Source organism: Nycticebus coucang, chromosome 1 (genome assembly GCF_027406575.1).
Source record: "Nycticebus coucang isolate mNycCou1 chromosome 1, mNycCou1.pri, whole genome shotgun sequence".
NCBI lineage: Eukaryota > Metazoa > Chordata > Mammalia > Primates > Lorisidae > Nycticebus > Nycticebus coucang.
Genome location: NC_069780.1, coordinates 94,822,694 through 94,966,872, shown reverse-complemented (window position 1 = coordinate 94,966,872; position 144,179 = coordinate 94,822,694). Strand labels below are relative to the sequence as shown.

At 39.0% G+C, this 144,179-nt stretch overlaps 1 protein-coding gene and 2 pseudogenes across 1 annotated transcript; all 3 read right to left on the bottom strand.

Moving 5' to 3' along the window:
• Positions 1-4,517: 4,517 nt before the first annotated feature.
• Positions 4,518-10,545, bottom strand: LOC128590773 (uncharacterized; annotated as a pseudogene).
• A 10,618-nt stretch (positions 10,546-21,163) lies between these two features.
• Positions 21,164-22,114, bottom strand: LOC128581354 (cytochrome c, somatic). The gene has a single exon (XM_053584042.1). The coding sequence runs from the start codon at positions 22,050-22,052 to the stop codon at positions 21,735-21,737; it is 318 nt and encodes a 105-aa protein (XP_053440017.1). The 5' UTR covers positions 22,053-22,114; the 3' UTR covers positions 21,164-21,734.
• Positions 22,115-32,969: 10,855 nt separating this feature from the next.
• LOC128590764 (glyceraldehyde-3-phosphate dehydrogenase-like) lies at positions 32,970-116,871 on the bottom strand (annotated as a pseudogene).
• Between the last annotated feature and the right edge of the window lie 27,308 nt (positions 116,872-144,179).

Below are 144,179 nucleotides of genomic sequence, written 5' to 3'. Positions count from 1 at the left end.
TTACATCTTTAGACATTATCCCTCACTGCCTTTTTGCTTCTGTACACAAACTCGTGCACACACTTCTTCCTGTGTGCTGTGCATAGTGGAGGGCTCTTTTGTTCTCTTTTGACGTCAGCCCTTCTCTGAGGGAGCTTCCCCATTCACTCTGATGCTGCTTCTTTTGCCTCTCATATGCTGCCTTGACTGCATTTGGTCATCTTAGAATTGTCCCTTTGTCTTAGAATTAGAATTGTCCCTTCGTCTCATCCCAGACATCACTTTACCTGAAGGCTTCCCAGAATCTGTACCAATGATTTAACTTCAGATGGCATCTACTCTTTCTCAGAAACATTACTTCTACATTCATGGTAACCATTCCAAGAAATACTCCGGAGTAGAGTGGTATAATGGCAAGTGACTTTATTTTGGGATATGGGGTATTGGAAATGCCTTTGTTTATCTATGAACAAGGTTATAGTGGATTATAAAGGCATGGGGCTTGAGGAGGTCTGATACTGAGAGAAAAGATCGAAGAATTTTCAAAATATAAATGATCGCTAAAGCCAAGGAAAGGGATGAAATTTCTAGAGCGGTTTGTAGGGTGAGTAGAGGAAGGAAGAAGATGGTTTATGGCAGAACACTGATGCGACCAAAGTAGGTTGGCCCTGCCCAGGCATACGTTCAGTTCTGTTAATAACCTGCATTCTAGTCCCTTAGGAATTATGTTTTTCCCCACTGTGTTCATTCTTGGTCTGTCAAAAATTAACTCCTCTGCCTTGCTCAGCTAAGAAATGAGATTAAAATCTCCTTAATCAAAACCAATAGGTAAACAACTACATGCCCATATGAGAGAAAAGCATAAAAATTCAAGTGGGGGGGGAGGGAGACAGGAGAGAGAAAAGAGGGGAGCTGAGAGGGACAGATGGGAGGAGGGGGGAGTGGGGAACAGGGAGAGGCAAATGGGAGGAGGAAGGGGGAGAGCAGGGGAGGGGAGAAGGGAGGGAATTGGTGAGTGCTTACCTAAGAGGCACAGTGTAAGAGTGTTTAGCACATCCCCGTGTGAGGAGCTCAACTACAACTTGAACTTTACCTAACCAACGCAAATAGTGTAACCTAATCATTTGTACCCTTACATGAATCTGAAAGTTAAAAAAAAAAAAAAAATCTCCTAAGTTGTTATATATTGAGTAGACTAGCAGAGGACAGAAAAAGGAAAAAAACAGAAAAAAAAAAACATAGCTGGTGAATATTTATTTTAGATCAGGCAAACTGATGAGAATCTCTTTTAGTTCTTATAGTTCAGATCCCTAAGATGGCCTTGGTTTCCCAACCTCTTAAAAATAAATCATAAATATGCTTCTTAAGCTTTCACTCAGACTCAGGGAGTTACAGACATGCTTTCAAAAAATTCCATTCCTGCTTAACATACCAGAACTGGAATTTTTTTCCTTGCCACCCAAGAATTTAGTTACAATAAAGAAAAGAACATTCAGGGGTGTACATTTTCATTTAGGATGCCAGGAAGAAATTCTAAATTAGATGCAACACCATCTAAGGGTGTCATTCAAGGTGCATCAAGAGCCAAAAAATTGTTAACAAAAGGGAAATGAGTATTTCAAGATATGTCATCCTTAATACTAGGTAGTTTAATTATTTTAATTCTTTTATTTAAAGAATAAATGAAAAATAGATGAATAAATACAATGTTAAAGAGCTATTGATTTATCAATTTTGTGTTTATTTACCAATTTTGTTTTTTAAATTATTTCTTCTAAATTGTTTCATTTTGTTTTTTTCTTCCTTTTCTCACTTTTGCTTTGACTGTATAACTGTTTTGACATTTTTCTAGTCTTGCAGTGAAAGCATTTAAAGTTTTGTTTTTGTAAGTAAAACTTTTTTATCCTATGGTTTTAGTACTTTTATATTGCTACTTTAAAAATATTCTTTTAGTTTAGTTTTTGCTTTTTGTCTTTTTGTTTTTTTTTTCTTTTTGCTTGTGTGTGTGTGTGTTTGAGACAGTCTCATTCAGTCACTCTGGGTTGAGTGCGTGGCATCATAGTTTACAGCAACCTCAAACTCTTGGGCTCAAGCAATGCTCTTTCCTCAGGCTGCTGGGAGTACAGGCACCCACCACAATGCCTGGCTATTTTTAGAGACAGGGTCTCCCTCTTGCTCAGGCTGGTCTCAAACTCCTGAGCTCAAGCCATCCACCCGCTGTGGCCTCCTGGAGTGCTAGGATTACAGGCCTGAGCCACTGCGCCAGGCCCTTGCTTCTTTTTTGTTGTTTGTTTTGTTTTGTTTTGTTTTGAGTCGAGTTCTCACTCTGTTGCCCAGGCTAGAGTACAGTAGTATGGTCACAGCTCACAGCAACCTCAAATTCCTGGGCTCAACTGATCCTCCTTGGGATTCGGATATGAGTCATAACACTGAGATACTTTTTAAAATTTAATTTTGGCAAAGATGGGACCTCTCTATGTTGCTCAGGCTGGTCCTGGACTCCTGGCCTTAAATGACCCACCTGTCTTGACCTCTCAACTTTCTGGGATTGTAGGTGTGAGCCACCGTGCCCGGTTATGTTAATTTTGCTTTTAAATCTGACTCAGAAGATCTTTAAGAGTAAATTTTAAAAAGTATTAACATTTTTAGTAAGTTTTATTTTAGCTTATACAAATAACACTCCTAATTTATTTTGTATAATGGTAAATGGATGTGGCGCTGTTTTTATAATTTTGGAAATTATTGAAGTCTTGTTATTTGTGTCATTGAAGGTACAGTTTAAAATAAATATTCTACAAATACTTGTTTTCAGCTTACAAAGTTGGACCCACATAAACAAAGTCTTTTTCATTATAATAGTTGTATCTATTTTTTCTGGATTCCTTGATCTGTTGTGGAACTGAAGAAGTGTGTTAAAATTTCATACTGTGAGGCGGGGGCCAGTGGCTCACGCCTATAATTCTAGCACTTGGAAGGCTAAGGTGGGTGGATTGCCTGAGCTCACAGGTCTGCCCCTGTAGTCCCAGCTACTTGGGAGGCTGAGGCATGAGGACAGCTTGAGCCCAAGAGTTTGAGATTGTTGTGAGCTATGACACCATGGCACTCTACCCAGGGAGACAAAGTGAGGCTCTGTCTCAAAAAAAAATTAAAGAAAATTTCATACTGTGATTACATTTTCATTGATTCTTGCAGTTTTAGTGTAAAGTGTAAGATTAAAATACAAAGATTCATGAGACTTATACTGCACTGTGAACTATACTCTTTGTAAATTATAAAGTGCCTTTCCCATCCCCTTTTAATTTGCCTTGACTCCACTGTGGTCTGAGAGTGATAGCTGAGCTCCTATTTATTTTCATCTTCACAGTCTGCTATATATTGTCTATTCACTTATACACTATCCTGCTTAGTCACTTCCTTTTAGACAGAATATTTTTGAATGTAGGTCTTTTTAAAAAGGGTTTTAAAGAATCTTTTTTTTAATAGGTGAATTTATCCATATACCCTTATAGTTATGTTTGAGTGCAATTTTGTTACGTTAGATTTCCTTATTTAATTTTATTTTTCCCAAGCGAAGTAGGATTTACTTTTTTTTTTATTGTTGGGGATTCATGGAGGGTACAGAGAACCAGGTTACATTGGTTGCATTTATTAGATAAAGTCCCTGTTATAATTGTGTCCTGCCTCTTTATTTAACTTAATTTTATTTTTGAGACAGATTCTTACTCTGTCACCCTGGGTAGAGTGCTATAGCCTCAGCCATAGCTCACAGCGACCTCAAACTCCAACCTCAGCCTCCTGAGTAGCTGGCACTATAGACGCTCGCCACCATGCCCACTAGTTTTTCTGTTTTTAGTAGATTTATATAAAAATTGACAAGATATGGGGAGTTCTCATACTCCCCTATTATCAACCTCTTATATTAGAATGCTACTTTTATTACAATTAATATACTGATTTTTATATGGTATAGCAAGCAGGTCCTTGAATATCATGCTTCTTTGGAAGTTGTGTTGTTTTAACCTTTATAAGGAAAAATCATTTGATCCCTGCCTGGGTTACCATCTGTGTGAGGTCTTCATGTTCTCCCCACTGGGTGCTCCATTTCCTCCCACATCCCAGAGTGTGCCTCCAGGTGCACTGGTGCGGGTCCCTGTCCCTGAGTGAGTGAGTGGTTGGCCCCCAGCCAGGGTTGGACTCGCCTGGGCCCTGAGCTATAGGGATGGGCTCTTACCACCCTGATCCTAGGTTGGAATAAGCAGGTAAATACTAATCTTACTTGTTTTTTATCTTTCCCAAATGTGGTAGAGCTGACATTTATTTCCGTGTTTACTATTTGGAGTGTTTTGGTCTTTATTTAGAAGTTTGATGACCACAAATAAGCCCTATGAACTTAACTCTCATTTATAACAATTATCCCAGAGGAAAATCAGTTTCCTTGTATTTTATTTTGCTGAAAGGCACAATTTCCAAGAACCTGTCAAGATTGTTAAGTGAGGGCTCAGTGTGGTATTAACTAAAGTCTTGTTATTCAGAGGTCTTTAGTTTTTCCTCATGGCCTTTTCCCCTTTCAGGGTCCTGTCCAAAAGCCCCACTGCATTTGGTTGTCGAGGCTCTTTAGGCTCATCTTGGCTGTCAGAGTCTCTCAGACTCCTTGTTTTTGAGGCCCTGGCAGTTTTGAGGAATCCTGGTCAATTATTCTGCAACATGAGCTCTCTTGGAATTTGATGTTTTTCTTATTCTTTGACTGAGATTATGAATTTCAGGGAGGAAGATAAGAGAGTTGGGTGCTATTTTCATCACATCTTAGCAGGGGCACTGCTATTCACAGGATCAATCACTGCAGGATGACCTTAGTCACTGGCTGAGGAAGGGCTAGTGATGCTTCTTCATGGTCAGGTCATTCCCTGACCCCCATGCTGGCCTCTCAGGAGGGAAACTCAGTGCCACCCACGCTTATGGAATGGTGACCTATGCTTTTCTCCAGCAGGGTGCAATATCTACATAAATTGCTTGGAATTCTTCTGCAAGGGGGATTTGTCTTTTTTCCCCTGTTTATTTATTTGCTGATGTATTCAATCATTTATTTATGTTGGTAGAGACTCACTCTTTGTGCTTCTAAGCTCATTCTCTGTTCAGATGATAAATAACCCTTTCACTGTTTTTGCTTATCAGTTGCAACCCCATCCTTTTACATCTCCCTTTTGTTTTGCTGTGGCCTCAGATTTGTTACTTCTATTATATTTCAATTGTTTTGCTCTGTCGTCGGATCTCATAATTTTGGAATATTGTAGAGAGTAAGTCAATGTGTATGCCGTACAGAAGGACAGAAGGAAAAGCAAACGAATGGGCGTTTAGTGGATGATGCTGGAATGGTATCAGCAGCAGCCTTGTGTCTTAAAGTATCAGAAAGAATATATGCCAGTCGCATGAATTGGAACCACGCAAACAGGTTTATTTAAGAATTCATGTACTTGCAAGTTTGCTATCACTCATCTCACACTGGGAAGGACAGAGTAAGTTACGTCAGGCAGTGTCAAGGGAGATTTAATTTCAGATTGATGTTTTCTACTCAGAGAGTCCATTCTTTCTTCCCTTCAGTGTTTCACTGACATCACCCCAAACAAACATCCCTACCTAACTTGTCTTCTAACAAAGCCTATTCACAAGAACACACAGCTGTGCCGTGGGCATAGCTCATCTGTGCAGGCAGCAGACTGCATATTCGTTTATTCTCCCATCCTGCTGGGGCACCAGTCCCGAATAAGCCCAAGTGTCATCAAGTTCTAGAAACCTAATGTATCTGTCCCCCAGATTTTAACTGGCTTAAAGCTTAAAATGAAAAGCATTATGTTGTAGGTTATCACATTGGCTTTTCTGGTCTTCCTGGCTATAAACATTTGTGGATAACTTTTTATCTAGATGTGTGCTTTTATTTTCCTTGGGTAAATACCTAAAATTACCTGGGTCATATAGTGTATGCGTATCTAACTTGATAAGAAACTGCTAAACTATTTTCCAAATTTCTGTATAGTTTTATGTTCCCACCACTAATATAAGAGAGTTTCAGTCCCCTACATACTTGTCAGCACTCGGTATGATCAGTTGTTTTAATTTCATACATTCCAGTGGATATGTAGTTATAACTCATCCCGGTGTCAAAGGGCTTTATTTGGTAACATGTACTGAGGTCCAATAGAAATCTCCCAACTTCCTTCTTGTTAAATGACATCTAATAATTGTACATGTTTATGGAGTTTATGTGATATTTTGGCAAATGCACACAATGCATAATGATCAAATCAGAGTATTTAGAATATCACCTCAAAGAAATTTGCCATTTCTCTGTATTCAGACCAATTAAATCTTCTCTTCTACTTATTTTGAAATATACAATAAATTATTGTTAACTATCATCACCCTACTGTCCTATCAAGCACTAGAATTTATTCCTCGTGTCTAACTGTGTGTTTGTTCCTGTTCACAAACCTCTCTCTCTTCTCTCTCTTTCTTTCTTTCTTTCTTTCTTTCTTTCTTTCTTTCTTTCTTTCTTTCTTTCTTTCTTTCTTTCTTTCTTTCTTTCTTTCTTTCTTTCTTTTCTTTCTTTCTTTTTCTTTTCTTTTTTTTTTGAGACAGAGCCTCAAGTTGTCACCCTGGGTAGAGTGCTGTGGCATCACAGCTCACAGCAACTTCCAGCTCCTGGGCTCAAGCGATTCTCTTGCCTCAGCCTCCCAAGTAGCTGGGACTACAGATGCCTGCTACAGCGTGTGGCTATGTTTTAGTTGCTGCCATCATTAATGTTTGGTGGGCCCGGGCTGGATTGGAACCCGCCAGCTCAGGTGTATGTGGCTGGCACCTTAGAGGCTTGAGCCACAGGCGCTGAGCCTCACAAACCTCTCTTCATCCCCTCGCCCCCTTCCCAGCCTCTGGTAACCTCCAGTCTACTCTTTACCTCAATGTGATCCCTTATTTTTAGCTCCGACATACAGGTGAGATCATGTAGTATTTCTTTTCCTCTGACCTCCTTATTTTACTTAACACAATGAGTCCTCCAGGCTCATTCATGTTGCCACCAATGACAAGAATTTTGTTCCTTTTTATGGCCAAATAATATTCCATTGTACACACGAGGGCTGTCCAGAAAGTATCCAGCCATGTACTGTGAAAAAGCAAGGAAAACAATGGCTGGATACTTTCCAGAGAGCCCTCATATAGACCAAGGACATTTTCTTTTCTTTTCTTTTTTTTTATTGCTGTGGATTCATTGAGGGTACAATAAGCCAGGTTACACTAATTGCATTTGTTAGGTAAAGTCCCTCTTGCAATCGTGTCTTGCCCCTAAAAGGTGTGGCATACACCAAGGCCCCTCCCCCCTCCCTCCTTCCCTCTCTCTGCTCTTCCTTTCCCCAGCCCTCCCTCCTTCTTTCTGTCTCTGCTCCAAGGACATTTTCTTTATCTGTCTATCCACTGATAGACATTCAGGTTGATTCCATATCTTGGCTATTATGAACTCAACTTCCTTATTTTAAAAAAAGCTTTATTAATATAATTAAGAATATTTTGATTTCCAACCATGTTTAAGAAAATTTTGAAAAGACTAAAAAAAGCCTTTTCAAAGTTTTATTCCCCCAGCAGGAATCTCACCCCACCTGTACTCTAGGTGGGATAAAGTCCTCTTTAACTGCGTGGAAAAAAAAAAAGTTTTGTTTAGTGTTTAGCTTAATGTAAGTTAGCAAGAAATAAATTTATTTTTTATCCATTCAATGAGCAAACATCTAAATACCTATTATACAGAGGGTGCCAAGAAAAGCATATGCATTTTAAGAGAGTAAAAAAGCTGTATTACATTTATAATACTCAAGTCACGTTGGCCTTCTGCAATTACCAGAGGTGCTCAGCCTGACTTGTGTTCATCCTTTGTTATCGGAATACATTGAGTGTTAAATTTTAGAGCAGTTATTTTCTTTCTTAGAATGTGTATACAGTTTTTGGCACCCTCTGGACGTGAAGCTCTGTGTCAGTAAGGCATTGGTTATACAAGAATGAGTAAGATGTTGCTCCTGTTTGTCAAGTTAGCTGTCGAGGAGATGGAGTTTAAAGTCCAATTACAGTGCTCTGAGGTGTAAGCCCAGTGGAAATTTAAGTGAGAATAATAAAAGAATAAAAACACTGAAGATCTCAATATTAAGATATGTATATAGAGAGAAAGGAGCTGGGGAGAGAAAATGAAAAGTAGAAATTAGATAGTGGAGGAAACTGTGAGTGAGACAATTTTGGAGATTTTAAGAGAAGAAAGATGCTCAAAGCAGGGAGAATTTTTGTTAACAAATACAAAGCTGATGAGAGGGCCATGAGTATGAGAAATGAAACCTTTGGGGTTTGGAAAAGGGAATCCAGTGATCTTAACACGAGGACTTTCAGTATTGTGCTAAAGCTGGAAATCATTCATCTAGCAGTAAACTAGAGAACTGTTACTGATTTTTGTTGTTGTTGTTGTTGAGACAGAGTCTTATTTTGTCATTTTTGGTAGAGTGAAGTGGTATCATAGCTCACAGCAACCTCAAACTCTTGGGCTCAAGTGATACTCTTGACCCAGCCTCCAAATAGCTGGGATTATAGGCACTGGCCACAACACCCTGCTAGGATTTTTAGGGATGGAGTTTTGCTCTTGCTCAGGCTGGTCTCATTCTCCTGAGCTCAAGCAATCCTCATGCCTGTAATCCCAGGATGAGCCACCAAGCCTGGCTACTCTTTTTGATTTTGAAAAAGCAATTCTCTAGAAGATTTTGAATTTTTGTTCCTATAGTTCACATGTTTTACTTTTACTTTAATTCGTGACATTTGTAATAGAAATAAAATATTAATTTGTATTATTTTTAGTTGGGTGTTGCTGACAGGTGTGCTACTGAGATTTCATTTCTTTTGTATCTTTTCTAAATTTTTATTTATTTATTTACTATTGCAGGTGAGATTTTATTGGTTGTGTTGAGCATCAGTACAGACATTTAGATTCATACACAATTTTTTTTGTTTGTTTTTTTGAGATAGAGCCTCAAGCTGTTGCCCTGGGTAGAGTGTGGTGGCATCACAGCTTACAGCAACCACCAACTCCTGGGCTCAAGTGATTCTCCTGTCTCAGCCTCTCAAGTAACTGGGACAACAGGCACCCGCCACAACACCTGACTATTTTTTTTTTTTTTTGGTTGCAGCCTTCATTGTTGTTTGGCTAGCCGGGCTGGATTCGAACCCGCCAGGTCAGTTGCATGTGGCTGGCGCCTTAGCCGCTTGAGCCACAGGCGCCCAGCCCGTACACAATTCTTAATATACATACTCAAAATCTAAAAAGGCATTTATTGTAATTCTTTTTTAAATGCTTATTCCAGTGACTTTCCACATTAAAATTCGGAGGCAAATTTTCCTTAAGAGGATGCAAGTACCAGTATCTTCAAATGTTGATAAGCTGTTTGTTATGTAAGTCTCACCAATTCACAATTTATTATCATATGTACTAATTACTCAAAATTTCAGTCTTTCACAGCACAGTAACAAAGTCGTTAGGAAAACAGGACTCTCACAACCAAAGATGTTAGAGTGTGCACAATTCTGACAGGGAGAACCATGATCATGGGAATTGTTTTCTTTAGGAAACAATTCTACTATAAAACAACATAGGAATAGAAGTGATTTAAAATGTTCAAGACATTAAATACAGGACTGGGACTCCATATTGCTATTTAGCATGGTTTGTGTTACAGGATACAAAAACTAACCCCCATCTACGGAATGTTAAGCTCACACCTAAGACAGTCAAAGCCTCCCACACTTCAACATCCCATACCATTTTCTGGCTGTACCAAAAAATAAACCAACGAATGATTTCACTTCTTATAAAAAGCTTTACACTTCAAAAATGGCATGAGGTGGGATTCCCACCTTCCTTTTTATTTTTTTTTTTAAGAGACAGAGTTTCACTTTATTGCCCTTGGTAGAGTGCTCTGGCATCACAGCTCACAGCAACCTCCAACTCCTGGGCTTAAGCAATTCTCTTGGTTCAGCCTCCAGAGTAGCTGTGACTACAGGCGCCTGCCACAATGCTGGCCTAATTTTTTTTGTTGAAGTTTGGCCGGGGCTGGGTTTGAACCCGCCACCCTCTGTAAATGAGGCCAGTGCCCTACTTACTGAGCCACAGGTGCTGCCCAAATCCCTCCTTCTTAAAAGTGTTTTTAGAGCTACTAAAAAGATTTGCATTTACAAAACAGTTGATAAAAATATTCCTCTGAATTGTACAAGAAGGGAGACAGGGACCACTGGTAGACATGTGATATGATATTAATCAGACTTGGCTTATCTCTCCTGCTCCATTAGCGTCTGGTCTCTCCTCAGTTTTAGTTTCTCCGATTTCTGCAGGTAAACCTTTAGTTTCTTGGTTAGCCACTTGGGCCTGCTTTCCCTTTGCTCCTCTTTTCATTTTTGGTTTCACTTTTTTGTCTGAAGATTTGTCCTTTCCTGCTGCCTTTTTTGGCTTTGTTTCCACTTTTGCAAGAGCAGGTTAGCTGACAACCTGCCCATCTCCTCTTGGGCTCTTCCTTCGCCAAGCCTTCAGCAGGGCGGCCCGTCCTCCTCCGCCTCCTGGCGGCGGGCAGGGTGCAGTGCCCGGTGCCTGGGCCGCTGCGTGCCCAGAGCCTTCTCCAAAATGAAGCTGCTGCTCCTGCTGCACCCCAGCTGAGGCCTTTTTTTTTTGAGACAAAGTCACTGTAGTGACAGCTTTTACCAAGCTGTCTCCCTTGGTAAAATGCCATGGCGTCATAGCTCACAGCAACCTCAAACGCTTAGGCTCAAGCTATCCTTTTGCCTCAGTTTTTCTATTTTTAGTAGAAATGGGGTCTTGCTTTTGCTCAGGCTGGTCTTGAACTCCTGAGCTCAGGGAATCATCTGCCTCAGCCTCCCATAGTGCTGGAATTACAGGTCTGAGGCACCGCGCAGGCTTTTTTTGTTTTTTTAATTGTTTGTGATTCATTGAGGGTACAAAGGATTAGGTTACAATGATTGCATTTGTCAAAGTCTCTCTTATACTTGTGTCTTTTTTTTTTTTTTTTTTAATTTGAGACAGTGTCTCACTTTGTTGCCCTTGGTAGAGCGCTGTGTCATCATAGCTCACAGCAACCTCAGATTCTTGGGCTCAAGCGATCCTCCTGCCTCTGCCCCCAGAGTAGCTGTGACTACAGTGACAGCCTACATCAGCTAGTTTTCTATTTTTAATAGAGATGGGGTCATGCTCTTGCTCAGGCTGGTCTTGAACTCCTGAGCTCAAGGTATCCTCCCACCTTGGCCTCCCAGATTGCTGGGCTTACAGGTGGGAGCCACTTCACTCAGCCTTCTTTTTTTTTTTTTAAATTGGAGCCAATTTTAGAATCCAAGTAGCATTTTAGGAATTCATTTGTTTAGTTTGTTAGAAGCAAACAATGATATTTTATTCATTTATTTTCCAATATTTATTCCTAATATTTCCTGTTATATCTAAGTGTATCATCCAAATTCCTAAAATACTACCTAAGATTTACATTAGTGATTGCCATCCAGATTTTGTCCCAATTTAAAAAAAAATGACTATGATTTTTCGATTGAGTTTAATATTTACCTTTAAAAGAATTTTGTTCTATTATATTTGGAAATAACCTATTTTTTCCCTTTTTCTTTCTTTTTTTTTTTTTTTTAATTGTTGGGGATTCATTGAGGGTACAATAAGCCAGGTTACATTGATTGCAATTGTTAGGTAAAGTCCCTCTTGCAATCATGTCTTGCCCCCATAAAGTGTGACACACACCAAGGCCCCACCCCACTCCCTCCGTCCCTCTTTCTGCTTTTCCTTCCCCCCCATAACCTTAATTGTCATTAATTGTCCTCATATCAAAATTGAGTACATAGGATTCATGCTTCTCCATTCTTGTGATGCTTTACTAAGAATAATGTCTTCCACGTCCATCCAGGTTAATACGAAGGATGTAAAGTCTCCATTTTTTTTAATAGCTGAATAGTATTCCATGGTATACATATACCACAGCTTGTTAATCCATTCCTGGGTTGGTGGGCATTTAGGCTGTTTCCACATTTTGGCGATTGTAAATTGAGCTGCAAGAAACAGGCTAGTACAAGTGTCCTTAGGATAAAAGGATTTTTTTCCTTCTGGGTAGATGCCCAGTAATGGGATTGCAGGATCAAATGGGAGGTCTAGCTTGAGTGCTTTGAGGTTTCTCCATACTTCCTTCCAGAAAGGTTGTACTAGTTTTCAGTCCCACCAGCAGTGTAAAAGTGTTCCCTTCTCTCCACATCCATGCCAGCATCTGCAATTTTGAGGTTTTGTGATGTGGGCCATTCTCACCGGGGTTAGATGATATATCAGGGTTGTTTTGATTTGCATTATTCTAATAGATAGAGATGATGAACATTTTTTCATGTGTTTGTTAGCCATTCATCTGTCATCTTTAGAGAAGGTTCTATTCATGTCACTTGCCCATTGATATATGGGATTGTTGGCTTTTTTCAGGTGGATTAATTTGAGTTCTCTATAGCTCCTAGTTATCAAGCTTTTGTCTGATTGAAAATATGCAAATATCCTTTCCCATTGTGTAGGTTGTCTCTTTGCTTTGGTTATTGTCTCCTTAGCTGTACAGAAGCTTTTCAGTTTAATGAAGTCCCATTTGTTTATTTTTGTTGTTGTTGCAATTGCCATGGCAGTCTTCTTCATGAAGTCTTTCCCCAGGCCAATATCTTCCAGTGTTTTTCCTATGCTTTCTTGTAGGATTTTTATTGTTTCATGCCTTAAAATTAAGTCCTTCATCCATTTTGAATCAATTTTTGTGAGTGGGGAAAGGTGTGGGTCCAGTTTCAGTCTTTTACATGTAGACATCCAGTTCTCCCAACACCATTTATTTATTTATTTATTTTTTTTGTAGAGACAGAGTCTCACTTTATGGCCCTCGGTAGAGTGCTGTGGCCTCACATAGATCACAGCAACCTCCAACTCCTGGGCTTAAGCGATTCTCTTGCCTCAGCCTCCCGAGTAGCTGGGAAAACAGGCGCCCGCCACAACGCCCTGCTATTTTTTGGTTGCAGTTTGGCCGGGGCCGGGTTTGAACCCGCCACCCTTGGTATATGGGGCCGGCGCCTTACCGACTGAGCCACAGGCGCCGCCCTCCCAACACCATTTATTGAATAGGGAGTCTTTCCCCCAAGGTATGTTCTTGTTTGGTTTATCGAAGATTAGGTGGTTGTAAGATGTTAGTTTCATTTCTTGGTGTTCAATTCGATTCCAAGTGTCTATGTCTCTGTTTTTGTGCCAGTACCATGCTGTCTTGAGCACTATGGCTTTGTAGTACAGACTAAAATCTGGTATGCTGATGCCCCCGGCTTTATTTTTATTACTAAGAACTGCCTTAGCTATACGGGTTTTTTTCCGGTTCCATACAAAACGCAGAATCATTTTTTCCAAATCTTGAAAGTACGATGTTGGTATTTTGATAGGAATGGCATTGAATAGGTAGATTGCTTTGGGAAGTATAGACATTTTAACAATGTTGATACCATGAGCATGGTATGTTCTTCCATTTGTTAATATCCTCTGCTATTTCCTTTCTGAGGATTTCATAATTTTCTTTATAGAGGTCCTTTACCTCCTCTGTTAGGTATATTCCTAGGTATTTCATTTTCTTTGAAACTATGGTGAAGGGAGTTGTGTCCTTAATTAGCTTCTCATCTTGACTCTTATTGGTGTATACAAAGGCTACTGACTTGTGGACATTGATTTTATATCCTGAAACATTACTGTAATTTTTGATGACTTCTAGGAGTCTTGTGGTTGAGTCTTTGGGGTTCTCTAAGTATAAGATCATGTCATCAGCAAAGAGGGAGAGTTTGACCTCCTCTGCTCCCATTTGGATTCCCTTGATTTCCTTGTCTTGCCTAATTGTATTGGCTATAACTTCCAGCACTATGTTGAATAGTAAAGGTGACAGAGGACAACCTTGTCTGGTTCCAGTTCTAAGAGGAAAAGCTTTCAGTTTTACTCCATTCAGTAAAATATTGGCTGTGGGTTTGTCATAGATGGCTTCAATCAGTTTTAGAAATGTGCCACCTATGCCTATACTCTTCAGTGTTCTAAGTAGAAAAGGATGCTGGATTTTATCAAATGCTTTTTCTGCATCTATTGAGAGGATCATATGATCTCTATATTTGCATCTGTTAATATGGTGGATAACGTTTATGGACTTGCATATGTTAAACCAGCCTTGCATCCCTGGTATGAAGCCTACTTGATCATGATGAATGACTTTTTTGATGATAAGCTGTAATCTATTGGCTAGGATTTTGTCGAGAATTTTTGCATTTATATTCATGAGTGAGATTGGTCTGAAATTCTCCTTTTTGTTTGGGTCTTTTCCTGGTTTTGGTATCAGGGTGATGTTTGCTTCATAGAATGTGTTGGGGAAGATTCCTTCTTCCTCAATTTTTTGGAATAATTTCTGCAGTACAGGAATAAGCTCTTCCTTGAAGGTTTGATAGAATTCTGGAGTGAAGCCATCTGGACCAGGGCATTTTTTGGTTGGAAGATTTTTTATTATTTCTTTGATCTCAGTGCCTGAAATTGGTCTGTTCAGGAGCTCTATTTCTTCCTACTAAGTCTAGGGAGAGGGTGTGATTCCAAATATTGATCCATTTCTTTCACATTGTCAAATTTCTGGGCATAGAGTTTCTGGTAGTATTCAGAGATGATCTCTTGTATCTCTGTGGGATCAGTTGTTATTTCCCCTTTATCATTTCTGATTGAGGTTACTAGAGATTTTACTTTTCTATTCCTCGTTAGTCTGGCCAATGGTTTATCTATTTTATTTATTTTTTCAAAAAACCAACTCCTTGTTTCATTAATTTTCTGAATGATTCTTTTGTTTTCAATTTCATTGATCTCTGATTTGATTTTGGAGATTTCTTTTCTTCTACTGAGTTTAGGCTTAGATTGTTCTTCTTTTTCCAATTCCATAAGATCTCTTGTGAGATTGTTGATGTGCTCTCTTTCTGTTTTTTGAATGTAGGCATCTAAAGCGATGAATTTTCCTCTCAAAACTGCTTTTGCGGTATCCCACAGGTTTTGGTAGCTTGTGTCTTCATTGTTGTTATGCTCAAGGAAGTTAATGATTTCCTGTTTTATTTCTTCCTGCACCCATCTGTTATTCAACAGAAGATTGTTTAATTTCCATGCCTTTGGGTGGGGTCGAGCGTTTTTTTTAGAGTTGAGTTCCACCTTTAGTGCCTTATGGTCTGAGAAGATACAAGGTAAAATTTCAATTCTTTTGATTCTGTTGATATTTGTTTTGTGTCCCAGGATATGATCAATTTTGGAGAATGTTCCATGGGGTGATGAGAAGAATGTATATTCTTTATCTTTGGGGTGGAGTGTTCTATATGCGTCTATCAAGCACAGTTGTTCTAGGGTCTCATTTAAATCTCTGATATCTTTGTTTAATTTCTGTTTAGAGGATCTGTCAAGCTCTGCAAGAGGAGTGTTAAAGTCCTCTGTTATAATGGCATTATCAGATATCATATTGCTCAGACTGAGTAATGTCTGTTTCAAGAATCTGGGAGCATTGAAATTGGGTGCATAAATATTTAGAATTGAAACATCTTCTTGTTGTATTTTTCCCTTAACTTATATAAAGTGACCATCTTTGTCTTTTTTGACTTTAGTTGCTTTAAATCCACACGTATCTGAAAATAAGATTGCAACTCCTCTTTTCTTCTGAATTCCATTTGCCTGAAAAATTGCCTTCCAACCCTTGACTTGGAGCTTTAATTTGTTTTTTGAAGCCAGGTGTGTTTGTTGCAGACAGCAAATGGATGGCTTTTGTTTTTTAATCCAGTCAGCCAATCTATGTCTCTTCAGTGGGGAATTCAAGCCATTAACATTTATTGAGATAATTGATAATTGTGGTAGTATTCTATTCGTCTTATTTTGTGAGAGTCCATTGCTTAGTTTTATCTTTTGCATCAGTGTGGAGGTTAGGTTCTGTCCTTGAATTTGTGAGTTCTTACTTTGTTGCTGATCTATTGTGGTGGTCAGTCTGCAGAACAGGTTGAAGTATTTCCTGTAGAGCTGGTCTTGTTGTGGCGAATGTTTTCAATGTTTGTATATGTGTAAATGATTTGATTTCTCCATCAATTTTGAAGCTTAGCTTAGCAGGGTACAGAATTCTGGGCTGGAAATTGTTCTGTTTAAGTAGATTAAAGGTAGATGACCATTGTCTTCTTGCTTGGAAAGTTTCATTAGAGAAGTCTGCGGTCACTCTGATGGATTTGCCCCTGTAGGTCAACTGGCGCTTACTCCCGGCAGCTTGCAGAATCTTTTCTTTTGTCTTGACTTTGGACAGGTTCATCACAATGTGTCTTGGAGAAGCTTGGTTAGAGTTGAGGAGACCTGGGGTCCGTTATCCCTCTGAAAGCAGTGTGTCAGAATCTTTGGTGATATTTGGGAAATTTTCTTTTATAATATTCTCTAGTATGGCTTCCATTCCTCTAGGGCATTCCTCTTCCCCTTCTGGAATTCCTATAACTCGTATGTTGGAATGCTTCATAAAGTCCCATATTTCTGACAGTGAACGTTCTGCTTACTCTCTCTTCTTTTCTGCCTCTTTTACTATCTGAGTTATCTCAAGAACTTTGTCTTCTACCTCTGAAATTCTTTCTTCTGCATGGTCTAACCTGTTGCTGATACTTTCCATTGCATCTTTAAGTTCCCTAATTGACTGTTTCATTTCCTTCAGCTCTGCTATATCCTTTTTATATTCTTCATATCGTTCATCTCTGATTTGATTCTGTTTTTGGATTTCCTTTTGGTTATTTTCCACTTTATTAGCAGTTTCCTTCATTGTTTCCATCATTTCTTTCATTGTTTTCATTCTGTTTATTCTAAATTCCCTTTCTGTCATTCCTAACATTTCTTTATATGTGGAATCCTCTGCAGTAGCTACCTCATGGTCCCTTGGCAGGGTTGTTCTGGACAGGTTCTTCATGTTGCCTGGAGTTTTCTGCTGATTCTTCCTCATGAGTGATTTCTTTTATCTGTTTCCTTGCCCTAATTTTCCTTTCACTTCCTCCTGCTCTTTAAGTTCTCGTGCCTGTGGACTAAGGGTTCGATGAGTCCTTTTGGTACAGGACCAGAAGGGTGAGAAGTTTGAAGAGCAAGAAAGGGATGAAAGAAAGGAGGGCTGAGTGAAAAGAAAAAAAAAATATAGAAAGGAGAGGGGGTGGGTAAAAGGAATATTGACAAAAAGAAGAGAGGCACAGAAAGAGGGAGACAGCAATATAAGTGTACAGTAGGATACTTTGACACAACCTTCAAAAAGAACACCTTCTGGGCATGCCCAGTTGGATCGTTCCCTTGAGGTCAGCAGCTCTTTGCTAATCTGATCAGACACAGTACCCCACCTCCACCAAGTAGAGAGGAAAGACAAAAATGCTATAAATCAAACCAAAACAAGCAAACAGATAACTTTACTGGATAAAATTGGGTGAAAAACTAAATAATAGTGGTAGAAACACTAGGAAAAATGAAGTTGTAGTTATTGAAAAAGGCAGCAATGGGAAATTATAATTAAACTAGAAAAATTGAGAAAGAAAAAAGATCTGTATGGAAAAGGTTGAAATTGAAAAACAAAAGAACATCAACAATATTAAAATAAACAAAAAAACAACCAAACCAAAACAAACAAACAAACAAACAAAAACACACAACCAAAAACAAAGCAGTATGCATATGTTGTTGAATATTGTCTGTGCAACACGTCGTCTTCTGGGGCATGAGATGTTAATCACAGTTCTGATACGACTGGAGGCTGCTGATTTCTCAACCCCCAGCAGGTAGACACCCTAAATCTCTCTTCAGCCCACTTAAAAGGCACTTTGAACTTGTAAACTTGCTGAGCAGAAGCTTTCCCAGGAAGGCGCTTGTTGCTGGAATCACTGCTGAAGTGGCTATCCACTTACCCAGTGTGCCAAAACCGGTCTCACTCTGCCCCTGAGGGTTAGGGCTGCAAGACAGCTCAGACCCCACCCTTAGGGTACTCAGATGCTAGGTTACCATCTCCCACCTTCCAGGATTCTAGCTCTGCAACCCTGAGGGCAGAGCTTGCCGGGGCAGATCACTCACAGTGGCTCCCTGTAGCCCATAGCCAAACACTATTAGCTCCATCTGGCTCAGTAGCTCAGACTGGGGCCCTAGACAATGGCCAAAGTTCTCCGCACTCCCGCTCAGGCTCTCCCCAAGGCAGTTCAACTGAGTGCCAAGTCCAAAGACACCAAAACAGTTCACAGTAAGGCCTTTCTGGTTTGCAGTCTTGCTGCTACGGAACTTACAGTTGCAGGTGGGTTTAGACGGATTGAACACACGTGACCACTTGCCATTTTTCCACTGTTTTAGTCCTCCTCTTGGGGTCCAGAAGTCTCTCGCTGACTCCCTGTATCCTCACAGGGGTGATGATAGGCAGATCCCACCAGCCAGAGATACCTGGAGTCCTATCTCCCCAGACTCACGGTGCCCAGATGCAAGGAAGCTGTTACTCGGCCGCCGTCTTCTCTCTCTCCTATTTTTTCCCTTTTTCAAAATGTTTAATTGGGAATAATGTTGAACTTTCAGATAATATTTTTCTTTTCTTTTTTTTTTTTTTGAGACAGAGTTTTACTATGTCACCCCTCCATAGAGTGCCTTGGCATCACAGCTCACAGCAGCCTCAAACTCTTGATCTTAAGTGATTCTGTTGCCCCAGCTTCCCAAGTAGCTGGGACTAAAGGCTCCCACTACAATGCCCAGCTATTATTTGGTTGTAGTTGTTGTTGTCGTTCAGAAGGCCTGGCTGGGTTCGAACCCGCCAGCCCAGGTGTGTGTGGCTGGCACCCTAAGCACTGAGCTACAGGTGCCAAGCCAGTAAATATTTTTATTACATTAATTATTCAGGCTGGTCTCAAACTCCTGAGCTCAAGAAATCCACCTGCCTCGGCCTCCCAGAGTGCTGGGATTACAGGTGAGAGCTATCACCACACCCAGCCCATATTGATTTTTCTTACAGGTACCAAGTCCTGCCTGGAATCTCACTCATTTCGCTGTGGTTTGAAAACTCTTTCTTTTGTATTAACCACACTTTCCATTCCTAGTCTCCTCTGTCACCTTCCCCACACAAAATTCACCAAGCTGGATCCTATTCGCCACAATTTTCCTCCAAGATGAATAGATGTTACTCTGCGTCTTATTGCCAGACCATGCTTCCTTGCCAATGGGACAAGCCTGGATTTGTTGCAGTTCTCCGTACACTAAACTGTACGGTCACATGGCCTCTAGGGAGGCTAAGGTGACCTGTGTGTCAGCCTCAAGCTTTTACCCTGGGTAGAGTGACGTGGCATCCACTCTTACTTTCTTTACCCTTTCACACAGCTCTTTAAGTACAGTTCATTCCAGAATGTCTCAAAGGAGTCTCATTACAGATGATGCATTTTACAATAAATAGCTATTTTATTATTTATTTATTTTTAATTTAATTTTTTTGAGACAGAGTCTCACTCTGTCACCCAGGGTAGAGTGCCCTTGGCATCCTAGCTCACAGTAACCTCCAACTCCTGGGCTCAAGCGATTCTCCTGCCTCCGCCTCCCAAGTAGCTGGGACTACAGGCGCCCGCCACAATGCCCGGCTATTTTTGGGTTACAGCCGTCATTGTTGTTGGTGGGCCTGGGCTGGATTTGAACTCACCAGCTCAGGTGTATGTGGCTGGCCCCTTAGCCACTTGAGCCACATGTGCTGAGCCTGTTATATTTATTCTTAAGTAACTTTCTTATTTTTATTTTTATTTTTTGAGACAGAGTCTCACTCAGTCACCCTGGGTAGAGTGCTGTGGCATCATAGCTCACAACAAGTTCAAACTCTTAAGCTTAAGCAATCCTCTTGCCTCAGCCTCCTAAGTAGCGGGGACTACAAGTGCCTACCACAACATCCAGCTAGTTTTTCTATTTTTAGTAGAGACAGGGTCTCGCTCTGGCTCAGGCTGGTTTCAAACTCCAGAACTCAAGCAATCCAGTCACCTCGGCCTCCCAGAATGCTGGGATTACAGGTGTGAGTCACCACGTCCAGCCTATGCAACATTTTTAGATATCATGAGAATAAGGAATTACCTCCCCTGACTATAGCACAAACATACAGCCTGTGAGTATCTTGGAGTTGTTGAAAATTCCTCAGTCCTTAGATCTCAGTCATTACTAAGTCATGCTGACATCATTCAGTATCATTTGATTCATGCATCTTCTTCATCTTTGGAATTGTCTGCTTTCTCCTTTAACCATTTGTTTCACTTATGATAAAGCCTTTGCTCTACGGAAATTGCTTGCTTATATTTTCTTATTCTGCTAAAACCAACTCTTCAAATCCTTCTATGTCATAAACGTGAGGGAAAAAAAAAGATCCTAGCACACTTTGGCAAGGTTCTTACAGTGGAACAATGAGACATTCACAGACCACTAATCTGTTGGAGTGAGTTTCAAAAAGAACGCCAAGGAGACAGGTGTTTTGGCTTCTTGCAGAAGAATATTTCATGCCTAGTTGAGAAATGGCTTTGCTTCACCAAAAATATGTAGTACAAAGTGAGTGATAAAATATTCTCTCTGATTTTAGGTTAGCATAAAATCATAAGGCTGGATTATAACAAATTGTCATTTTTGTAGGTTAAAGATAGTTGAACATATAAGCATTTTAATAGGATTCATTTCTTCCCTGAATGAGAAAACTGAATGAGGGAAGTTGGATTATTTCTCAGGTCACACAGAATTGGGATTTGAAGTAATATATGTTAATTTATTGTTATGTTTTTAAACTTCCTGGCATGCAATCCTGGGGAGAAATTTTGGTATTCTGATATTACTTTGATAAAACCATTCTTGCTTTTATAACAGCTAATTGTTGAAGGTAAATTAAATAAAGGAAAAAATTGTTCTCATTTCAGAGCTTGAGAAAATTTTCATAAATTAATGATCTCCATTAAATTAGATGGCATAGAGTTTATGCTTTATATATTTTAAAGTTATGTTTTTCTTCCTATCTGATCCTAGATTTATTTATTTTTTTTTAAATGTTAAATATTTTTTATTTGACATTACACATAAACCACACTAAAATGCCTTTCAATAAATAAAAGGCAGCATTTTAGTAGACCCAGGGAAATTATATTGGCGTGATAAAGATCAAAAGTACAAAGTAAACATTGCTACCCTCTCTCCAGCCCTCACCTTTAACAGGCTAATGAACACCAATTAAAACATCAGTGAGTCTTGCTTGGTTCTGAGACAGTGAGGAGATTTCCCCAGTATTTAAATATATTCACATAATCAGTTATATAAATCTTAATATAAAACCAATCTTCAATAGGCTTTGGGATGGCAATTTACTATCTTTGTGAAAAGGTAAACATTGCTAATTAAATATGAACATATCTTTAGAAATGGAAAACAGTGATGCATTTACTGAACTGGAATCACTATCAAAATCCAAAAAACCGATCATATTCATTTAACCACAAGCCAGACTTAGTTAAACGGGGACTGTCCAACAAAAATATTCTGTCACTCATTCATGATCTGAATTCTGGTAAATGAGACCAATTAAATTATGGTACACATAAAAAAAAGCCGTGAGATATTTCTCTTTTGTAATAAATAAGGCAATGGCCATCTATTACTCATTTGTAGCTTTTTTGAGATAAGCTATCAAGTCTGCCCTTTCTCCCTTCTTCTTAATGCCAGCGAAGATCATTTTTGTTCCAGGGATGTACTTCTTGGGATTCTCCAAATACTCCATCAGTGTATCTTCTCCCCAGGTTATGCCTTTGTTCTTATTGGCGTCTGTGTAAGAGAAGCCAGAAGCCTGACCTGTCTTCCTCCCAAAGAGACCATGGAGATTTGGTCCAGTCTTGTGCTTGCCTCCTTTTTCCACAGTATGGCACTGGGCACACTTCTGAACAAAAATCTTCTTGCCTTTCTCAATATCACCCATATTTAATTCTCTCTTTGGTTGCTAACAGTACTAAAGTTACGAGCTGGAAGCCGGACGTCCTGCCGTCTCCTGATCCTAGATTTAGATAGCAAGTATTATAAGTTTTGCTAAAAACACAGTAAATGTTAGTAACTATATCAATTTATCTTTCTTTTTCTGTTTTTTCTCCTTCCCTTCCCCCATCCCTTTTTCCCTTCCTCCTTCCCCCCTTTCTTCTCTCCCTTTCTCCCTTCTACTGTTCCTTCCTCCCTCCCTTTCTTCTTTTCCTCCTTTCTTCCCTTTTTCTCTTTCTCCTTCCCTTCCTCCCTCCCTCCTCCTTACCCCTTCCTTTCTCTCTCCCTCCTATCATTCCTTCCTTCCTTTCCTCCTTCCCTCCTTCACTGCCTCCCTCTCTCCTTCTCTCCTTCTCTCCTTCCTTTGGTCTACTTTGGATATGTGTTTAAAGCAGTCTTTGATTGATAATTTACTTATTTTCACTTTTTTAAAAATTTAAGTTTTTATTAAATCACAGCTGTATACATTTATGGGGTACAATGTGATGATTTGATATACAATGTGGAATGCTTAAATCACACTGATTAACAGAACCATCACCTCACTTATTTTTTGTGGTAAGACATTTAGAATTTACTTTTAGTTATTCTGAAACATACCCTTGCATTGTGCACATTAGGCGAGATCCCACCAAATGCCCTCCCTCCTCCTTCCACTCAACTTCCCCCCTTCTCACCTCCCACTCTCCTCTCCCCTCCTTCTTGCTGGACTATACTTGTGATTTATCATTCATATGAATGTGTATGTGATTATATATTGGTTTCATGTTAGTATTGAGTACATTGGATACTTTTTTCCCATTCTTGAGATACTTTACTGAGAAGAATATGTTCCAACTTCATCCAGGTAAACATAAAAGATGTAAAGTCTTTATCTTTTTTATGGCTGCATAATATTCCACGATATGTACCACAATTTGTTAATCCATTCATAGGTTGATGGGCATTTGGGCTGCTTCCATGACTTGGAAATTGTGAATTGAGCTAAAATAAACATTCTGGTACAAATGCCTTTGTTATAAAATGATTTTTGTTCATCTGGGTAGATACCTAGTAATGGAATTGTGAGATCAAATGGTAGGTCAACTTTCAGTTGCTTGAGAACTCTCCATTCTTCTTTCCAAAAAGGCCCTATCAGTTTGCAATCCCACCAGCAGTGTGAAAGTGTTCCCTTCTCTCCACATCCATGCCAACATCTGCAGTTTTGGGACTTTATGATGTGGGGTAAACTTACTAGCGTTAGATATCTCAAGGTGGTTTTGACTTGCATTCTTTGACGATTAAAGATGATGAGTTTGTGGTCCATTCACTTGTCATCTTCAGAGAATTTTTTTTTTGGTAGAGACAGAGTCTCACTGTACCGCCCTCGGGTAGAGTGCCGTGGTGTCACATGGCTCACAGCAACCTCTAACTCTTGGGCTTACGCAATTCTCTTGCCTCAGCCTCCCAAGCAGCTGGGACTACAGGCGCCTGCCACAACACCCGGCTATTTTTTTGTTGCAGTTCGGCCGGGGCTGGGTTTGAACCCACCACCCTCAGCACATGGGGCTGGCGCCCTACTTGCTGAGCCACAGGCACTGCCCATCTTCAGAGAACTTTATGTTTAAGTCTCTTGCCCACAAAGAAATGGGGTTGTTTGTTCTTTTCTTATCAATTAATTTGAGTTCTCTGTAGATTCTAGTTATCAGACCTTTCTTGGAATAATATCCTGAGGAAATCTTCTCCCACTCTGAAGACTGTCTGATTTACTTGCAGTGCTCTTAGCTGTGCAGAAGCTATTTAGTTTAATCAAATCCCAGTAATATATTTTTGATGTTGCATCAATTGCCATAAAATATTTTCATATAATATTTTAATCATAAAATATTTTAATCATGAAATATTTTCCCAGGCTAATACCTTCAAGTGTTTTCCTTAACTTGCTTCTAGTTTTTTTTTTTTTTTTTTTTGAGTTTATTATGTTGCGCTCGGTAGAGTGCTATGGAATCACAGCTCACAGCAACCTCAAACTCTTGGGCTTAAGCGATTCCCTTGCCTCAGCCTCCCAAGTAGCTGGGACTACAGGCCTCTGCCACAATGCCCAGCTATTTTTAGAGACAAGGTCTTGCTCTAGCTCAGACTGGTATGGAACTTGTGAGCTCAGGCAATCTACCCGCTTAAGCCTCCCAGAGTCCTGGGATTACAGGTATGAGCAATCACACTCCCAAATGCCTGTTTTTGTTAGGCTTATTAAAGATCAAATAATGAGACATTTCAATTCTAAATATTTATGCACCCAATTTCAATGCTCCCAGATTCATGAAACAGACATTACTCAGTCTGAGCAATATGATATCTGATAATACCATCATAAAAGGGGACTTTAGCACTCCTCTTACAGAGCTGGACAGATCCTCTAAACAGAAATTAAACAAAGATATAAGAGATTTAAATGAGACCCTAGAACAACTGTGCTTGATAGACGCATATAGCACACTCCACCCCAAAGATAAAGAATATACATTCTTCTCATCACCCCATGGAACATTCTCCAAAATTGATCATATCCTGGGACACAAAACAAATATCAACAGAATCAAAAGAATTGAAATTTTACCTTGTATCTTCTCAGACCATAAGGCACTAAAGGTGGAACTCAACTCTAAAAAAAACGCTCGACCCCACCCAAAGGCATGGAAATTAAACAATCTTCTGTTGAATAACAGATGGGTGCAGGAAGAAATAAAACAGGAAATCATTAACTTCCTTGAGCATAACAACAATGAAGACACAAGCTACCAAAACCTGTGGGATACCGCAAAAGCAGTTTTGAGAGGAAAATTCATCGCTTTAGATGCCTACATTCAAAAAACAGAAAGAGAGCACATCAACAATCTCACAAGAGATCTTATGGAATTGGAAAAAGAAGAACAATCTAAGCCTAAACTCAGTAGAAGAAAAGAAATATCCAAAATCAAATCAGAGATCAATGAAATTGAAAACAAAAGAATCATTCAGAAAATTAATGAAACAAGGAGTTGGTTTTTTGAAAAAATAAATAAAATAGATAAACCATTGGCCAGACTAATGAGGAATAGAAAAGTAAAATCTCTAGTAACCTCAATCAGAAATGATAAAGGGGAAATAACAACTGATCCCACAGAGATACAAGAGATCATCTCTGAATACTACCAGAAACTCTATGCCCAGAAATTTGACAATGTGAAAGAAATGGATCAATATTTGGAATCACACCCTCTCCTAGACTTAGTAGGAAGAAATAGAGCTCCTGAACAGACCAATTTCAGGCACTGAGATCAAAGAAATAATAAAAAATCTTCCAACCAAAAAATGCCCTGGTCCAGATGGCTTCACTCCAGAATTCTATCAAACCTTCAAGGAAGAGCTTATTCCTGTACTGCAGAAATTATTCCAAAAAATTGAGGAAGAAGGAATCTTCCCCAACACATTCTATGAAGCAAACATCACCCTGATACCAAAACCAGGAAAAGACCCAAACAAAAAGGAGAATTTCAGACCAATCTCACTCATGAATATAAATGCAAAAATTCTCGACAAAATCCTAGCCAATAGATTACAGCTTATCATCAAAAAAGTCATTCATCATGATCAAGTAGGCTTCATACCAGGGATGCAAGGCTGGTTTAACATATGCAAGTCCATAAACGTTATCCACCATATTAACAGATGCAAATATAGAGATCATATGATCCTCTCAATAGATGCAGAAAAAGCATTTGATAAAATCCAGCATCCTTTTCTACTTAGAACACTGAAGAGTATAGGCATAGGTGGCACATTTCTAAAACTGATTGAAGCCATCTATGACAAACCCACAGCCAATATTTTACTGAATGGAGTAAAACTGAAAGCTTTTCCTCTTAGAACTGGAACCAGACAAGGTTGTCCTCTGTCACCTTTACTATTCAACATAGTGCTGGAAGTTATAGCCAATACAATTAGGCAAGACAAGGAAATCAAGGGAATCCAAATGGGAGCAGAGGAGGTCAAACTCTCCCTCTTTGCTGACGACATGATCTTATACTTAGAGAACCCCAAATACTCAACCACAAGACTCCTAGAAGTCATCAAAAATTACAGTAATGTTTCAGGATATAAAATCAATGTCCACAAGTCAGTAGCCTTTGTATACACCAATAAGAGTCAAGATGAGAAGCTAATTAAGGACACAACTCCCTTCACCATAGTTTCAAAGAAAATGAAATACCTAGGAATATACCTAACAGAGGAGGTAAAGGACCTCTATAAAGAAAATTATGAAATCCTCAGAAAGGAAATAGCAGAGGATATTAACAAATGGAAGAACATACCATGCTCATGGTATCAACATTGTTAAAATGTCTATACTTCCCAAAGCAATCTACCTATTCAATGCCATTCCTATCAAAATACCAACATCGTACTTTCAAGATTTGGAAAAAATGATTCTGCGTTTTGTATGGAACCGGAAAAAAACCCGTATAGCTAAGGCAGTTCTTAGTAATAAAAATAAAGCCGGGGGCATCAGCATACCAGATTTTAGTCTGTACTACAAAGCCATAGTGCTCAAGACAGCATGGTACTGGCACAAAAACAGAGACATAGACACTTGGAATCGAATTGAACACCAAGAAATGAAACTAACATCTTACAACCACCTAATCTTCGATAAACCAAACAAGAACATACCCTGGGGGAAAGACTCCCTATTCAATAAATGGTGTTGGGAGAACTGGATGTCTACATGTAAAAGACTGAAACTGGACCCACACCTTTCCCCACTCACAAAAATTGATTCAAAATGGATAAAGGACTTAAATTTAAGTCATGAAACAATAAAAATCCTCAAAGAAAGCATAGGAAAAACACTGGAAGATATTGGCCTGGGGAAAGACTTCATGAAGAAGACTGCCATGGCAATTGCAACAACAACAAAAATAAACAAATGGGACTTCATTAAACTGAAAAGCTTCTGTACAGCTAAGGAGACAATAACCAAAGCAAAGAGACAACCTACACAATGGGAAAGGATATTTGCATATTTTCAATCAGACAAAAGCTTGATAACTAGGAGCTATAGAGAACTCAAATCAATCCACCTGAAAAAAGCCAACAATCCCATATATCAATGGGCAAGAGACATGAATAGAACTTTCTCTAAAGATGACAGACGAATGGCTAACAAACACATGAAAAAATGTTCATCATCTCTATCTATTAGAATAATGCAAATCTAAACAACCCTGAGATATCATCTAACCCCAGTGAGAATGGCCCACATCACAAAATCTCAAAACTGCAGATGCTGGCGTGGATGTGGAGAGAAGGGAACACTTTTACACTGCTGGTGGGACTGCAAACTAGTACAACCTTTCTGGAAGGAAGTATGGAGAATCCTCAAAGCACTCAAGCTAGACCTCCCATTTGATCCTGCAATCCCATTACTGGGCATCTACCCAGAAGGAAAGAAATCCTTTTATCATAAGGATACTTGTACTAGACTGTTTCTTGCAGCTCAATTTACAATTGCCAAAATGTGGAAACAGCCTAAATGCCCACCAACCCAGGAATGGATTAACAAGCTGTGGTATATGTATACCATGGAATACTATTCAGCCATTAAAAAAAATGGAGACTTTACATCCTTCGTATTAACCTGGATGGACGTGGAAGATATTATTCTTAGTAAAGCATCACAAGAATGGAGAAGCATGAATCCTATGTACTCAATTTTGATATGAGGACAATTAATGACAATTATGGTTATGGGGGGGGAAACAGAAAGAGGGAAGGAGGGAGGCGGGTGGGGCCTTGGTGTGTGTCATACTTTATGGGGGCAAGACATGATTGCAAGAGGGACTTTACCTAACAATTGCAATCAGTGTAACCTGGCTTATTGTACCCTCAATGAATCCCCAACAATAAAAAAAAAAAAAAAGGAAAAAAAAAAAAAAAAAAAAAGAAAAAATGTTCATCATCTCTATATATTAGAGAAATGCAATCAAAACAACCCTGAGATATCATCTAACCCCAGTGAGAATGGCCCACATCACAAAACCTCAAAACTGCAGATGCTGGCATGGATGTGGAGAGAAGGGAACACTTATACACTACTGGTGGGACTGCAAACTAGTACAACCTTTTTGGAAGGAAGTATGGAGAAACCTCAAAGCACTCAAGCTAGATCTCCCATTTGATCCTGTAATCCCATTACTGGGCATCTACCCAGAAGGAAAGAAATCCTTTTATCATAAGGACACTTGTACTAGACTGTTTATTGCAGCTCAATTTACAATCGCCAAAATGTGGAAACAGCCTAAATGCCCACCAACCCAGGAATGGATTAACAAGCTGTGGTATATGTATACCATGGAATACTATTCATCCATTAAAAAAAATGGAGACTTTACATCCTTCGTATTAATCTGGATGGAAGTGGAAGACATTATTCTTAGTAAAGCATCACAAGAATGGAGAAGCATGAATCCTGTGTACTCAATTTTGATATGAGGACAATTAATGACAATTAAGGTTATGGGGGGGAAGCAGAAAGAGGGACGGAGGGAGGGGGGTGGGGCCTTGGTGTGTGTCACACTTTATGGGGGCAAGACATGATTTCAAGACGGACTTTACCTAACAATTGCAATCAGTGTAACCTGGCTTACTGTACCCTCAATGAATCCCCAACATTAAAAAAAGAAAAAAAAAAAAAGATCAAATGATTGTATGTGGCTCTGTTCATCTCTAGATTCTCCATTCTATTCCATATATCTACATCTGTTTTTGTGCCAGTACCATGATGTTTTGATCATTGTAGATTTGTAGTATAACCTGAAGTCTGGTAACATGATGTCTCCAGATTTGTTTTATTTCTAAATAAGGTATTGGCTATTCAAAGTTTTTTCTGATTACATATAAGACAAAGTACTATTTTCAAGTTCTTTAAAGTATAATATTGGTGCTTTAATAGGGATTGAATTAAATCTCTAGATTGCTTTGGATAGTATGGACATTTTAACAATGTTGACTCTTCCCAGCCACCAGCATGGGATGCTTTTCCATTTGTTAACATCTTCAGCTATTTCTCTTCACAGGGTTTCGTAATTCCCTTTATAGAGATCTTTCATGTCCTTTATTAGATAAATTCCCAGATATTTCATCTTCTTTGGCACTACTGTAAAAGGAATAGAGTCCTTGATTATATTTGCAGCTTATCAGGACTTCCAGTACTATGCTAAATAGGAGTGGTGACAATGGGCATCCTTGTCTAGTTCCAGATCTGAGTGGAAATGTTTTCAATTTTACTCGATTCAGTATGATATTGGCTATGGGTTTGCTGTAGATGGCCTCTATCAGTTTAAGAAATGTTCCACTTAAGCCTATTTTCTTAAGTGTTCTAATCATGAAAGATGCTGGATTTTATCAAAAGCCTTTTCTGTATCAATTGATAGAATCAAGTGGCCTTTGTTTTTAATTTTATTCATGTGGTACATTATATTAATAGATTTACGTATGTTAAACCAAATTTGAAACCCTGGGATAAAACCAACTTGATGGTGGTGTATAATTTTTTTGATGTGTTGTTGAATTCTGTTTGCTGGGATGTTATTGAATATTTTTGCATCAATATTCATTAATGATATTGGTCTATAGTTTTCTTTCTTTGCTGTGTCCTTTGCTGGTTTGGGGATCAAGGTGATATTTGCTTCATAGACTGTGTTAGGGAGGATTCCCTCCTTTTCTGTTTTGGAAAAGTTATATAATATAGGTACTAGTTCCTCTTTGAAGGTTTGGTAGAATTCTGATGTGAAACCATCTGGTTGCAGACTTTTCTTTTTTGGGAGATTTTGTATAATAGATGCAATTTCAGAGCTATTGAAAATTTCTAATTCTTTCTGGTTGAGTTTAGGAAGATGGCATGATTCCAAGTATTTGTCCATTTCCTCCACATTTTCATATTTCTGAGAATAGAGTTTTTTTTGTAGTGATCATTGAGGATTTTGTAAATTTCTATGGTATCTGTTGTTATTTTCCCTTTATTGCTTCTGATTGACGTTGTGAGAGATTTTACTTTTCTGTTTCTGGTTAGGCTAGCCAAAGGTTTATCAATTTTATTAATCTTTTCTTTTCTTTTCTTTTTTTTTTGCAGTTTTTAGCCGGGGCTGGGTCTGAACCCCCCACCTCTGGCATATAAGGCCAGTACCCTACTCCTTTGAGCCATAGACACCGCCCAATTTTATTAATCTTTTCAAAGAACCAACTTTTCATTTCATTGATCTTCCAAGTGATTCTTTTGTTTTCAATTTCATTTAATTTTCCTCACATTTTGGCTCTAACTTTTCTTCTGCTGGGTGTGGGGTTGGATTTTCTTCCTTTTCCAGTTACCTGAGATGACCCATTAGGTTACTGATGTTCTCTTTTCCTGTTTTCTTGATGAAGGCTTCTACTGCTATAAATTTCCCTGTAAGGACTGCCTTTGTGGTATCCCACAGGTTTGTGTCTTCATTATCATTTTGTTCTAAAAATCTGATGATTTCCTTCTTAATCTCATCTTTGAGCCCACTATCATTTAGCCTAAAGTTGTTTAGTTTCCATGAGTTTCTTTGAGTATGAAGATTTCTGTTGCTGTTGTGTTCAATTTTTGTTCTGTCATAGTCCCAGAAGATACAAGGAATCATTTCTATTCTTTTAAACTTGTTGAGGTTAGACGTGTGTACTAAGATATGATCAATGTTGGATGATGGTCCATGTTTAAAGCATTCTTTAGTTGGTAATTTACTTATTTTCACCTTTTTAAAAGAAAAATCATTTAAATCTAAGGCTATAATTTTCAGCACTACTTTGATTAGCTCCCATGGGAACTCACATGAAGTGTTTTGATTTTCAGTTTTCTAAACAGCATGTTGTTATGCATTTAATTTTATCTTGACCGAGTTGTTATTTATAAAAGTACGTTTAAATTTCCTAGTGTATGGAATTTGATATTTATTTGAACTCAGACAATTAATTTTAAAAAATCTACATATTCTGTTTAAAATTTATAAAGTGGTATAATTACGTTGAAATTTGTGCCAAGATTTAAAAAAAGCAAATTTCATCAGGCTAAATAATTATTGAGGTCCATTTGGTAAATTTCTAAGTTTTTTCCCACATGCATACTTTTGTTTGACAGTTGTACAAATAAATATATTTTTTAAATTCATGTTGTTTGTCTTAACATATTTCTGCCAATTGCTCCAAAAAGATAAAAGGTTATGTATTCAATGTGCCATAAGCATAGTTCTTACATAAGTGCTTATAATTCTTAATTCTCCTGAGGTGCATAATATTCTAATGACCGAATATGGTAACACTTGATTTTTTTTACCACTGGGTATTTATTTCATTTCTACTTGGGGCCTATGATAAATAAAACTCAGTTGTGTTTCTGTTTTTTTTCCCCTGTTTTATATTATTTTCTTAAGACATATTTACACAAATGGATTCTGGCATAGAATGTATGAATACTTTTATGGCTTATGATATAATGCCAAATTGCTTCCCCAAAGCATTGGAGTCAGAAGTGTGTGAGAGTATCCATTTTTTTCTTCCCTTGCCAGCATGAGATATTATCATTTTAAAACATTTTTGATAATTGAAGAGATTTAAAAGAGAAATGTGTTTTAATTTGCATTTACTTTAATTTTTTATAAATGTGCTTATATATCTCATTTTCTATTTTTGAGCCATTTATTCATGTCATTTGACCATTTTACATATTTTCCTGAAAAAACATATGTCATAGCTGACTTTAATAGTTATTAAGAAAACATCAATGTACTTTGTTTATTCATATACTGTATTTTATCTCCTCAGATACAACTCTTAATGATTTCATTGATCAGAATGGTGAGAGCAGAGTTTGGTGGGGTTTTTTTGTTTGTTTGTTTGAAGATAGGGTCACCCTCGGTAGAGTGCTGTGGCATCAGCCTACCTCACAGCCACCACAAATTCTTGGACTCAAGCAATCGTCCTGTCTCAGCCTCCCAAGTAGCTGGGATTACTGGTGCCCATCACTATACTGGGCTAATTTTTCTACTTTTTGTAGAGACAGTGTCTCACTCTAGCTAAGGCTGGTCTCCAAATCCGGAGCTCAAGAGATCCTCTTATGTCAGCCTCCCAGAGTTCTGGGATCACAGGTGGAGACACAACATCCGAACATTTCGTATTTGTTTTCCAACACAGATTTAGAAGATATATTTAACGTGACTTGCTCACATGCTATTTCCTCAAATACATTCATGCACGACAATAAGTTCACAGTACTTTCATGTTGTCAAAATTGAAAGGTTAGTCTCCCAAATAACCAGAAAAATATAAAACTCACCCAAATAACCAGAACAGCATACTAGTTACTACCCAACTGTCACTCCTGAGTGTTAACATCTATGAATTAGTCAGTGGTTTTTTTTTTTTGCAGTTTTTGGTTGGGGCTGGGTTTGAACCCACCACCTCCGATATATGGGGTTGGCACCCTACTCCTTTGAGCCATAGGTGCCGCCCTAATTAGTGGTTTTCATGAAATTGCTGGTTGTTTTACTGGACTGATTACATAAGAGACACATCTATCTGAATCTTGGGAAAATATGTTTATGTATATTATTTAATTATTTATTTATTTGCCAAGTGCAGGGAACTTTATTGATGTTACATGACAAGGTGGGGCTCCCTAGGCCCCTCCTATTCTTCAGGGGGTCAGATGTGGAAACTGTATTGAGGGGAGATCCTCAGTGAGTTGGGGGGCTGAGTAGGCGGGGGCACCCCAGGAGCTGAGGATGTTTTTTTTCCTCTCATGCTTTGGCTGGGGCTGGTGGTCCAGGGGCTCTTACTCTTTGGAGGCCATGTGGGCCATAAGATCCACCACCCTATTGCTATAGCCAAATTCATTGTCATACCAGATAATGAGTTTGACAGTGGTCATTGAGGAAAATGGCAGCCCCAGCATCAAAGGTGGAAGAATGGGTATCACTGTTGAAGTTGGAGGATATGACCTGGTGCTCAGTGTAGCCTAGGATGCCCTTCAGGGGGCCTCCTGATGCCTTCTTCACCACCTTCTTGATATCATCATATTTGGCAGCCTTCTCCAGATGGCAGGTGAGGTCCACGATGGACATGTTGACAGTGGGGACATGGAAGGCCATGCTGGCGAGCTTCCCATTCAGCTCAGGGATGACCTTGCCCACAGCCTTGGCTGTACCAGTTGATGCAGGGATGATGTTCTGAAGAGCCCTGTAGCTATTACACCACATCTTCCCAGAAGGGCCATCCACAATCTTCTGGGTGGCAGTGACAGTAAGAACTGTGGTCACAAGTCCCTCAGCAATGCTGAAATTGTTATGGATAACCTTGGCCAAGGCGGATAAGCAGTTGGTGGTGCAGGAGGCATTGCTGACAATGCAGAGGCTGTTTTCGTACTTCTCTTGGTTCACACCCATCACATACATGGGGGCATCAACAGAAGGGGCAGAAGTGATGACCCTTTTGGCACCCCCCTGTAGATGAGCCCCAGCCTTCTCCATGGTGGTGAAGACATCAGTGGACTCCATAATGTAGTCCACGACTGTCTTGCCTCATTTGATTTTGGTGGGACCTTGCTCCTGAAAGATGGTTATGAGATTTCCATTGACAGCAAGCTTCCCTTTCTCAGCCTTGACTATACCATGGAATTTGCCCTGGGTGGAATCATAACAGAACATGTAGACCATGTAGCTTAAGTCAATAAAGGGGTCATTGATGGCAACGATATCCACTTTGCCAGAGTTAAAAGCATCCCTGGTGACCAGGCGCTCAATACAACCAAAGTCATTTATTCCAGCCTTCAATTTCACCTTGGTGCCTTGAGGATGCCACTGGTGCTATACAAGATGATGGGGCTGTCTGTTGAATAGGAGGACCAGAGAGCCTGTATATATATTTTAAATTAACAGGTAGAGGCTGGGTGCAGCGGCCCATGGCTTTAATCCCAGCACTCTGGGAAGCAAGGCAGGTGAATTGCTTGAGCTCAGGAGTTCGAGACCAGCCTCAGTGAGAATGAGACCCCATCTCTGCTAAAAAAAGAAAAAACTAGCTGGCATGGTGGTGGGTGCCTGTAGTCCCAGCTAATCAGGAGATTGAGACAGGAGGATTGCTTGAGCCCAGGAGTTCGGGGTTACTGTGAGCTATGATGCCATAGCACTCTATCAAGAGCAACAAGATGAAATTCTGTCTCAAAAAATGAATGAATGAATGAATAAATAAACTGACAAGTAGAAAAGAGAGATGGCCTAGTGTTGGCTCTAAACAATCTTCACCCAGACTTCTTTCACCTGCACAGATAGTTGTGGGGTACAGAAGTTCTCCTGGGGTGTCAAGGTGAGGCTACTGCACCCACCATGTGTTTCATCAAAGAGTATTAATGTTTCTTGACAGTCATTTTGACCATATTCATGAGGAATAGTTTTCAGTGAGTCCTGATGGGTAGGTGAACAAATTCAGCTTGTATGCCTGGTCTTGTTCTCTCCGCAGTGCAGTCTGTTGCAGTCATCCTGGGGTTTCGACAGCACCCCCATGCTGGTTGGGCGGCTGCTGCACCTTTGTATTTCTCCTGTGTCTGTTTGTCCCCCAGGCGAAGTCCTGCTCTTTGGCACAGCATAAAATCAAAGTGGTAGGCTGGATGCAGTGGCTCACGGCTGTAATCCCAGCTTTCTGGGAGGCCAAGGCAGGTGGATCCCTGAACTCAGAGTTCAACACCAGCCTCAGCAAGAGACCCCCCCCCCCATCTCTACTGAAATTAGAAAAACTAGCCAGGCATGGTGGTGGGCACCTGTAATCCCAGCTACTTGGGAGGCTTAGGCAGGAAGATTGCTGAGCCCAGGAGTTTGAGTTGCTGTGATGCCACAGTATTCTACCCAGGGTGAGAGAGTGAGACTCTATCTCAAAAAAAAAAAAAAAAAAATAGAGTGGTTGTGGTCTGTGTTGGAGGCTTTCTCTTGTTCTTTTGGAACTTGGTCTCCTGCTGCCTCAGTAATTGCCCTCCCTCTGCCTCCCTCTCACCCTGCACAATCCACTCTGTGACTGCCACTACTTTGAGGACAGCAAAAAATCAAAGACAACACCACTTTCAGAGGTAGAATTGGCTCAGCCCAGATCTCTTGGCATGGTGAGAATGAAATTTACATTTATAAAGTGTTCACAACAGTGCCTGGCACAAAGCCAGCTCTTAATAAATGGAAGCTATTATCTCCTTCTAAACATAGGTTAGTTCTGTTTCTCAAGTTCTTTCTTGGTGAAGTTTGCACATGATCACTAATGGTTGCATTTTAGAAATTGTCACAATAAAATAAAAACTATGCCCAGCTGAACTGTGTGCTTAATGTGTACAGTATTTTTAAAACATCAGTTTTCCTTTTAATTATTCAGAAACTTTTGGAAATTATTTTTTTCTTTACTAAAACCAGAAGGAAAAGCAATATTCTATTTTTTAAATTTCAGATTAATATTCAGGTAAAATAATTAGGTTACAATGTTTGCGTTTGTTAAGTGAGGTCCCTGTTTAGTTGTGCCCTGACCCCAGAAGGTATATTCTATACCCTTACATTGTGCCCATTAGGTGGGAGCATATGCATCCCCCTCCCCACTCCGACTTGAATTGAATTGAAGTGAGTTTTTCTCTTGTGTAGGCATGTATTAGATCTACTGGTTTGGTATTAGTATTGAATACACTGGATACTTACTTTTCCATTTTTTTTTTTTTTTTGGAGACAGTCTCACTCCATTCCCCTAGAATGCTGTGGCATCACATCTCATAGCAACCTCAACCTCTTGGGCTCAAGCAATCCTCCTGCTTCAGCCTCCCCAGTAGCTGGGACTATAGGCACTCACCTCCACATCCAGATAATTTTTCTATTTCTTCTAGTAGAGACAGGATCTCACTCTTACTGAAGCTGGTCTTGAACTCCTGAGCTCCCAGGATCCTACCACCTTAGCCTCCCAGAGTGCTAGAATTACAGGTATAAGCCACAGCACCCAGCTTGCTTTTCTATTCTTATGATATTTTACTAAAGAGAATGTTCTCCAGTTCTGCTCAGGTGAACACAAAAAATGTCAAAGCAATAGTCTTCATCATCAGTTGTAAGTACTACAAACAAGTGTTAGAGTCCTATTAGAATGGAAGGCTATGCATGTTTTAGCTTTAGAGCCTATAGACTGTCTAGCATTTAATAGGCACTTAATAAACAATGATATCTAAAATTTATGTAGAAAAATAGCCGGGCATTGTGGCAGGTGCCTGTAGTCCCAGCTGCTCGGGAGGCTGAGGCAGGAGAATCGCGGAAGCCCAAGAGCTGGAGGTTGCTGTGAGTCCTGTGATATTATGGCACTCCAGCGAGGGTGGTAAAGTGAGACTCTGTCTCTACAAAAAAAAAAAAGAAATTGTGCCAAGTAGGATTGTAAGTGCTTTACCTCTATGTGTATTAACTCATTCGTCTTTTAATTCATTCCTATAAAGTTAGAAGCATCTTTTTTTTTTTTTTTTTTTGAGACAGTGTCTCACTCAGTCACCCTAGGGTTGAATGCCATGGCATCATAGCTCATAGCAATCTCAAAATCTTGGGCTCAAGAGATCCTCCTGACTCAGCCTCCCCAGTACTTGTGACTATAGGTACCTGCCACAATGCCTGGCTATTTTTAGAGACTAGGTCTCACTCTTGCTCAGGCTGGTCTTGAACTCCTGAGCTCAAGTAATCCACCCACCTCAGCCTCCCAGAGTGCTGGGATTACAGGCATGAGCAACTGTGTCTAGACAGAAATATATATTTTTTAATTTTATGATGAGGAAGCTGACTACTAAGGCCAAGGTCATTAAGCAGGTGCAGCACATGTGGCATTCAAACCAAGATATATGTATTTTAAAAACCCATACCAGTGCTTTTCAACCTTTTTTGTCTCACAGCACACTCAAACTTAGAGATAAACTTCCACAGCATACTTCATTCATGTTGATCAAAAGAAAAGAATAAAAAAAAATATACTTACTGTGCTTTGAACTTCTTTAAAAAATGACAGTGAATTATCTTTGGAAATGTTTTTGGCACACCCAAGATCCTCTCACAGAACACAGGTTGAAAATCACTGATCTTTATGAATAAAAGCCCCATTTTAGAGATTAAAAGGTTCTGACAAAATCAGGTAAATACACCGTAAAATAATAACCAGTTACCTTTTATTGTTGTTGAGACAGTGTCTTGCTGGGGTTAAAGTCGAGTGGAGTCATAATAGTGCCACTTAAAGTCACCAGCTGTATTGGCCCATAACAGGAGAGTCAGCCTGTCCTTTGAAGCTTTGAGACTGGGCACTAACTTCTGCTCTCTAGCTATGAAAGCCCTAGATGGGGCTTTATATATATGATGATATATATATATCTGGCTGTTTCATCTACATTAGAAATCGGCTGTTCAGTGCAGCTGCCTTCATCAGCGATCTTGGCTGGATCTTCTGGATAACTCGCTGTGGCTTCCACCTCAGTGCTAGATATTAAGGGGACAGCTTCTTTTTTTAAGCCTTAAGAACCAACCTCTGCCAGCTTCAAACATTTCTTCTGCATCTTCCTCATGTCTCTCAGACTTCACAAAGTTGAAGAAAGTTAGCACTTCACTCTGGATTAGGCTTTGGTTTACGGGAATGTTGTGGCTGGGTTGATCCTTTCTCTTGCACCACTCAAACCTTCTCTGTGTCAGCACGGAGGCTGTTTTTCTTATCCTCTGTGTGTTCACTGGAGTGGTACTTTTAGTTTCCTTCGAGAACTTGTCTTTTACTTTCACAACTTGATTAACTGCTTGGAACAAGAGGTATAGTTTTTTCCCTATCTCAGCTTCAAGCATACCTTCCCTACTAAGCTTAATTTTTGGCTTTTCCTTGAAAGTGAGAGATGTTGCTGGGTGAGGTGGCTCATACCTGTTATCCCAGGATGCTGGGGGCCGAGGCAGGTGGATTAGTTGAGCTCAGGAGTTTGAGACTAGTCTGAGCATGAGCAAGACTCCATTTCTACTAAAACAGTAAAACTAGCTTGGCGTGGTGGCAAGTGCCTATAATCTCATCTACTTGGGAGGCTGAGATAAGAGGATTGCCCAAACCCAGGAGTCTGAGGTTGCTGTGAGCTATGATGATGCCTTGGCACTCTACCCAGGATGACTGAGTGAGACTCTGTCTCAAAAAATAAAAAAAAAAATAAAATGAAAGATGTGAAACTCTTCCTTTCACTTGAACACATAGAGGCCATTGTAGAGTTATGAACTGGAATAATTTTAATATTATTTTATCTCAGAGAATAGGAAGGCCAAAGTCCAGGGAGAGAGATGGGGGACTGGCCAGTTGGTGGAGCAGTTAGAACACACAGCATTGATTGATTGAGTTCCTCATCTTACATGGGCATGGTTCATGGTGCCCCAAACAATTGCAATAGTAACATCAAAGATCACTGGTCACAGGTCACCACAACAGATACAATAATTATGAAAAAGAAGTTTGAAATATTGTGAGAATTACCAAAACGTGACATAGAAACATGAGGTGAGCATGTGTTGTTGGAAAAATGGACTGACAGACTTGCTTGAAGCAGGGTTGCACAAAACCTTCAATTTGTAAAAAATGCAGTATCTGCCAACCACAATAAAGTGAAGTTGTTTGAACAGAAGGTGTGTTTTTATGTTTTAACATTATAGATACAGTTGAATGAGAAGATACATGTTCATCAAAATAGAAAATAAACTTATTTGTCAGACTGAGAAATCCTGTTGGAATGTGGAAACTATGGACATGAATATTACATAAATATGTTTGGCCTTATCACTAGAATTAAGACCTTTTCATCACCCCAAAGAAGAAAATTTTAAGGGTTAATGAGGCTACCAGAAAGAATTGTTTGAAATGTTCATTGCATAAAAGTTAGTTCTATTATATTGGTTGATCTACACACTAGTTCTATGTAAAATGTTAACTTTTCAGTGAGCTCCCATCTAACAGGCACAATGTAAGGGTACACGGCACAACTCCTGGGTGCAGGACACAACTACAACAGGAACCTTACCTACCAAAGACAAACATTATAACCTAATTGTTTGTACCCTCAAATTACCCTGAAATAAAAAAAAATAAAAAGTAAAATAAAGTAAAAATCAAAGGGAGTTAGTATCTTTATGCTGACTATGATGACATTATATTTTCACATTAGCAGAGTCCCTATCTTGATAGGTTATCACATTCTTTAATCAGTGGCTTGGCCATGCCTATCCTAATGCTGTGTCATTGTTTAGTTTTTCCCATCATTTTTTTTTTTTTTTTTAGAGACAGAGTCTCACTGTACTGCCCTTGGTAGGGTGCCGTGGCGTCACACGGCTCTTGGGCTTACGCAATTCTCTTACCTCAGCCTCCCGAGTAGCTGGGGCTACAGGCGCCCGCCACAACGCCCGGCTATTTTTTTGTTGCAGTTTGGCCGGGGCTGGGTTTGAACCCACCACCCTCGGCATATGGGGCCGGCGCCCTACTCACTGAGCCACAGGCGCCGCCCCCCATCATTTTTTTTTTTTTTTTTTTTTGTAGAGACAGAGTCTCACTTTACCGCCTTCAGTAGAGTGCCATGACGTCACAGCTCACAGCAACCTTCAGCTCATGGGCTTCAGCGATTCTCCTGCCTCAGCCTCCCAGTACCTGGGACTACAGGCGCCCGCCACAACGCCCGGCTATTTTTTTGTTGCAGTTCGGCCGGGGATGGGTTTGAACCTGCCACCCTCAGTATATGGGGCTGGCGCCCTACTCACTGAGCCACAGGCACCACCCCCCATCATTTTTTTTTATAGATCTCTAAAATCTCTTTTATTTTATTTCACTTATTGTTTTAGGTTAAAAATTTGAGGGTAAAAAGAATCAGGTTACAATGTTTGCATTTGTTAGATAGAGTTCCTCTTGTAATTGTGTCCCATCCCCAAGAGGTGTGGCATACACCCTAACACCGTGCGCATTAAGTGGGAGCACCCTATGTCCCTCCCTACTCCCCTCTCCCAGCTGCCTCATTTCTTTGCCCCTTACCTTGAATTGATTTGAATTTTTCTCTTGTGTGGGCATGTATTAGATCATCTGCTTGCTTCATATTAGAATTGAGTACATTGGATACTTGCTTTTCCATTCTTGTGATACTTTACTAAGAAGAATGTTTCAACTCCATCTAGGTTAATGCAAAATATTTAAAGTCTCCATCTTTTTAATGGGTGAATAGTATTCTAAGGCATACATATACCACAGTTTGTTAATCCATTCCAGGGTTGGTGGGCATTTAGGTTGTTTCCACAGTTTGGAGATTGTAAATTGAGCTGAGATAAACAATCTAGTGCAAATGTCCTTATGATAAAATGATATTTTTTCTTCTGGGTAGATGCCTAGTAATGGGATTGCAAGATCAAATTTGGAGGTCTAATCTGAGTTCTTTGAGGAATCTCCAAAATGTATTAGTTTGCAGTTCCATTTATTTTTAATTTTTATAACAATTGTGTATGGTATTTTTCAAATGTTTATTTTATAACTTTTGAGACTTTCAATGAACTCTTTTTAAGCCAAAATACTTCTAAATGAGTAATCAGAGCAAGTTATGCTATTGAGGCTTTCTAAATTCTAGGGTTTCTAAAAAGCTTAGAATGCAAAAATGTTTTAGACCAAATAGCTTAAATATGTAAATATTTTAGACCAAAGAGTTTTCAGGAAAATATCTTTAGAATCCCATGTAACTTTGGTTGTCAAATTGAGACTGTAACTTGAAACATTAAGCACATCACCTAAATGTCTCTTTATGATTCTTTGGAATGTCTCATCACGTTTAGATTTCTCAAAATCATGAAAGTCATTCAATTTTTTTTTTTGGCAGCAGCATTCAAATTTATGTAGTCAAAAATAGGAGATCCAACCTGGAATAGGTTCTTTCCACCAATTGTAATATTTAAAAATGAAATTATGGAATTTCAAAATTAAATCTTATACATTGAATTCTCAACTAATTCCTTTGTACAGTTCCTTTCCTTACTAGGGCTAACTTTCAGTATCATCTTTTTTCTTTTCTTTTTTTTTTTTTTCCTTTTGAGACAGAGTCTCACTATGTTGCCCTGGGTACAGTGCTAAGGCATCACAGCTTACAGCAACATCAAACTCTTGGGGTTAGCCACAATGTCTGGCTATTTTTTTTTTTTTTTTGGTTGTAATTGTCATTGTTGTTTGGCAGGCCCGGGCTGGATTTGAACCCGCCAGCGCCAGTGTATGTGGCTGGCTGCCTAGCCACTGAGCTACAAGCGCTGAGCCTTCAGTATCATCTTGATTGCAAACTTTTTTTTCTTTTTGAGACAGAGTCTCAAGCTGTCCCCCTGGGTAGAGTGCTGTGGTGTATCATAGCTCACAACAAACTCAAACTCCTGGGCTTAAGCAATTCTCTTGCCTCAGTTTTTTAAGTAGCTGGGACTACAGGTGCCCGCCACAACACCTAGCTATTTTTAGAGATGAGGTCTTACTCTGGCTCAGGCTGGTCTCGAACCTGTGAGCTCAGGCAATCCACCCACCTCGGCTTCCCAAGTGCTGGGATTACAGGCGTGAGGGACAGTGTCCGGTCCTCAATTGCAAACTTTTTTAGTCAATAATTATAATTTACCTAAAAGCTTCAAAATTGGGGCAGTGCCTGTGGCTCAGTGTGTAGGGCGCCAGCCCCATATACGGAGGGTGGCGGGTTCAAACCCGGCCCCGGCCAAATTGCAACAAAGAAAAAGCCAGGCGTCGTGGCGGAGGCCTATAGTCCCAGCTACTCCGGAGGCTGAGGCAAGAGAATCACCTAAGCCCAAGAATTGGAGGTTGCTGTGAGCTGTGTGACACCTCGGCACTCTATCGAGGGGGACAAAGTGAGACTCTGTCTCTACAAAAAAAAAAAAGAGCTTCAAAGTTGAAAGTTTGGGATGTTCTATTCATCACATAATTGCATTGAATATTTGCAATTTTTTTTTTAAAGTGCGAGTGAATCTCAGAGAACTCATTTATTCAAGCGTTTACTTTAAAGTTGATTTACAAAATAGTTCTCCAAATTTTCAAACATTTCTAAAATCTGATTGGTGATGGGGAGCAAAGAGGGAATGTATATATTGCCAGACAGCTGGAGGGCTTTTATTTTATTTTTTTTTGGTTTATTCTATTTAACATTAGCTTTGTCACAGAAGTGTAGCTTAGTCACTTTAATCGTGTGACCGTAAATATTAAAAATACAGCTTCTATCTTGATTGGCAGATTACCGAAACTTATTGGGATGAAATCACAGTAGTTCCTTGACATCCTTGAGGAATAGGTTTCAGAAGCCCTGTGGATTCCAAAATCCCAGATGCTCAAGACCCTGACATAATATAATGTAAGGTTTGCATACCACCTAAGCACATCCTCCCATATACTTTAAACCATCTCTAAATTACATAAAATACAAGTGCAATGTAAATGCTATGTAAATAGTTACTGTATTGTTGAGTTCTTATTTGTTTTATTATTGTTATTTTATTTATTTATTTATTTAAGACAGAGTCTCATTCTGTCGCCCTGGGCTAGAGTGCCATGGCATCACAGTTCACAGTCACCTCCAACTCTTGGGCTCAAGTGGTCCTCCTGCCTCAGCTTCCCGAGTAGCTGGGACTATAGGTGCCCAGCTGGGACCACACCACACCTGGCTAGTTTTTCTATTTTTAGTAGAAATGGAATCTCCCTCTTGCTCAGGTTGGTCTTGAACTCCTGAGCTCAAAGGATCCTCCCACTTCAGTCTGTCTGGGATTACAGGTGTGAGCCACCACACCTGGCCATTTGTATTATTTTTTGTTGTATTATTATTATTATTTATTTTTATTCTTTACAAATTTTTTCATCTGTGTTTGGTTGAATTAGTGTCTGTAGTATTTGAGGATACAGAGAACCAGCTGAGTCCTTGAGTGTGGGTTGCCATTAACTTCAAGTATTTTTGATGACTAATTCTCGTAATTTGGGGAGAATGTATTTTTACCATGACTCTTTTACTAATATTTATATTTGTGTCATTATGACAAACCATTTGATTTTATCTTTGTTATTGAATTTACAGTGGCATTTATAATAATGCCAGGCATTTCACCTTCAAATAAATAAACTTCCAAAAATATTATTTTCACCCCAGGAAATGAATAAAATATAAAACTCTACTAGGAACTAGCTGATTTTCTTTTTTAAACACCCGATGACAACGATACGTAATTGGAATTATGTTATTATTGGCAAAGTTAAATTATGTTATTATTGGCAAACTTAAATCTAAACAACTGTGGATGGCTAGTGGCTACTTTATTGGACAGCACAGGTTTAAGTAGCCCTGATTTCAATGGAAAGTCTTGATTTAGAAGGTGACATTAGAAGGTGACCTCTGTAGCTGCTTGTATTACAACTTTGTTTTCAGGGAAAGTCTGCTTAAAATAAATACCAATTACTGAAGTAGATGCTGACGGCTCCTCACCACAATTAAGCCTTCAGTTTTGCATGGTGAACGTGGTATCACTGCAGGTGCAATGGTCTATGGAGAACGTTGATTAACATTTTGGGTCGGTGACACACAAAACTTTCTTGAGAAATGGAAATTAATTTTTAATTAAACATGATTTTTTCCTTTTTGTTTTTAGTTTCTTACTGCCAAAAGCATTTATTATTAAGTAAACAAAAAAAATTAAACAATAAAATAAATAGTTGCAGATTATACTATTCTACAACTGACAAAAATTGGGGCAATAGAGTTAGGTCTCTCTGAGCAACCTCCATTTCCCAGCATATACTCTGTGTAAGTTTAACCTTTACTTTCCTGGGTTCTCAATGACCCTGCTGATGGGCATTCTGGTGGCTTCTTGCATCACGCAAGCTGGGGACAGGCTTCCTCACAATTGTCTGCCACAGCACTGGGTCAGCAATGCTCAGACTAATAGGTATTGCTGACCACAGCTGCTGACTGGAGAATATTCTAGAACATTCTAGAATTAGTTATGGTGCTCCTGGAAAAGACTGGGAAAAGAAGTTTGGGTTTCAGTCTTTCAGATTTGCCCTCCCATTAGAGGGAGAACTCAGTTCACTGCAGGTGAGCACACAGTTTAGGTCTTGTCGGAAGCCATATAAGGTACAGCTCGGCCTTACTTCCTCTTTAAGTAAAAAACAGTTTTACCTTTTCCCGGTAACTTTACCTGGCAACTAGCCAACCAATCACCTTATGCCCCATCTTACTTACTCTAGCCAATCCCCAGTTAACAACTCCTCTGAACCTCCCAACAAGACACACCCACCTTCCCTGTAATGCTTATAAGGCACAAGTTTTTTCAATAAAGTTGGAGACTTGATCAGAAAACTGTCTTGTCTCCCTTTCTCGTGCCCCTTGTTTGTTTTTCTCCTTTAGGTGGTTCCTGCGCCCCCCCCCCCATTGCTGTCCTGTGGGTCGGGACATCCTGGCGCCCAACGAGGGGCGATCGGGACCCCCTGGAGGAGAACGCTTGCCTACGGAAGCCATGGCCGGGCACCCTTCGGAGCTGCAGCGAGGACCCGCATGCACTCCCCATTCAGATCGCCTCGGTTCACCCGCCGTGAGACGGATCAGAAGATAAGGTAGGCAAACGATAACTTACAAGATTTCAAACATTTCACCCCTTTATCTTGGCTGTTATTATTGGCTCTCCCGGATCTAATCCACTTACCAAGCTCACAGCACCAAAGCGGGGAAGGACGAGAGGTACCCGTTTTGGCAGTGAGAATTCCAAAACACTTGGACTAGTTTTTCTGCCTAACACTCTCTAACAAACTCTGAGCTCACTACATCTTATACGGTCGTCCACCTCAAGGGCACTCCCAGGGACGCTGCCTCCCAAAGGCTATGCCTGAGGGCGGTAGGCAGCTGTCCTGCCTGAGAGGGTCCGAGCAGGTGGATTATACCTGCCAACCTATGACACGCGAGCAGAGATCGTAAGGCACAGAGAGAGTGGTCACAGAGAAACTTAAGTTCCGAGTCGACTGGAGACTTGCGTGAACCGAGATCCTGAGAGAGCCATCCAGCCAACATAATGGGGAATTCGCTTAGTACACATGAAATGTTCCTTGACGGACTCAAAGGATCACTCAGAGTGCGAGGAGTAAGGGTTAAAAGAAAGGACCTTAAAGAATTTTTTAATTTTATTCATGACACCTGCCCCTGGTACCCTTTAGAGGGAACAATCAGCCAAAAACGCTGGGAACGAGTAGGAGATACCTTGCAGGACTTTTACCACACCTTTGGTCCTGACAAAGTCCCAGTTACAGCCTTTTCCTACTGGAATTTAATTCATGACATGTTAAAAGTTCATTCACTAGATCCTGACATTCGAGATGTCATCAAAGTAGGAGAAGAAGTCCTTAAAGAGGCTTCTTGCCCTCCTTCCACCTGCCCCTCTGTCATGGTAGAAATTCCTGACAACCCCCCAGTTTCCCCTAAAACCCCGAACAGCCCCGACAACGCTCTTAAAACTCCAAATGTTACCAACCCTTTCCCTCAAAAACCTTCATCTCCCAAACTCTACCCATCGCTCATTTCTAATAATCAAATGCATCATTTAAACCCTGAGGAAGAAGAATCCCTAGAAAATCAAGCTATCCATTACCAAGATAACCCCTGGGGCCTTACAGCCCCTGTCATCAATAAAGCCCCCCCCCTATAATCCACACTCTTACAACCTCAACACCTCAGTTATTCCAAAACCTCCCTCTATACCAATAATCTCCCACTTGACCCCATCCGACTAGCAAAAACAACACTCACTCAAGAAGTCTCCTCCCTCAAAGAAATATTACAAACCAAGCGTGAGCACCTTCACCTTATTAAAGAAATTCAGGCCCTTGAAACTGAACTTTTTAAATTAAACCCCAACCTCACCGCCAATAATCCATCTCCCTCACCACCACAAAAAATAGGGAGAACAAAAGGGCCAAAGACAACCCCCCTGTTCTTACATTTCCAGTCACCCGTAGCCAAAATTCTAACCCTGCCATAATATTCTTTACCTTATTAAACACTACCCTAGGTGGCATGGGGCCCCCAATTACCACAGAACAACTACTCCAAAAACTATATGGGGCACCTTGTGACTGTAAGGGAGGAACAACTACAATAATACCCACCTCCCATACTAGCCAAGTTAATATCAGCGGCAAAACCGCCTATTTAACTTTCACGTCACAGGTAGGAGGAGGACATAAACAAAACTGGCAGTGTGTTAATGCACCCAAAATAATACTCCCAGTTCAAAACAAACCAGGACCTTGTCCCACGGAGTGCGAAATAACTGATCAAATGCACTCTATGTGCTACAATAGTGTCCAGCAGTGCACTCACACAAACGGCAACACATATCTAACAGCCATTTTACAAAGAATTTATTCTGGCTCCTTTGGAGGTGAGCTTGATTCTACTCATAACCTGGGACACTCCAAATATGCCCAAGCCTCCTGCTTAGGCACTATTGGCAAAAATGTTTGCTGGCCACTAAAACCACCAATTCACACATCTGATGGCGGTGGGCCATCAGATAGGGTAAGAGAAGATGTGGTCCAAAAACAAATTGAAAAAATAATTAGAGAAAAATATACTCCCCTACCATACCACCCCTTAGCTTTACCTAAATCTCGAGACATAGATCTCGACATCCAAACCTCTGATATTTTAGAAGCCACTTTCAAAGCTTTAAATAATTCCAACCCAACCCTCGCGGAAAACTGCTGGCTATGTCTAATTCTTGGCACACCTATGCCCCTAGCCCTACTAACAAACACCTCCACTTCACATCTAAACAACTCACATCTAAACTGTAGCGACAGTCTACCTTTTAGAGTCCAACCTATAGAATTTACACAAACCCCTTGTATATACAAACCTCCCCAGAACAATAATTATGATGTAGACTTAGGAAGCATCACCTTCACAAACTGCTCCTCCATTTCTAACAACACCTCACACCAGTGCCCCCCTCGCGGACATGTTTTTGTATGCGGAGGAAATTTGGCCTACACGGCCCTACCAGGTAACTGGACAGGCTATTGTGTAACCGCTCAACTACTCCCTGATATCTCTATTATACTAGGAGATCAACCTGTTCCTGTCCCCAGTCTTGATTATATAGCTGGACATCCACGCTCTAAAAGAGCTATTCAACTTATCCCACTAATAGCAGGACTAGGCATCACTACAGCAGTAGCCACAGGAGTTACCGGAACAGGAATATCTATACATTCCTACCACAAACTGTCTCATCAACTAATAGAGGATGTCTCAGCTCTTTCTGAAACAATTCACGATCTTCAAGATCAAATAGACTCCCTAGCAGAAGTAGTCCTACAAAACCATAGAGGCTTAGATCTCCTCACGGCAGAGCAGGGAGGTATCTGTTTGGCTTTACAGGAAAAATGCTGTTTCTACGCCAACAAGTCAGGCATTGTTCGAGACAAGATAAAAAACCTGCAAGACCAGCTTGAAGAAAGAAGAAAGGAACTTCGTGATAACCCCTTTTGGTCAGGACTCAATGGACTTCTTCCTTATCTCCTCCCACTCCTAGGCCCCCTATTAGGTTTTCTATTAGTCCTTTCCTTCAGCCCCTGGCTATTCAAAAAGGTCACCACTTTCATTAAACAACAAATAGACTCTGCCCTAGCAAAACCAATTCAAATTCACTACCATCGCCTGGCTCTGTCTGACCAAGAAACCGACTCTCATGGCTTCCCCTCATAATGAGGGCAGTGCATAGATCAGAGGTACACTTACCCATTCCTTATAAAAAGAAAAAAGGGTATGGGCACCGAGTTGAGTGCACAGCAAGGCATTGCAAGAGAAGGTCCCACAATCCTTCCACCTCCCGATCCCAAGGAGAAGTCAAATGAAGGATCAGACCCCCTCTGATTTTTCTCTGAGAGCAAACCTGGCTTGCATAGAGGTTGGTATCAAAAATTTCGCTTACCTCTCCTCTCCAAAAGATGCCGCAAATAACAAATGTGGATCTGGGAAATCCACAAGAGGAGCCAGGTCACTACTCTGTCTCTTGGTTAATGCCCACCTCCTTAAAACAAAAAGGGAGGAGATGTCGGAAGCCATATAAGGTACAGCTCGGCCTTACTTCCTCTTTAAGTAAAAAACAGTTTTACCTTTTCCCGGTAACTTTACCTGGCAACTAGCCAACCAATCACCTTATGCCCCATCTTACTTACTCTAGCCAATCCCCAGTTAACAACTCCTCTGAACCTCCCAACAAGACACACCCACCTTCCCCGTAATGCTTATAAGGCACAAGTTTTTTCAATAAAGTTGGAGACTTGATCAGAAAACTGTCTTGTCTCCCTTTCTTGCGCCCCTTGTTTGTTTTTCTCCTTTAGGTGGTTCCTGCTCGCCCCCCCCCCCCCGTTGCTGTCCCGCAGGTCGGGACAGGTCTGACTCTGGTAGAAACTAGGGGTATAGAATGAGTCCATCAAAAGCATCTAGCTTACCTAATTGCAACTCTTCATGATGATTCTTCATTAAAAAATAACTTGTAAGACAGATGCTAAACCAGCTGGGTTGCTGTACAGGACTCTCTTTGGCACAGAGTGTGTTATTACCCTATTTATAACCAGGTATGGGCCTAATAGTTTCCATATTTGGGCATTTCTACAGTGTACATATCTTTTAGCTAACTAATGGCATTCCCCGGTTATTTCTCTTTTTGAATTTATTTCTGATGTTATTGCATATCTTTAATTTCCACCTTTTAAAAACTCTTGATTTTCATTATTTCCTTGAATAAGCCTGTAAAAACTTTGCCAGCCTGAAGGCTGCCTGGAATTCAAACCTCATAGTAATAAATAGGCAGCCTGGTTTCCCAGCCAACAAAGATGCATGTACTGAAGTCCTTTGAATATTAATATTGTTGAGCACTCCTGGGCCTAATAGGCACACGTACAGAAGACATCTCCAGGTTCTTAAATGCAGTTCTGAAGGTCCAAGTTTCTTTCGTTAGCATCCTGAAAAACTTTCAGAATTTCATGTGAAGATGAAGCTCTTTACACAATGAACTTTGAAGTGATTTGAGGAAAAAATGAAGAGCTTCTCTGAGCCAAATATTCTAGATATTTCAAGATATATTCCCCTTGTGTCTAAAAACATTCATGGTTAAGTCTCTTACATTTCCTTAAGTCTCAGAAAAAAATGAGTGAAATACATTTCTAAGTTTATCATCCAATGTGTGCTGGGGCAGAGAATCAAAGCTCTCTCACATGTTGTGAATGAATGATTCCCTGATGCAAAAACAAAGCCTCTAGCATTGAAGGCTCTGTGGGAGTGTCAATTGAAAAGAAGCCAAACCCTGTAAAATAATTTAAAGAGCTTCATTCTGAGCCAAATTTGAGGACATGACCCAGAGCCACACCCAAGAAGCTTTGAGCAAGTGGACTCTCGGTGGTGGTACAGGAATTACAGGTGAGGTGATAAATCAATATGTGGAAGGCATACATTGGTTTAGGCAAAAAAAAAAAAAAAAAAAAGGTGGGACTTCTCAAAGGAGGGTGAGTTACAGGTTATAGGTGGGTTTAAAGATTCTTTGGCTGACAATTGGCTGAAAGAGTTACGCTCTAATAGACCAGGAGTCAGGGAAAAGAAACCCTGAGTTAGGATAAGGGTCTGTTAATCAGAGACAAACTACAGGACATATGCCCAGAGCCAAGCCGTTTGTTGTGTGCATTGAGGACCTGCATGCAGTGTGTCTTGCAGAGACTTCGGCCTGGTAATGAGTCACAAAGGTCATCTCTAAGGAGGGAAGGAGACTTGATGAGGCAAATCTGATTTCCTTTCTCATGGCTAACAGCTTGGGTTTTAGGGAATTCCCTAGGGAAAAAGTGGGTCGGGTCAGTCAGCTGCAAGTGTGGGGGGAGACTTCAGATTTTATTTTATTTCACAAAAGGCATTGATACATTTTTCCCATCTTCTATCCCAAATACATAATAATGTATGTGTCTGTTACTATTTAAATACAGGGGAGATGAGATTTATTTAATCTTGAAATGCTGGTTTACATTTCTAGATAGTGTCAGGATAAAGCCCCCCTTTCTCCCATAAGGCAAAGACTGCAGGGGGAGATGATGCTCATCCAAGAACTTAAAGAGGCTCCTCACTGGTGACAAAGATTGCACTGCAGGGTTCATTTTGTTGTTTTAAATTTCAGATTAATGTGAGGGTACACATGATTAGATTATAATGTTTGCATTTGTTGGGTAGAGTCCCTGTTTTAGTTGTGTTCCACACATACAAGGTGTGCCATGTACCCTTACATTGTGCCCATTAGGTGGAAGCTAACCCATCCCCCTCTGTTCATACATCTCCCCTACCCCCAATTTGAATTGTATTGAGTTTTTCTCTTATGTGTGTGTGTATTTGTTCATCTGCTTGCTTTGTATTAGTATTGAGTACATTGGATACTTGCTTTTCCATTCTTGTAATACTTTACTAAAAAGAATATGTTTAAACTCCATCTAGGTTAATACAAAAGATGTAAAGTACCCATATTTTTTATGGCTGAATAGTATTCCATGGTATACATATACCACAGCTTGTTAATTCATTCATGGGTTGATGGGCACTTATATTGATTCCACATCTTTGGGATTGTAAATTGAGCTGCAATAAACAATGTAGTGCAAATGTCCTTCTGATAAAATGATTTTTTTTCTTCTGGGTAGTAATGGGATTATAGGATCCAATGGGAGGTCTAATTTGAGTTCTTTGAGGATTCTCTGCATTTCTCTCCAAAGAGGCTGTGTTAGTTTGCAGTCCCACCAATAGTGTGGAAGTGTTCCCTTCTCTACAAAAGGTTCTCTTTGTTTTTACCAAGTTTTCTGGGAAGGGAGTTTCATTTTTCTTCTAAACTTGCATTATCAGTGGGATGAAAAGAACTTTTTTAGGACTGGATTTTTGTTATGTGTTTTTCTCTCCCCTACCACAACTTTCACCATTCATTCACTCATTCACTCATTCATTCTTTCATTGTTTTTTCCGTCTATTTTTCCTCATGACTCACCTCCTTTCTAGGCACAATAATGAATGAGTTAAGTCTGTCCTCAGGGTTGTGGTTTTGTGGAGAGTGAGGTAAGAACTGGGCTTGACCTCATAGGATGATAGGGTTGGTAAATATTTGGTTACCATTATCAGTGTTTAAAATTAATTTGGAACACTATACCTTTGCTGCTTTTGGAATAGGATTATGTACACTTATTTAGTACTTGTACAATTTTTCTCTCTCAATATTTCAAGAATCTTGTCAGACTCCTGTTTTGGGTGAACTTTATTAAACACATGGAATTTTAAGAGTCCTCAGGGAATCTAAATGGAAAAACATGAATTTATATAGTAGTGATTTTTTGCTTGCTCTTGAGTGATGTCTCTAATTCCTATTAGGGCTTATAGCTACCCTTTTGATATACTGAGTGTCTTTCTTTAATGGAAGCCCCACATCCCTGTCTCAGATAATAAATGAATAAAGAAAAGCATACTTGAGAAAACTGAAAGATGGCAGACCAGAAGGATCATTTGGCTAAGCTCTCCTAATATGACTGGGGAGGGACAAAGAACCCAGCCATACCTGGTGTGGGAACCTTACCCAGAGTCATAGCTTGGTATGTATAGGAGACAGCATGTAATCTGGAGAGGTGGAGGTCTGACACACTAGGCAAGTGTTTGATAGCCAATGGAAACAGCCAGCCCTGCCATGGAGGTCAGGGATGGGAGATAGCCTTTCCGCAGTTTTTAGTTCTCAGGGGAAGCCCTGTGTTGAGTGGAAAGCTTGGCAGAGTGGGCAGACAATATACAGCAGTCATATTTGAGTCCCAGTGGAGTGGATTTGCCATTAGTTTTGTGGGGCAGCCATACTGGGAAGGTCCTGGATCCCAGGGGGCTGCCCTTGTGGGAAGGTTGTGAGAAGGTCTAGAGGTTGGGTCTCTTACTGGAGGCCTAAGGCATGGCCATCTTATTCCGCCTGCCAGGATCAGAAATCCATTCTTGGGATAGGCTGAATGACTCCTGTACCCCATGGGAACTGTTGTCAGGGGGCAACTGTGTGACCCCTCTGAAAGAGTTTGGAGTGTTTTATAATCCCAACCTGTGGCATCTAAATGCTGAGGAAACAATGAGGTGATCACTGAAGACTACTAATTTAGGAAGCAGGATCGTGCCTGGGAACTAGAGAGAGGTTACTAGCTGTGTTCTCTATCCCCTAAAAAAAATCACAGCACTACCTCGTGTCCAGGCAATATATTACAATATACATATTGGCAAGTCCACAGTGCAGAATTTTTTTTTCTTTTTTTTTTTAGCATTTTTTCTTTCAGCTTTCTTCTCTTTGCTGCTGAGATTGCTGCTATTTTTGGCTCTTAGAGATTTTTTGTTGTTGTTTAGAGATGTTTTTTGTTTTTGTTTTTTGCTAATTTGTTTGTTTAGCTCTACTCTTAACTTCCATTTTTACTTTCATCAAGAGCAGGGGAGCTTGTATTTTTTGGTTACGGTATTTTAGCCTCATTTATTCTCTGTCTATTTGATTCATTCCATTCTCTCTTTTGGTAGAGACTCTTCTACTTTTCTCATCATTCCCATATAAGTTGCTCATATAACAGCTAAGAGTATCTCCTCCTTTTTTCGTTTTTTGGTCTTTTTTCTTTATTTATTCCTCTACCCTCTCCTTTATTTGATACAATTGTATTTTTAATTTCATTTATCTATTCTTATATTATTATTATTATTTCTTGTATGCTTTTTTCTCTGAGTGCTGGGGTGGTGTGGCTGTGGTCTGGCAGGGAGGTCACAGCAGTAGTCTGGCTCAAGGATACCAAGAGATAATGGTCTAGGGAGACCTTCTACCTTTGGTCCTGGGAAGAAAGTATTGGCAAATCCACAGTGCAGAATTTTTCTATTTCCTTTTCATTCTTACTTAATTTTTCTTTTTTGTTTTTGCTCTTTTCTTTCTCTTCCTATTTTTGGCAGAGGAAGAGTCTGGCTTTGCTCAGGCTGGTAAGGAGCATCCTTATTTTGAGGAACACAGCCAACCCAGCCCCTCAAAATCCTTGAGTTATAGGCATAGCCTTGGCACCATGCCAATCAATACCATTTCTCCTATCATTCTCATTCTCTTTTCCTGTCCTCATTTTCACCTGTTCTTTAATTTCTTTCTTTCATTACCCTTCATTTTCATTTATTTATTTATTTAGTTTTATTAAATCATAGCTGTGTACATTAATTTGATCATGGGACTCCATACACTTGGTTCATAGACCATTTGACACATTTTCATCACACTAGTTAACATAGCCTTCCTGGCATTTTCTTAGTTATTTTGCTAAGACATTTACATTCCACATATAAATGTGTTTCACATATACCCTTGTAAGATGCACTGCAGGTGTAATCCTATCAATCCCCCTCCCTCTACCTACTTACTCCCTCCCCATTTTCTTTTTCTATTTCCTTCTTTTTCTCTTATTTTTCCCTGCTTACTCTTTACCCTTACCTTCCTTATAGCCTTACACCAAGTGGCCATTTCAACATCTATGTTCTGAGACAAAGTATTTTGAAGCAAAAGAGGAAGTGAGAAGGAAAAAGGAGGACAAGGAGGTGAAAAAAAAAAAAAGAACACATGAGGAGAAAGCAACAGAAAAATTTGGGCACCATGAGAAACCAAAACAAAGCAACTCCTCCAAGGGACCATGAGGCAGCTACTAGAGAAGACTCCACCGACAAAGAATCAATAGATTTGACAGAAAGGGAATTTAAAATATGAATGATAAAGACAATAAGGGAATGGACAGGAAAATGGAAAGACAGAACCAAAAGACAGATGAGATATAGAAAGGATATGGTAGAGCTTAAGAAAATGATGAAGAAAATCAGGGAATGCAAAGATGCAGTAGAAAGTATCAAAAATAGGTTAGACCATGGAGAAGAAAAAACCTCACAAGACTTCATGAAGCATTTAAATATATGAATAATAGAGATCCCTAAAGGGGAAGAGGATTGTCTCAAAGGAATAGAAGCCACACTAGAGATGATAATAAATGAGAACTTCCCAAGTTTTACTAAAGAACTTGACACACTTGACACTTAACTAAAGAACTTGACACACACCATTTATTCATTTTTTTATTTTATTATCTTTTTATTGTTTGGGATTCATTGAGGGTAAAAGAAACCAGGTTACACTGATTGCATTTGTTAGGTACAGTCCCTCTTATAATTGTGTCTTACTCCCAAGAGGGACACACTGCTTTTAGATGGATATTGAACCGAGGGTAATCTCAACTCAAACAGAACTTAGCCAAGACACATTGTAATGAACATGTCCAACATCAAGATGAAAGTGAAAAATTCTGCAAGTGGCCGGAGTAAGTGCCAACTGACCTACAGGGGCAGAGACATTAAAATGACAGCAGATTTTTCAACTAAAACCTTCTAAGCCAGAAAAGAGTGGTCATCTACCTTCCGCATTCTTAAATGAAACAATTTTCAGCCCAGAATCTTGTATCCTGTGAACTAAGCTTCAAAACTGATGAAGAAATTAAATCTTTTGCAAATATACAAGCACTGGGGAAATTTGCCACAACAAGATCAGCTCTACAGGAAATACTTAGACCTATTCTCAATACTGAATATCACAATGGACCACCAGCAAAGTAAACACCCACAAGGTAAAGGTCAAACTTAGCTTCCACAATGGCACAAAGGATAAACCCACACAAAGGACTTTCACAAAATAAGATAAGTAGGATTCCACCATCCTTATCAATTCTCTCAATAAATGTAAATGGATTGAATTCCCCACTGAAGAGGCACAGGCTGGCTGATTGAATCAAAAAGCATAAGCAATCCATATGCTGTCTCCAGGAGGCATACCTAGCCCTGAAGGACAAATCAAGACTCAAGGTTAAGGGATGGAAAACAGTATTTCAAGCTAATAGAAATCAGAAGAAAGGAGGGGTTGTAATTTTATTTATTCTTAGATACAAGTGGATTTAAAGCAACTAAAGTTAAGAAAGACAAAGATGGACACTTCATACTAGTTAAGGGAACAATACAACAAGAAGACATTTCAATTTTAAATATTTATGTACTCAACTTAAATGCTCCCAGATTTATAAAATAAATCTTGGTGGGTCTGAGCAATATAATATCCCATAACACCTTAATAGCCGGGGACTTTAACACTCCTCTGACAGAACTGGACAGATCCCCTCCACAGAAATGAAACAAAGATACAAAGGATGTAAATGTGACCCTAAAACAAATGGGATTAATAGACGTATATGGAACACACTATCCCAATGCTAAGGAATATGCATTTTTCTTACGAGCCCATGGAACATACTCCAAAATAGATCATATCCTAGGATACAAATCAAACCTCAGCAAAATTAAAAGAATAGAAACTATACTTTGTATCTTTTCAGACCACAAGGCAATAAAGGTGGAACTAAACTCCAACAAAAACATTCATCCCCACACAAAGGCATAGAAATTAAACAACTTTATGCTGAATGATAGTTGGGTTCAGAGAGAGATAAAAGAAGAAATTGTTGAACTCCTCAAACATAACAACAATGAAGATATAAGTTACCAAAACCTGTGGGATACAGCAAAAGCAGTCTTAAGAAGAAAAGTTATATTATATGCCTATGTTTGAAAAACAGGAAGAGAGTGCATCAACAAACTCATGAACCATCTTATAGAACTGGAAAAAAGAAGAACAATCTAATCCCAATTCCAGTAGAATAATAGAAATAACCAAAATTAAATCAGAGATTAACAAGACTGAAATCAAAAGAATCATTCAGAAAATTAACAAAACAAAGTTGATTTTTTGAAAAAATAAATAAAGTCGATAAAACTTTGGCCAGATTAACTAGAAACAGAAAAGTAAAATCTCTAATAACCTCAATCAGAAATGATAAAGGGGAAATAACAAAAGATGACACAGAGATACAAGAGATTATCCATGAGTACTATAAGAAACTTTATGCCCCAAAATTTTACTTTATAGAGGAAATGGATCAATACCTGGAATTACACTCTCTCCCTAGACTTCGCAAAGAAGAAATAGATCTCTTGAACAGACCAATTTCAGCACTGAGATCATAGATACTATAAATATCACTGGGCAAGAGATATGAATAGAACCTTCTCTAAAGAAGACAGATGAATGGCTAACCAAAACATGAGAAAATGCTCTTCGTCCCTAATCATCAGAGAAATGCAAATCAAAACCATCCCGAGACAGCACCTAATCCCAATGAGAATGGCCCACATCACAAAGTCTCAAAGCTGCAGATGCTGGCGTGGATGTGGAGAGAAGGGAACACTTTTATACTGCTGGTGGGATTGCAAACTAATATAACCATTTTGGAAAGAAGTATGGAGAACCTTCAAAGAACTCAAATTAGACTTAGACTTCCCTTTTGATCCTGCAATCCCATTACTGGGTATCTACCCAGAAGAAAAAAAAGTCCTTTTATCAGAAGGACATTTGCAATAGACTGTTTTATCATAGCCAAAGCATGGAAACAACCTAAATTCCCACCAACACAGGAATGGATTAACAAGCAGTGGTATATGTATACCGTGGAACACTATTCAGCCACCAAAAAAGATGGAGACTTTACATCTTTTGTATTAACTGGGATTGAGGTGGAACACATTATTCTTAGTAAAGCATCACAAGAAGGGAGAAGCTGGAATCCAATGTACTCAAGTGTAATATGAACGTGGCAGATATCCTAATACATGATGGAGAGGTAGGGGAATGAGGGAATGGGGAAAGCGGAGAAGGGAGGAGTTTGGGGGGGTCAAGGTGTATCGCACAGCTCTTGGAGGCTGGACACAATCATAAAAAGGACTTTACCCAACAAATGCAATCAGTGTACACAATTATAAAGAGGACTTTACCCAATAAATGCAATCAGTGTAACCTAATTCTTTGTACCCTCAATGAATCCCCCCAAAAACAAAAAAACAAAAACCAAAAAAAAGAAAAGCACACTTGATTCTATGAAAAAACTTTTCAACAATATAGCATATTGTCAAACTTAAGGAAATGCTGTAAGGATTAAACATCAGCCGGGGAAATAAATGAATGTACCACAAGAAAAAATCCTGCTTTGGCAAGTTGGCCCTAATTGACATCCTCTGTTTCCTGTTCAGTCCCTCAAGGAACTAGCCGGGGGGAAGTTGGTGACCCCAAACCCTACCTCTGGGTTTGCAACCCTCAGAGGAATATCCCCAGTACCAATGGATGCAGTGGGGTTTTCCACATAAGAATAAATGTGGTGATATGTTATCCTTGAGTTTGTTTCTAGAATTTTCTCTTATGTAAGAAAATATTCATTGACTAGAAAGTTGTTCAAGAGAAGGGACAGCAATTTTTATTTATTTTCTATCTAATTTAATAAATTCCAAAGAGAATATTTGTCTTCAATATTCAGACAAATGCTTTTGCATTTAATTTGCCTGTCTTTTTCCTATTTCCATTCTTTTTCTTTCCCTTAAATCTTGGGAATTTACACTCAAGTCAAAATTTTACCAGCTCAGTTATCAAGAACATTAGGTAACTTAATTAAAAGTTTGAAAATACATACTTTAAAAAGTTGTGAAAGCCAGAAGTCTTCCCCAGTTAAAAGGCATTTTAAAATCACCAACAACATGTAGGCCTCGGGTTATTTGCACCTTTGACCAATTTTCTTTCTATTTGCTTAGAAATGGGTGTCAGACTTATTATAATGCCTTTAAAAGGTTGATAATAATTGATATTTGATAGTAAAAATAAACCTAGTAAGCAATCTCATTTTACTCAGAAAATAATAATTGTCCTGAAATTCAATTTAATGCCATCATTATAGTCACAAGACTTTATTTGAAATTGTTGACTCAATAAAAATTAAGATTTCACTTTCATACACTCATTATTTCTTACTTTTAAAAAAGAAAACAAAAGCTCTACTCAAACATAATGAAGCTATTACAGAAGAAATGGGGGTAATCAATTTCTAATATATAAAACCATGGCAATGAAATGAACTATAATTTAAATAAGAGCATCTTCTGTTAGGTCTGCAAAAATGCGAAGAATGCATTTTACTACCATCCCATTTCTCTCTCAGCCAGAAAGATGGGGCTAATGAACAGACTAGAAAGGTTAATAACAATCTCATTCTTTCCTACCACTTACACCCTCAAAACATACAGTCATATTTGGACAAAGTCTTCTTTTCTCTTGAAAAAACAATTTCAAAGTAACTTTAGGAAATAAATTTGTTTCCTCAGACAATAAAATAGTATGTTATATCTGAGTACCTCCCAGTGGCATTGAAAATATAAAAAAAAAAAAATTAAAAAGTAAATGGTACGATTTGGTTAAAAAAAAAATGGCACTCCATAGCCTGGTGTAATTTTATTTGGTTTGATTTGTACCAATGAAGAGTATGTGTTACTTAATCTTTATAATCTTTGAACCTAAGTTTCATCATGTGAATAAAAGAAGTTTTAAGTATCAGATCAATAATACATAGGACTAAAAATGTCATTACTCATGTGAATGAGATTTTCCAGGAGCTCAAACACAATGCATTTTAGGAACAAATTTGTTTGGGGGGCAGAGATAAGAGATCACAATTGTTTTATGCACATTTTGGTGGCTTCTCTAGAACATTTCCTATAGCAATTATTCCAAACATCCCCTTCTCATTAGCTTTCAATTGCATATTTCTTTCATGTTCTCAGCAAATCACCTTCATTTCTTTGAAAAAATATAAATTGGGGTGGTGTCTGTGGCTTAATGGAGTAAGCCTCCAGCCCCATAGGCTGTAGGTGGTGGGTTCAAACCCAGCCCTGGCCAAAAACTGAAAAAAAAAAAAAAAAGAAAGAAAAGAAAACACATAAATTATTTGGTTATGAGGTTACTAAATTTTCCCCCACTTTATTCTCAAAAAACTTAATGCTTGACATCTTTTTAATCTTCTTTCTTCAAAAAGAAAAAAAAATCACCATTCCAAGTAAGAGTAAGAATCTGTTTCTACCAAAAATAGAACAACTAGCCAGCATGGTGGTGGGTACCTGTATTCCCAGCTACTGGGGAGGCTGAAGAAGAAGGATTGTTGAACCCAGGAGTTTGAGGTTGCTGTGAGCTATGATGATGCCACTGCACTCTACCCAGGGCGACAGAGTGAGACCCTTCCTCAGGAAAAAAAAAAATCAGAGTAATGCGGAGGAAAGAGGAGACATTTTAGAGCCTGGTAAACTTGGGTATTTTTGAGTTGATTATTCAATGCTGTAAGCTCCAATTTTCTTAACTTTAAAATGGGCATAATGACACCTACAGCTTGCTGTGAGAGGTCTTGTATGATTGTTTAAGCTCACGCAAAATAGATACTAACTCTTTGGAAAATAAAACATTCCCTCCTTTTCTTTAACGTGCAAATCTCCCCATTTCTTTCCCCTTCTTCCTTTCTTTGGTATCTTCATCTTGGCCTTCAGATCCTCAAAGGCCTTTTTCCATCTTTCCAACATCCTCCTCTTCATTTGATCTTGCTGACTTGATCAAAAACCATCATGGTGTTTTGCTGCTTCCCTCTCTAGCATGTCAACAGCTGTTGCCTCCATATCTCTGCCCCCACCCCCCATTTTCTTTTAATTCCCTGCAATCTGTCTTCTTTCCAGGAATGCCTCAGAAACCACACTTTCAAAGGTTTCTAACAACCTGTTAAATGCCAAATTCAATGACTTTTTCTCCACTCTCTTTCTCTTTAATATCCATGGGAGGAGAGCACTTATCTTCTGGGAGAAATCTTACTTATTGACAAATAAGTGACTCCCTTGGAATTTGTGGCTATTCTAGACAATGCAAAAGATAGATATGTTTGTGTGCTATTACAATTGCGATTTCTGTCAAAAAAGTTTTTGGAGGAAAAGTGAGCATGCATTTTAGTGGAGAGCAGTGGTTCTCAACCTTCCTAATGCCATGACCCTTTCATACAGTTCTTCATGTTGTGGTAACCCCCAACCACAAAATTATTTTCAGCTACTTCATAACTGTAATTTTGCTACTGTTATGAATCATAATGTAAATATCTGATATGCAGGATGTATTTTCTTTGTTACAAAGGGGTTGCAACTTACAGGTTGAGAACCGCTGGTGTAGAGTATGCACTGCACTGTCATTTCTTAGATGACTTAATTCCTCAAATAAATTCTACTTAATTATAACAGTGATAAGTATGTTTTCCTTGAGAAATGACAAATACAGCAGTTCTTTGTTTGTTTGTTTGTTTGTTTTTTTTTGTGGTTTTTGGCCGGGGCTGGGTTTGAACCGGCCACCTCTGGCATATGGGACCGGCGCCCTACTCCTTGAGCCACAGGGGCCGCCCCGTTTGTTTGTTTTTTTAACTTTACCTTTCCTTCTTGTCCTGCCGTATAGTCTTGATTCATTAACTGGAATATTCAGGTCAAGAATTTGGAAACTTGGCCAGGTGAGGTGGCTCATATCTATAATCCCAGTGCTCTAGGGGGCCGAGCCGGGTGATAGCTTGAACTCAGGAATCCAAGGCCAGTGTGAGCAAGAGTGAGACCCTATCTCTACTAAAAACAGAAAAACTAGCTGGGCAAGGTGGTGGGTGCCTGTAGTCCCACCTACTGGGGAGGCCAAGACAAGAGGATCACTTGAGCAAGCCCAGGAGTTAGAGGTTGCTGTGAACTAGCACATCACAGCATTCTAGCCTGGGCAACAGAATGAAACTCTGTCTCAAGAGAAGAGAAGAGAAATTGGGAACTTAGGTAGTGCCTATGGCTCAGAGGGTAGGGTGCCAGCCCCATCTACTGAGGGTGGTGTGTTTGAACCTGGCCTCAACCAAACTGCAATGAAAAAATAGCCAAGAGTTGTTGCAGGTGCCTGTAGTCCCAGCTACTCGAGAGGCTGAGGCAAGAGAGTCACCTAAGCCCAGGAGTTGGAGCTGTGATGCTGCCACCACACTCTACTGAGGGCTGTCTCAAAAAAAGAAAAAAAAAGAAAAAGTAAAAGAAAGAAATTGGTAACTTTGAACTTGGCTTGGCAATAAAGCTTTGCTTACCACAGCCCAGGCTGCTGCAGGCTGCAAGGTTGCTCTGGGAAAGGAGGGATCTCCTTGGGCTCTTGCATGTCTGTGCCTTGTCCATTTCTTCCTTTCTCCCATAGCTAAATGGACCTTCCACTGATACAACCCAGGGAGGGAGGAGGCTGAGTTAGTAGCACAGAAAGTTTCCCCTGTCTCATCACCAGTTGTCTGCCATTTTCTCACCCAGTCTAGACCCTTCTAGGCTAGCACCAGGCTCCTGGCAGCCAGCCCACTCTCTGTAAGCAGAAGGCCGGGAGGACAGAGCACCCTCTCCATAGCAGGCGCACAGGGGCCAGCAACCTAGTGATGGCTCTTCCCATGGAGGTAATGTCACTGTTACTTTCCTCACTCTGGGAAGGTTGGGAGGTTGAGATTTAATCCTACGTCAGGCTGATGTCAAAACCTGTATCTCTACACTACTGTGTATCTCTTTTCTGCATTTATGTGCTATCTCCCAGCTTCTCAAAAAATGCCCCAAGATCACAGGCAGTAAAACTTTAAGTAAAGATATAGATAGTTTACAATTTGTGTTTAAAGTATTACCACATCTCCAGAACAGGACCACGGATGTTGACAATTTAACAGAAAATATGTAAATCTGGGTAATTACAAAGTTACTTCATCTGTCTGTATATAAAAGAAAGAAGAATGAACAGATGTGGCTTCTGCCCAGGAGAGGTTGTGGACCTCTGATTTCTCATTCATTCGTTGAATCATTCAGTGATACTAATTGAGTACCCTGCCATAGCCATGAATAAGAAAGACAGAATCTATCGTTGAGTTTATTCTTCTGCTGGGTGAGTTGAATGCATACAAGAGAATTTCAGGTTGTAATGAAGTCAGAACTCTGTGAATCAAGGCAATGGGATCATATGTGACTAGGATGTTAAAGTATGTTTGAGCTCACACCCAAAGGGAGACATATGTCAAGCTGAGAATCTGCAGTCAAGAGTGCAGGGTGAGCTGTATTTGGGACTGGAGGCCATGTGGCTTTCCTAGAAGTTGTTGGACATTGATTTCAGGGCTCTGGGCTGTAGATGGTCCATGGTGGACCCTTGGCTTGAGCCTTATGGATGGATGCCTTTGTTGGTTTCCATTGTCTTCGTCAGGGCTTCCTGTATAAAGCCCCTGAGGGATGTGGGGGTGTCAGGCATCCTTTCCCCTGGTCATCCCACCTCTGCACACAGAACGGCCACCCCGTGGACCCCAAACAATTTTTTTTTTTTTTTGGCTTGGGGCTGGGTTTGAGCCCACCACCTCTGGCATGTGGGGCTGGCACCCTACTCCTTTGAGCCACAGGAGCCACCCAGACCCCAACCACTTTTTTATTGTCTAAGCAAAATGCTCATTTTTCTCCATGGTCTCCTGCAACAATTCAGAAAAGTTTTTATGGCAGATACTAACACTCCGTGTTACAGATTGAAATCCATCACTTAAAGATGGCAGAGGGACAGGCTTTCCCTGACTGGATTCTTGCTTCCACTTGCTTATTATTTCATAGGTAGTGTCTACAAAAATATTTTTTACATATTATAGCATGCAACATTCTAAGATGGACCCCAAATATTCCTGACTTCCTAGAACCTCTTCCAGTTAATTCAATCAAATGTTAATCTAGCTACTGCTGTGAAGGAGTTTGCTGATATAATCAAGGTTCCAAATCAGTTGATGGTAAGACTGAGAAATTGTCTGGGTAAGCCTGACTAAATCACACAAACGTTTAAAAAAAGCGACTGTTCTCTGGTTGGCCACAGAGAGAAAGTCGGAGAAATGTGCTTTGGTGTGAAAGAAAGCGAGGAAGTCAGTCCCATCAGTGCCAGTGGGCTTGGCGAAGGCACTCACGCCTCTGGTGAACTTTGATTTTGGCCTGGTGAGATTTGGAGTGAAAAATCCAGCCCCACTGTGCCTAAACTTATGACCTCAGAAACTATGGGGGAATTCATTTGCATTGTTTTAAGCCACTATTGGTGGTCATTTGTTACTCAGCAAACCAAAAACTAAAACACATACACCATTATTCACAGATTTTGAGGGCTTGGATGCCACAAGTAAAACTACTGTGGCTTTTGAAGACGGAGTTCTAAGACAAGCGTCCAACTTGGTAATCTATCAGATAAAATCAATAATGTGGTCATCTTTGGACAGCACATGGAACCCTTTCAGACTCGTTCTTTTTGGTCTTTATTTAATTTTTATTTTTTGAGTCAAACTCTCACTCTGTCACCCAGGCTAGAGATCTGTGGTGTCATAGCTCACAGCAACTTTAAACTCCTGGGCTTAAGTGACCATCTTGCCTCAGCCTCCCCAGTTGCTGGGATTATAGGTGCCCACCACAACACCCGGCTAGTTTTTCTATTTTTAGTAGAGACAGGGTCTTGCTCTTGCTCAGGCTGGTCTCAAACTCCTAAGCTTCAGCAAGTCTCCAGCCTTGGCCTCCAGAGTGCTAGGATTACAGGCATGAGCCACCAGCCTGGCCAGACTCATTCTTGATCTTTTTATATTTCCTTTATCACTACAAATATCTGAATCAAATAAGATCACTCTATTATAAACAAGGTACTTTTTCTGATGTTCATAGCAGATCCCCTAAGAAGTATTAGGATATGTGTATTGTAAGGATCACACATATGTGCTCTCAAGGTCAAGCAAGGCTCTATTTAAACATTGACAAATTAACACCCATAGCATCCTCCAGAAAAATGTTATCATTCAGCATATAAAATATAATATTGCAGCACAAACATCCATTTCTTCATAACCTGCACAATTAAAAGCATTTAGCTGATAACCTGTAGGAAATAAAATTATTAAATGATTCTGAGAATTCTGAGAGTGATAAAGTAACAAGTAAAAAATATTAAATAATTCTGGGCGGCGCCTGTGGCTCAGTGAGCAGGGCGCCGGCCCCATATACCGAAGGTGGCGGGTTCAAACCCAGCCCCGGCCAAACTGCAACCAAAAAATAGCCGGGCGTTGTGGCGGGTGCCTGTAGTCCCAGCTACTCGGGAGGCTGAGGCAGGAGAATCGCCTAAGCCCAGGAGCTGGAGGTTGCTGTGAGCTGTGTGACGCCACGGCACTCTACCGAGGGCCATAAAGTGAAACTCTGTCTCTACAAAAAAAAAAAAAAAAAAAAAATTAAATAATTCTTATAAAGGAGAAGCATGAAATACACCAATTCTCTCATCTTTATTGGCCATCATGGCACAATGTTAAATGGCAGTTTGGCCAAGATGAAGTTCATTTGATCAGGGACGTGTACCAGCCTTATACGGAAAAACCCTAGATTTCACTGAACAATCAGATGTAATATTTGCAGCATCGTCAGAGTGCTGAAATGTAAAGAGTATGTATTACACTAATGTTTGTTCTAGTGGATCTGCAAGGAGCTTCCATAGAATGTTGAAAATATACTTAGTATTATTGTCAGGAAACAGCACCTTTCTGAAGGTTTTCCTCAGATGCTTTCAGTAGCAGGGATGTGTAAGAAGACATCGGCTCCTGTCTTTGCTGTAACAATTTGGGAAGCAGCTATGAAAATGTGGAAAACATCATTTGGGTGATGGTTGGCTGAGCCTTGTTAATATCAGATTAAGGAAGCAAGGCTGGGCATGGTGGCGCACACCTGTAATCCTAGCACTCTGCGAGGCCAAGGCAGGTGGATTGCTTGAGCTTAGGAATTGGAAACAAGCCTGAGAAAGAGCAAGACTGAGTCTTTAAAAATAGCCAGGTATAATGGTGGGAGGCTGTACTCCCAGCTACTTGGGAGGCCGAGGTTGTGAGGATTGCTTGAGCCCAAGAGTTTGAGGTTGCTGTGAGCTATGGTGCCATGGCACTTTACCAAAGGTGACAGAGTGAGACTGTTTCAAAAAAAAAAAAGAAAGAAAGAAAAAGAAAAGAAAAGAAAAAAAAAAAAAGAATAAGGAAGCAGACCAAGGACAATCATCAGTCAAGGAAGCAGGCCAGACCAGATGACCCAGATTTGAAATGAATAGCTTCCAAAGTAATCTGTACTGTGATGTAGTGCTTGAACAGAGCAGATATTATAAAATTCAGATTATACAGTTCAATCATAAAATACATGAGGGTATTTTCTTTTTTTTTTTTTTTTTTTGAGATAGAGTCTGACTCTGTCACCCTGGATAAAATGTCATGGCCTCATAGCTCACAGCAACCTCAAACTCTTGAGTTCAAGTGATCCTCCTGCCTCAGTTTCCCAAGTAGCAGGGAATACAGGTGCCCGACACAAGGCCTGGCTATTTTTTTTAGAGACAGGGTCTAGGTCTTGCTCAGGCTGCTCTCTAACTCCTGAGCTCAAGTAATCCACCACCTCAGCCTCCCAGAGTGCTGGGGTCACAGGTCTGGGTCCCAGGTCTGAGCCACCGCACCGGCCTTACGAGGGCATTTTATTGATCATCCAACACAACTGACATCCTGATGAATGTTGAAATTTCCAGGTCTTGACTATGTATTTACAGTGCACACCCTAGTACCCATTCTTGACTGTGGTTTAACCTAGAAAACAAAATGCTAAATGTAAAGCTTTCTTCAAACCTAAATTCTAATTTTATATAATTGTACTGGTCCATTTTCTCTAACAAGGCACTTGGACCTTTCAGTTTTGTACTTTGCTGAAAAGTGCCTTGGATGTGTTTGCATCAGAGGAGTTACAGACGTTTATTTGTATTGTGCTCAGAGGAATCGTATTCTCTGCAGACAGCAAGCACGGGTGAGATGATCGAGTTTCTCCAACTCATTTAGTGCCTTGTCTATAATAGTCCCATTACCAGGTCCCCATGTGACTTGGCCACTTTTCATCAGGGGCACCCTCAGGACTGAATAAGCAAGGAGAAAGTACAGCCACGTGCCTCGGCACTCTACGTTGGTACCTGATGCTCCTGGCAGGCTGTGGCTGACAGGTGATCTTCCCGCATCGGGCTCTTGACATACCTTTTCTAAAAACGTCCTTTGAAAATGCACTTCTACATCGTAGCTGAAATACCCAGGAGCTGGAAAAGGGCAAAGCTAAACTCAAAAATCTAGTCCCATTCTGACCTTTAGGATTGCCTCTGTATTTCCAAAGCGGTTAACTCTTTTCCCTTTTCTACCTGAACATTCTGATGGAAAGCATTTTGGCTGGCTTCCTGCTCTTTGCACGCACTGCCTAAGGGAGCATATATTGACATAGGCGCAGAGCAATTGAAAGAGCAAACCTGAGATGAGGTTCTGAGCTTCGGTTGCCAAAAAGAAGGGCTTCATTTAGTTGGATTCACTAGAATGATTTTCCCAGAAATTCAAAAGCTTTTCTTATATAAAAATTCAAGCCCAGAGATTCTCTTGCCACAAACAGTAACAATATGGATTTTCATACCTCTTATGAAGGAGAGATACACATCTGATCAGATGCATCAGGTTGAACCAGCTACTCCCTGAGTATACACAAGCTGCATTTAAATGGAAGAATTATTTGCTAGAATTATCTAGCAGTCACATTTGGCCGCAACGCCGTTTGATCATTTCACATGTCATGGTGGTGGAGCTCACTTGCTCAGTAAGGGTTCCTGGCCCACACACCCACACAGGGATTGAGACGGCCTTGATGTCATATCACGATGTCCTCTAAAGGCACCTATAATCCTATTAAAACTACAAACAAATTTGTGTATCTATGTGCAAACATGGAATTTCTGAGTGCTTAGTTTTCATCAAATTCTCAAGCAGGACAATTGACCTTAAATAAATATTTTCTAATTTTTTATGAATATAAATACAGGAAAAAATACATGATTTTGCAGCTAGTCTTTTGGTTTCCCTCCATCTTTCAACCTTTTCCTGTATTATCCTCTCAAACCTTCTACCATTCTTCTATTTTTTTTTTTTTTTTTTTGAGACAAAGTCTCACTCCTTTGCTAGAGAGCTATGGTGTCATAGCTTACGGAAACCTTAAACTGCTGGGCTCAAGCTATCCTCTTGCCTCAGCCTCCCCAGTAGCTGGGACTACAGGCTCCTGCCACATGCCCAGCTAGTTTTTCTATTTTTAGTAGAGACGGGGTCTTGCTCTTGCTAAGGCTGGTCTGGAACTCCTGAGCTCCAGGGATCTAACCACCTCAGCCTACCAGAGTGCTGGGATTACAGGCATGAGCCAGCAAATGTGGCCCCTACTATTGTAGCTAATTCATAGGAAAGATCTGATGAATTTCATTCTGTACTTTTCTCAACATTCATGATATCATGTGTAAAATTTGCATATTTGTACATATGAATGTATATTCATATATTTGACTTTATAGAATACTTTTGGCTATTGTTTAAAAATTTGTATTATATAATACATCATCGATGTACTTTATTTTTCTAATTCAACAATCTATAATGGGGATCTTCTGAGTAAACTGGTATAGAAGCCACTTTATTCTTTTTATTGCCTGCATGGGATTTAAGGCACTGATGTGATGTTACAGTCGTCCGCCACTTAACAATGGAGATAGATTCTTAGAAATGCATGGTTAGGCAACTTCCTTGTTGTGTGAACATCACAGACTGCACTTAAACAAACCTAGAAGATACAGTCCACTTCCCACCTGGCCAAATGGTACAGCCGATCACACCTAGGATACAAACCTATATAGCAGGTGACTGCAATGAACACTATAGGCAACTGTAACACACCTACATTGCCAGGGAAAGCATGTTTTAAAATTGAGTAGATGCTGTCGGATGTAAAGCTAAGAGCATATTTCCACAGCAGTATATGAAAGTACCCTTTCACCTTCTCACAATAGGTTTAATGATCCTTTTAAGTTTTTATGTGTCTGGGATCTATAAAGTAATATTCCATTTTTAATTGAATTTGCATTTCCTAACTACTAGTGGGTTTAATCATCTTGTAAAAGATCTTCTGGCCATTTGGAATTGCCTTTCTAGGACTCCTCACTTCTCCTCTCCTCTCCTTTCCTCTTCTCTCCCCTCCCCTCCCTCTCCTCCCCTCCCCTTCTCTCTTCTCCTCTCCTCTCCCCTCCCCTCCTTTCCTCTCCTCCTCTTCTCTTCCTTTTCTAGATAAGAGTCTCACTCTGTCACCCTGGATAGAGTGTTGTAGCATCTTAGCTCACAGCAACCTCAAACTCCTGGGCTCAAGTGATCCTCCTGCCTCAGCCTCCCAAGTAGCTGGGACTATAAGCACCTGCCACAACATGTAGCTAATTATTCTACTTTTAGTAGAGACAGAGTCTTGCACTTGTGCAGGCCGGTCTCAAACTCCTGAGCTCAAGCGATCCACCCGCCTCGGCCTCCCAGAGTGCTGGGAGTACAGGTGTGAGCCACTGCTGTAGGACTTTTCTTTGCATACCCTTTGCCCATTTTCCTGTTGGTTTCTGTTGTCTTTTTAATATTAATTTTAGAGGACTTTACTTATCATAGCTTATTAACCATTTAGTTGTCAGCAGAAAAAAACTATGAAAATTATTTTTCAAATACTTTGAATTGTTACGATATTTTTGGTACAATTTTGTGTTTTGAAAATAGAATTACTGTGTCTGTCTTTTACTGGGATTTTTTAGTTCAAAAAAGTCTTCTCCATTCCATCGAGTGTTTTTATCACAGATCTTCAAGATCTGTGCAAGTCTTTATAGAAAATACTTAGAGAGTGAAAGTTAAGGTGAGGACACTTTCTACCTATTTATCATAAAGGATTACTTTTAAAAGGAGTCATTTTATTAAAGAGTTGTAATAACTTGAAAACAGTTTTATCCCAAATTTACTACCAAAGTAGAAAAATGTACTACAGAAAGCTTAGGTATGCTCTAGGGCTTCTGAGGACTTCCCATCACCTTCAGCTCAAAGAACTTGGCATATAAAAGTGTCATTCTTTAGGGTACTATTTTCTGAAACTCAACAAGATAAAAGGCCCCATCTCTGGCCCTGAATCCATCTGCAGGTCAAAAGACAACATGGCAGAGTTCAGAGTCACACAGACTAGTTCCAGTACCAGCTCTGTCCCTCACTTGATATGCGACCTCATACAAATATCACATCTCAGTCTCTTCCTCTGTAGGGATATTAGCAGTGGCTCCTTCCGAAGGTGGCTGAGGAGCACAACATCTGGGAAGGGCAAGTGCACAGTGGGGACCACAGAGGTGCATTTTCTGCATGTATCATGTTTCCTGGAGGAAAATTCTTATTTCAAGTTTTACTGATAGGAATCAAAGCCCCCTTTCTGTTTCTCATCTGAAACTCCTGCAGGCCTGCCTCGTACTTCCTGCAGCTCCTATTTCCTACTTCTGCTCTGAGCATACTCTTCTTGGCACCTGTCCCTGACTGGTATATATTTTACATGCAACAGTAGAACCTCAGTATGGTGACCACCCAAGGGACTGTAACACACTGGTCAACATACAGAGGTTGCCTACAGAGTCACAGACCTACCATTCTGATATGTACATGTAGTATGTGTCTGGTCTATGATAATTAGGTCAACGTAAGGAGATGGTCAATGTAGGGAGGTGGTCTAATATGGATGTTGTGCTGCATGTGTTTTCTGAATATATGCTCCATAGGGACAGGATTTTCCAGGTGTTTTGTTTGTGGTGTTGTCACTGTCATCAGTGGCACTATTCTAGTTGAATGAACAGCTGAATGAATTAGTGAATGAATTGTGACTTTGAGTCATCAAATGGAGGTACAACTATGCCCCCAGCTGAACGGATTAGGGGAGGGGAGTTGGATAAATGCTCTCTCTTGTGAGAGGACTCTTATATCTGTTGATGAGATGCAGATTTTGCCTAGTATACTGTTTTTGTTTTTTTTTAACTCTCCTCACCCAGTTTTTTTTTTTTTTTGTAGTTTGTTTGAGAAAGAGTCTCATTCTGTCACAGTGGGTAGACTGCTTCAGAGTCATAGATCACAGCAGCCTCAAATTCTTAGGCTCAAGGAATCTTCCTACCTCAGCCTCCCAAGTAGCTGGGACTATAGGCACCCCCACAATCCTGCCCTGCTAGTTTTTCTATTTGTAGTGGAGATGAGGTCTCACCCTTGCTCAGGCTGGTCTCTAAGTCTTGAGTTCAAGTGACCCTCATAACTTGGCTTCCCAGAGTGTTAGGACTACAGGCATGAGTCATAGCACCTAGCCCCTCCTTAACCAGTTAAGCTAGAGGGTTCTCACAGCTCTAACCTAACATTTCAAGTATCAACTACTCAATTGCAAGTGAGATTCCTGTAGAATATTGAATCTGAAATGTTAAGCCTTCAAGTGTAAACTTGAAAAATGATGGTGGCTATCTCAGGAAATTACATTTTAAATGAAATAAGCTATTGAGATAATAAAGTCTACCTCTCTGCCTAGACCCGTAGATGCCACCAATATCTCTTTCAGAAAATGTGCCCCTTTTTTTCTTGATGCTAAGCCTTATGACACCATGAATAGTATCAACTCCATTGAAATTTCAACCCCCAGTATTGCTCAGTGCCTGTTCTGTGGGAGGTGGCTGGAATTATGTGATTAACTAACATATAAATTTTACTGAGTGATCCAATTCAGATATGACACTGAAAAGAGAAAAATGTTTTCTCATAGCAGGCTTATTAGAAGTCAGAAAGGAGACTTTAGTTCTAGGTGAAAAAATTGTGGAAAGTTGACTAAATTCTTCAAAACTTTTGTGAGTATATGTGCGGTTTAACTGAGCCATAAAATTATAGTTTGTAGTTTAGGTTAGAAAACATCACTTATTTGTGTTCCTTAAATGAGTCATAAGGCAAGTGACCTGAAGTATTGAAAATTATCACCTTTGTCACATAACTGGTATTTTAAAGAATCTGTTAAATAGTTTATCTATCTGTAAAGTAGTGATAATAATTTCTGTTTTACCTACAGAGTATTCAAGCGATGTAAATTTTGCAAGTTTGCAAATACTATCCAAAAATACCTTATTGTATTGTGTTTAAAATTTATTTATTTCTCCAATGATAAGTGTAATTGCAGAAGTTTTGATTTCATATTCTTTCAAGTTTTTTACTTGTCTTTTTTTGTTTTGCTCTTAGTACTGTGACTCTACTGCTTTCAGGTTATCATAGAGTTAATTCTGTGTATGTGTGATTCATATGAAATTTTGATGAAATCTGTATAACCATGTTTTATTGGCTCTGGGGTTGTTATAGTTAAGTACTTTAGGTCAGATATTTTATAGGGTACCCTTATTCCAAGTAAATAACTCAGTAGGAAGTTCATTTCTGCATATTTCTTTACTGCCTGCTTATCTTGTGTGACAAATGCCTTTTCAAAAGATTAATACCACTGAATGTTTAATATCTTAGATGAAGTAATAGAAAATTAGCTTGAACCACCAATTTTGAATATTTAATGAAGGATTAGGGAAGAAACCAACCAACCAAATAAAAAACATCCAATTTATTATTTTGACAGACCTCAAACCAAAAACTGCGTTTTAATTTCTTAGTCTTTTTATTTTAGTTTATGTGATTATAGTTAAAAGTCTGTCAGTAATTTCATTATAAATCTTATTTCCAGAGAGATTCTATTTGGCAATAAAAATTAATTCTGACTTAAGATTTTTTTTTATATTGTTATAATATACCACAAAATTATAGTTTCTAAATTCATATGACTCTAGGGAATACTGCTAACATTCACATTGTTTATTTCTCCAGCAGTATAGTAGACAAGTGACCAGAGAGACTTTTAAGTAATTTAAAAAAATTTTTCTTTCTGGCTGAGTGCAGTGTCTCATGCCTCTGATCTTAGCTCTCTGGGAGGCTGAGGTGGGAAGATTGCTTGAGCTCAATAGCCTGACCAAGAGCGAGACCCTGCCTCTACTACAAATACAAAAACTAGCCAGGTGTGGTGGTCGGCACCTGTAGTTCCAGCTACTTGGGAGGCTGAGGCAAGAGGATTGCTTGAGCCCAGGAGTTTGAGGTTGCTATGAGCTATGACACTATGGCACTATACCCAGGGTGATGCAGTGAGACTCTGTATCTAAAAAATAATTTTTTTTTCTTTCTTTAGACCAGCAGTTCTCAACATGTGGGTTGCCACCCCTTTGTAACAATGAAAATACATTGCAGCATTAGGAAGGTTGAGAACCACTGCTTTAGACTTATGTAAAATATTTAATCAATTATGTTTTGGCTATCAATGAACATATATAAATACTTGATATACTTTCCTTTTTGCTATTCATTACAGACATCTTTCACTGACATGCTTTCTCAAAGGAAGTAAGCACCTGATAATAATTACCTTTCTGCGTTAATCTTTTTTTTTTATTAAGTCATTTGTACATAGATCATATATACATTTATGCCATTATGGGATTCAATGTGTTGATTATTTGTACAAATTGGAGTGCTTACATCTTACTAATCAACATAGCCTTCACCTCATGTTAATCTTATTTACATAAATAAACTTCAGATGTTAATATAATCCACACTAATTGGCACATTTTGCATAAGTAGGAGATACTACTTTACTTTTAGATATTTCTGATCCAAATCCCTCCACAGTTATGTGCATATATTAGTAATATAATAATAGCTCCTATAACAAAAATATCCTCACACAGCAACAATGTATTTAATGCTCATGAACAGTCTTGCATGGGGAATAGTCAGTGGGAAGGCTCTCTTCTTTTTCTTTCTTTTTTTTTTTTGTTTTGAGCCAGGGTCTCACTCTGTCACTCTGGGTAGAGTGCTGTGGTATCATAGCTCACAGCAACCTCAAACTTCTGGGCTCAAGCAATCCTCCTGCCTCAGCCTCCCTAGTAGCTGGCATTACAGGTGCCCACCACAACACCCAGCTAGCTTTTTTTTTTTTAGAGATAGGGGTCTCATTCTTGCTCAGGCTGGTCTCGAACTTGTGAGCTCAAGCAATCCTCCTGCCTCAGACTCCCATAGGGCTGGGATTACAAGCACAATCCACTGTGCCCAGCTTCCTTCTTCTCCTGGTGTGCAATGGTATCTCATCATAGCTCACTGCAACTTCAAATTCCTGGGCTCAAGTGATCCTTCTGCCTCAGCCTCCCATGTAGCTGGACTATAGCTGCCTGGCTAATTAAAAACACTTTTTAAAATAGAGACCGAGGTCCCACTGTGTTGCCCAGGCTGCTCTTGAACTTATAGCCCAAAGTGATCCTCCTGCTTCGGCTCACCAAAGTGCTGGGATTACAAGTGAGAGCCTAGCCCATTTAAACAATTAATGTATGAGTGTTTCCTATCTATTTCCCATAAATCACTATCTACCTTGAGCAGATAAGTGTCCAGTCCAAACTTAGGCAAATTGAGATCAGAGACGAAGTCTATTTAAGTATCCTATTTATTTGAAAATGTATTCAAACTTAATATCTTTCCTAGGAATACTGATTTTAAAAATGGAAGTTACCAAGAATGAATGTGTATTTTTGAGGAAGTAGGTGGCCCGGACCTCATTTCACTAGGCCTTTCCATGCTACTTTCCAACATGATGATTTTCAACTGGTGTGCTGTGAGAGGATCTAAGGATGTTGAGAAAATTTTTAAAGATCATTCATTAAATTATTTTCAAAAGATGCTCAAAGATGTAAGTGTATTCTTTTTCTTACTTTTTTGATCGACATAATTTAAGTGTGCTGCAAAAGTTAAACTATAGGTTCAAGTGTGTCGTGAGATAAAAAAGATTGAAAAACACTGGTCTAAGTGATCTGAGTAATATGACATTGACTGTCCCTAGTAGGAGTGGCAGGAGACTCTGCCACTTATCTTTTTTTTTTTTTTTTGAGAAAGATTCTCACTGTGTTGCCCTCAGTAGAATGCTGTGGTGTCAAAGCTCACAGCAACCTCAAACTCTTGAGCTCAAGCGAGTTTCTTGCTCAGCATCCCAAGTAAAGTAGCTGGGACTACTGATGCCCACCACAACACACAGCTTTTTTTTTTTGGCTGTAGCTGTCATTATTGTTTGGCAGGCCTGGGCTGGTTCAAACCCACCAGCTCTGGTGTATGTGGCTCATGCCCTAGCTGCTTGAGCTACAGGCACTAAGCCATGCTATAACTTCTTAAATTAAGTAAAATCATAGAGGTCACATGTAATTCTTAATTCATAATATATGAGTGCAATAACTATCCATTAAAAAATCATAATTGTCATAATATGGTTTTGTCAAGTAGGTCATTGCTTAAATGTCTCCAATGACCTTGACCAATCAAATTCTTATTTTTAGCAAATTCACTAAGACGATAGACAGACGTTGGGAGTCCTGGTCCTCTGTAACATGAATGAGTGAGTGGTGTGCACCAGAAAAGGGAGCACAGTGATGAATAGGAGTTCACGGTCCAGGAAGGAACACGTGTGAGAGACCCTGACTCTCTACTGAGAGCAGTACTGCACACATTCGTAGCAAAGAGAAACTGAGCCTGTAAGCAGTTGCTGCCTAACTTTCTCAGCAGCAATGAAAATCACCATATAAATAGATGGGTTGGTGGTAAGGTCACTTAGCACAGGTTGGCAAAACAGCTGAAGTTCTGGGCCCATGCATGCTAATAAAGGCACTGTTACCTCACTAAGTTCTCTAATCTAGCCAAGTATGTACTGACTCTTTGGTAATAAATGAATAGTCCTGGCCAGGCATGGTGGCTTACGCCTATGATCCCAACACTCTGGATAGCAGAGGCTGGAGGATCCCTTGAGCTCAGGAGTTAGAGATCAGCCTGAATTAAGAGTGAGAACCCATCTCTACCAAAAATAGAAAAAGTAGCTGGGCATTGTGGTGGGCACCTATAGTTCCAGCTACTTAGGAGCCTGAGGCAGGAGCATCATTTGAGCCTTAGGAGTTTGAGGTTGCTGTGAGCCGTGATGCCACAGCACTGTATCCAGGGCGACAGAGAGAGACTCTGTCTCAAACAAAACAAAACTGAATAGGCCCCATAGGCTGAACTATATTTAAAGTCCTAAGTTATGGGCAGTGCCTGTGGCTCAGGGGGGAGGGCACCAGCCCCATATCCCAAGAATGGCCCATTCAAACCCCGGCCCTGACCAAACTGCAAGAAAAATATAGCTGGGCGTTGTGGCGGGCACCTGTAATCCCTGCTACTTGGGAGGCTGAAGCAAGAGAATTGCCTAAGTCCAGGAGTTGGAGGTTGCTGTGAGCTGTGACGCCAAGGTACTCTACTGAGGGCAATAAAGTGAGACTCTGTCTCTTAAAAATAAATAAATAAATAGAGTCCTAAGTTATAATTCCTAAGGAAAATTGTCCGTGGCATTTCTATTCTTAAAGCTCTGACACCTGCTGAGCTGTCTCCTTCAACACACCCATGACAAGCCCAGAAGAGTTGTTCCCACAGTTCTGAACTCTGCTTGTCTAGTTACTAGCAGTAGCCATAGAGGTTAAGAGAGGCCCCCCTGCTCTGTAGAAATATTCAGGGACCAAGCTAAGCTGGTTATTGGACAGCCTTACTATTATTCATTTTATCCTTAATATCTCAGAGATAGTTTTCTCAGAGAAGACTTAAAACTCTTCTCCTCCTCTCTCCCTTCTCCATAGGCCATGCTCCAGACCCATTCTCCCAGCCAAAAGCTCATATTCCATAATTTCCTTTGCCACTGCATCTCATCACAATTTACCCTCCCTCTGTCCCATAGCTTGGTATTCACTAGAGAATTAATAGTCTAACAAAGCCACGGTAGCATCTTTCCATAATGAAGGATACCTCAGGACAGGCCCCAGAATGACTCTCCTGGTGGGGTGGGGGTGGGGTGGGGTGTCTTAGACTACACAAATTACTAGTGAGAAGGAGGCCATCTTAGTGCCAATAATAGACTTCTCTTTTTTTTTTTCTTTCTTTCTTTTTTTTTTTTTATTGTTGGGGATTCATTGAGGGTACAATAAGCCAGGTTACACTCATTGCATTTGTTAGGTAAACTCCCTCTTGCAATCATGCCTTGGCCCCAGAAGGTGTGGCACACACCAAGGCCCCACTCCCCTCCCTCCTTCCCTCTCTCTGTTAATAGACTTCTAAGACAGCCCCCAGCAGTGCCCCCTGCTATCTCTCCTGTGTCATCCCCTACTCTTGACAGCTGACTGCAGATAGTAATTTGGTTTTCTAGTAGAATATAGCAGACTACAGGGAACACTACTTATGAGATCAGATGACAAATGTTCATGATTTCCAGGTGTGAGTAGACTTTCTTTATTGTATTCTTGGTTTGCATTTTTAATGAAGAAAATTGCCTTGCAGGACAGCCTCAGAAAGGTGAAGGCTGGTGAGCTTAAAAGAGACTCCTTCACTAGTTGAGTCTCCAGATGAAACCACAGATCCAAGCTGATGTCTTGATTGAAACTTTGTGAAAGACCAAGAAGCACAGGGCACAACCAGGCCATGCCCACATCCCTGACACACAGAGTCTGTGAGATCATTGTTCTAAAGTGCTAACTCGTTGTGTGGCTTGTTGTTCAGCAGTTGATAACATGGGAGTCCTGCTGTGCCATCTAGGCAGCTGCACACTCTAATGCTTGACAGTGATGCTTAAAGTTGGGAACGATCTTGTTGATTTTAATATAATTGTTGTCTGACAATAAATATGTGTTCATGAAATGTATGAACAAATATATTTGTGTATGTAAAACCACTAGCCTGTAGTCCTCTGTACACTTCAGCTGGGAACAATGGGGTGTACTTGGAACCCCCCCTTTTCCTGGAGGAAGGGGTGGGGGAAAAAGATCGGTAATTCCATTGTATCCAAAAAGCTAAAGAGATAGGACCACATGGTTTCAGGTGTCTTTTACTTTTTTTTTTTTTTTTTTTTTGAGACGGTCTCACTCTGTCACTGTGGGTAGAGTGCTATGGTTTCATAGCTCAGAGCAGCCTCAAACTCCTGGGCCCAAGTAATCCTCTTGCCTCAGCCTCTCGAGTAGCTGGGACTCGAGGCACTAGCCACCATGCCTGGTTAGTTTTTCTATTGTAGTAGAGGCGGGGTCTCACTCTTGCTCAGGCTGGTCTCCAGCTCCTGAGTTCAAGTAATCCTCTCCCCTCAGACTCCAGAGTGCTAGGATTACAAGCGTGAGCCACCTTACCTTGCAGGTTTCAGGTGCCTGTATACCAATTCCTATCAGCAGCCACTATGGTCTGCACATTTGTATCATTAGATAATTTTCCCACACATAGTTATTCCTCATCATTTAGTATTCATAAATTTAACTTTCTTTTATAGGTCACTATGGTTAACTTCAGAAATACCCTATATATTGTGTATATCAATGTTTTATCTGCTTTACTATATATTAATTATGAAGCTTTCTTAGTCTATAAATGTATGCTATCTTACATTATTGTAAAAGAATTCTAACACTCATATGCATGATATATTTGCCAAATGCAAAAACTAGAGCCTGCGCTTGTATGACTTCATGTTTGCTATGAAGCAGTTAAATTCTAAAGCCAACACTGCTGAGTTTGATAGAGTACCCAAATTGGCAATAAGGAATAATAATGACAAAAATCAACTGCAAGGCTTTAGGGCAGGCATTCTCAAACTTTTTAAACAGGGGGCCAATTCACTGTCCCTCAGACTGTTGGAGGGCCGGACTATAGTTTAAAAAAAAAAACAAACTATTAACAAATTCCTATGCACACTGCACATATCTTATTTTGAAGTAAAAAACAAAACAGGAACAAATACATTTCACACTGCTTCATGTGGCCTGCGGACTGCAGTTTGAGGACGCCTGCTTTAGGGTTTGCCAAACAATGAAAGCTCTTGGTATTTTGAAATTAGGCTATACAAGCATGAAGCAAATTCAGACTGATGTGTTTTCTTTCAGCACAGAGAATATGAATTTACGAAAATCTTTAGGTAGAGAATTGGCGCTTGCTATTTCTAGCTGAGATTAATGTTTATTCAACAATAAACTACTTCATGGTAAACCGTATGTCTGGAGGAATTTAGAGATTCTCTGATTTCCATGCACAATCTTGATATATGAGTACTAAAAGAGTCTGAGATCTTCTATCATTAAGTAGCAGTTTGCAGTTGTTTTGAAATACTTTATGAACAAAGAAAGTAAAAAAAAATAGGTAGAACATAAACGCAAAGCATAAATTAAAATATTTCCTAAATACACATCTATGATTTAATAATAAAAAAAATAATAAAAATAAAATATTTCCTAAAGTCATTTAAATTTGGCATGGCTTATGTCAGTTTTTACTTAAATTATATATAAATACACACACACACACACACATATATATTTACCATCAAACCATTTACAGAGAAAATTTTCTGTCTCCAGCTTACATTATAATTTGACTGGTATAGATTGTGCTATATCCCTGAATTTTCAACCTTGCTATAGTCTTGTAATACGTCATAAAACATAACATACCTAGATATTTTCCCCCTTATACAATATGACCACCTCTGCATTTTATTTCCTGTTTATTTATTTATTTATTTTTATTTCACATTAACATAAGGGTACAAGAAATTAGGTTATAATGTTTGCATTTGTTAGGTAAATTTAAATTATAATTTTAGTTCTTGTAAACCTGTAAACAATCCATCTAAAGGGCAGATATGTTTTAAACCTAATGGTTTAAAAGGGCCTTTTTCCATGAATAATAATCATGATAATATTTGAGCCACTTGTAAAACAAACAAAATATTTGAGCCACTTGCATTTATTATGTATGACTATTAGAACATTACAAGAATATAACAGAGACCATATCTATATTGTCCTTTTAAGTATAGATTTCACTTTTATGTAACAAGCTTTGAAGAAAGAGAGGGCTGCCAATTAAATAAATTAAACATTTTAAATTTCTAGCACTTACACAATGATATTTGCATAATGGCACAAGATCTTCATTGTTCTGCAGAAAATTTAGAGACAAAAGGAAAAGGACACTGAAAAGGACACTTCCTTAGACTGAATTATACAGATTTTGCCTCTAAATTGGGGGTGGTGGCTCACACCTGTAATCTCAGCACTATGGGAAGTGGAGGTGGAGGATTGCTTGAGCTCAGGGTTTAAGACAACTTTGAGGAAGAGCAAGACTCCATCTTTACTAATAATAGAAAAACTAGCCAGACATGGTGGTGAACATCTGCTGTCCCGGCTACTCAGGAGCTTGAGGCAGGAGGATTGCTTAAGCCCAGGAGTTTGAGGTTGCTGTGAGCTATGAGGCCACGGCACTCTACCCAGGGTGATAGAGTGACACTGTCTCAAAAATAAATAAATAATAAATTGGGGGTGGCATTAGAATTTAACTCATATGATTGATAAATAAAATGATAATTATAAAATGCTTAGCGCAGCGCTGGGCACATAGGAAGGGTTTGCTCACTTTGGGTGCCCTCTTTCTGCAAGAGTCCTCACTTCACTTGTGTGTCAGTTACATACACATACAATTACATCCCTGTTATTCACCTGATCTTCTTCCTGAACCCCTTTCTTCATTTTCCAGGGCTCTGTACCAAAGTACCCCAAACTGAGTAACTTCACTCATCAGAAATGTATCTCTCACAGTTCTAGAGTCTGGAGGTACAAATTAAGGCGTCCTCTGAGGCTCTGCAGAGAATCCTTCCTTTCTCTTTCGGAGTCCCTGGTAGCAACTGTTAATCCAGGCTGCTGCGGGCTTACAGCTGCATCACTGCAGTCACTGCCTCTGTCGTCATGTAACCTTCTCCCTGTGTGTCCCTGTCTTATTAAAAAGGCACCAACTGGATTATCTTTTGCTCTTCTTTTAATTGGGTTGTTTGTCTTTTTTGTTGCTGAGTTAAAAGATTTCCTTATATATATATTCTGGATGTAGATTCTTATCAGATATATGATTTGCAAATATTTTCTCTCCTTTTGTGGATAGTCTTTTCACTTTCTTGCTAGTGTCCTTTAAAAAACAAAAGTCTTAATTTAAATAAAGTTAAAAATACATATTGTTCTTTTGTTGCTTGTGTTTTGGTATCATACTGCCATATCCAAGGTCATGAATATTTTAAGAGTTTTATGGCTTTTAGCTTTAACATTTAGGTCTTTGCTCTAATTCTTGTGAGATTAGAGCTCAATTTCATTCTTTTGCATATGGGTATTCAATTGTCTCAGCACCATCTGTTGAAGAGACTGTTCCTTTTCCAATGGAATAGCCTTGGCACTTCTGTTGACAATCTGTTGATCATAGATGTACCGTATTTCTAGATTCTCAGCCCTTTTCCACGGATCTGTACATCTATCCCTACGTGTTGTGTGATACTGACTCCTGGCATGGTGACTCTTGCATTAGTCTCCACTCCAAAACTCATGCAAACCACCTTCTCTCCTGCCAGTCCAGGCCCCTGCCATCTCTCAGTCATCAGCCCTTATATTCTGTCTTTTTACGTAGAAAACAACACTGACTTAGATTCACTCATTAGTTACCTTTGCAGTCACCTCTGTCCTTGGTTGAACATAGTGCTGAGCTGCCAGATGGGGGTCCAGTAGAGCCTGAAGCCACCCTCTTGCTTGTGGTTTGTATTTCCCCATGCCTTCCTGGATGCTGCTAATGCTTTGGCTGCCATCAGAATGTTGGCATTTCCTTCTCCCTATACTCTCTTCTTCCATCCCTGTCAATCTTCCCACTCTACCCCCTGGCACGGAGAGTGGAAGATGTGGACAGGATACTTCTAATGTTTTTAGAGTGGTTCTATGATTTAGTGTTTAACAGCTTTGCTTCTAGAGCTCATCTTCCTTGTATAGGAGCCTTATTTGACACTTTCTTCTTGTAAGTTGCTAGAACAGATTATTATTATTGTTTTTTTAAATATACAAATACTTTATTGATTTCCATATATATTTAATATGTTTATATGCATATGTGTATAGTGATCATTTATGCTCATGTCAGCACCAAAACAATTTGATATTTTTCTTCATAAAACAGATTGTGCCAGCTAAAGACAATTTGCTCATTTTCTAATCGAGATAAAATTTAGTCTTAACCACACTAATGACTGAACGTCCTTACATTGCTTACTTGATTTTCAAGCTTTTTCTCTTATTTATTTATTTTTAATGTTAAATGATAGCTGTGTACATTTGTGCAATCAAATGGTACAATGTGCTGGTTTCATATACAATCTGAAATATTCTCATCAAACTGTTCAACATAGCCTTCATGGCATTTTCTTAGTTATTGTATGTAGAAATTTGTATTCTGCATTTAGTAGGTTTCACCCGTACCCATTCTAAGATGTACAGTAGGTGTGGCCCCACCCATTACCCTCCCTCCACCCTAACCTCCCCCGTCCCTTCCCCTTCCTTGGTTCTTTCCTCATAGTCTTGTGCTATAGTTGGGTTATAGCCTTCATAAGAAAGCTATAAATTAGCTTCATAGTACGGCTGAGTACATTGGATACTTTTTCTTTCATTCTTGAGATACTTTGCTAAGAGGACTATGTTCCAGCTCCATCCATGTAAACATGAAAGAGGTAAAGTCTCCATCTTTATTTAAGGCTGCATAATATTCCATGGTATACATGTACCACAATTTGCTAGTCCACTCGAGGGTCGATGGGCACTTGGGCTTCTTCCATGACTTAGCAATTATGAATTGGGCTGCAATAAACATTCTGGTACAGATGTCTTTGTTATATTGTGATTTTTGGTCTTCTGGGTATATACCAAGTAAGGGACTTATAGGATCGAATGGCAGGTCTATTTTAGGTTTCTAAGTATTCTCCAAACATCCTTCCAAAAGGAACATATTAGTGTGCATTCCCACCAGCAGTGTAGAAGTGTGCCCTTTTCTCCACATCCACGCCAACATCTCTGGTTTTGGGATTTTGTTATGTGGGCTACTCTTACTGGGGTTAGGTGATATCTCAAAGTAGTTTTGATTTGCATTTCTCTGATGATTAAGGATGATGAACTTTTTTTCGTGTATCTGTAGATCATGCATCTGTCTTCTTTAGAGAAGTTTCTCTTCACGTCCTTTGCCCACCCTGAGATGGGATCACTTGTTCTTTTCTTGCTAATACATTTGAGTTCTCTGTGGATTCTGGTTATAAAACCTTTATCGGAGGTAAAACCTGCAAATATTTTCTCCCATTCTGAGGGCTGTCTGCTTGCTTTATATACTATGTTCTTGGCTGTGCAGAAGCTTTTTAGTTTGATCAGGTCCCAATAATGTATTTTTGATACTGCTTCAATTGCCTGGGGAGTCCTCCTCATAAAATATTCACCCAGGCCGATTCCTTCAAGAGTTTTCCCTGCACTTTCTTCAAGTATTTTAGTAGTTTCATGTCTTAAGTTTAAATCTTTTATCCAGTGAGAGTCTATCTTAGTTAACGGTGAAAGGTGTGGGTTTTCAGTCTTTTACAGATTGCCAGCCAGTTTACCCAGCACCATTTGTTAAATGGGGAATCTTTTTCCCACTGAATGTTTTTAATTGGCTTGTCAAAGAGCAAATAACAGTAAGTAGCTGGATTCATGTCTTGGTTCTTTATTCTGTTCCAGACATCTACTTCTCTGTTTTTGTGCCAGTACCATGCTGTTTTGATCGCTATCGATTTATAGTACAGTCTCAGGTCTGGTAGCGTGATTCCTCCTGCTTTGTTTTTATTTTTGAGTAATGTCTTGTCTATTCAAGCTTTTTTCTGATTCCATATAAAATGAAGTATTACTTTTCCAAGATCTTTAAAATATGACAATGGAGCTTTAATAGGAATTGCATTAAAATTATATATTACTTTGTGTAGTATAGACATTTTAACAATGTTGATTCTTCCCAGCCATGAGCATGGTATGTTTTTCTATTTGTTAACATCTTCACCTATTTCTTTTCTTAAAGTTTTATAGTTCTTTTTATAGAGATCTTTCACGTCCTTTGTCAGATAAATTCCCAAATATTTCATCTTCTTTGGCACTACTGTGAAAGGAATAGAGTCCTTGACTGTTTTTTCGGCTTGGTTATTGTTGGTATATATAAAGGCTATAGATTTATGGGTGTTGATATTGTAGCCTGACACATTGCTGTGTTCCTTGATCACTTCTAAAAGTTTTGTAGTAGAATCCCTAGTGTTTTCCAGATATACGATCATGTCATCTGTGAAGAGTGAAAGTTTGATCTCTTCTGACCCTATGTGGATACCCTTGATCGCCTTTTCTTCCCTAATTGCAATGGCTACAACTTCCATTACAATGTTAAAGAGCAATGGAGACAATGGACAACCTTGCCTGGTTCCTGATCTAAGTGTAAATGATTTCAATTTAACTCAATTCAATATGATATTGGCTGTGGGTTTGCTGTAGATGGCCTCTATTAGGTTAAAAAATGTTCCTTCTATACCCATTTTCTTAAGTGTTCTGATCATGAAGCAATGCTGGACATTATCAAAAGCTTTTTCTGCATCAATTGAGAGAATCATATGATTCTCAATTGATGAGCTGTTTTTAGTTTGTTTATGAGCTGAATTATATTTATAGATTTACATATATTGAACCAGCCTTGAGACCCTGGGATAAATCCCACTTGGTCATGGTGTATAATTTTTTTGATGTGTTGTTGGATTCTGTTTGTTAGGATCTTATTGAGTATTTTTGCATCAATATTCATTAGCGATATTGGTCTATAATTTTCTTTTCTCGTTGAGTCTTTCCCTGGTTTAGGGATCAAGATGATGTTTGCTTCGTAGAATGTGTTTGGTAGTATTTTTCCTTTTTCTATATTTTGGAAGAGGTTTAGTAATATAGGTACTAGTTCTTCTTTAAAGGTTTGGTAGAATTCTGATGTAAAGCCATCTGGTCCTGGGCTTTTCTTTTTAGGGAGATTTTGTATAGTTGATGCTATTTCAGAACTTGATATAACACTGTTCAACATTTCCACTTCATTCTGGCTAAGTCTTGGAATGTGGCGTACTTCCAAGTATTGGTCGATTTCTTTCATATTTTCAAATTTCTGAGAGTAAAGTTTCTTGTAATATTCGTTAAGGATTTTTTTAATTTCTGAAGGGTCTGTTGTTATTTCATCTTTACCATTTCTGATTGATGAAATTAGAGATTTTGCTCTTTTTTTTCCTGGTTAGGTTGGCCAAAGGTTTGTCTATTTTATTGACCTTTTCAAAAAACCAACTTTTGGATTTATTGATCTGTTGTATAATTCTTTTGTTTTGAATTTCATTTAATTCTGCTCTGATTTTGGTTATTTCGTTTCTTCTACTGGGTTTGGGGTTGGAATGTTCTTCCTTCTCCAGTTGCTTGAGATGTCCTATTAAGTTATTAACTTCCTCTCTTTCTGTTTTCTTGAGGAAGGCTTGCAGTGCTATAAATTTCCCTCTTAGGACTGCCTTTGCAATATCCCAGAGGTTCTGATAATTTGTGTCTTCATTGTTGTTTAGTTCCAAAAAATTGGTGATTTCCTTCTTAATCTCGTCTATAACCCATCTATCATTCAGCATAAGATTATTTAGTGTCCATGTTTTTGTATGGGTATGAAGATTCCTGTTGTTATTGAGTTCAACTTTCATTCCACGATGGTCTGAGAAGATGGAATAATTTCTATTTTTTTAAATTTGCTGAGGTTAGATTGTGGCCTAGGATGTGGTCGATTTTGGAGTATGTTCTGTGGGCTGATGAGAAGAATGTGTATTCAGTTTTGTTGGGATGACATGTTCTGTAGATGTCTGTTAAGTCCAGATGTTGAATGGTTAAGTTTAAATCTAAGATTTATTTGCTTAGCTTTTTTTTGGAGGATCTATCCAGCACGGCTAAAGGGGTGTTAAAATCTCCAACTACTATGGAACTGGAGGAAATCAAGTTGCTCATGTCTGTTAGAGTTTCTCTTATATATTGATGTGCATTCTGGTTGGGTGCATAAATATAGTAATTGAAATCTCATCATATTGAGTATTACCTTTAACAAATATGAAGTGTCCATCCCTATCCTTCCTTATTTCAGTTGGTTTAAAGCCTATTGCATCTACAAATAGGATTGCAATGTCTACTTTTTTCTGTTTTCCATTTCCCTGGATTATAGATGACCATTCCTTCACCTTGAGTCTATTTTTGTCTTTAAATGTAAGATGAGATTCTTGTATGGAGCAGATATCTGGCTTGAGGTTTTGTATCCAGTCAGCCAACCTGTGCCTCTTTAGAGGACAATTTAAACCATTCACATTAATTGGGAATATTGATATGCCTTTCGAGAGTCCAGTGGACATTTTTAATTGTTTCGCGACTGTGGAAGTTGGAATTTGATCAAAATTTTCTGGGTGGGTTTACTTTTGTGGTGGAGGATTATGCTGGTCTTTATGGAGGATAGGTCTGAGAATATCCTGGAGAACTGGTTTAGTTGTGGCAAATTTCTTCAACATGTGAATTTCATTGAAGTATTTAATTTCTCCATCATAAATGAAACTCAGTTTAGCTGGGTATAGGATCCTGGGCTGAAAGTTATTTTGTTTTAGGAGGTTGAAAGTTGATGACCATCCTCTTCCAGCTTGAAAGGTTTCAGCAGAGAGATCTTTAGTTATTCTAATATTTTTCCCCTTGTAGGTAATGATTTTCTTTTGCTGCCTCTTTCAGAATTTTCTCTTTCATATTAACTTTAGTGAAATTGATTATGATGTGTCTGGGGGATGTCTTATTTGGGTTGAGTCATGCTGGAGTTCTGAAACTGTCTGCTATCTGAATTTCAGAATCTCTTGGCATGTCTGGAAAGTTCTCCTTCATAATCTCATGGATAAGAGACTCTGTGCCTTGCGAAGCCACTTTGTTGCTTTCAGGGATCCCTCCCTATAGGACGAATATTGGTTTTCTTCAATTATTCCAGAGCTCTCTGAGAGAGTGATCTGTTTTTGCCCTCCATTTCTCTTCCTCTTTGAGAGTTTGGGAGCATTCGAAAGCTTTGTCTTCAACGTCAGAAATCCTTTCTTCTGCTTGCTCCATTCTGTTACTGAGGGACTCTACTGTGTTTTTCAGATCTTTGAGGGCTGTAACTTCTTGTCTCAATGTGTCAAAATCTTTGGTCATTTGGTCTTTGAATTTATTGAATTCTTGAGATATCTTTTGGGTTACAGCTTGGAATTCTAATTTGATCTTATTTGCTATCCAGATTCTGAATTTGATTTCTGACATCTTAGCTATTTGTGCATGGGATCTTGTGCTGTCTGCCCCATTGTTCGTTGGGGGAGTTGATCTACTCTGATTATTCATATTGCCAGAGTTTTTCTGTTGATTTAGCCTTATGATTGTTTTTAACCGTTGCCTCTGGCCGTCCTCAGAGTTGGGGAGGTGTCTCTCCAACATTAGACCCCAGAAGGATCACTCTATTGTTTCTGAATCTTTGTAGCGACTGACCCTGTGTACCTCCTCTTGGGATGACCCAGCCGGGGAGTTCTGGTTGTGGAAGCAGCTCCAGAGTGTGACACACCCGGATCCAGCAACAGGGCGGGGTGTGGTGCACATGTTTCTGGGAATGCCTCATGTCCAGAGACTTTGCCACAGAGGGCCCAAGGCTCTAGCAGTCTCTGGCCAGGAGAAGGGCTCTGTGCAGAGGCAGGGAGGGCTCCAGAGGGCACACAGCTACCAGAGTCCGTGGCCAGATGAGCAGGTCGGTGTGGAGGCAGGGAGAGTACGTGAGTTAGGATGTCGGGTTGCATGGCTCCTGGCATTCCTGGTCAGGGTGTGGGGATGCCCAGTGTGTGGGGTAGTGGTTCCCGACACAGGTCTTACTGGGGTTCAGGCGGGTGCAGCCTGAACAGATCGGTCCGGGAGGGTGCCGATCACGGGTCCCGGCGCAGCTCTTCTGGAGTTGGCAGGGTCTCGAAAAGATTATTTAACTTCTCCATGCCTCATCAGAAATACTAAATAAATTGCTTTGAACAGGGTCTAGGGAAAGCAAGAAAAGCACAAAAACACTCTAAAGTCATGGGAAAGTTTGTGTTGATACCTTTACAGAGGGAAATCAGTAAAGGAAACGAGCAGGAGATATTCTAGATTATGTTTAAGGCTATTGGCCTTTTTTTTTTAATTTCAAATTAATATGAAGGTAGAAATGATTAGATTATGTTGTTTGTGTTTCTTAGGAAAGGTTCAAGTTTTAGTTGAGCCCTTTACCCGGGGGTGTGCTGTAGATTCTCACATTGTGCATGTTAGATCAAGCTCACCAATCCTCCTCCCTCCTCCCCTTCTTTCCTCCCCTCCTCCCCACCTCCCCCTCTACTCCTTTTGAAATCAGCTGTGTTCTTCTCTTATGTGGGTGTGTATTTGCTTATCTACTGATTTTTTAGCATTGAGGACATTGGATACTTGCTTTTTCATTCTTGTGATACTTTACTAAGAAGGATGTGTTTCAATTCCATCCAGGTTAATGCAAAAGATGTAAAGTCTCCATCTTTTCTTATGGCTAAATAGTATCCTATGGTGTACATATACCACAGTTTGTTAATCCACTCCTGGGTTGCTGGGTACTGGGGTTGCTTCCATGTCTTGGCAATTGAAAATTGAGTTGCAATAGCTATTGAACTTCTTTAAAAAATACACCTAGAGTCATGTGCTGCATAAGGATGTTTCTGGGGTCCCTCAGTTTATAATGGGCCTCACAAATTCCTATTGCTTAGTGATGTCATAGCTATCACAGCATCAAAACACATCCCATTACTTCATGTTTAGATCTGTGTTGGCACACAAATGTACTGTGTTACAGTGACTACATGTTCAGTGCAGTCACATGCTGCACAGGTGTGTCATTGAGCTGTGCAGCAGGCTGTACCATCCAGGTTGCCCAAGTGCCCTCTGTGAGGGTCACACAGTGACCAAGTTGCCTGATGGTGTATTTCTCAGAATGTATCCCTGTTGCAAAGGGACATGTGATTGTATATGGTGCTGAATTCTTTCATTTCTAGAAAGTTTTCAGTTAAGTACAATTTAGAAAATAATATTTCTGAGTCTTATGTAAGCTATCTATGTTGTGTAATAAGAAAATATTTAAGGTTTAATAAATGGAAAACACAGTCATCTGGTTTTTAATGTTATAGAGTGTCTATTTGTTTCCATTCAAACCCAATGTTGTTTGAATTGAAGGAAGACTCATTAAAGTTTGAAAAAATTCTAAATGAGCTGTCAAATATATTAACATGAATTAGGGTGGATAAGAAGAATTATATATTTATTGTAGAAAGGGCCTTATAATAAGTCAAGAAAGGAAGTTATTTATCAGACATTGGAGTTATATGTAGGTTCTTCCTCTGAGGAATTTTTGTGGTAGGAAGACTTGTCCTTAAGACTCCTCATTTAGCCACATTCTAGGATTTTCTTATTTGAATCCCAAGAGTAGTTGTAAAATTAGATATATAACTGACTTCTAGGTCTGTCTTTCTTCCTTTCTTTCTCTTTCTCTCTCTCTCTCTTTCTTTCGAACTGGAGTTGAGTGCTGTGGCATCATCATAGCTCACAGCACCTCAGACTCCTAGGCTCAAGCAATCCTCCTGCCTTAGTCTCCTGAGTAGCTGGGACTAACGATACCCAACACAACACCACCTAATTTTATGTTTTTAGTAGAGATGAGGTTTCACTCTTGCTCAGGCTGGTCTTAAACTCCTGAGCTCAAGCAATCTCTCTGCCTTGGCCTCCCAGAGTGCTAGGATTGCAGACATGAAACACCAGTTCTAGGTTTTTATAAGTAGTATCAGGACTTCCTTTCAGAAACTACAGTATTTGGAGTTGCCAAAGTAAAGACATGAAGGCAATCTGTTATTCATTTATAATAGACACAATACTTCCTTGCCTCATGATTTCATTGTGGGTTCAAGACCCAAGTAATGTGACATTTTAATTTATATAAAAGGACTGGTAGAAGAGCATTACTAGAAACAAAAGGGAAAGAATGATTAGCCTCTGTAAATGACTACAACCTTAATTTAGTGAGTCTTCTGACCAAACATTTCTTTAGATCTTCTTTTTGTAACTATTTGACATTTTTTGCAACTACTTAGCACCTGTCCATGAGGACTGAAAACTTTTGGGCCGACATTGAAGATCAAATATATACATGACCTATGTTTCTACTTGGGGTGGGCTGCACAACCACAGCAGCTATAGCTCCAAGTCTATGCTTAGCTGGGAAGTTTAATCCAATTGGTTGTTGTCTCCTTATTAAGCCAACACAGAAGCATCTTCTCAAACTGAAGGATCACTAAAAAATATTACAATTTTTGCATTAAAGGTATTTTGTCTCAATTCCTTCTTAACATTGAACATTGATCTTTAGGCTCATACTAGGTCAAGTCATGCTTGTTGACTAAAAGAGTGAGAAGATAATGCAGAAATGCAAAGTGAATGAGTGAGTAGAAATAAGTATATAAATATCTCAATAAAACAGTCCACCTATAGAAGGCAAAATTGTTACTTCTTCTATGTTTAATTTCAGATTAATGTGAGTATACAAACAGTTAGGTTCCAAGGTTTGCATTTATTAAGTAAGGTCCCTGTTGTAGTCATGTCCTGCACCCAGAAGGACCGTATACCTTTATGTTATGTCCATTAGGTAGGAGCTCACCCATCTCCTTCCCTCCTCTCCTCTCCTTCCTCTCTCCCCTCCACAACTTGAATTGAATTGAGTTTTTCTCCTATGTGTGTGCCTATTAGTTTTTCTACTGGCTTCATACTAAAAAGAATGTGTTTCAACTCCATCCATGTTAATACAAAAGATGTAAAGTCTCTATCTTTTTATGACTGAGTAGTACTCTGTGTTGTACATATGTCACAGTTTGTTAATCCATTCCTGGGTTGGGCATTGAGGTTGTTTCTACATCTTGGTGACTGTAAATTGAGCTGCAATAAACAATCTGCAATTGTAAATTGAGCTGCAATAAACAGTCTAGTGCAAATGTCTTTGTGATAAAATGACAAGGACATTTTTTTGTCCTTCCGGATAGATACCTAGTAATGGGACTGCAGGATCAAATGGAAGGTCTTATTTGAGTTTTTTGAGGATTCTCCATACTTCTTTCCAAAGAGGCTGCATTAGTTTGCAGTCCCACCAACAGTGTAAAAATGTTGTAAGTAAGGTCCCTGTTGTAGTCATGTCCCTTCTCTCCACATCTGTGCGAGCATTTACAGCAAAATTATTACTTATCAATTTCATTATTTTGTGTATGAAGACAAAAGTTATTTAGTTCAACCTCAAGGTATAATTTCTTTGTTTACATGTACCTTTGAATTACCACCATGTGCTACTTGTTCTGTGTATTAAATTCTTGTATACATCTTTGTGACTCCTAACCCATGTAAAAAATAGTGTGAAACCTATAGTATTTTTCTCATTTCTATAGCAATAGACTTCCCAACTGTTCACATTTCTCTCTCAGAAAATATCCTAGTATTCATACTTAGCTATTTGAAAAAACATAGCACAGCCTCTCTTGAGATTTTCAATATATTTTAGTTACAAACTTTCTAAGAATGAAATCCTTCGCTTAATAGAAAATATTTTCAGGATATTATTCCAGGTTATGTGAACATAAATTGCATGGTTGATTCCTGGTGTGTAAGGGCCCTCAGACAGTATCTAGCCCAACTCCCTCATGTTCAGAGAAAGAAACTAGACGACAGTAATATACAGTGTATTTCCTTAGGTCACATTGCCTGTTGAAAAGCTAATGCATTTAAAATGAAAATCTAGAGCAATGCTTTTGGGTGGCTTATTTATTATTGTTTTTAATAATTTCCTGCCTCGTTTTTGCCTTGTCTACACAAGCATCTTATAACAAGAACACATGCAATAAAATATAAAATCATATAGGAGTAAAAACAAAAATGAACTTAAATGACAATAGAAGTTCACAGCCAAGACAAAGCAAAACACAAATGCATGCTGTGGAAGCTTCCATCTGAGCTGTAATTTGGGCCTAATATCTGAATTTGCTATCATCTTTAAGCCTTACCAACTTGTGACAAAAATAAAAAGTCACATTTACTTTTAATATCTAACTTATGATAGTATGATGACCCACTGGTCTAATTCTGAGAAATGACCTCCTTTCTGAGTGACCCTCAGAGTTGACCGAGTGGTCTTCAGAGTTCTGTTTTATGTTTGGGAACCACTTCTCCAAGTTCTCTGTTCTTTTCTCCAACTCTGGACTGCTAGCATGGCTCCCAGGCCTATCTGTGAAGTAGTTGCATCCATAGGCACAGACATCTCTGCTGGGCATTGCTCCTGTCCCTGGCCACAGGGCTGTGGTCACAGTGCTCTCTGCTAGCCCATGTGAGAATGAGACTTGCTTTTCCTTAACCTTCCACAGCATGAATAGGTGCTAGATTAAAACTTAAAATAAAATTTTTTTTCTTGGCCAATGAAAGGAAATCACACACAGAGGATAATATATAGCTATCAGTCTCAGAACAGCTGGGTACAGTGGCTGACACCTGTAATCCCAGCACTCTGGGAGGCCAAGGCAGGAGGATCCCTCAAGCCCAGTAGTTTAAGATCAACCTGAGTAAGAGCAAGACCCCATCTCTACTAAAAACATAAAAACTAGGGCGGTGCCTGTGGCTCAAAGAGGTAGGGCGCTGGCCCCATATGCCAGACGTGGCGGGTTCAAACCCAGCCCTGGCCAAAAACTGCAAAAAAAAAACAAACAAAAAAAAACCATAAAAACTAACCTTGTGTAGTGGCGGGCTCTGACAGTCCCAGCTACTTGGGAGGCTGAGGCAGGAAGATCACTTGAACCCAAGAGTTTGAGGTTGTTGTGAGTTATGATGACTCTCAAAAGAAAAAAGGCTCAGAATAGCCACAGAAGCCCTTGCAGGCCAGCTCTTGACCCTCACCCTCTTCTGCCTCTGTCCATTGATTAGAACAGCTCTATTCACCATGTGAAGGTTTCAGGGATTACTATGCCTTAGATTCTAGAACTCAGGTCAAAAGAGACTCACAGACAGACCCTGAAAGAGAAGGAAGCTTTTCCTCTCTCCCTCATCTGAGGACTGTTTTCCAGATTCTTACTTCCTCCCCAAGTCTTGATACTGTCTCAGTTTTCCTGAGAGGATGAGTTTCAGTTTTCCTGAGGGTAACAATAAGGCCATTGCACGATAGTCTTAGCTTAATATGTGAATTTATCCTAGGAAAAGTGCTGCTTACCTCATTGCTGAATATCACCGTGGGCATTTTTGGAATACTCCCCTTGGGAAGCTGTGCACCAATGCCAGCACCTAGTCCACCCTTCAAAGCAATTTTGGAAATTTTTTCTAGAATTGTCATCCAGAGCTGTTGTTGTATGAGATCTGACAATTTTTATATTCTCAAGTCTGGTTGCTAGAGGCTTATTCCTGTACATGGACAATGCCAAGCATAGTATAATTTTGTTTTAGCCTCTGCATATTTAGGATTCAAAAAGTGTTGCAATCCAATCATACTCAGGGTATTCCAAGATTCCTTATAGCCAAAGCAACATTACAGTTACATAATTTATGCTATCAGAAGAAAAGAAATACATTAGCTCTTTTCCAGAAATGAATACAGTCATCTCATTAGGTACATGTCTACCATTCTTGAGGTTAAGGATAGAAGAGCAAAAACTCTTTACCAAAACCAACTACAAACAAGAAAAATCAATAGCCTTGATACAGGGTTCCCCTACTCAAGTCTATACAGGGGACCCTATTTTCCTCGGCTTGGGCAATTTCATGAAGGGAACACCCTGACCTTTTGTCCTGAGCTGGACAGACGGCTTTCATTCATTTATCAAAACACTCATTAACACCAAGTCCTGGCCAAATGAAGTTCTCACGACCTTATACCCCTAGACAAAGGACTCACATGGGTCTCCTCGTGGGTCTTTCTCTCTGCCAGAAGCTCTGGTGCTTTTTACTTTTTCTGTATTCCTTTTTGTCTAATAAAATCTTTTTTTTATTATTATTAAGTCATTTGTACATAGATCATAAATACATTTATGCTATTACGGGATTTGATGTGTTTATTATTTGTACAAATTGGAGTGCTTACGTCCTACTAATCAACATAGCTTTCACCTCATTTACCCAATTACAGCATTAAGACATTTGTGTTCTACACCTGATAGATCTAATAAAATCTTATCTTACCACTGATCTGTGGTCTGTGGGTTCTTTCCGTGAATCCCTGAGGCCAAGGACCTATTGAAGAAAGAAATTCCGGTAACAGCCTGAGTAAGAGGGCAACCTTGTCTCTACTAAAAATAGAAAAATTAGCCAAGGGTAGTGGCACATGCCTGTTGCCCTGGGCCACTGGGGAGACTGAAGCAGGAGGATAGCTTGAGCCTAAGAGTTTGAGGTTCTGTGAGCTATGATGCCATGGCACTCTACCCAGAGCAACAGAGTGAGACTCGGTCTCAAAGAAAAAGAAATGAAAAGAGTAATAGGCATCAGAAGAAGCTTTATTCAGTAAAATTTACCTTTTGGGTGCAGGATATAACTACAAGAGGGACTCTACCTAACAAACTCAATGTTGTGACCTGGTTGTTTGTACCCTCACAAAAATAAACAAATAAATACATAAGTAAGTAATTAAATAAGTAAATAAATAAAATTTACAGCCAGTGAAGGGAAATGAATTTTTGACTTGAAGTATCAAAATATTTTCTAAATTACCATTGTTGCAATAAGCCCGGGCAACAGGAATCCTCACTAAGAATTTCCTAGACTGTATTTTAACTGTGTTAGGAAGATCAAATGGACAACTATGGAGGATTCTTGGTATTGGGGGTTGAATTATAAGCCCTTTAAAATATTTTCTGATATTAATAGTTAATAATTTGGGGATTCTATGAGTCAATTCAACAGAAATAATAGATCAGTGATTTCTCACCTAACACTGTGGGCCCAGAACTTGGTATTTGTCCACCAAACACAGAGCAAAGCATCTGACTGTGGCAACATGATATTCATCAGTCAACTGTGGATTTCACTTTCATGTCAATATCCCTATTTAAAAATGTCTCCGTAGTATGGGACAATAACAATGCTACTGAAACGTAGTCTCTAAAAGGATTTGGTAGAACTATTATAATAGAACTATGATCTTACAGGTTTATAAATCAAAGTATAAGAGAAGCTTTGCAACATATTCCCTAACACCCAACTGCTCTAACCAAATAGTTTATTATCAAAACCAAATGATGCCCTACTGTACATTTTGTCTATAGTTAACAGTCCTGTATTGTGCACTTAACATTTTGTTAAAAGGGTAGATCTCATGTTAAGCGTTCTTACCACAAGAAAAAAATATTGTTATATAAAAGACTGCAAAACTTCAAACTCCTATGTGACACAGGAAAATTTATGAAAAGAAATGATAACCACACAGAATGCTATGAACAATCAAGGCTTCAGCCTTTTCTATCTTAAGTGATTGATACTGAGGTGTTAAAATAAGATACTTCTGCCTAAATTTTAAAATACAAGAAAATTTGCTGTATAAACTCTGTGATTTCTCAAATGCATGTCTATTAAGAATATTAAAAAAAAAAAATGTCTCCGTAGGGCTACCTTGTTCATAGCCGCCAGCTCAGCGAACCGTTATTACTTGGTATTTGTAATTAAGCCTTATGTTTTCAGTATTGTGATTTTTTGTTCGTTTGTTCAGTCTTATTTTCTTGATGAGGGTTATAACGGACTAAGAATGCAGATTGACTGACTTTGTGGTGTGGACAGGCAAAATAAACCTGAACTGACACGTGAGAAGGCTGTGGTGTTTACAATAACAAGGTCACGTTTTGCTTGTGATCCTTCTGCACATCTCATAGAAATAAAAGGAGAAAATTTGGAGATAATTGAGAATTTATATTTTTAAACAAATATGTATTCTTGCCAAAATTTTTTTATGCTGCATTAATCTGTAGGGTTCGCTAATTAGAATAGCATTTTCATATTTAATTCTACATTTAATATCTTCAGGATTTGTTTCATATCTACACTTACATTTACACTGCGAAACCAAGACTCAGCTTATATAAGGAAACATCTAGCAAGTTTCTAGGTAATTTAAATTGAACTCAAGTGCTTGAGGAATTTTGTTTGACTTGAATTATTCTCAACATTTTGAGAATTGGTCGAACATTTCACCAGTTTTTTTTGTTTGTGCATATGCCATCCACATCCATTATTTTCTTTTGAGAGGAATTTGATGCAATTATCACACATATTTTTAATAAATTTGAATGAATCTTTTACCGAACCAATAAAATACTATATAACAAAGAAGAGCAAATCATAAGATGTGCAGTGTGTTGGATGATAGTAATGATCACACAGGTAACCACAAACCAGATGAGAAATACAACATCAGTGGGTTTTCCAGAGTCTTGCTCAGCCGGTCTCCCAGACACCACTCCTCACTCCCCCGACTGTTGACACCAGGGGTGACGTTGGGCTGTTTCAGCGCTTTATGCCTGTGCAATGTAGGAGTAGGCTTTCTTTACAGCTTGACTGCTTTTGCTTTTAAATTGTGTATTTGAGGTTCATCTAGGCCAGGTCCTCATCTTCATTTCTGAATAATAGTCTATTGTCTGAACTAAGCAAAAATTATTATTGATACTATCATTGATGAACATAGGGCTTGTCCCCAATTTTTGGCTATCATGAATAGTGCTTTTATGAGCAGTTTTTGTGCCTGTCCTTTGGTTCACATTAGTACACAGCTGAGTTGGAAATATCCCCGGGACTAGGATTGCTGAACTGCAGGAAATGCATATTTTATGCTGGTAGATAATTCCGGTTTTCCAACATAGGCTAGACAATTAGCTCTCCCCCAGCAGTGAAGAGACGTAGTTGTACTGCATCCTAGACAGCTCCTGGTGTCACTTACGCTAATATCAGTCACTCTGGTAATGGTATTTCATCGTGGCATGGTTGACATTCCACTGATCTTGAGCCAAGTTCAGGATCTTTCCATATGTATCTTCTGCATGTGGTGGCAATTTCCAAAGACAGCCAGTTTATACCAGTTGTTATAGGAAAATAATAGCTCCCCTTTCCCTTACAGAAATGTCTTGGATTGGCCATTTGGATATTCTCTTTTATGACTAACCGGTTTGTGTTTTGTTTACTCTTATGTAAGGTTGACTATGTTTTTCTTATTCATTTCTGAAAACTATGTATTTTAGGATAAATTCTTTGCTGGCTACATATTGATATTGATTATATCTCTCTTCCCGTACTAGGTAGCTGCTCTTTCAGTCTCTCAGTTGAATCCTGAAAAACAAAAGTTCTTAATTCTAATGTAATTCTAATTTTTGTGAATAATAATTTTTGTGTCCTATTTTTGTCTGTTACATGGACAAAGATATTCTCTCATTTTCTTTTCCTTTCATATTGAAGTGTTGTATTCTTTTGTTTATGGTTGAAGCAGAAGTCATACAGGCATTAACTTTCCTTTTTTTTGTCTGAGACAGTCTCACTCTGTCACTCTGGGTGGAGTGCCATGGTGTCATAGCTCATAGCAACCTCAAACTTTCAAACTCCTGGGCTCAAGTGATCCTCCTGCTTCAGCCTCCCAAGGAGCTAGGACTATAGGCACCTACCCCAAAATCTGGTTCTTGCTTAGTCTGGTCTCCAACTCCTGAGCTCAAGTGATCCACCTGCCTTGGCTTCCCAGAGTGCTGGGATTATAGGTATGAACCACCGTGCCTGGCCCAGAAGGATTTCTAATTTATGTCTACTTGTTAAAGGAAACACTATCTTATCCTCTGGATGCCATCTTTGTGGTCTATCTATATTCATGTGTAACTTTGTCACTTTGTTAAGATTTTCTTAGCATTCCCATTTATATTTTAGAATAAGTTTACACAAAAAAAATCACAAAAAAAAGGCTGAGATTTTACTGGAGCCACCATGAAATTTGTAAATCAATTTAGAAGCATTGGCATTTTGTAATCTTGACTCTCCCAACCTAGGAACAAAGTACATCATTGTGTTTATTTAGATCTTCTTTGATATCTTTCAATAATGTTTTGTAGTTTAAATTTATTTCTAGGTATGGTTGTGCACTGAATAATGACATTATGGTCAATGATAGATTGCATATATGGTGGTATATGAAGGCTATAACACTGTGGGGTTTTTTGTTTTGTTTTGTTTTTGCGTTTTGAGACAGAGTCTCACTATGTCGCTGTTGGTAAGGTGCTGTGGCTCTTGGGCTTAAGTGATTCTCTTGTCTCAGCCTTCCGAGTAGCTGGGACTACAGGTGCCCACCACAACGCCTGGCTATTTTGTGTGTGTGTGTGTGTGTGTGTGTGGTTGTTATTGTTGTTTAGCAGGCCCAGGCCAGGTTCGAACCTGCCAGCCCCAGTGTATGTGGCCAGTGCCCTAACCACTGAACTACTGGTGCCGAGCTGATAGTATGTTTTTATTGTACCTTTTCTTTATTTGCATATTTGCTTATGATATTCAGTATAGTCGCAGGCTGTACATGTTCGTAGCCTGGGAACCACAGGCTGTACCATCTAGGTTTGTGTAAGTATACTTTGTGATGTTTGCACAATCACTGTTGTTAAGCAACACATGACTGTTATTGATATTTTTTTATGTTACTCAGGCGTGGCAGCTCATGCCTGTAATCCTAGCACTCATGGAGACCAAGGCAGGTGGACTGGCTGAGCTCACCAGTTTGAGACCAGCCTGAGCAAGAGCGAGATCTCTTCTCTGCTAAAAGTAGAAAAAAATTAGTGAGGCATTGTGGCAGGCGCCTGTAGTCCCAGCTACTCAGGAAGCTGAGGCAGGATTGCTTGAGGTCAAGAGTTTGAGGTTGCTGTGAGCTATGATGCCACAACACTTTAGCCTGCGTGACAGAGTGAGAGTCTGTCTCAAAAAAAAAAAAAAATAAGAATAAATAAATAAATACATTTTAAACAAAGATATTTTTGATGTATTGGTAATGAAATCGAGAAGATCATTTTCTAATTGGTTTATTACCGGTCTATAGCAAACACTTGATTTTATGCATTGACTTCCAGCCACCTCTCTAAGTTTACTTAGATTTTCTACGTGTATAATCAGTCAGAATAAAGAGTCCCAACACTTGGAGCATGAAGGATGGATGTAACAGTGGAAGGGTCTATCAACTAACCACCTATCGAAGCATTTTGCACCCTTCAGGCCATTTGTCTTTTGTCACTGCTCAGGAAATCCCCCGTTCTTGGTGCACAGGATAGAACACGCTTATGTGCAGCTATTTTAATGACCACGAAGGACACACAAATACTCAGGACCAAATTCTTCTACAACACTCAGGTCTATATTTTCTTGGTTTGAATCAATAAAAAAATATATATATACTGTTTCAGTGAAAGATTTGAAATCAAGTAACTTCTTTCATTGTTTATGTTTGTTTTCTAGAGATGAAATTTGACAGAAAGAATGCTTTATTGAAAAGCCCAGTAACTACCAGATGAGCTAATAAGTTTCATGATCGTCACTGTGAGAAAATCTAAAGCCCATGAATGAAAAGTTGTCACTTTTAAGAGACACAAGAATCTGGAGACATTAAATCACAATGTTCTGCTCTATAATCATTAATCAAGCCTAATTAATAAATAACCTTTTAAATGGTTCAGCCTTCACTGGTTAGAATCACTTATGAAAATGAAAAATATTAATGTTAAATTAGAGCTGGTGAATAAGCAGTTAGGAATAATTTGATAGATTATAACAGCTCTTTTGTGATATTTTAAATCACCCTTATTGCAGAGAGCAGACTATAATTGTCTGAGTATTTGCATATTACTTTAGTTAATATTATATGTGGACTATGTTAAAATCAAGTGTTTTATGGTTGTCCTTCCATTGGAATTAAGGGTTAATGTCTTACATATTTGCCTTGCTTCCTATCATTCTGTAGATTTTATTTTATTTTTATTAATTAATTTATTTTTTAGAGACAGAGTCTCTAAAAAATAGTCTTAGTCACCCTCGGTAGAGCGCTGTGGCATCACAGCTCATAGCAACCTCAGACTCAAGGGCTTAAGTGATTCTCTAGCCTCAGTCTCCCAAGTAGCTGGGACTATAGGCGCCTGCTACAACATCCAGCTAATTTTTATTGTTGTTGTTGTAGTTGTCATTGTTGCTTTAGCTGACCTGTGCCGGGTTCAAGCCCACCAGCCTCAGTGTATGTGGCTGGCACTGAAAACACTATGCTACAGGCACCAAGCCCATTCAGTAGATTTTATCGCTTGGTCATATACTGTACAACATACACCAAATTATTTTTAAAATTGTTTACTTTAGGAGAAAGAAAGCGTACCTAATGTTTTCTACCTACTTGGAAGCTGCTTTTTTTTTTTTTTTTTCACATGTACATGTGTTCATTAGGCTTCCACTTTTTGCCTTCATAAAATTAAAAAGGCTTAAAATGTAACAACAATAAAAGGAACCTGCTTTTTAGAAAACAACAAATAAGGCTAATATAAACTCTTGGCTGGAATATATAATGTCACTCAACTAATATTCAAAGGCCATAAATGAGAAGGTGCTGACAAAAGTAATGAACTTAATAACCACATACCAGAGATAACATTAGCTCTGATAATATGACACCTAAATTCAAGCTGCTTTTATTTGTGAAACTTTGTGTCTGCACTTTTAAAAGTTAGAAATGGAAGAGCTGCTACAATCTATACAGTGAGTACATAATAGCCACTGACCCCAGAATTAACAGACCCTGGATGAACTGTCTTGGGTTATTGAATGATAGGTCCAGTATGTTTTCAATAAAAAAATAGATGGGATGTAAATTTAGTGTTAGATCTTAATATTTGTCTCAACAGTTGAAATGCCTCCACAACTATTTTGTCTCTCAAAAAGAAAAGAAAATTAGCCTAACATTTCTATTAGGTAATCCAAATTCTTCTTTAAAACAAATAAAATCTAAACTTGCATAAAAATGATAGGTATTTATGGGGACATAGAATCCCCTCTATTTTAAAATTTTGTATCTTCTTTGTATCTTGTTATTTATAATTAAAAGTAATTACTCTGATCAAGATTTGATCCATTACAGGTACTTTCAACATTATGCAATCTTTGTTGCCAGATAATGTCCTTAAAATCAGGTAATATACAAAACATGAGCTCAAAATACTGATTAAAAAAATAAGATGATTGTAATTGTGGTTGCTGGACGTATAATAAGATGCTCCATTGCTTCTTTGGTATTGACTGACTCCCAGTATTCTATACTCTATACAGAGTGTATTCAGTAGCTCAAGTGTCAATTATATTCATAGGTTTCAATAACTTTGCTTGTTTTCTGCCTGCTTACTACATCATTTTCTGAGAGGGATGTATTGTAATCTTCAACTACAATTGTACTTCTTGGATTTCTTCCTACAGTTGTTTTTTTTCTTTTGAGATAGAGTCTCACTCTGTGCCCTGGGTTAAGTGCTGTAGTGTCTTTGCTCAGACTCTGAGGCTCAAGCAAGCCTCCTGCCTCAGCCTCGTGAGTAGCTGGGACTACAGCTACCCACCACCACGTCTGGCTACTTCTTCTATTTTTAGTAGAGATGGGGTCTTGCTCTTGCTCAGGCTGGTCTTGAACTTCTGAGCTCAGGCAATTCACCTGCCCTGGCCTCCCAGAGTGCTAGTATTAAAGGAGTGAGCAACCATGCCCAGCTTCCCTTCAGTTTAATTGTTGCTTGACAGTCTTTAAGGCCACATGGTTCGGTACATATGCATTTATGGTAGGCATGGTAAGGAATCACTTCTATTGTTCCTTCATTATCATATACTTATATAATATTCTTTTTCCCAACATGACAATTTTGCTTTAAAATCTGTTTTGTCAAATACTAAGATTTCTATTCTTGCTCTCCCTTGGTTCATATTATTTTAGTATATTTTTTTCATCCTTTGATTCTCAATTACTCTGTTATTAATATTACCTCTTCCTTTTCCTTAATTAGAAAACACACTAACATATCTTCATGTCATATTGTCTGCTAGTCCCCACATCCACCCTGAACCATATTATATTGGTATTGTTTTTAATTTCAGTTTTCTGCTGAAATTTTCAATTTTCACTTTTTCTTTTTTTTTTTTTTTTTCATTGTTGGGGATTCATTGAGGGTACAATAAGCCAGGTTACACTGATTGCATTTGTTAGGTAAAGTCCCTCTTGCAATCATGTCTTGCCCCCAGAAGGTGTGGCACACACCAAGGCCCCACCCCCCTCCCCTCTCTGTGAGCTCTTTGAATTGAGCTCATCCATCTTTCTTTAATTCTGATAAATTTATTTCTATTACTTCTTACATATTTCTTTTGCTTCATCCTTACTTCCCTCTCCTTTGAGACTCTTATAATCAAGATTCTGGCTCATTTATTTCTCTTAAATTTTCTATTTTATTTCCTCTTTGTCTTTTATTGCCATTCTTTGGGAAGTTCCTAAACTGTTTTATTTTACTAATTTATTCATTATCTATGTTTATTCTGCTGTTTATCTGAGTATTTTGTTTTTCTTTTCTACCATTATAGTTTTTGTACTTAATATTTTCACTTAGTTTAGATTTTGTGGTGTTTTGCTCTTGTTCTACATTGCTATTATCTTTCTTATCTTCATAAATATATTTATCAAGCATAGTTGAGGTTTGTGGTCCCATCTGTCTTCATAATAATGTTTCCAGTGTACTTATTGTCTCAGGATTGGTTCCTGAATCTCTTCTTTTTCTATCTACATGCTTTTTTTTAATTTTTTTTTATTGTTGGGGATTCATTGAGGGTACAATAAGCCAGGTTACACTGATTGCAATTGTTAGGCAAAGTCCCTCTTGAATCATGTCTTGCCCCCATAAAGTGTGACACACACCAAGGCCCCACCCCCCTCCCTCCATCCCTCTTTCTGTTTCCCCCCCATAACCTTAATTGTCATTAATTGTCCTCATATCAAGATTGAGTACATAGGATTCATGCTTCTCCATTCTTGTGATGCTTTACTAAGAATAATGTCTTCCACGTCCATCCAGGTTAATACGAAGGATGTAAAGTCTCCATTTTTTTTAATGGCTGAATAGTATTCCATGGTATACATATACCACAGCTTGTTAACCCATTCCTGGGGTGGTGGGCATTTAGGCTGTTTCCACATTTTGGCGATTGTAAATTGAGCTGCAATAAACAGTCTAGTACAAGTGTCCTTATGATAAAAGGATTTCTTTCCTTCTGGGTAGATGCCCAGTAATGGGATTGCAGGATCAAATGGGAGGTCTAGCTTGAGTACTTTGAGGTTTCCCCATATTTCATTCCAGAAAGGTTGTACTAGTTTGCAGTCCCACCAGCAGTGTAAAAGTGTTCCCTTCTCTCCACATCCATACCAGCATCTGCAGTTTTGAGATTTTGTGATGTGGGCCATTCTCACTGGGGTTAGATGATATCTCAGGATTGTTTTGATTTGCATTTCTCTAATATATAGAGATGATGAACATTTTTTCATGTGTTTGTTAGCCATTCGACTGTCATCTTTAGAGAAGGTTCTATTCGTGTCTCTTGCCCATTGATATATGGGATTGTTGGCTTTTTTCATGTGGATTAATTTGAGTTCTCTATAGATCCTAGTTATCAAGCTTTTGTCTGATTGAAAATATGCAAATATCCTTTCCCATTGTGTAGGTTGTCTCTTTGCTTTGGTTATTGTCTCCTTAGCTGTACAGAAGCTTTTCAGTTCAATGAAGTCCCATTTGTTTATTTTTGTTGTTGTTGCAATTGCCATGGCAGTCTTCTTCATGAAGTCTTTCCCCAGGCCAATATCTTCCAGTGTTTTTTCTATGCTTTCTTTGAGGATTTTTATTGTTTCATGCCTTAAATTTAAGTCCTTTATCCATTTTGAATCAATTTTTGTGAGTGGGGAAAGGTGTGGGTCCAGTTTCAGTCTTTTACATGTAGACATCCAGTTCTCCCAACACCATTTATTGAATAGGGAGTCTTTCTCCCAAGGTATGTTCTTGTTTGGTTTATCGAAGATTAGGTGGTTGTAAGATGTTAGTTTCATTTCTTGGTTTTCAATTCGATTCCAAGTGTCTGTGTCTCTGTTTTTGTGCCAGTACCATGCTGTCTTGACCACTATGGCTTTGTAGTACAGACTAAAATCTGGTATGCTGATGCCCCCAGCTTTATTTTTATTACTAAGAACTGCCTTAGCTATCCGGGTTTTTTTCTGGTTCCATACAAAACGCAGAATCATTTTTTCCAAATCTTGAAAGTACGATGTTGGTATTTTGATAGGAATGGCATTGAATAGGTAGATTGCTTTGGGAAGTATAGACATTTTAACGATGTTGATTCTTCCCATCCATGAGCATGGTATGTTCTTCCATTTGTTAATATCCTCTGCTATTTCCTTTCTGAGGATTTCATAATTTTCTTTATAGAGGTCCTTCACCTCCTTAGTTAGGCATATTCCTAGGTATTTCATTTTCTTTGAGACTATGGTGAAGGGAGTTGTGTCCTTAATTAGCTTCTCATCTTGACTGTTATTGGTGTATACAAAGGCTACTGACTTGTGGACATTGATTTTATATCCTGAAACATTACTGTATTTTTTGATGACTTCTAGGAGTCTTGTGGTTGAGTCTTTTGGGGTTCTCTTAGTGTAAGATCATGTCGTCAGCAAAGAGGGAGAGTTTGACCTCCTCTGCTCCCATTTGGATTCCCTTTATTTCCTTGTCTTGCCAAATTGTATTGCTAGAACTTCCAGCACTATGTTGAATAGTAAAGGTGACAGAGGACAATCTTGTCTGGTTCCAGTTCTAAGAGGAAAAGCTTTCAGTTTTACTCCATTCAGTAAAATATTAGCTGTGGGTTTGTCATAGATAGCTTCAATCAGTTTTAGAAATGTGCCACCTATGCCTATACTCTTCAGTGTTCTAATTAGAAAAGGATGCTTGATTTTATCAAATGCTTTTTCTGCATCTATTGAGAGGATCATGTGATCTTTATTTTTGCCTCTGTTAATATGGTGGATAACGTTTATGGACTTGCGTATGTTAAACCAGCCTTGCATCTCTGGTCTTCTTTTTCTATCTACACTCTTTAACATGATGACAATGAATCTGTTTAGCTTTGGAATTGACTTTTGAGCAAATTGGACTATCATTACTAAATTGGTAATCAATTCATCATTGTTCATAGAGATTAGGGTAAGAGATTATTCCATAATTGTAAATTATAGTGATAATATTTCTGGCATCCATTTATTTTATCAATACTAGTAATACCAAAATGATACTTGATAGCCAAAATTCAATAAGATAAAGGAAAGGAAATAAAAGAAGAGAAAACTAATACACTTTTGGAATTTAAAGCAGGTTTCAAAGTCAGTACTTACAGGTCAGGCGTGGTGGTTGACGTCTATAATACTAGCACTCTGGGAGGCTAAGCTGGGTGGATTGCTGCAGCTCAGGAGTTAGAGACCAGCCTGAGCCAGAGCGAGACCAAATCTCTAAAAATAGCCTGGTGTTGTGGTAGGCACCTGTAGTCCCAGCTACTTGGGAGGCTGAGGCAAGACAATTGCTTGATCCCAAGAGTTGGAGGTTGCTGTGAGCTGTGATACCATAGCACTCCACTGAGAGCAACAAAAAAAATAATGTCTGTCTCAAAAAAAAAATAATAAATAAATAAATACCAACAAAATCACCACCAACAAAAATAACTAGAACTTTATATACAAAGCCAGTACTTATCAGTGAATTAAAAATCAAAAAGGAACCAACTATGAAATTAAGCAGTAGATCAGAAATGACTTAAGATTCTGGTAATTACTGAAAATTCTAACTTTTGCACTAGAAGAAACAGACAAGACTGTGGTTTTAAAACAACCTATATGTTGTTATACAAGACACACATCCAAGCTAACGTACAATAATTGCTTGTCAGCTATGAAAAGTAATTTTCTTTGTTTTATAGACAAAATCGAATGACTACCTGAATTAAGCAGCGTTAGAGCTTGTTGGTTGTAGATTTTATAGCAATGACATTGATGCTAACAGGGTCCAGACTCCTAAACCATCCTGATAATTTGTATCATATCCATATGTTGTAAGGAAAATTTTCCATAGTGCGTCAGAGTTTTAGGAGGGAACTACAATGACAGGGTGTTGCTGGCAATTAACAACATTTTTTTTCATGAGGAAGGGAAAACAGAAACTTTATGAGAAATATTGCTTCAAAGCCTAGAAATTAAAATTAAAATCATATAGGGCAAAGTAAGATAATTTTTCTTCTAATATGCAGACTTGACTAAATTTCCAGCTCTAATGAAAAATCCGTTATATTATTAAGGATTACTTCAACTTGTTCCATTTTTGCATAAGCTGATTATGTATAATAATTGTTTCCAGTTTTAAATTAGGAAAGTAGCATCATCACCACAATTAAAAAGCAAACCAAATTCATTGAGTTTTTTTTTTTTTTAGACAGAGTCTCAAACTGTTGCCCTGGGTAGAGTGCTGTGGCATCACAGCTCACAGAAATCTCCTACTCCTAGCTCAAACGATTCTCCTGCCTCTGCCTCCCAAGTAGCTGGGACTACAAGGCACCTGCCACAATGCCCAGCTATTTTTTGTTGCAGTCATCATCGTTATTTGGCGGGCCTGGGCTGGCTTGGAACCTGCCAGCTCAGGTGTATGTGGCTGGTGCCTTAGACGCTTGAGCCACAGGCGCTGAGCCATAGTTTTTTTTTTTTTTTTTATTGTTAAATCATAGCTGTGTACATTAGTGCTCCACCAAAACCTCCCCACTTCCTTCCCCTTCCTTGGCCCTTTCCCCATAGTCTTGTGCTATAGTTGGGTTATAGTCTTCATGTGAAAGCTATAATTTAGCTTCATAGGAGGGCTGAATACATTGGATACTTTTTCTTCCATTCCTGAGATACTTTGCTAAGAAGAACATGTTCCAGCTCCATCCATGTAAACATGAAAGAGGTAAAGTCTCCATCTTTCTTTAAGGCTGCACAGTATTCCATGGTATACATGTACCACAATTTGCTAGTCCATTCGTGGGTCGATGGGCACTTGGGCTTCTTCCATGACTTAGCAATTATTAATAGGGCTGCAATAAACATTCTGGTACAAATGTCTTTGTTATATTGTGACTTTTGGTCTTCTGGGTATAAACCTAGTAAAGGAATTATAGGATCAAATGCAGGTCTATTTTTAGGTCTCTAAGTATTCTCCAAACATCCTTCCAGAAGGAACGTATTAGTGGGCATTCCCACCAGCAGTGTAGAAGTGTGCCCTTTCCTCCACATCCACGCCAACATTTCTGGTTTTGGGATTTTGTTATGTGGGCTACTCTTACTGGGGTTAGGTGATATCTCAGAGTAGTTTTGATTTGCATTTCTTTGATGATTAAGGATGATGAGCTTTTTTTCATGTGTTTGTAGATTGTGCATCGGTCTTCTTTAGAGAAGTTTCTCTTCAAGTCCCTTGCCCACCCTGAGATGGGGTCACGTGTTCTTTTCTTGTTAATACGTTTGAGTTCTCTGTGGATTCTGGTTATTAGACCTTTATCGGAGGTATAACCTGCAAATATTTTCTCCCATTCTGAGGGCTGTCTGCTTGCTTTACTCACTATGTTCTTGGCTGTGCAGAAGCTTTTTAGTTTGATCAGGTCCCAGTAGTGCATTTTTGATACTGCTTCAATTGCCTGGGGAGTCCTCCTCATAAAATATTCACCCAGGCCGATTCCTTCAAGAGTTTTCCCTGCACTTTCTTCAAGTATTTTTATAGTTTCATGTCCTAAGTTTAAATCTTTTATCCAGTGAGAGTCTATCTTAGTTAATGGTGTGGGTCCAGTTTCACTGTTCTACAGGTTGCCAGCCAGTTTACCCAGCACCATTTGTTAAATAGGGAATCTTTTCCCCACTGAATGTTTTTAATTGGCTTGTCAAAGATCAAATAACGGTAAGTAGCTGGATCCATCTCTTGGTTCTCTATTCTGTTCCAGACATCTACTTCTCTGCTTTTGTGCCAGTACCATGCTGTTTTGATCACTATGGATTTATAGCACAGTCTCAGGTCTGGTAGCGTGATTCCTCCTGCTTTGTTTTTATTGCTCAGTAATGTTTTGGCTATTCGAGGTTTTTTCTGATTCCATATAAAACGAAGTATTATTTTTTCTAGATCTTTAAAGTATGACAATGGAGCTTTAATAGGAATTGCATTAAAATTATATATTGCTTTGGACAGTATGGACATTTTAACAATGTTGATTTCCCAGCCATGAGCATGGTATGTTTTTCCATCTTTTAACATCTTCAGCTATTTCTTTTCTTAGAGTTTCATAGTTCTCTTTGTAGAGATCTTTCACGTCCTTTGTTAGGTATACTCCAAAATATTTTATCTTCTTTGGCACTACTGTGAAAGGAATAGAGTCCTTGACTGTTTGTTTGGCTTGGTTATTGTTGGTATATATAAAGGCTACAGATTTCTGGGTGTTGATTTTGTAGCCTGAGACATTGCTATATTCCTTGATCACTTCTAAAAGTTTTATAGTACAATCCCTAGTGTTTTCCAGATATATGATCATATCATCTGCGAAGAGTGAAAGTTTGATCTCTTCTGACCCTATGTGGATACACTTGATCACCTTGTCTTCCCTAATTGCAATGGCTAAAACTTCTATTACAATGTTAAAGAGCAATGGAGACAATGGGCAACCTTGCCTGGTTCTTGATCTAAGTCGAAATGATTTCAATTTAACTCCATTCAATACGATATTGTCTGTGGGTTTGCTGTAGATGGTCTCTATTAGTTTAAGAAATGTCCCTTCTATACCAATTTTCTTAAGTGCTCTGATCATGAAGGGATGCTGGACATTATCAAAAGCTTTTTCTGCATCAATTGAAAGAATCATATGGTCTTTATTTTTAAGTTTGTTTATGTGTTGAATTACATTTATAGATTTACATATATTGAACCAGCCTTGAGACCCTGGGATAAATCCAACTTGGTCATGGTGTATAATTTTTTTTTTTTTTTTTGGCCGGGGCTGGGTTTGAACCCGCCACCTTTGGCATATGGGACCGGCGCTCTACCCCTTTGAGCCACAGGCGCCGCCCGTATAATTTTTTTTTATGTGTTGCTGGATTCTGTTTGTTAGGATCTTATTGAGTATTTTAGCATCTGTATTCATTAGTAATATTGGTCTATAATTTTCTTTTCTTGTTGGTTCTTTTCCTGGTTTGGGGATCAAGGTGACGTTTGCTTCGTAGAATGTGCTGGGTAATATTCCTTCTTTTTCCATATTTTGGAAGAGGTTTAGTAGTATAAGTACTAGTTCTGTTTAAATATTTGGTAGAGGGCAGCACCTGTGGCTCAGTGAGGAGACCTCTGGCCCCATATCCCAAGGGTGGTGGGTTCAAACCCGGCCCCAGCCAAACTGCAACAAAAAAATAGCCGGGCGTTGTGGTGGGTGCCTGTAGTCCCAGCTACTCAGGAGGCTGAGGCAGGAGAATCGCCTAAGCCCAGGAGTTGGGGGTTGCTGTGAGCCTGTGAGGCCATGGCACTCTACTGAGGGCAATAAAGTGAAACTCTGTCTCTACAAAAAAAAAAAAAAAAAAAAAAAAAAGAAAGAAAGAAACCCCATCTGGTCCTGGGCTTTTCTTTTTAGGGAGATTTTGTATAGTTGATGCTATTTCAGAACTTGATATAGGCCTGTTCAACATTTCCACTTCGTTCTGGCTAAGTCTTGGTAGGTGGCGTGCTTCCAGGTATTGGTCGATTTCTTTCAGATTTTCATATTTGTGAGAGTAGAGTTTCTTGTAGTATTTGTTAAGGATTTTGTGAATTTCTGAGGGGTCTGTGGTTATTTCATCATTACCATTTCTGATTGATGAAATTAGAGATTTTATTCTTTTTTTCCTGGTTGGGTTGGCCAAAGGTTTATCTATTTTATTGATCTTTTCAAAAAAACAGCTTTTGGATTTATTGATCTGTTGTATAATTCTTTTGTTTTCAATTTCATTTAGTTCTACTCTGATTTTGGTTATTTCTTTTCTTCTGCTGTGTTTGGGGTTGAAGTGTTCTTCTTTCTCCAGTTGCTTGAGATGTTCCATTAAGTTATTGACTTCCTCTCTTTCTTTTTTCTTGAGGAAGGCTTGCAGTGCTATAAATTTCCCTCTTAGGACAGCCTTTGCAGTATCCCAGAGGTTCTGGTGATTCGTGTCTTGATTGTTGTTTTGTTCCAAAAATACAGTGATTTTCTTCTTAATCTCCTTTATAACCCATTTATCCTTCAGCATAAGGTTGTTTAGCTTCCATGTGTTTGTATGGGTATGCAGGTTCCTGTTGTTATTGAGTTCAACTTTTTTCCATGATGGTCTGAGAAGATGCAAGGAATAATTTCTATTTTTTTAAATTTGCTGAGGTTAGATTTGTGGCCTAGGATGTGGTCAATTTTGGAGTATGTTCCGTGGGCTGATGAGAAGAATGTGTATTCAGTTTTTTGGGGATGAAGTTCTGTAGATGTCTGTTAAGTCCAGATGTTGAATGGTTGAGTTTAAATCTATTTCTTTGCTTAGATTTTTTTTGGAGGATCTATCCAGGACTGCTAAAGGGGTGTTAAAATCTCCAACTACTATGGAAGTGGAGGAAATCGAGTTGCTCATGTCTGTTAGAGTTTCTCTTATAAATTGAGGTGTGTTGTGGTTGGGTGCATAAATATTAATAATTGAGATCTCATCATATTGAGTATTACCTTTAACAAATATGAAGTGTCCATCCTTATCCTTGATTATTTTGGTTGGTTTAAAGCCTATTGCATCTGTGAACAGGATTGCAATGCCTGCTTTTTTCTGCTTTCCATTTGCCTGGAATATAGATGACCATCCCTTCACCTTGAGTCTATATCTGTCTTTTAATGTAAGATGCGATTCTTGGATGCAGCAGATATCTGGCTTAAGTTTTTGTATCCAGTCCGCCAACCCATGCCTCTTTAGAGGACAATTTAAACCATTCACATTAATTGAGAGTATTGATAAGCCTTTCGAGAGACCGGTGGACATTTTTAATCCTTCTGCGACTGTGGAAGTTGGAATTTGATCAAAAATTTTTTGGGTGGGTTGTGGTGGAGAATTATGCTGGTCTTTATGGAGGATAGATCTAAGAATGTCCTGGAGAGCTGGTTTAGTTGTGGCAAATTTCTTCAACATGTGAATGTCGTTGAAGTATTTAATTTCTCCGTCATAAATGAAGCTCAGTTTAGCTGGGTATAGGATCCTGGGGTTGAAAGTTATTTTGTTTTAGGAGATTAAAAGTCGATGACCATCCTCTTCTAGCTTGAAAGGTTGCAGCAGAGAGATCTGCAGTTATTCTGATATTCTTCTCCTTGTAGGTAATGGTTTTCTTTCGTCTGGCAGCTTTCAGAATTTTCTCCTTCATATTAACTTTAGTGAAATTGATTATGATGTGTCTGGGGGATGTCTTATTTGGGTTGAGTCGTGCTGGAGTTCTGAAACTGTCTGCTATCTGAATTTTGGAATTTCTTGGCATGTCTGGAAAGTTCTCCTTCATAATCTCATGGAGAAGAGACTCTGTGCCTTGTGAAGCCACTTCGTCACTTTCGGGGATCCCTATAAGACGAATATTGGTTTTCTTCAAATTATCCGAGAGCTCTCTGAGAGAGTGGTCTGTTTTTGTTCTCCATTTCTCTTCTTTGAGGGTTTGGGAGCTTTCAAAAGCTTTGTCTTCAATGTCAGAAATCCTTTCTTCTGCTTGCTCCATTCTGTTACTGAGGGATTCTACTGTGTTTTTCAGATCTTTGAGGGATGTAACTTCTTGTCTCAATGTGTTGAATTCTTTGGTCATTTGGTCTTTGAATCCACTGAATTCTTGAGATAACTTTTGGAATTCTAATTTGATCTTATTTGCTATCCAGATCCCGAATTCAATTTCTGACATCTCAGCTATTTGTTTGTGCATGGGGTCTTGTGCTGTTTCTGCCCCATTGATCCTTGGGGGAGTTGATCTACTCTGATTATTCATATTGCCAGAGTTTTTCTGTTGATTTCGCCTCATGATTGCTTTTCACCATTGCCTCTGGCCATCCTCAGAGTTGGGGAGGTGTCTTTCCAAGATTAGACCCCAGCGGGATCAGTCTATTGTTGCTAGATCTTTGTAGGGAGTGACCCTGTGTAGTTCCTCTGGGGCTGCTCTAGCTAGAGAGTTCTGGTTGTGGAAGCAGCTCTGGTTTGTGACACACCCGCATCCAGCAACAGGGCTGGGGGTGGTGTTCACGGTTCTGGGAGTGCCAGGCACCCAGTGACTTTGGTACAGAGAGCCAAAGTCTCCAGCAGTCTCTGGCCAGGAGAAGAGCTCTGCACAGAGGCAGGGAGGGCTCCAAAGGGCACACAGCTACCAGAGTCCCTGTCCAGATGAACGGGCTAGTGTGGAAGCTGGGAGGACACAGAAGGGAGGACGCAGGGTTGTGTGGCTTCCGCAGTTCCTGGTCAGGTAATGTGGAGGCCCAGTGGGTGCAGGTCACCAGTCGGGATTCGCTGCACAGCTCTTATGGAGGGCTGGGCGGCACCAAGCCCAGGAGTTTGTGGTTGCTATGAGCTGTGACGTCACAGCACTCTACCCAGGGCAACAGCCCAAGGCTCCAGTGTGCCAAAACTGTCTCACTCTGCCCCTAAGGATTAAGGCTGTAAGGCTGCTCAGCCCTCGCCTTTAGGCTGCTCAGTCAGTAGGTTACTTTGACCCGCCCAATCTTTGCTCTGAGACCCTGAGGGCAGAGCTTCCCAGGGCAGTTCTTTCACAATGGCTTCCTGTGCCCAGCTCAGTGGTTCAGTCTGGGGCCCCAGACAATGCCCAAAATTCTCCACACTCCTGCTCAAGCTCTCCCCGAGGCAGTTCAACTGAGTGCCAAGTCCAAGAACACCCAAACAGTTCACAGGCCTTTCCGTTTGCAGTCTCACTGCTGCTTGTACTTACAGTTGCCGGCATGATTAGGTCAATCGAACACACGCAACCACTTGCCAGTTTTCCACTGTTTTTGTCCTCCTCTTGGGGTCCAGAAGTCCCTTGCTGGCTCCCTGTATCCTCAAAGGGATGATTATAGGCAGATCCCACTGGCCAGGGATGGCTGGACTCTTGTCTCCCGAGACTTGCTGTTCCCAGTTGCAGGGAAGCTGTTACTCGGCCGCCATCTTTAATGTCTCTCCGAACCATAGTTTTAAAAATAAAATTGTTCAACTCTTTCCTACAAAGTGTTTTGTAATTTAATTGTTTTATTTCTAATATTATAAAAACATTTTAGAGTATAGATAAATCTAATTATATATTGTATTATTTACATATTAGAAAGATATGTTAAAGAAGTTGATATTTCAGTATTTTTTAAACATTGAGTGTCTTCTTTAGTAAATGAATGAACACACAAGATATGATTATTTATTTATTTATTTATTTAGACAGAGTCTTACTTCATCACCCTTGGTAGAATGCCATAGTGTCATAGCTTACAGCAACCTCAAACTCTTTTTTTTATTTATTTATTTATTTATTTTTTTATTGTTGGGGATTCATTGAGGGTACAATAAGCCAGTTACACTGATTGCAATTGTTAGGTAAAGTCCCTCTTGCAATCATGTCTTGCCCCCATAAAGTGTGACACACACTAAGGCCCCACCCTCCTCCCTCCATCCCTCTTTCTGCTTTCCCCCCCATAACCTTAAAGCAACCTCAAACTCTTGGGCTCAAGTGATTTTCTTGCCTCAGCCCCCTGAGTAACTGGGACTACAGGTGTCCACCACAATTACTAGCTAGTTTTTCTATTTTTAGTAGAAATGAGTCTTGCTTTTGCTCAGGCTGGTCTCAAACTCCTGAGCTTAAGCAATTCAGCCACCTCAGCCTCCCAGAGTACTAGGATTACAGGTGTAAGCCACTGCACCCAGCCCATGCTATGATTTTTAAAAGAACTTATTTGTATTCATTTTATAAATTAACTGGTATAACTAAGCATTACTTAAAATGTTGTAATGTCAATGTAAAAATTTCAATCCATTTAGTTATTCAATTCTTCCAGAAAGATTTAAATTATGTTAACTCATAACATCCAGTATCTTTTTTCAATTTGTACTAGTTCATTAATCTGAGAACGTTCATATAATCAAAGGCAGACTTTGGTAATTATTTTATGATAAAGTAAAACAGAATGTTTTTGACTGCCTTCCATGACTAAAGAAAACTTATATGAGCTAGGAAGACAATGCTTAGAGGTGAATACATGTATAAAACAGACTTGTATTTCTCTTATGTTTTTCCATTCTTCCTTTCTCAAGGCTAAGGGCATTGAAACCATTTGATTGAGATTTATTTGCAACATACTATCACGAGGGAAATAAAAAGTTTATTTAGAAGGACCTCTCACAATTTAATCTACTGCTCACACAGTATGTCTTGTCTACCTCTTCCAGGTCCTAAAGTTGGATCCCCAGAGAAGAGCAAAGTCAAGGAAGATAGATAACAATGTTCACATTTGCAAATGGGTTAAATTCCTCCGGGGAGAAAGGGAGATAGACCAATTTCCAACCATCTATAGCAGTGTGCTAACATTATAGGGTGGCGATCACATTTGTGCTACAGCTCAAAATCTAATAGCCACTGCAGAATTCTATTCACTTTAAGGGTATACTTTCTCCCATAGTGCAATGTAATGTAATTTAACATTATATACCACAATATAGCATAGCACAACTGATCATAATAACATAACAACAAAAATGTATCAATCTATGATAAAAATACCGCCCTCCCCCCCCAAAAAATAAGAGTTTGCAATCTCCCAAATTTTATAGGGCAAAAAATTTACAAAATTTTTCCTATAAATATAAAATAATTCAACATTACTATTGCAACATTTTCAGACGGCCAATAGTCCTTCTAGTTTACACAAGTCCTTTTAAATAATACACTTAAGTCTTAATTGAAAGATACAATTTTGCATCATAAAATATGGAAATATTTGAGTAGGCAATTAAAAAAAACACAAATCTAGTGTTTTCTTTTTGCATAATGGACACTTAAAAATCAATATATAATGATAAAATCTAACCTGACAACTTTTTGAACTTTTGGCCAACTTACTTTGTGGTAATTTGAATATAGACTATCTTATCACTATAAAATTCATTCAAATAAAAATTAAGAAACTACATAATCTATTTATTCTTTAAAAATTCAACTATTGGCATATGCTGATGGCAATGATTACTGAGCAGTCTATTAGATGCTGGGTTTAATACAATGTTACACAAACTACAAAAATATATAGTTTCCTACAAGGAATTTAAAGGCTAATACAGTGAAGTTACCTGCTATAATTAATTAGGGGTATATGTGTGAGTATTTTGTTTCCCTTCTTTTTATATTGAATAAAAACAAATCACCATAATGAAGAGTTAATCTCTTTTCTCTCTTTCCCCATGTCTAGAGGATTTCAGAAAAATATGAAATACTCTAGACATGCTTGGCCAAAATTTGAGTTTTAGAAAGAATTCTTTTAGCTATGTAACTTGTTACATGAAAATTTTAGGATTGTTGTCAAATTTTGGAAAACTTCTACCAAGTTAATTCCACCTAAGACCTGTAAGATTCAGAACCTTTTTCTGTGTCGGGTACAATGGTACGGATCTCTAACCATCTTACAGGCTAAGATATGTGACCAGAAATGTTGGTGGCTGGAAAGCACATGATTGGTTCTATAGTCATGTATCGATTCCCATTCAACAACAAAAAATTACTATGTGTTCATATTATTTATGATTGACTTTTAGAAGCCAATTATAAATATAATACCTTATCCTGAAGCTTATGTTTCACTAGAGATAGCCTAAACATAACATAAGCTAGGCTAAACTAGAGATAGCCTAGCTTATGTTTGACTAGAGTTAGCCTAAATCCAACTGTCCATTATTCACTGATAGGAAAATGAAGGAACTAGGTCTAGAGGACTAGCATCAAGAGAAACTTCATGTTTTCATGATGAAATATGTTCTCACGCTGGGTACCCAAGAGGGTCCACAATTCTACACTACTGGTAGCTACTACAAATCCCCTACACTGAGCAAACTCAAGGGTCATTGTTGTTGGCTGTTTCATTCTACAATAACTGTAAGACTACCTTAAGTTACATAGAGGTTTTTAATATATGTTTTTGAGGAACATATATTAATCTCACTAGTTTTTGTTTTTTATTATATCCTCTTTGAGGAAGTGAAGTTAAGTGAGGTTGACTCACCCAAGGTCATCTTTTGTTAAAGCAGAGTTTCAACCCAAAACTTTGCAACATAACAAATGAAAGGTTTGCTCTATCCAGGTCATACCAAATCCTTTTCGGCATTATATTTACCATGTCATGATATTTGAACATATTCCTAAGTCTTCTGGCTTATTAGGCAGGTGAATGTAGACTATTGTCACAAACAACCTCAACTTATATTAATCACAATAAATGCTTATTTCTCACTCCAATACCTTAAAGTCTAATTTGGGTGTTACCATAAAATGGATCACGGACAGTTCTGCGGGAAGCAATTCCGGAATGACCCACACTGCTTTTGCTTTGTGGTGCTGCCACCTGAAAGGTGCGGTCTTGTTGGGTCCCCACGGAGGGGGACGTTCCCGGTTCCTTGGCTCCCAGTGACAAGAATGAGCACTGGTGTCTAGTGGATGACAGAGTGACCACAATTACAAATTAATCACAACCTACCCACATTTATTGTAGAACAACAGCATACAAAGTATAGGAAAAATATGTCTCAAAGAGCCAGAAAGGGTCCGCTCTGTGAGAGAAGGGACCCCCAGTCGGAGCACAATGTCACAGGATAGCTCAGCCATCTTATTTGTCCCGTCTTCCCCTGCTGCAGGACTGGCTGTTGCTTCCTTCCTTAGGAGTAAGTGAAATGTTGGGGTTCCATAACAAAACTTCTTAGTAGGCAAGAGACTACACCCCAACCTTCTTGAAGAACCCATGGGAGTTGAAATTTATACTTACAAATATACAATAATGAGCCCAATAGGTCCAGGTCAGTGTAAAGTCACTAGGGGTTCTTCGCTATGTGTTCTGGTGGGGGAACAGGCTCTTTCTGTCACTTGTTCCTACTCTTTGTCCTTAGCCACACCCTCAGCCACACCCATCACCCACACCCTTCACACCCTCAGCCACACCCTTAACACCCCAGCCACACCCTCGGCCACACCCCTCAGCCGCCCTTCATACCCTAAGTCACACCCTTAGCCACACCCCTTGGCCACACCCTTCACTTCAGTCACCTAAAGACACTGAGGTCTGACAGTGAGTCTCCTGCTCAGGCCTAGCCACTGTGGCTCCACCTGTCAGGGAGAGAAGCTGGGGACTGGAAGGACACCTATGCCCTCGGGCTGAAGGTGGGAAGCTGAAGGCACCGCAGTCCAGGAGGGCGGGCTGGGCCGTGTGCGTCAGCAATGGCAGCAACGCCCCTTGAACCTCGTGGTGCTCGGCGTCAGGACCAGGCCGGGGCGCCCAAGCCAGGCTGCACCCTGTAGTCTCTGCAGTGGGAAGGCGGGAAGGAGAAGCCTCTGGCATCGCCCCGTGACACGCAGGGCTGCTGTCCCACGACTCGGTGTGAGCCACAAGGCTGCACCACATGTGATGACTGAAGCAGGGAAGATAGACCCTGGCTCTCTTCCTGACGTGTAGGAAAGAAGAGAGAATGGTAATTTGTTTTGAAAAATCAGTTATTTCTACAACTCAGACTTTAACCTTACAAATGCAAACTATGTAATCTAATTGTATGTACCCTTGTATTAATCTTAAATTAAAAATAAAAAAGAAATATCAGTTATTTCAGTGAAGTTTTTTAAAAAGCCAAATGATAAAGAGAAAAGAAGAGACAAAATTGAATCTATTTTACTCTTGGCCTCCACTCTCAACCTCTCCTTTGAAGCTCAAACCGTGAAGGAAAGATGCTCAGAATATGTAAATAAAGGGATATTCAGAGGGTTAGACTGAGTAAAAAACAAAAAAAGAAAGAAAGAAAAAGAAAAAAAATATATATGTAGTTCACTTATATTTATATTTTCTATGTCTAGTCAATGAATTTGTGTTTAGAAACCTGAAATATAATTTGTTATGGATGGATAGTCTAATATATTTTCTAATTTAAGTTCTATATTTATAGGAATTTATCGTTAGATATTTTGACATCATTCATGGGATTTTTTTTGTTTTATTTTTACAAAGAAAAGAAAGAAGAAAGAGATAAAGGAAGGAAGGACAGGGAGAGAGAGAGAGGAAGGAAGAAAGGGAGGGAGGGAGGAAGGAAGTTTTTTTTTTTTGTAAAGAAAAAAGAAATAAGATAAAAAGAGAGAGGAAGGAAAGTGAGGTAGGGGGAGAAAAGAAGGTTCTTTTTTCCTTTTCTTTCTTTTTTTTTCATATGACATATCAGAATACCCCATGTGACACGAAGGAACCTACAGTTTAGTGACAAGGTAGCCCACACACATAAACTGAAATACAATGCAAAAAAATGAAAAATGTACCCAGAGTACCTGAGAAGTCTGGGCCTGAGGATACGAGAGGAGAGGAGATTTCAAAAACTTTGGTCATGACAGGAGAGACTTGTCCAGTTCAATTTTTATTTTTTCCCTATTTAAAAGAAAGGTTAATGAACCTAGTGCTTTTTCAACTACTAGCAAAGAGGAAAATTTATAAATGTTTTTGACAGGGTGAAAAACTCTTTCTCGGTAAAACACACCCATAATAATTTTTCTTGGGCGGAAATCCTTCTCAATTGTCTGACAAAAAGATTTAAAGGATATATATAATAGGAAATAGAAGAAAAATGTATGTTGACAAGGATAGAAATTATGTACTATGAAGAGTTTCGAAATAGTTTTATTTCACTTTTGGAAACTATTATTGCCTTCTTGCTATTTTGTAATTTAAACCATACAGAAATATTACAAACAATTAAAAATTCAAAATGATGACAGTGAGACTAGGTCTGACTTTGCTTTTCTTGTCCCTTGACAGTGTCATTAGAATTTCTGGCTAATGAAGACCAAGGCATCAGTATTCAGGCTTATCATCTGCTCCTAGTAAAAACAAAGAATGCTTAGAAAGGAACAGTTTGTGTGTGGTGATGTTTTATCCGAGTTCAACAAGCTATATAATTAGGTGTACTGAAACTCTGTGCTTGACTGCGTAACAAGGTTGTTTTGTGATTTTGGTTTTTTATTCCCTCAGTGGGGTTAGCAAATTAGTTGGCTAGGGCAAACACATTTAGCAACAAGCAAGTGTGCGTGGCCTGCAAAGCCACTACCTTCTGGCACCTGCCTTGTCTCTGATCCCTCTTCTCTTTCCTGCTACCAGGGACTACATGCATCCCATGCAATCCCATGCATTCCATTTTCCTTCTTCTCTGTTTCTAGAATGCCCTCCCTTACCCTTTACCTCCTTTGCATGTTGAATTTGCCCTTGGGAGCCTGTGCACATATTGTTTTCTGTCTCATCTCTGCTCCCCCCTGTTCATTAATTAAACAAGTAATTACTGAGCTAAATTACTGGACCTTAGGCTGTATACAAGGTAATTACTGGTCCTACTGGACCTTAGGCTGTATGCAAGGTACCTGGGCTCCAATCACTAATGAGACAGGTTGACTCCACTCCCTGAAACCTGGGGTGGAGTGAGAAACAGGGCTTGGTGGGCCACACTCCTGTTAGCCCAGTCCCTATTTCCAGGCACTCTTCTGAAACCTTTGATGTGGTAAATCCTTGGACAGCAGCTCCCCGCCTAAGGTGGACTCCATTTTCCTCCCACATCTTTGGGAGGAAGCAGTGATGCTTCAGGTGCTCACCTGGATGTGCCGGACACAGACGTGCAGCCCTTTAAGAAGCTCTGGTTGTTTCCATTTCACTTTTGCTCGATCCCAGGACCCCAGATTCTTCTATGCCTACTCTTGCTCTGATGCCAAGTTCCTCCCTTGTTTACGGTGGGTCTTGACCTTGTGCTAGCAGATGCTACAGGGCTCACTGCCCTGAGGCCTGAGATAGCACTTTCTCTGCTTCACTTCACTAAGAATGTGCCCAAGTGGGTTCCTGTCCTCCTCTGCCACCTCTGAAACTAGGCAGTGATTTTTAGCAAGCCCTTGGACAAGTATTACGGAGTCCCTGCTATGGGCTCAGAATCTTTCTTGGTGTCTGAGATATACAATGGCATAAAAGATAAACAATTCTTACTCTCTAGTATGTATACTGGTCAGAAAGATTTAAAGCCAGGTGCTTTTGTGCCTCATTTCTCCAGGAATTTTCATTATTAAGTCAAAAACAGAGATTGCCTGGATTGTACCTATGATAGTCACTACATTTTTATTCTGTGTTTGTTATGAATCAGTTTCTTTGTGAAGGTGTTTTATGTATTAATTTAATTTTCTGATAATCCTATGAGGTAGGTCATTCCTTATTATTGTTATCCAATTTTACAGATGAGGGAAGTGAGGTTCGGAGTGGTTTAAGGCCACTTAGCTGTAGAAAGGGTTGGATTTAGCGTTCCCCCTCAGGCAGTGAGCACACACCTTGTATGCCTGCTAACTCCTTCAAGGGCAGCAAAAAAAGAGAAGTAAGAAGATGTGGGGAATAGACAGGTGGCCAGCATGGTGGCCCTTACACTGGGGAGGAGAGAGAGTTTTGTGAGCAGGGAAGACCTATCCCTGCATTCTGGTGGTGTCCTGGGAAGTTCACGGTTCTCAGGAAAGAAATGTGCCCTAGACAGAACTCTTAATTGTCACGTCAAGGGTCCACATGACTGTGAACCATGCAGTTGTCACTTGTGAACAAAGAGGCTTAAGAATGGACCCTTCCCATTTGGGAGATCATAACTAGGTTCTAGAAAAGAGAGGGTCCTGTAAGGTTTGTACTTAGATTTTCTACCAGCCTGATAGAATGGAGGTTCAGAATGATATTTGCTTTCTTTCTTTTTTTTTTTTTTTTTTTTGTGGTTTTTGGCCGAGGCTGGGTTTGAACCCACCACCTCCAGCATATGGGACTGGCGCCCTATCCCTTTGAGCCACAGGCGCCACCCAATATTTGCTTTCATGAAAGGAATTAAATAAGTCATCATGTCTTGTGCATCTGAGCTTGTGATTAGAGATTCATAACCATTATACACAAAGGTCCGTGAGTGTGGATCCCATATCAAGGGCTACACTACCTGCAAGGTGCACATCTGTGAATGAAACTGTCTGACTTAATGAAGTCTACAGTTGAGCAGGCAGAACTAATATTAAATAAACAAATGCAAGATAAAACTACAAATTCTATATTATATCAATCTAGGATGCTTTGAGAGAGGGTGACATAGTTGAGTCCCTGGAGTTTTCCAGATCATATCATCTGCAAAGAGTGAAAGTTTTACCTCCTCTGCCCCCATTTGAATACCCCTGATCTCCTCCCTTGCCTGATTGCATTGGCTAGACTTCCAGCACTATGTTGAATAACATTGGTGATAGTGGGCATCCTTGTCTGGTTCCAGTTCTAAATGAAAATGCTTTCGGTATTCACAATTGCCAAGACATGAAAACAACCCAAGTTCCCATCAACCCATGAATGGATTAATTAGTGGTATATGTAATATTCATCCATAGCAAAAGATGGAGACTTTACTTCTTTGTGTTTGTCTGGATGGAGTTGAGCACATTCTTCTTAGTAAAGTATTTAAAGAATGGAAAAAAGGTATCTAATGTACTCAGTACTAATAGAGACCAATATATGAACAACTACAGGCCTACATGAAAGAAAAAACACAAGCAAGGGGGAGGAGAAAGGAGGGAAGGGTGACTGGCGGGATCTCACCTAATGTGCACAATGTGAGGGTATTCAGCACACCCCTGGGTGAAGGGCTCAAGTACAACTTGAACTTGACTGTAGAAACGCAGAGAGTGTAAGCTACATGTTTGTACCATATTAATCTTAAATTTAAAAAAGAGAGAGGAGATGACAGGGATGATCTGCCAGGATCAGAATCAGGGAAAGCCTCTCTGGAGGAATTGATACCCAAAGGACAGAGATTACTCAGGAATGTGGGGGTGGGATGGAGAGAGTCTGAGCACAGAGAACCGCACAGGGAAAGTGTAAAAAAGAGACACAGAATTGAAAGCAACCTGCATGTCTGCACACAGCAGAAGAGAAGAAATGTACCATGTGGGTTTTAGCTGAAGATGTAGGTAGTGGCTGCAAACTAAAGAACTTCATGTGTCACATTAAAGAGTTGTAGTTAATCTTATCTGAACATTGAAGACCTTACAGAAGGGAAGGAACACTGTTAGAGTAATCTTTTAAAAGATGATTGGAATGGAGAGTGGAAATGGCAAAACCAATTGAGAGGCTGCTGTTGTAGGAGTGGAAAGAGATGACGATGGTTTACACAGGGATGGGCTGATGGAAGGAGAACAGGATGTACTCGAAGTTGATTTTGGACGAATAAGCAATAGGACTTGGTGGAAGTGTAATATGTAGGAGATAATGGAGAAAAACATCAAAGAGATCATCAAGGTGCTTTTACTGAGAAGAAATAAAAACAGTTTGGGGAACAAGGTCAAGAATTCTGATTTGCTAAGTTTAAAAATGAATGTATGAAATCTGAGAAGACACTTAGTCATGCTGAATATCTGGGTACTTACCGTTTATCAAATTAAAACCCACACTTAATTTTTATACATAAACAAGACCTTTGGCTCTTTGTCTAAAGCAAGAGAATTGTGAATGCCAAGCTCATATCTGCAGATTCCATCTTGAGATTTTGACATTAACAACTGGAATGAACACAAAGCAAACTGAGAAGTTCTATAAAGGCAGATCTGCATCTGCAGAATAATGTTTATATTAGAAAGCAGAGCTTTAATTATTTAATTGCCCAACCCACCAGCCCAAGATAGATTTTAAGCCTAAGCCTTAAAATAATATTAACTCACAGATGATTATAGAAGAAGAAATAAAACTACTATTTGATCATCTGTTCCTAATCTGTTTCACCTTAAAGTCATAAAATAGAAAGCACGTAAATCAAGGTTTTCAAAGAAATACTCACAGAATGGTGATGTCTGCCTGAATTTATTTGAACGGTAAAACAAGACGCTGGCTTCCTTTACAACATGTTGACCTGTGGTGGGGACCTAGAGGACTGTCCCCTTGTTTGTAACCAGCGAATTTGCTTTTTTTTGTTTTGCTATAATCTCAGACACCACTTTTACTCTGGTTGTAAGGATTCCCATTTTCCCCTTGTCTTTTACACATTTTCTGTCATATTTCTATCTCCTAGATCTTATATTGAAAGCTGGGATTAGACGAGCACTCGGTGTCCTGTGTTTCACTATCCCACACCATTTCTCCAGCCTAATCAAAAAGTGGTATTTTTTTCCTAAGGCACTGCCATATTTTTCTCTCATCATGACACTTAATTTAAAGGTGGCAGACTGGAAGATGCACTGTACTGTGACAAATTTGTAAGCCATGAATTGATCTCTGCTCCACACGGCAATATGCAAGCATTCTGTCTTGCAACTTACCATAAATCATGTTTTACTTCTTTGCTCATAGACTTCCTGAGAGCTGAAAGGCGATGCAGAGATGAATTGGGGTCAGTTCCTCACTGTCATCCATAGCTGCTGGTAATTTATGGATAAGATATAACACCTGTGAGTTATGGTGTCTTGTGTTTGCTTGAGTTGTCCTTTGCCGAGGACTGCAATGCCTACATCATAATGTTTGAGTATTTAATATCTTGTACTACAAAAAATACCTAAGTCATAGAAGCATGGTGTTAGACCCCTGAGCTATAAGATTTATCCAATCAAAAAGTCATTTTTTTTTTGTTTGTTTGTTTTTTTTGGCTTGATGCCCTAGGGCTGGTGCCCAAGGATACTTCAGGAATAATGAGTAAGTCTGATTGAACTAAGGCAAACTCTTCATTTCACAGTCATTAAAAGAAGTGAGAGGGATTTCATCACACTAGTCCTTCAATAGATAGAATAGTTCTGCCCATTCTCCATCTCCCAAAAACTAACAGCAGGAGGTATTGCGCCCATGTTGTCATGAAAATGCACTATTTAAAAAGTAAATGTAAACAACCTATTAAGAGGGATGGAAGGAACTTTGCTGTTTGAAAAAGTCTCAAGTGCAAATTTATTCTCAGCACATCCTTTTAATTTGCAAAAGAAAATACAGTTTTAATTGCACTGACATTGTTACCATTAATTAATATTAACTGAGCATACATATTCTCTCAACTTTTCAAATGGTAGCCTGATTTTAAGTTAAGCACTTTCTGCCCTCTTTATAATCATTAATAGTAATATGGCAGGGTTTATCAGTGGCCTAAGTAAAAAAATAATCTATAGTATCAATTAGGAAATGATAGATTACATAATAGGTCAATTACTTAGAAGCTCTGAACATGAGGAGCAGGGGTGTGCCATAAGAAAATGTAAGCCCATCTAATTATCCCCTCCTGGCAAACATAGCTGTGTGTTCATGTTTGTTTTCAAGGTAGCTGGCACATGCATTCACTTTGCCATTGTAAGATAATTGCTGGTTTCTACCTTTGTTGATTTGACTATGTCTTTGTAAGGTAAAACTCAGTCTATATATCAGTGACTTTTTCAACTGGTGTGCCAAGAGAAGATCTCAGGTGTACTGTCAAAAAATTTTAAAGATCATTAATTAAATTATTTTGGAAAGAAGTTCAAAGGACAGTACGTATATACTCCTTTTTCTTTTTTATTTTATTTTATTTTATTTATTTATTTTTTTTGGTTTTTGGCCGGGGCTAGGTTTGAACCCGCCACCTCCAGCATATGGGACTGGCGCCCTACTCCTTGAGCCACAGGCACCACCTTATATACTCCTTTTTACTCTTTTATTTTTACCAACATAATTTAAGTCTGCTGTGAAAATTTAACTATAGGTTCAAGTGTGCTCTGAGATAAAAAAGGTTGAAAAACACTGCTATATATGATAAGTGGCAAAAAATCCAAGCATTTTGGGAAAAAATAAGCACAGAGAACAGCACAGGGAACTGCTTTTTCTTTCTTTCTTTCTTTTTACTTAAAATGCATCTATAGGGGAACTGCTTTTTTCAAAACACTTCTTTCTCAAAAGGAAGTTTTACACGAGTATTGTCCCTAGTTGGTAAAGGTCATTGATGAAAGAGATAATATATTCCAATCATTTGAAGAATACACAGCTGTTATAGACTTATTAATTGAAGAATGCAATGAAAAGTTCCTTGACTTTGAGAATCATGACATCACATGTAAACAAATACTCAAATGCTTTTCAACAAAAGTAGATACAAGCAATCCACCTGCCTCAGGCATTGTGGTGGGTGCCTAGTCCCAGCTACTCAGGACCTGAGGCAAGAGGATCACTTGAACCCAAGAGTTTGAGGTTGCTGTGAACTATGACTCTACCAAGTGCAGTCTACCAAGTGCATCAAAGTGAGACTCTATCTCAAAAATAAATAAATAAATAAACAGACACAAAAAAATCATTAGAAGTTTAATTAACTTTGAAATTAGTATAATTTTGATTTTTAAAAAATATTAAGTATATGGTGGTTGGATTTTTACAAAATAATGTACATTTTAAAGTGTATCTACTTGAAATTTCTTGAATGCAGTCTTATTTGATTACAGCTAAATTAATGGAGTCTTCAACATGACAAGGGTCCCCACTCCTGCTTTAGACCCTTCTACATGAAGACTTCTCACATAGTAGCCATTCACTTTTTAAACAACCAAATGAACAAACGAGTGAAATGAGAGAAAAGAAAAATGCTAACAAAAATATATAGTGCAGGGCCAAAGTATATGTCTATGAATATAATTATGGTGTTTTCTCAGTTTTGTATTATTTAATAAATTTGAAATAGGAACCGTGTAAGATGTTGCATGGAGTTTAAAAAATATATACATATAGGTCGCCCTTGATTTACAGTAGTTCCACTTAGGAGTTTTCAACTTTACAATGGTCTGAAATCTACAGGCTTTCAGTAAAAGCTGTATTTCCAATACCCATACCAGGATTCTCTTTTTTACTTTCAGCCTAGTAATTAGTAAATTACATTAGCTGTTCAAAGTACTATAAAATAGGCTTTATATTAGACTATTTTCTCCAACTGTAGGCCAGTGTAAGTACTGAGCATGTTTGGGTAAGCTAGGTAAAGCTCTGATGTTCTGTAGGTTAAGTGTATTAAATGCATTTTCCACTTAGGGAATTTTCAATTTATGATGAGTTCGTCAGGGCTTAACCCCATCTTAAGTCAAGGAGTATTTGTCTTCTGTCTTCAAAATTCAAATGTTAAAAATCATCAATGTCAAGTTAGCTTCCAAAACATACTCTTAGAATATGGGAAGAACATATATCTGCACAGTTTAATAGCCCAACCCATCGGAAATCCTTTATCTGAAAAGGTCCAAGTAATCCAAATATCCAAAATAAAGTATCATAAGTTTTCTGGAGAGGAATTTGTTTTTAGGAAAAGGCTGCCATTGCTTATGTGGAATAGGTATTTCTGAGTATTTTTTATAATTGTGCTCAATTCATCTATACTAAGAGACCTAGAAAGCAGTGTTTGTAGGGTAAGTATTATGAATTCCAATACTGTTTTCTTTCTGCAGTTTTCTTCTCAATAATTACACAGGAACAATAACAGCAAGAAAATCAGATGTGAATAGACCCTATTTTTTCCGCCGGTCTTTAAGCTACTTCACAATTGCCTGATAGTCTAATCCTATTATATACTTCATTATTCCAGTACACATAAAGAGAATAAATGGAGATGTGTAGGTGGCACAGGTTAGGGTGGTATAAACTCTCTACATAGAAATGTACCCAATTGAAATGTAGGCATTGTGATACTTGTTAAGCAAATTCAATTAAATCCTTACAAAGCAGTTTACGAAGATGACCGTCTCTGCCATAAAAATGTCAACACTTGTCAGCCTCCTCTTTCCTCTTTTTGTTTCTGGTTCATTTCAGGCCACTTTTCACTTGGAGAACTTTTGAATCTCAAGACTTAATCACTGGAGTTTACCCAGGATAGCATAGTTTTCCTTCTTTTTGTCGTAAAAGTATGTAATTATGGAAAATGTGAATTAGAGTAAAAAAGAGCAGTGATTGAAAAAAGCAACAGGGTAAATTGTACAAAATATAAGACCATTTCAGGGAGTTTGAAATGAAGATAAAATTCTAGAATGAATTATTATAAAGTGGCTTATGAGCTCTCAGAAAGCAAAGGTAATCATTACAAAGGGTGATGAATTAACTAAGATCAAGAAAGGCCAAATTATTAAATACTTTTAAGATAGTACTTTTAGGTAGGATGATTTGGACAATGCATTAAATGTGGCATATCTGAATTTCAGTACACCAGGTGAGAAAGGCACTTTTGGAATGCTCCAGGCAAGATAGTAATTCAAATTCTTTGTAAGTGACTGAAAAACCTATTTCACAAATGCTCCTGCTGGTTTTGATTCTCTTGGACACATGTCTGCGTAGCCTGCTGTACACCTATGTCCTCAGCCCTGTTGTGCTCACTATTTCATGGTGTGAGTCATCAAAAGAAGGTGGAAAGGAGCCAGTCTAATGAGACGGAACTTAATAAACACCACATAGAAACCAGGTTGGGTGGAATTTAATGTGGGTACCTGTGAAAAGATTTACAGACTTCATTGCTTTGTAATTTATAGTTTTTTTCCTTAAAAAAATTACCTAAGAGTAAGTCTCTTTTCTTGAACTAGTATTGTGGTAGAAAGCTTAGCACAAAGATTATTTTCTTCTAGTGCAGCTGACTTTGTGCTGGATCTTTGCACCAGGAACGTAAAGGTCACCAAGCTGTGGGATTTGGAGAAAGAAGAAAATATCAAATTCAGATACTCACCCAGAACTTGAATGCAACTTCCTCTTTTTAAAGTTATTTTTCCATTTTCTATAAAATAAAAACTTTTACAGCAGGAGATATAATGTCAAGCTGTATACATACTTTAAGCTAATATATGTCTACTTAATACTTATTCACTGATAAAACCCACATAAATACAATTGATTCATTAAAATAAATAGTAAGTAAACTCAGCATGTTAGAGTTAGAAATATTTCTGAAATTAAATGGGAGACAAATGTAATTAGACAAACAAACAAACCAAAATATTACCTGAAAGCAAGAACAAATCTTTTACAGAACATTATTTTAATAGGTAGTCATGCTTAATTTTAAAGATGAACATACACCCCCATTTTAAATAAGGTTAGTTCTAGCACAATTTAATAAGAAATAATAAGTAATATTCAATAACCCCCCCAAAAGCTGTTTAAAAACCATGGTGCATAAAGTTCTAAAGCATTTTTAATTCCTTTTGATAAAATACAGTTAAAGAACTATCATATTGAACTGGATTGGTGTTAACTGAAGACTTTTCTTTCTTGAGTCAGAGGTTAAAAAAGTGATTGAGAATTTTAGATGGAATTTAAGGACAAAAAGTGAGTCTTTCCCTGTTGTATCGACACAATTGGGTCCTGTGATCAGGCTGAAACTTGATTTGACCAAAAGTAGCATGACTGCTCCAAAGCTACATGGTTTATGCAATAAAAATTAATGCATGGCTTTCCAAACATTCCTGATGAATAAAGATAGAAATGGACAGACTGTCTCAAAGTCTACATTTCAAGGAAGATAAAGTAAACATAATGTCTGTCCATGTGCCTCTGTGGCTGTTACTTGAATGTAAAGTAAAATGATGCTCCATTAGTTACACCTTTCAAGGGCTGTAGACTACAGCCACAGATCCACACAGATTCAAATAGAACCTGACTAGTTATTTAAAACCTTTAGAAAAATATTTCAAGGGCAAGATGTTACATGCTTGAATCAGACATTTTTCATTCTAAGTGAAATCACTGTTCTAGTACAATTCATTAACATAATTACTATGGGAATTTGATTAAGTATGCATGCAAAAGGACATTTACAGTTTGCATCTTTAAATAGGGCTAATAGCCACTGCTATTATTTTTCTTTCTTTCTTTCTTTTGAGACAGAGTCTTACTCTGTTGACCAAACTAGAATGCAGTGTCCTCAGCCTTGCTCACAGCAACCTCAAACTCCTGGCTTCAAACAATCCTCTTGTCTCAGCCTCCTGGGTACCTGGCATTACAGGTGCCCAACACCATGCCCAGCTAGTTTTTTTGTTTTGTTTTTAGAAACAGAGTCTCACTTTGTCACCCTCATTAGAGTGCTGTGGAGTCATACCTTACAACAACCTCCAGCTCTTGGGCTTAGGCAATTCTCTTGCCTCAGCCTCCCAAGTAGCTGGGACTATAGGTGCCCACCACAGGGTCCGGCTATTTTTTTGTTGTTGCAGTTTGGCGGGGGCCGGGTTCGAACCCACCATCCTAGGCAGGCATATGTGGCGGGCACCCTACTCACTGAGCCACAGGTGCCACCCTAGTTTTTCTTTTTTTAGTAAAGACAGGGTCTCATTCTTGCTCAGGCTGCTCTCAAACTCCTGCACTCAAGCAATCCATTCACCTCAGCCTCCCAGAGTGCTAGGTTTATAGGTATGAGCCACAGCACTGAGCCTGCAATATTTTAGACAAAGAATTATATAGAATCAAAGTCTAAGTCTTTGTATTCTATTGTTGAACTTCCATTTTCATTCCATTTGTGTTTGCTTGCTTAGCTTTTACGACTTTAACCACAGTTTTTGTTTTTTTTTTTTTGCAGTTTTTGGCCGGGGCTGGGTTTGAATCTGTCACCTCCGGTATATGGGGCTGGCGCCCTACTCCTTTGAGCCACAGGTGCCGCCCCTAAACTACATTTCTAATAAAGGCTCATAAACACTATCATAAACGTATTTTCTTTCAAAACTTCAAGACATTCATTGAAAATCGATTATTTATTACCTAGCTGTGATAAATCTTTAGCTGTCTTATGGCCATGCTCTTTTGGATGACATCCTTTAGCGTGATTTTGAACTTGGCAATTAGCAAGCAAAAGCAAGACAAAACCTTGTATTAGTTTGTATGTAGCAAAAGGTCTGTGAGTTAACCCATGTGTTACTTTACCTTTCACACTGAATTTGTTTTTCTATTTCTGTATAGCTTGGCAAATCTGTATGCATTATCTAAATCACCAGTACTTAAAAAAACAAGTTAAAGACTCACAAACCTGTGCACACACACTCACACATACATTTGAGATTAATAAATAATCCAAAATTTGAAACATCAAAAGCTTTATCAAGTAGATATCTATGATGAGAAATTTGATTAATATAGCAAAATAAGTCACTCAGGCAGAAATCTGCCCCATTTAATGCTGGTCCCTGAGCATGTCTGGGTGATCTGACTGGTATGTGAAAATTTTGGCAGAAGATCATGCTTCTTTTTTTGCTCTGTGACTTTTATACAGATCTTGTAGTATTTTAGACAGTTTCAGTTAGAACCACTTCTAGATCAGAATACTACTGAACGTTTATATTTTTAGCTGCTGTGATTTCTTCTCCAACCAGCCTGCAGCCGTGGGCATAATTACTGCAGCTGTTCTTTTCTTCACCAAGAAGGCCAGGGAAGGCCCCTCAGGAGGGAGAATGAAGGCTAGGAGAGAAACTTAAGGAACTGTTTCAGTTCCTACTCAGGCAGGGCTTAAAAGTGGACAGAGGATCATTTGTGTGAATAATAAGGTCTTCTAGTGGTTATGGTAGAAAAGAAGAAACAAAATTTACTAACTTACTAAGCAACTAATGTCACTGGGAAAAATAAGGAAAAAAAATTCAGAACGAGTAAATGATAGATATCCTGTTAGTTTATCACCCCGAGTCCATCCGCCGTCTCCAGATAACCAGGTGTGGATTAAAGATTGGTGCCCGAGCCTGCTGAAACCATGGTGAAAAGGTTGGTGATCCTGTCCACACCCACAGCAGTGAAGGTGAATGACATCCCTGCCTGGATACATCACTCACCAGTGAAACCAGCCAGCAATGGGGAGTGGATAGTCCAACGACACCCAGAACATCCCCACCATCTTACCCTGAAAAAGCAGACCCACACCCCTGCTCCAGTCACATACCAGGAGCCAACTGGTCTATGTGTGGCAGAAGCTTGAGGATGAGCAGCAGCGGGTGGGACTGATTACTGATTCTTTGGACTTTCTCACCTTCCTTCTTTAATCTTAGGTTTAAGACATGATGAAGGTTGTGAAAAATGCATCATTGCTGAATGTAACCCCATTTGTTCCTTTCTCCAGGTTGCTGAAGCAGGTGGCTGAGTCCACATGGAGGTTTAGAGACAGATCTTTCCCTATAGCCCTCTTCTGCTGCCTAATGCATTTCTCAGAAGAAGTGGAAATCAATTTATTTACTTATTTAGAGACCGAGTTTCACTCTGTCCCCCTGGGTAGAGTGCTGTGGCATCATGGCTCACAGCAACCTCAGAGTCTTGGGCTCCAGTGATCCTCCTGCCTCAGCCTCCTAAATAGTTGGGACTATAGGAGCCCTCACCACACCTGGCTAGTTTTCTATTTTTAGTAGATGCGGAGTCTTGCTCTTGCTGAGGCCTGCCCTCAAACTCAAGCTCAAGGGATCCGCCCACTTTGGCCTCCCAGATTGCTGGATTACAAATGTGAGCCACCCCCCGGGGCCATGGGAACCTATTTATAGAACGTGATCCATTCCTTCCTCCTCAGACCTTCCCACTTGAGAAGTTTGCTAAAATCATAAAAAACTATCACAATCGCCTTTTACTTAAAGGGAATTTGGGTAATCACAGGTGGTTTGGATATTTTGTCCAAAGGATGGTTTATTGGCTAAACATGGTGCTATGAACTGGACATTTTTTTGTTAGGAGGCTGTGGGCCCACTTAGATGGTCACGCCGTGGTGACTGCTCTGCAGGTTTTCTGGGTCTGGCCTCTGACTTCTGTAGTGACACGTAACAGAGAGGAGTCCTTACTACTGACAAGTCACTACACAGTGTGGTTCCAGCATCCCCAAATAGGGACTATGTAACTCCCAGGAAGGTAGCATTTGGTTCTTTAATGATTGGGGCGTTGAGATGGTAATATGATTAATCCCTTACTGCAAACCCTCCAGGCAGGATTTCAAGGGTGGAAAAGCCTAGGATTGCCTGCTGCAATGTTAGATGGAGTTCAGAGGGTGGGATCTAAAAAGTTACAGCATAGTTAGTATTGACAGGGGCACCAGGGGAAGGGGGAGAGGTGTTCTTTCCTTCCTAGCAAAACATTGTAATTTCCTCTGTTTTGCACCACCAAGTTCCGCTCACACCCAGTCCTCGAGGGGTGAGAGAAGGTGAGGCAACATCACCAGAACTAGATTTGGATGAGGGATTTCAATGCATGCCCTGCATGTTTATAACGATTCATATCTTTTTCATTATTGTTACATTTCTTTTTTAGTATGTTCTACGTGGCTAGATGGTTTCTGGGACTTGGATTGTTCTACATCCAAGTTAGGTATTATTTGACTCAGATTTACAAGTACATGGGAAATGGAGGCTCAGAGAATCATAGTAACCTGCCCAAAGCCATACAAACTAGTAAGTGAAAGAAGAGGATTTAAGACCAGAATTGTTTTTATATAAATAAACAAATCAATAAATAGTAGGAAAAAAAAACACAAAATGCTTTATAGTCTGTGTATCACAATGAACACAAAGTATTGTGTGCATAAGTCATATGGTTAGACATCCTAAGAGATATCCTTTTTATCATTAGAACAAGGGATATTTTCTGTAATGGAAGAGCTCTGTGTCTCTCACCTCTAACCCTCTCCATCAGCACCTTGACTATGCCTGTTTCATGACCACTTCCTCTACCTTAAACAATGTTCAACACATGTAATGATGCTGTTAATTGTGGTGTGTGTGGAGGAGGGTTACAAGTCTCCTTCCCTTCATGCTCTGAGAGGATTCAGTGTTCTCCCTCAAGATGAGTTTGAATGTCTCCAGAATTCAGAAGTAAAGTTAAAACAGGAAGAAAAAAGGAAATAGATGACTTTTGCTTCTAAAGTGTGGCTTCTTTTCTTTTTTTTTAATAGAAACAAATGACAAATTTTATTACATGAGTTAATTTTTATGTCCAAGCACAAGGATAATGAAATATATTCTCCATGCAAGATACTATATACATTAAATAACATACAGTGGTAACAATGCAGTGTAGGTTTCCTGGGAAGCAGACTCTGTGGTAGAAATGTACAAGCAGGAAGTGTGTTCACTGGGCAGTGCTGTCCAGATGAGGACCAGGGAGAGTGGAAGAAAGAAGCAGGACACAGAGCAAGAAGCTGAACTCTATCCAAGTCCCGACAAATGTCTCAGTTGGTCCCTTGAGGAACCCGTGAAGTTGGGAGAGCCCCTCACAGATGTCTGAATTGAGGCAATGGCCAGTCTTTGGGTATCTGCTGCTCCACAAACATGAACCTTGAGTGAGACGACTCTCTTTAGCCAGGGGCAATTTCTAGAGAAGAACTCAGCAGAGAGCAGCCAACTACCAATAGTCCCAGCAGCTGAGGGAAGGGGCTTCAGCCTCAAAGGGTTGGGGGATCTGTGAGAGTCTGGGAAGTGCATCATAGCCTCGACTACGGATGATCAAAAAGAACAATACATACTTCATAATTTACAGCCAAGTTCTGCCTCAATCCCACATACGAGTAAACTTGAAATTATGAAAAGGTAAAATTCTAGCAAGAAAACACAGAAACCACATGAAATGCCAGCTACTGGAATTATGGAAACTTTTGATGGTAAGAGAGAAAAAACAAACCCAAAGGAAAGGATTCTAAATAGTGAGGAGAATTATTTCCAGGAATACTCATTTTTCTCCAAAGTCTCAAAAAATAGACTACTACTATTTATAAATAAAAATAGAAGATAATTTCAAAGAAACAGATCTTGCCAAATCTTATAGACAATAGAAAAAGAAGAAATCCTTCAAATTCATTCTACTTCATCTGGATATACCTGATATTAAAATTGGAAAAATAAATTGTTACAAAGGGAAATTACAGACATATTTCACTTACAAATGTAGACACAATATCCTAAACAATATATTAACAAGTTGAATTAAAAGTTATTGTTTAAATAATGTACTTTGGTCAAAATTATATCCAACTTATGTGAGAATTAGTCACTATTTTTTTTTTTTTATAACTGTGACTTATTTTAAGATATCTGTTCATCTTTGCCTCATCGGAAATACCTAGTTCCTATTAAGTCGAGGCAGAGTCTCACAAAAATATGAACAAACTCAAAAACATATTTTGTGTTCCATGAAATTAATTGTAAACTTTTTCTTTTAAGAAATAAATGGTTTTGGGCGGCGCCTGTGGCTCAGTCGGTAAGGCACTGGCCCCATATACCGAGGGTGGCGGGTTCAAACCCGGCCCCGGCTGAATTGCAACCAAAAAATAGCTGGGCGTTGTGACGGGCGCCTGTAGTCCCAGCTACTCGGGAGGCTGAGGCAAGAGAATCGCTTAAGCCCAGGATTTGGAGGTTGCTGTGAGCCTTGTGACGCCATGGCACTCTACCGAGGGCCATAAAGTGAGACTCTGTCTCTACAAAAAAAAAAAAAAGAAAGAAATGGTTTTAATAAAATGTCATGTATGTGGGAAAGGAAAGCACAGATGTAGGGAGGATTAATCCATTTTTATTCAGGGTAGGCAGAGAATTTTTTTCAAAAGTTACATTAGTTTTGGCAGACCTGTATTACTGTTATGGAGAAAGATTATTTTTTACTTCAAATTAATCACAACATAATTAAATGTTCTTCAATATTATCTACCTTTTCTGAGAGCCAATGTTGATCAACAAACATTTCGAAGATTAATTCCACTTCCATCTGTAGAGTGGAAATCAGTATTAAAGTACCTAAACATGGATAAATTTGCATTATAGTTTAACTCCAGTAATTGATTAGAGTTAGCCTAGCTTACTGAATTCATTGAATTCTAGGTTCCATGAAAAATATTTAATTTTTAGACTAGTTTCTGATCTGTGTTGATTGGCTAGCTAGTAGGGCTAGAAGGAACTGGCTGGTCTGGCTGTGAGATTCTTTAAATGACAACTTTGTTGCTTTAAAAATGCACTTTTACAATGTCTGCTTTCTTGTCCAAATAGTTCTTTTGTGTAGCTGTGTTTAAACATTGAGAACAGAGGCTAGGGCAAGTGGATTGCTTGAGCTTAGGAGTTTGAGACCAGCTTGAGCAAGAGCAAGACCATGTCTCTAAAAAAGTAGCTGGGTGTTGTGGCTGGCACTTGTCCCAGCTACTGGGGAGGCTGAGGCATGAGAATCGCTTGAGCCCAGGAGTTTGAGGTTGCTGTGAGCTGTAATGCCACAGCACTCTACAAAGTGACAAAGTGAGACTCTGTCTCAACATACACACACACACACACACAAATTGACAACACTACTTGCCAATTTACTTGAAAGACCCATATTCTAAATTCATTGAAGAACAGAAAAAATATGGAAACTGCTAATTAGTATTTGTTATACTACTGGTGAAATAATTAGCAGATAGACTGATCTAGGTTCCATGCTTAAGTTGGGTTTTAGAGAAAACAAAATCATATTTTAGCAATGGAGAGCTGGGAGGAAAGTAAAAATAATCAGCTTTGATTTTGCATTTCCTAGTGAGTTGAAACCAAAGAGGTTAAAAGAGTTTTAATTGTGTTGCTGGTATCAATAGATAAACCATTTAAACAAAAACGTGCCTAACTACATTCATCTACTACTTAAGTTTTGGCATCATTCCAGAGTTTTGTTCTTTAGATCATTCTATTTTGAACAGTCCATACAAACTGGTTTTTAATGAGTGATGACCTCCTGGGTTTTCCATACGGGCTCATAGGGTGGGACTTCAGTCCACTTTGAGACGCTCACATCAACAGGAATACTAGTACAGTTCATCAGTCTTGTTAATGAGTTGACTGCTGGCCCCTCTTTGGTGTGACATCCTGGTACTTTTGATCTTTGCAGAAAGGAATTAGTGCTGGCATTCCGTGGAGATCTCCAAATGGGCTTAATTGGAATTTTGCAGGGTAAGATAGAATGTTCAATTTTTAGCTTAATGATGATGCTGAGACTATAAATGTACCAGATTTGAGTTCAGATAAGGTAATTATGTGGGCAAAAATAAAAGTGTAATTAGGCTGTTCCAGGCTCTACCAAGTGCAATTATTGTGAATACTAACTCAGGGAAAACATGTTCATTCTTTAAATTTTACTGTGTCTCACAGCTTTGCTCCTTTCACTTTCATCTGATGGTGGCGGGAGACCTCTCCAAGATACTTCCCAGACACTATTTACAATACTCATTCTTTTATAAAAACCTGGCCTTAAAAAGTAGTTCTTTAAAAAAAAAAAATCGAAGCAAGATATCTTTCCTAGGTATTCTTTCTCCTATTTTATAAACAATGAAGGAAATACATGACACAAATATACTTTTTGATGCTTTTTGTTGAACTGAAGAAATAGAATGTGGAAAGGAAATGAATGGATAATAAAAAAAGTTTGACGATTTTGGCCAGGTCGATTGTTTCCAGGTTGATTACTGATAAATCAGTTGCTTTGTCATACAAAAAATGTCATCTAATTGTTAAAACATCCCCAATGTTGGGAACAAAAGGGGACTAGTCTGGTCACTTTCTCACAATGATTGAAAGAGGCTGAGTTGATAGAAAGCCCTAAACCCATGGGCGTCCAAGGTGTCTAACTTGTAGCCTGCAGGCCAAATGCTGATTTTTGTGAGGACTTTTTTTGCTTATCTGTGGTGTCGATATCATAAAAAGTATGCATGGACTTTCTTTCTTTCTTTTTTTTCTTTTTTTGCTAATCAGCTTTTGTTAGTGTTTTTGCATTTACTGTGTGGCCCAAGACAACTCTTCTTCTGATATACAGAAGAGAAAAAAAAGGTCGGACACCCCTGGGCCTAGACTGTACTATGGCAGTGATTGAAATGATCACAACTCACACCTCATAATTCTAGTTATGAAATACAAAATAATATCCATTTCAAAACTGCCAAAGAAACAGAGTTGCTCATTTAACAAAAGGGAAGTCCACATTGGCAGGAAAATTTGAATTGGTTTGAAAGTTGACGACTCTAGTGCTGTGCACGGGAAGAATCAGTGCCCAGAAGAGAGGGATGATTTTCCATCCTCGTGCTCCTCTCCCCAGTCCGGCCCACTACAAACATACCATGACATGAGTAGTGTGAATAGTGTGACACTGAATCCTTTAAACCCAACAATTCCAAGGGTCTTTCCTAAAAGAATATACAGTGTATACATGTTTTTTTCTTTGAACAATAAATTGGGAAACAGAAATTGTTCCTCCTTTTTTTTTTTCAATGAAGTTTATTTGCCAAAGCATAGGAAGTAAAGCCAAATTATTCCTTCTAGACTGCACTCAGGAACATTTATTTTTCCAAAATTTTTATTCATTTTTCTGCTGTTATGATTGATTTTATTTACCGAGTCAACTGAATCAATTACATTTACTAAGCAACAAAGATAATGGCTTTCAATTTGCTATGCACTGTATATTTAATTTCATATTATTTCAATTAATTCATAGAATAATCTCAGAAGGGAAGTATCATCACTATTTTCATTTTATAGAGGAAAAAATGAAGGTTAATGAACTTGTTCAACCCCATGCAACTATCAAATGGCTGAAGTAATGTTCATTTTGTTCTTCAGTTAATAGAAGCATACACATAGTTAACAGAGTGAGACTGGAGTCAGACCAATTTGTATTTGAATTTTGCAAGATACTTAATTTACTTTTCTAGCCCTTGGTGTATTCATCTCTTGAAGGGGTAATAAATAACAGTGTTGCCTCCTAGGAAACATTCATGGTGTTTAAATGGGATAATGGATATAATATATTTCTAGTGCCATGCCTAGAAATTTTACACTTTGAAACTTCAGAAAGTTTTTATGTTATTACAAGCATAAAGTTAGTACACATTTAGCCTGAGGCAGTACTTGATGTTTTAAATTAGCTTGACATAGATACATATAAACTGAAGTCTTTCCAAATATCAAAGTAAACAAGCCAGCAACTTTTAGGACCGATGGACTCTTGAGAGCCCAGGCTGGAAACATCTTCCAAGAGCACAGTCGATTGGCTCTTTTCATGTCTTGGCCTTGTAACTATCATTACAATTGAATGTCAGAACAGGCAAGAGTGGTAATGGAGGAGTGAGGGCAGAGCACTCTCATGACAAGATGCCTGGATAGGTGACATTTGAAGTGGGATTTCATAAACCTCAATTTTATGAAGTTAGCCTATGTCTTAAATAAATTCTAGGGAGAAATACTATGAGATGTTTCAGATTAAATGATAGATCCCAAATTAGAAGCAACTGTATTAGTTTGCCAGGGCTGCTATAACAAATGGAGGAAGCAACAGAAACTTACAGCCTCACAGTTCTGGAGCTCTGGTGTCTGACATAAGGTGTTGCCAAGATCGGTTTCTAGTGAAAACTGTGAGGGACAGTCTGTTCCACGCTCCTCCCTGGCTTCTGGTGTTTTGCTGGCACTCTTTGTCATTCTTGGTTTACATAAGCCTCACCCGGTCACACGAATGCTCCGATCTCTGTCTTTATCTGCACCTGCGGTTCCCTCTGTGATGTCTGTGCCCAGATTTCCCCTTTTCATAAGGGCAACAGTCTTATTGGAGGAGAGGCCCACCCACCTCCAGTGTGACGTCACTTTAACTAATATCTTTAATGACCGTGCCAAATAAGGTCACATCCTGAAGTGCTAGGAGCTAGGACTTTAATATGTGAATTTCAGGGGATACCAATCATCACAGATGGATATGCTGAGCCAATCCAAGACAGGAAAATTAGCATAACAAGGAAAAAAATCACAGTTTTGTGTTAAGTGAAAAATTGCTTTCAGAAGAAAAAAGAAACTGATTGACTGGCAGGAACGTGTGTAGAAAGGCTCTGAGAAATTTGACCACAACTTTTATTTGTGCATTTTTTATTTCAAATTAATATGAGGCTACGAATGTTTAGGTTACATTGTTTTCAATTCTAAGGTAAAGTTCAAGTTGTAGTTGAGCCCTTCACCCAGGGACTGTATTGAACACCCTCCCGTTATGCACTTTAGGTGAAATTCCGCTAACCTCCCGCTTCGTCGTCCTCCTCCTCTCTCTCTCCTTTCCCCTCCCTCTCCCTTCCCCTCCCTTATCTTCCCCCTTGCTAGACTATATTTGTGTTTTTACTTTCCTGTGGGCATGTAGTTGCTTATATATTTAACCACAACTTTTAAAAAGCTGCCAAAGTGACGTAATTCCTAAAAACTGTTGAGGCAAATAGAGGCTGCGTTACAAGAATTACAGTATAGACCAAGGGAGAATGATAATCACCATCGAAACTTGTTCCCGTGGAAACAAATAATGTCACCTGATGAAATTAGCTAAACTTGAGATTCTATTGAATAACAAGTTTTTCTGTTGAATGGTAGAATAGGTACTGAATTCCTCTGCAATGGAAAACACTTAAGCACAGGTGGATAGCCATATGTCACAGATGGAGAAAGAATTTGGAGATGTTTCCTGAGAGAGCTGGTACATCTGCACCTTTGTTAATTGGGATTAAATGGCACCTGTACGTCTAGACCAGTGTTTTTCAACTGTTTTTAATCTCATGGCACACTTGAACCTCTAGTTAAACTTCCACAGCACACTTCAATTATGTCAATCCAAAAAAAGAATAAAAGAAAATATACTCACTGTGCTTTGAGCATCATCCAAAAATAATTTAATTAGTGATCTTTAAAAATTGTCATGGCACCCTAGTTGAAAATCACTGCTTTAGAACCTTACAGGACAGGTTAGGTTTTCAAGCCTTGAACTTAGGGTTAGGGTTTCAAGCCTTGAACTTGGGAAAAAACGAAGCCATTGGACATGTCCCTAATGGGACTGACAGGCAGGACTGCTGTACATTGTCATATCCGAACCATGACATCATATGTGGGGTAATATTCACATTGTGGACCTCTTAACTGTATATACTTATTACAGTGATTTCCCAGTAGATGGTGATAAAATGTCTTGTTCTAACAAAGTTAGTATCTTTCAATAATTTTTTTGACAGATGGAATACAGTGTCTTGAAGAAAAGAGACCTTTAAAAATTCATACAGGCCAAGCATGGTGGCTCATGCCTGTGATCCCAGCACTATAGGAGGCTGAAGTGGGTGGATCCCTTGATTTCAGGAGTTTGAGACCAGCCTGAGCTAGAGTGAGACCCCATCTCTACTAAAAATAGAAAAACTAGCTGGGCATTGTGGTGGGTGCCTGTCCTCTTAGCTACTTGGGAGGCTGAGGCAGGAGGATTGTTTGAGCCTAGGAGTTTGAGGTTGCTGTGAGCTATGACAGTACAGCACTCTACCTAGGAGACAGAATGAGACTCTGTCTCAAAAATAAAAATAAAAATTCACACAGAGGCAGTGCATTCTGAGTAGCAGGAGGCTCTTGTGGCCACGACAATTTGCATTAAAAACGTTCCTCTTCCCTCAATAATTGAAACAACAACAACAAAAAAGCAAAAACACCCTTCTTCGGTGAATACTTGGAGGATAGATTAGAGAATGAAGTGGATGTGGCAATACCATTTAGGAGCCCATTGCCTTGTTCACGTGAGAGATGATGATGGCTTGGATCAGGATGGTGGTAAAATGGCTAAAAACAAGTCAATGTGAGAGGTAGTTAGGGAAGAGAACCCCATTCCTGACCCTTAACTGATTAATTTCACCTGTGATTTTTTTTTTTTTTAACAGAATTTAATCATCAGCCTCTTAGATTTTTAGCTATGCCTTCCAAGTCTTTGGAAACCTTTCTAATTCTAAGTCAAGAGACTCCCTTAACAAGATTTGACTTTTTATTTGCGGCTAAAATACATCTCTTGAAATTCTGTCCCCATTGGCTTTGCCTGCCAAAGCAATTGACAACTGCCTCACAGTTGGTGCCTGTTGTGACCCTCAGTTTGCCTTTGAACATACATTTTTCTCATTTCTCCAGCTGCTGAGTGGCTGGGTTTCCTTCCCCTCTCCCCTCTCAGATGCTCCTCAGAAGCTTAGGCTCCTGATTTTCCCTGGAATCTCATTTAGTTATTTCCTCTCAATTACCGTAAACTCTTCAATTCCCTTTGATTTTTATTCTTCTGTTCTCTGACTAGAGTTCATCATCTTTGACCTTGACAGTAGCTGAAAATATCATTAACTTTCTGCTGTTTTCTTTTTTTTTTCCTTTCAGTGGGTATTTTTTTCTTTTTTTTTTTAAATTAAATCATAGCTGTGTACATTAATGCAATCAAGGGGTACCATGCGCTGGTTTTATATACAATTTGAAATATTTTCATCACACTGGTTAACATAGCCTGTCTGGCTTTTTCTTAGTTATTGTGTTAAAACATTTATATTCTGTCTTTATCATTAATAGCAATGGTGAGTATTCAGTGACTTGACACCTGCTTTGAGGAGCTAGGTAGTGAGCACACACGCATGAATGCACACGTACACACACGCAAACACACCCATTCACTCACACATGTACACATACCCACACACATGCACACACACACATATACACACGTACACTCATGCACACAAGCTACCAGGCTTTGCAGTTGCAAACACTTACCCTCCTTCAAGGCTTTCTAAAAATTATTATGAACGTTGATGGAAATCCAATTATGGCTAAATTTAAGAAATATCTCATGTACATTCAAAAGTCTGGTATAAATTCCTTCTTTATATAATGGGGCAAACTTACATAAAATATATAAAATTACTTTAGCTAAATGTTTACAGCCCAGCCATTTTACTATTCTTCTTTTTCTGTTTACTTAAATATATCAAATTTCTCTATGTACTAAATATAATTATAAAAAATTATAAGAAATTATAAAATTAGACATCTTATTTGACTTTTTTTTGAGGATTTTACTGCAATGAAAATGATGCCGTCATAAATTCTAACCAAGGGCTTATTAACAAACAGAAACAGTCTACTAATCTAGAGGTATTTGGTGTGGTCATATTTGCCACAAGACATGGTGACTCCTGATGGCCAAATGATGGCCTGCCTGTGACCATTTCAGATTTGTTGTGTTGTTTGCGCCATAGAGAGTAAGGACTATGGGAAAGATATTTAAATAAGAAAGTTAGAAAAAATAAAGATGAGGTCTCCACTTAACATGTGGTTAAAAGAGTGTTCAAAAAACAAGAAAATAAGAGTTGAAGAATTTCATGCAATTGAGCTTTAACCCAAGCAATTCTCCACTGTGAGTTCTCTGTTAGAAAATACTTATTTCTCAACTATAAGTGACAGTTTTTTAATTTTATTTCCTACTTTTATACATGTAGTTGTTAAAGACAACTACTGTGAGATGGTCAGGCAGGAAAATTAGAAAAAAATGACACACAAATTAGTCACATTTGTTGTATGTCTTTCTCTAAACAGGAATATGGACAGTGGGAGAATAATTGTCTCATGTAATTTTGGAATGATATATAAATTTATATTATGAATGTTGTCTAACTTCCATTTATCTCAATTGCTGAATCAATTATGTTTTAACTACACAAATGCACATATACTTTCTAAGAAATTACTAAGCTCTGTTTCTCCTTTCAGCTAAGATATTGGATATTTGTGTAATGTAGTCCTCTGAAATATTAGTTGCAAAAAAAGTTATCAAGTTGAGTCATTGATAACAACGCATCAAGAAATGATGCAATGCCATATGCTACCCACAAACATTATTAGTTTTTCCAACTTAAACCAAGAGGTAGACAGTTCAATTGAAGAATATGATGGTAGTTTTGCTAGAGAGGTCAGAAAGGTATTTTTGTATAAAGAAGAGAATTAACTTTTTTTTCTGAGACAGGGTCTTGCTCTGCCACCCAGGCTAGAGTGCAATGGCATCATTATAGCTTACTGTAACTTTGAGCACCTGGTCTCAAATTATCCTCCTGCCTCAGACTCCAGAGTAGCCGAGACTAAAGCTGTGTACCATCCATGCCTAGCTGATTGTTTATTTTTTGTTTGGGGTTTTTTTTTTTGTTATATTTTATAGAAATGAGGTCTCAATATATTGTACAGGCTGGTTTCAAACTTTTGGCTTTAAGCAACAGAAGCCACTGGCCTGGCTCTGGACTAACAGTTTTTAAAGTAGCAGCTCTCAATATTATTCTGGATCAATGATTCCAACAGAGCAGAAAGAAGTTTGTCATAAAAGGTCTGACAATTAAGTTCTTGAACTCATCCGAGCAAAAGTGCTACGTTCCTCATTGATGAATATCACTGTGTCCACAGTCATATCCTTTAAGGTCCTCTCCATGGGGAGCTGTGCACCAATGCCAGAGCCTAGTGTACCCTTCAAAGCAATTTTGGATCTCTTTTTTTCTGGAATGGCCATCAGAGATGTTATTGTACTCATTCATATATGGAAGCTTCGGGACTAAATGGAAATCCAGGATCTGAGCTTTCAGGAAAAAAAGAATTAGAAACACTGTGGTCAGAATCTAGCCGAACAAACAGGGGCGGAATAGGAAGTTATTAGGTAGAAGAGCACCGTGAGAAGAAAGAGTTAGAAACACTGTGGTCAGAATCCAGCCGAACAGACAGAGGCAGGAAAGGAAGTTATCAGGTGGAAGAGCACAGTGAGAAGGTCAGAAAATAGGCAAGCCAGGAGCTAGATCTTTGGAAAGTTCTAAGAGCAGAGACATACAGATAATCAAAGAACATGTTTCAAAATAATCAGAATCACTGATGGGTACTTAAGAATGAGGTTTTAAAAAATTCCTTAGGAAATTTGTTGTTGTTGTTTTTCATTTTGATAGATTTAGGGGATACAAGTTGAATTCTGTTACCTGTGTAAACTAGGCATTGTGTAATGGTAAAGTCTGGGCTCTGTACCCATCCCTCAAGTAGTGCATATTGTACCTCCTAGATGATTTTCCATCCCTCACCCCCTCCGACCCTTCCCTTCATGAATCTCCAGTGTCCATTATGCCACTCTGCGTCCCTGTGTAGTCATAGTTAGCTCCCACTTACAAGAACCTGAGGCATATACCTGGATCACTATGAAAGTTTTGAGATAGGCTGTGTTATGGTCCTTTACTTCACTTCCGAGAAACACAGTCAACACTGTCCTTTTTGATTCATCCATGCAAGTTTCAACTCAGCTTATCAGTGTTGCTAGGAGGGTTTTATTTGTTTCTGTCTGTGGAGATTTTACATTTCTAGAATTTGTGCATTTATCTCAAAACTTTTATGACCCACATATTTTTGTGTTCCTGAGTTACCTGGGATAATAGTCTTCGGTTTCCTCTAAGTTTTTGTAAAAGATATTATTTCATTCTTTTTTATTACTGAGTAGTATTCTAGGGTGTGTGTGTGTGTATAAACGTATACATTTTCTTTATCCACTCCTTGGTTGATGGGCACTTAGGTTAAGGTTGATTCTTTATCTTAGTGACTGTGAGTTGTGCTGCAATAAACATGTGAGTGCAGATATCTTTTTGATATAGTGACTTATTTTCCTCTGGGTAGATACCCCATAGTGGGACTGCAGGATTGAATGATACATCTGCTCTTAGTTCTTTGAGAAATCTCCATACTGATTTCCGTAGAGGTTACGCTAATTTACATTTCTGCTAACAGTGTGTCAAGCATTCCCTGTACAGCACATCCACACCAACATTCACTGTTCTTTGATTTTTTTCATAACAGCTATTCTAATTAGAGTAAGACGGTGTCTAATTGTGTTTTAATTTGCATTTCCCTGATGATTAGTGATAT

What these genes read in the sequence shown, in the direction of transcription:
- LOC128581354 (XM_053584042.1), bottom strand. Translation starts at nt 22,052, where the DNA reads ATGGGTGATATTGAGAAAGGCAAGAAGATTTTTGTTCAGAAGTGTGCC.